The sequence below is a fragment of the Polypterus senegalus genome, chromosome 17 (assembly GCF_016835505.1).
Source record: "Polypterus senegalus isolate Bchr_013 chromosome 17, ASM1683550v1, whole genome shotgun sequence".
Taxonomy (NCBI): domain Eukaryota; kingdom Metazoa; phylum Chordata; class Cladistia; order Polypteriformes; family Polypteridae; genus Polypterus; species Polypterus senegalus.
Genome location: NC_053170.1, coordinates 1,433,341 through 1,577,519, shown reverse-complemented (window position 1 = coordinate 1,577,519; position 144,179 = coordinate 1,433,341). Strand labels below are relative to the sequence as shown.

The following is a 144,179-nucleotide window of genomic DNA, read 5'->3' as shown; positions in this document are numbered from 1 at the left end:
TGCTGCAGTCCTTGGGATCCCGGACCCCTCAGATCACACAAACGAATGAGGGACCTCTTGGATTGGGGCTAAGGTGGTCTGCAGATGAGTGAAGCAGAAGGGCAGGCATCAGGGGCGGATTACGGGAATGGAGAAAAAAAGGGAAAAGGAGTAAAAGGAGACAGAGATACGAGAATAGACGAGAACAGCCGTGGAAAACATGGAAGAGGGGATAGGAGGAGAGCGGGATATGCAGTGAGGGTGAACTGCAGGGGGTCTGGGCTCGGCCTTGGAGTTGGGGGGACAAATGCGGCCATTCAGGTGGCATCTGATTAGGGAGATGTGGTGGGCGCGTCCAGCCGGGAGGAGCCTTTAGGATAAGCTGAAGAAACCCCTCGGCTGGCCTGGGAGCTGAAGGAGGTTTAAAGGAGGGGTAAAGGGACATCCGGACCACTTTACCTGGACTGCTGCCCCCAATACCTGGAGCGGATAAGCAGTAGGAAAGGAAAGATGGATAGATGGATGGATGGTGGAGAAGAGAGATGAAAAATATGGGAAAAAGGGAAAAGGACAGCAGGATATGGGAATAAAAAAATATGGAAATAGAGTAAAAGGAGAGCGAGGAAAGGGAACAGAAGAGAACAGCAAAGACAAATAGGAAAGAAAAAGAAAGTGGGATACGGGAACAGAGGAGTGGCAGAAAGGAGCAGGAGGAGAGAGGGATACGGGAATAAAGAGAAACCAGAATACAAAAAATCAAACGATCGGAGGACACGGGAGGGCAACGGCGGAGAGGAGTTTGGGAAAAGGGTGGGAGGCAATCAGGGTACGGAAATCGGGGGGGTGAAGAACTGAGGGGGCTTCGGCTCGGGGGTCCTGCCTTTAATTATTTCGTAGTCCGCGCCGCCCGCCTGTGGGCGTGGTCGGATGATGCAGTGACGGTAGGCTCCACCCCCAGGCCTGACCACCGGGACTTCTGCACTTCGCTTTTCGAAGTTTTCCTTTGGTTTTCTCCGTTGGCTCCATTTTGGATTTTGATTTCATTTTTCTGTGCTGGCAGTGAGGCCTGCTTGTGTAGTTTGTGCCCAGGCCCGATGATACCAGAGCTGAGCGGCCCACTGTCCACAGCTGGCCACCGTCCACTTCGGCCATGGACCCCCTTATTTCAGTCACGGCCCCGTGAGCACACCGGTTATCTGGCGGTCACCTCCACCCCAAGGCTCGCACAGGTCCAAGAGATGACCACATGTCCAGACTCAGGACGCTGTGACAGTCCAATCGGGTCAAGATGACGAGGACATCCACAAACAGGGACGACCCCCTGCAGTCCCAGACTAGAGCGCTGTCCATGAGACCACCTCTGATGGACTTGACTTGAAGCCAAAATGCCAACGTGGAGGTGAGGTTGGGAGTGGCATGCCAAGTGGGCATCTCCAACAAAGCAGGCATTCAAATCTCCGAGTGACCTCTAAGCCAGTCCTGGACTGCTGGACAAAAGGCTCACAAAGGAGGAGCGGTCAAGGAGAACTCATGGTGGGGTCTTGGAGACCTTCGACATCCTGTGTATGCCACAGCAGCAAGGCGGGCAGACACCCCATAATATCACATCTCGGCCATCTCTGAAGAGACTTACAGGCACCTAAACGGGTACAGACCCACCAGGTGACTGACTAGCCGATGACCTGTGTTGAGGACGTGATCACCAGGTTTTGGACAAAGCCCACCACTGAGGCCAGCGTCCTCCAGGCGGCCATCTTCTCTTGCTGTCCCATTGAGTGACTCCTCCATACAGGGGGCTTCACGTTTTCCCCCTTCTTGACCCCCTCATTGCCTCTCACTTACATCTGATAACATTCAGACACTTTAACTTGGGGTCCGCCATGACAGCCCCGTCCACGTCTCAGGTGGGGTTTCCTTTCGCTGGTCAGGTCCACTGAGAGTCCACACCCAGGAGGTGACCATTGACCGCTGCCCAGGTGATGCCCTGGCCCTGTGGACCAAGTCACCATCAAGTGATGGTCAGTTGGCATTTCTGTATCGGACTGGCCACAACATATGGCCTCAGGTCAGATGACCAAAGACACAGATGGCTGCAGACCCCTGGTGCTCTGGTCCACACGTCAGTTTATTGAGGACCACCCGCCCAGAGCTCTGCTCCCAGCCCACCACTCACTTTCAGATCAGATTGGCTCTCCTGCCCAATGCCCACATTGATGTCCCTCGGTGAGTCACCAAGGTCACCATCTTCAAAAAGGCTGGCCACTCGGTGTGGACATTAGACACACAAACGCCCAGCCGTCAACCCCGCTGAGGTGACCTTCTCATCCACGCTGACAGACTCCACACGTCACACTTGAGAGCTGCTGCTCTGTTCGGTGGTCCCTGCCGGTCACTTTTTTTTGGTGGTCATTTTTTTTTGCCCCGCTGCACTCTTTATATTTTAAACTGTTGCCATGGTTACCTGCAACACTGCAAACGACGGCCCCAGCTGGTAAACGTTCTGGTTTTGGACTTTTGGCTGCAGGGTGGCGCAGTGGTTAGTGCTTCTGACTCTGGGATTGAGTGACACGGGTTCAAATCTGGGTGTGTGAGGACAACTACTGAATGGACGTTGGCCCATCAAGGACATCTTCCTACCTGGTGCCCAGTGTGGCCAGGGTTGGCTCTGACACCCCACACTAAGAGGGTCCAGCCGTTTTGTGATTTATTGTGTATTTCATGTTGTATTGTGACACTCATAGGCCCGTGTGGGACAATGAAAAAGGCGCTATATAGAATAAAGAACACCGGGCAGTAAGGACCTGACTAGTCAGCTACAGAGGTGTAAATGAAGGGGCAGCACTGGCATCTCATAACTGCACAGTCCTGGGCTCAAATGCCAGCCCAGTCACCATCTGCTCTCCCTGTGACCCTGTGTGTTTTTCAGGTCAGAGTGACTGATGGCCGCTCTGTGCCCATTCAGGCCTGTCCAGGGGCCGCCAGTGTCTTCCTATGTTGTGCCCACTGTGGCAGGATAGGCCCTGGCACCCCAAACTGAGAGCATCCTGCGGACGCCCATATTTAACTGCTCACTTTGTGGTTTGCTGTTGTTTTATGTTGACAGGCCAGTGGTGTGAAGGGCGCTGTATAAAATATAAAATATAAAATATAAACAGAGCGTCAGAGCCCCAGACAGTGAAGTTCAGAGCCATAAATGAAGAGGTGGCACATTGGCACCATGGTCCCAAGTTCAAACCCTAGTCCAGCCCATCTGTGTTCTACCCTCATCCACCGGGGTCTCTGGCTTTCCTCCCACATCCCACCTCAGGATGACTGTTGACCATGCTGGCCACATGTGGGTGTGTGCCAGTGGGCACTGCCACCTACTACTGTCCCACCCAAGATGGGTTCTCCCAGACCTTTGGTGGTTTTTCTCTGGCTCACGTGACAAAGATGTGCTGCTTGAACCCGGACACAGACGGACTGGCATCTTAACCAGTGCCCAGTGCCCCTCAACTGGACGACATGAGGATGAATGATGTGAGGGTCCACTGCAGAATATGAGCCCAAAGTGGTGTAAGTGGTGTTGTGTGTGAGATTCGAGGAGATGCAGGAGACCACCCACACCCCCACACTCACCCATCCATCCCCCCGGTTTGTGCCCAGGTCAGTATAACCCTTAACAGACCTGTAAAATCTTGGGCCTTGTGAAGATGAAGAGCGGGCAGCATGGTGCACACTGGCCAAGAGACCTGGACCACCGAGTCCATCTTGATTTTTCCTTTCTAGCACACGGCTGTGCTCCAGTGCACTAATCCTGCCCCCTGACCTCTGACCCAGCGGTGCCCGGAGTAGCCGCTCCTCTCTGATGTCGACGACTGTGGGTAGGAAGCGGTTAACCTTTCATCCCCTTGCCCGGGCCGCGTGACTGCCGACGGATGAGAATGGCAGTAATCTCGTTCAGCTGGCAGCGTCGGCGGCCCTCGCCCAGCCTCCCAGCAGAGCCGCCCGCTGGCCCAGATTAAAGTGTCATGGGAACGGGACGGGAATCCGGCAGGAGCGGCACCTTCCAGGGCTTAGGCGCCCACTCAAGCTGAAAGTATGCGGCCCCTCGGTGGAGGAAAGCAGCTCAGTGAGTCAGAAAACGGATGGGCCGCGGGGTCAGCTGATCGCTCCTGCCCCGTGTGTGCCAATCACACATCTCGGGTGACCGTCTGTCCACCTGGTGAAGGGCGTAACAAGAAGGAAATGTTTCATGGGAGATGCCATCTGTTCGAAAGGCGCTACATTAGTCAGAAGTCCTCGATTAGCAGTGCACCAGATCTGCAATGGTGGGCTCGTGCAAGGAGCTACATAAGTTGGAAGTGAGGGTTGGAATCCAAACTGGACAGCCTTGTCAGACCATACAGGTGCCCTTTTGTTTAAATTCCCCAGTGCCAGGAAACAGAGGCTTAGTGGTGCCAGGGACTGCCCGCCGTACCACCTTACCAACAGAATGAGCTGGCAGCAACAAGAAGAGGCTGGCATCAGGGAGGAGGGCAAGGGGCCTTTCTTTGTGACATTCAGAATGGGAGGCCAGCCCACCAGAGGACCCCAGACCTGCCATCGCTTGTATAAAAATGAAGAGAGATGACCCCAAAAGCCCCCCATCTGCTCACCACACAGTGCCGGCCCCACTGGCCAGAATAAGCCAATCAGAACAAAGCCATACAAATGCAGCAAGTTTATTGGTTTAGAACTGAAAAGGAGGCGAAGAAGCGCTATATACAAGGCAGTGTCGTCGACAATTAAATAACAACATAAATAGGGGCTGCCATCCGTCGGCCAAGTGGCGCAGGTGAGGTAGAAAAAGACAAATCGGATTGGACGCGGTGGTCTCGGGTTCTCCCCTCACTCAAATGCAAATCACATGGTGGACATAACGGTCATCAGAGCTGATTGCCCCAAACAGACGTGAATTAAACAGTCAGGGCACACTGAGATGGCAATGAGCCCTTAAAGACCCCAAATGACCCTTACAAGACCCCAAATGACCCTTACAAATGACCTTCCATAGCCTCAAAGAGCCTCAATGACCTTTAAATATCTGAAATGACTTTCCAAAACCCTAAGGACCCTACAAGAGCCCAAGTGGCCTTCTATAAACTCAGTGCCCCAATGATCCTTAAAGACCCCAATGACCATCAAGACCCTGGATGACCTTCCATGACCCCAATGCCCCCCATAGACTCCCAGTGGCCCATTTCTGACGGTCCCCAAGGCTGAACACCTGATGTGCCACATTGTACTGGACAGTAGAGACCACTGGGCTCAAGTGGGTAGAGGGTCACCCTAGCTGTGCCCAGTGGCTGTGATGTCCACTCTTCTCACTCATTCACTGGTCATTTGCAACTCCCATATTGGTCACCAACTCATTTCCACTCTTTATCGTCACTTGTAATGGCTCTGTGGTGGGCTGCTGTTCCTTCCAGAGTGGGCTTTGACCAACACGGTCATGTTAGGCTCCATCCACTCGACACCGTGGATGGATTTTTTTTCCCTTCTTTTTCCTTTTTTGTCTTTTCTTCTTTTTCGTCATTTTTTAGTCTTTTTATTTTATTTTGTGTTTTGTTCTTTCCTTTAATTTTAACATTTTACCCCTTGAGTGCCACTTGTGCCCTCCCACTTTCTTTCCTCCCAGTTTCCACGTCTCTCCTGTCCCTGTCACTCTTCTTTCCTGATGTCCACTTCTGTCCACTCCTCAGGTCACCCTCCAGTCCTGCCTATTCCCGTCTACTCTCTAGCGCCCCCAGTGGTCGGGCCTACCTGTCTTTCCTGCTTCATTTCACTTTTCCCTCTCGCTGGTGCTGTACCCACTTTTAGTGCCATCCACTCTGGTCATGTGCCCCCTGGTTTAAGTGCTTGTTTATTGAGTCTAAAAGTGCTCTACCAACCATGCCAGTCCACATGGTGCCCCATGACGTGTGCCCACCCTGACATGCACAGTGGGGACGGGACACACGTCTCAACTGATCTGTTTAGGTTCCTGCCCTCCAATGCAATGGGGTGAGAGGCTTGATGCCAACATCCTCATACCCACCAGGAGTCCTGGCACTGCAGGGACCAGTTTGGGAATGCAGAAGATCAAGTGAGATGAAGAAAGCGAAGACCCCAAATGAGGACTCCAGTCCACCTTGAATTGTTTCATTTTTTGTTCTAATTTTATATTTCATCCCCTGTTTGGTGTTTTTTCTTGTGCTGCTTTTAGATGGACAGGCAAACAGCCAATCGCTGTCTTAGGTGCCACCCCATTTTTTGAAGCTGCCATCAATACACCCACCTTCTCTGTCTTTGCCCCGCCCCTCACATGTGTGCAGTCCAGGGCTCTGAACCCTGAGCTAAGGTCAGGCGGGGTCCTGGGGTTGGGTCACTCGTTTCAGTGGTCTCTATGTGGACCACTTTACAACCCAAGATGGGGGGGTGACAGGCTGGTCAATCACTATGTGTCCCTGCAGGGGGTGCTGTCAGAATATCTAGAAGGGCCACGCAACACCTTACTGTGGACATATGGAGGTGGACAGCTGACCTTCTCTCTGGACATGGGCACCCCAGAATAAACCTCCCAAAAACAATCACGACTGGACCAAAGAGCAATAGCAGTAAATAGAATGAGCGGGTGAGGAGCAGAGGGGCGTAGGGGCATCCAATCCAGTGTGCCCACCTGTACAAGTAGGGGACGGATGGACTGTGTGCACGTCCTGGTCGTGTGCTTGGACACAATCGGCTGCCAGTCATTTCCGCTTAAGCAGTCAGATAAAATGGGGGGTCTGCAAGTGCGTCCAGCAAAGCCCAAAGTTTGGAAAGCAGGGTCTGTCCTGCTCATTTTCCACGACGGCCAGCGTGCCACACTCTCCCCTGTCCTGCACTGCCTGGCGGACGAGGTCCGGCGCTCTGGACGGGGTGGTGAGTTTCCACAGATGGGAAAACAAAACGTTATCAGCCTGAGAAAGCGATAGGAGCCGCGGTGGGTGGGTGTGTGTGTGCGCGTCTGGCCAGCTCCCTCGTGGCGTCACACCCTCCATTTCCGGCCAGCTGGGCTCCTGGCGCTGATCCCCACGTCTCCTGGCTCACGTTCCGCACCCGCCTTGGCGCTCAGTGCTTGCAGGTGTACACTTCTTCTTCCTGGATGCAGGTCTGGCACTCCACATGGCAGCACCACTGCACCTGGCAGTGGCATGAGAAGGCGGTGGTCCGGAGTGCCGTGTTGTACCCCCGCCCGCAGCACAGGCTGTCACAAGTGGTCTCCTTTGCACACACCCGCCCACCTGTGCCGGGGGAATACCGAGATGGTCGGCAGAAACTGGGAGAGTCCTCCAGGTAGACAAGGTCTGTGGGACGGGGCAGCTGGCCGGAGCGCCGTGGCCCCACAAGCTCCGCCTCCCCGGTGGCCGAGTTGGTGACGCTGACAACCTTCACCGCCGACTCGTACTTGAATTTGAGCATCCTGCCCGTCTCATGAAATGGAGATAGTTGCTTCCAACAGGTTCGGACTGTGCAGGACCCCGACACTCCATGGCACTTGCAGGTGGTCTTCAGGCCACTCTTGACAGCCTGCAGAAACACAAAAGTAAGTGACAGTGACAATGGGCTCCACAACCTGAGGCAAAGTTGACAAGAAACACAACCCGGCTAATATGGCCACATTCTGGGGGCCTGTTGGAGAAGCACCTCCTTCTCAGGCTGCAGTGGGTGAAGCCATCTAGGGATGTGAAAGGGTCCTGGATCGAGGGGGTGTGTCTTTAGAGTAAAGGATTAGAGGGCGGGGCCTGTTCCACATATAATGGCCATTTATGACAGGCAGGGTGTGCTAGTGGTCCTTAGAGCTCTGCCCTGGGGTCACTAGGGTGGGTGACCTCAAACTGTTGGGGTACACCTTGGAGTCATGCACGGGGCAGTGCTTGCTGTCCAACAACAGGAGTTCCTGCAGTCTGGTCAGATATACAAGCCCACAATGTGCAAGACAACCATGACCTTTGGATGTGAAGTGTCACGTCAGTGATGGTGGTAGCCATGATCAAGCAGGGGGGCTCAATAAGACATTCCAGATACTGTTGGAAGTGACCACTGTACTCAGCTTAAGCTTTGTGGTCTTAATAGGTGGTGGTCCCCCACCAACTGGACCTGAAGATTTTCAAACTCTCCACCTGGAGTTTGCCCCTTTTGAACTGGGGGGTCACTTGAATGTTACTTTGGGTTTAGCTGTTGTGTGTTTGGTGAGTCAAATGTCATTCCAAGTGTTTGGACAACGGCCCACCAGCTGACTAGGGCATGTCTGGTTAGGTGGGATTGAGAATAAAGGCTGGTCTGATCTGAATCAAACTACTGGACTGGCAGTTGAGTCACAGATTGTCCATAATGATGGCCTGTCCAAACACCTGGTCACTCAAGAATGTACCACAACACCTCAGGTCAAAGGTCATCTGACATGAGGCCACACGTACAGAGAGATCATCTGTCCACCACCTGATGGTGACTTGGGCCAAACGTACAGGGCACTCTTTGACCCAGACATGGGAATGTGTCAAGTGGGCACTTTGGTTTGGGTGAACTCTGTGTGAGACCTAAGTGGACTTGACCATTGGAAGGAGCCACAGCTGAGAGGGTGGCAGCCGTGGGGGTGGACAAAATTGAAGACCGTCGATGGCGACCTTTGGGGGTGGGGGGGGGGTTCAGATGAATTATTCAACATCCCACCATCAGTCAGGCCCTTCTTAGAATGGGTGGACTGATGTTAACCTGACTTGTGGATGTTGCTGAGAGGCAGAAGGAGCTTCAGAAACACCTAAACCAGGCGAACGCGTCCTCAGAGGTGGTGTGGGTCATCTAAATCAACGACATGTTTGTTGTTATGCAGTGTGGCGTGTCTGTCATCTTCATAGTCAGGATATCAATCCCCTTTTTGGTCTTATTTGACAGTTAAGAAGACAATGAGCATCTCCAAACTGGAGGCAGTGGTCCTCTACTGGAAAGAGTGGTGTGCTGGTGATTTCAGAGAGGAGAAGTTTGAATCCATCAGGGTGAGGATAGAGAGGAGTGCGCGACTGACCATCAGACTGGTGCAGCAGTGGAGGTGCTGTGGACAACCAAATGGACTGTGGTGGCCTTCTATATGCTTGTCATTCTGGTACCCTATGGTCACATGATGTGACACCACAGGCTCACACCTCAGGTCAGTCCAGATGAAGACCTTTGCTCCAGTTCAGCATAAGCCAAGAGGGTGGACAGAATGCCATCTTGGTATCTTGAATGGGTGGTGCACCAATCACAGCCCTGCACACCCACCTTAGGATGGGCTGCTGAGGATCAAAAAGTTGCCTTTTATGAGGAGGCAGAAAGGGAGCCACAGGCCACTTGCATTGCCAGAGTATTGTGAGCGGCCATTTTTATTGTGTCTTTCAATATGAGCTCAGGCACAAGGCACTTACTGCTGCCGTAGTCCGATGAGCAGTCATGAACGGAAGGTAACGCGCTGAGTCTCACCAGCGCCTCCATAACGAAGTGATGGTCAAACTTTCACTTGGAGTCGTCGCTCCCGGTGACAGACACCGCGACAAAGCAGAATTGTCACCACTCATGCACCCGCCGCTTTTGGAAATGCTTTTAAATGTCAGAAGAACGACGCGAACGATCACTTTAAAGATCAAGCATCGTGCTAGCGGACATCGCAGCGCATTTATACGCGACGCCGCAGTTTGACAAGCCTAGGGAAGGCGGCGCCACGCCCAATATTTATTTTGACCAATTGCCATTTACATTGCATCGCGTGGCAAATTCCTCCTCCAATAGAATCTGGCTACTGTCAGGCGGGAACGCCACTACGGCGATGGAAGTGACGTCACGTAGTTTAAACAGTCAGGCCACATCCACGCTTGGCGGAGCTCGAAGTCTACGAAGGGGACGGGACTGAACTTTGATTCCTCACCGTTCAAAGAGGTAACCTTTAGAAAAATATGGTGTTTTAAATAGAAGGCAGCAAACCAACTCATTTTGTTAACGAACCTTTGATTCTAAGTTAATGTTGTAACATTAAAATACGTAATACTTCGTTAACGGAGAAGCGCGGGATTTTCCAGTTTGTGTAACGAGGTCATTCTGTTTTCTGAAGTCTGTTTATCGGTGTTTATTACTCGTTTATATCCGTCACTGTTTGTAAAAAAAAAAGGCAAAAGAGAGGAAGTGCAGTGTTAAAATATTTAATGTTTTAGTGTATTTAATGGAGAAGCGCGGGGTGTTACTGTGTGTGTGTTTAGGCGGTGTCACCTAATCGTGAGGTTTGTTTAACTTTTTTTAGAGGAAATGACAGATATATACGACTGCAAATACCGTCGAAGAGTGGAAACGTTTACATTTCTGCTTGTCGTTTGATAATCGCGTTTGTTGCCATTACTTATGCGCAGTGTATTAATTCTAGCGCAGATTAGCCATTTGCTGTAGGGATTCCAATCCGTGCTTCATGTGTGCTGCCAGACACGCCGTGTTAGTTTTTCTGCCACTTACAATAAAACTTCTCATTCCGTACTATTTCTAGATGTCCTACTAACAATTATACACTTGTAAACTACGCAGACGTTACTGATGCGCGACTCACGAACGATTCCTTCATTTTGAACGACTCCGTTAAAGCGCGCCGCGGGAGTGCTTTGGCGCATGCGTGATGCCGTGAGCCGCGTTCCTTCAGATTTTTAACGCGTCTGATTCGTGACTCTCGTTCACTTCACTTTACTTCGGATGGACTGTAAAAATTGGTTCAATGATTTCATGTGATTTATATATATCATTGGAAACTGGGTTCAAAAATGAACATGTAACATTTTCTCACTAAACTGTTTTTTTTGCTCTCAATTATAGTTTTAATGAAACATCAATATTGTGTTTTAATAACATTTGTTTTAAGGTAATATTTTTAATGTTAAGTTGTGTTAAGTTGGGGTGACCGTGCGGTGGCAGGTGAAGAATTGCTGGACGACAAGGAATGGGAAAAAAAAACGAAGTGCCAGAAACGCAAGACGGTCGAAGATTGTTTTGTTTTTCAAAGATCTTTAAAAAGATTTGACTAAAATATTAACTTGATTTAGAACAGAGTGAATAAACTGTAGAGCGGCACGGTGGCGCAGTGGGTAGCGCTGCTGCCTCGCAGTAAGGAGACTCAGGTTCACTTCCCGGGTCCTCCCTGTGTGGAGTTTGCATGTTCTCCCCGTGTCTGCGTGGGTTTCCTCCCAAAGACATGCAGGTCAGGTGCACAGGCGATCCTCAAATGTCCCTGGTGTGTGTGTGTGCCCTGTGGTGGGCTGGCGCCCCTGCCTTGCACCCTGTGCTGGCTGATTGGCGATCCCCGTGACCCTGTGTTAAGATATAGCAGGTTGGAAAATCACTGACTGAATAAACTGTAATCTGTTCAATTTGAATTAAATTTCTTTTCAGTTTTGTACTTAAATGACATGATGAAAAAAATCAAATTATATTTTTATTGTGTTTGTAATAGAATTGATGTTGTTTAAATAACGTACTTTTTTGCAGACCTGAGAACTCATCATGCAAGTACAATATGGGTAACGTGACAACACCTGGCATGCTGGCGTGTCCTCATTGTGTGTTTTGTGCAATGCGTTTAGTAGAATTGTTTTAAACTGAACCTACTTAACATAATTTAAAAATAACTCCCTTTGAACATTCAACACATTAGTCACACAAAACTGAATCTTATTCCAACAATTATTAGCTCTCAACTTTAGTGCAGCGCACACTTTTAATGGCTCGTTAAATTCGCCAGCGGGTATCATTCACTATTTCTTGAGAATGGAGTCATTACCCAAGAACGAGTCTCAAGTCGTCTTCATGTAGGATTCTCATTCATTCTGCATTACTTCCTCATCTTCACTGTAGTAACATGTTTTGTGCGTTTTAAAAGTTTAATATTATACTCTATGAACAGCCAGCATCTTTAGTCCTCTTATATCATACGCTAGCGTGGCTGTCCGTTTGTCTGTCCAGGATGTGAAATCGCCAGTCGCTCACAAACCGTTTGACCTGAAATTTGGTCCACATATGCTACGTGACGTCTACTGTCCGCTTTCAGGGAGATGATTGACCTCCCAGGTTATTCCTTTTTTTATTTTATTTTATTGTAGAGGGCAGCCGTGTGGCACATGCATACAGATGCCATTCTCATCCCTACCACCTTCGCCGTCACTTGCCCTACCTCTTCAGATCTTAAATCATTCTTGAGGCAGATTGAAGACACTTAAGTGCCAGCTTAAGTAATAAATTAGGGAAAATGTACCAAGCAATTGCAACACAAACACCATCAGTTTTAATGCGAAAAGATGGCGACAAAAGCAGAGAAGACGCGGGCCGCTAGGGTGGAGGAAAGAAGAGCTGCTCCGGACGCAGCAGGCACATCGACCTCCGAGCAAACGAATGATAAACGTACAGAGAAAGAAAGAGGAGGAAAGCTACAAGTCAAGTGGACTCGCTGCACGTTCTCGTTCTAGGAGTCCGCCGTTACTGCTATGATATAATATAATAATGTAATAAAGATAAGTAACATGTTGCGATTCGTTCAAGGGTGGCCAACCCTGGAAGGTTTTGCTTTTATTACGGATGAATCGACTCATTAAATTATTTTCATTTTTGAATTCAGCACCTGAAAACACACAAACAAAATCACTTGTAGTAACTGAATCAGTTTCATTGGGCAGCTTGAAAGATTTGATTCAGTCAAGTGACTCGAGATGCCCATCACCATACGCAGTCCCCTTGGTGGCGACTGATGTCACATGACGGTGGCTTCCACAACTTGGCTCTCTCGGAAGTTGCTTCATCCGCTATGGCGTCATTTGATGGGTTCAATGCCAACGACCGTGACATCCCAAGGTGGCTGCACAGGTTTTATGGGACTCTACAGCACGCCGCTGGCAGACGGGAGCCACTCTACTGTAACTTTTTTCTCCGTGTCATGGGGTCCTTAAGTGACGTTTTTTTTCATTGTGACTGGACCTAACTTTTTTTGAAGCTTCGACTCTCCTTTGCCACATGGGCACAAGTGGGCTCCACGGGCACAGCTGACGCTCTTATAAGCTCATTTAGGAGGACGCTTAGCTCCGCTGCTGCATTATGGGAAGACGCTGCCCAGAGGGCAAAAACTCTTTGACCTCTGCAAATTTATGTAGACAGGGGGAATGTTATAATAGCTAAGAAATCTGTCTATTCATCTATCTGTATAAAATAAAAATAAACAGCAGGTTAGAAAAACATTGCCCACAGCTCTGAGGCAGCCCTTTAATTTCCTCCGCATTATGCAGCAAGCTTTGTCTTGTCTGCACACACCTGGCGCGGCACTCGGGAGAATCCCGTTGACATTTCCGGGAGAAGTTGTGCGCGGCGCGCCGTTCTCAGCTGCGGGGCTTAGGAGAGACCAGGGACGGGAATGTCGGGCATCGCCTTGTGCAACCCTGCCACTCAAGTGGTCTAGATGGGCACAAATGTCACCTGAAGTGGGCTGGGAGCTTCCTTGGGTGTCGAGGGTCTTTTCCATTATCATCGGGTTTGCACGGTCTGGTTCGGGATTTCAGGGGGCATCGAGTCCTAAGCAGGAAGCAACCCTGGGACACCTTCACAGTCGCACACACACTCTCGGATTCGGAGCCAGCTGTACTTCTTCATCTTTTTTTCCCCGTTTCTTTGTGGGGTCCGCGTGTTTGACAGCACGCGCCTCCTCTCCCTCAGACCCTTTTCCTTCAAGTCTTCCTTTGCTCTGTTCATTCACCTCTGACTTCTTCCTTTCCCACCCCTCTTTTGCCCACCTATTCCTTGTCTGTCCTCAGCCCACGTCCCCTGAACTCTCTCAGCGGTGTCTGCCACATTTGCTGTACCCCCGATTGTCTCATTTCTCCTGGTCTTTTTTCGGTGACCCACATCTCCCTCTCAACATCCTCATCTCTGCCTCATCCACCGCCTTCTCATGCACTCGTATTACAACCTGAGTCTCGACTCCATGCACCATTCCGGGTCTGAAAGTCCTCATCTTTAACTCCCCCTTGATACTTCAGTGCCCTCTCCCAGTTGATCCATCTGTGGTTTATCTCTGCCAGCAGTTCTCCATCTTGAGCTACCGCGGACCCTCGGTATTTAGACTTGTGCACGCGTTCAGCGGCTCCGCTGCTCCTCGCACTTTACATCGTCTTCTTCCTATTTGTCTTCGGTCCTCTTATCTGCCAAAGCCACTCGCCATCCTTCTGACTTCCTCTCTGTGTCCTCCTTTCTGGTGTCACACAACACAATGTCATCCGTACAAAGCCTGCACGTGGTGGTGGTGTGTGGGGGACTAACAAGATCTCCATCACCAGAGGGCTAAAGAAGACCCTCCTGCTACACGGGGGTCCTCCCTCACACAGGTCCTAGACCATCCACTACCACAACAAACGTAACTCTTAGGTCAGCGGGGAGAACTGAAAGAGGACAACGTCTGATGGCCCCCCAGTCTCGACGCCCGTCCCCAACGTCTGCCTGTAATGATAGCTGCGAGTCCGCAATTCGGGTGCCGCCATGGCGATTCTCAAAATTAGTGCCTAAAATGTGCAAAGAGGGCCGCTCAGGAATCGCTATGGTAACCAAAATAGCGAACTGCCCGAGTAACTTGAACCCCAAGCGGCTGCCGTTTCTTCATTTCAGGTTTTCCCCACCCACGGGGTCCGCATGGCTTTTTTTTTTTATTTTTTAAGTGTGACTCGTTGTAAAAGGCGCTATAAAGAAGAACAGACTGTGTCGTCAGTAGACTGATAAGAAGTGACGGTGCCCTACAGTGGACTGGTACTCCACCCAGGCTTGGTTCCTGCCATGCCCCCAGTGCTGCCAGGATGGGCATTGACCCCAGACGGTGGGTTTCACATTGTACGTTCATTTATTGCGGTAGATGTCAGGACATGCAGTGGTGGCTGTTTGCCCATAAAGGAGCTACTCCTCCCACAGCATGCCACCTGTCACCATGCTGTCCCCTTCAACGTGGCCATCGCTCAGCACTGCCCCTTGTGGTAGTTTGTCAGTGAGTCAGTCTGCTTATGGTGTGCTGCAGGCCAAGTGAGGGTGTTTTGCCTGGTGGGAACGGGCACTTTAAATCTCTGGTGTAATTCTTAGGGACACCACCAGCAGGTGCTGTTTCACATGAGTTTCAGAGGGATGGCTGACTTGAAGAAGACGGAGGAGAAATCAAGACCCCTCTAAATGGGCAGTAAGGGGGCCACTTTACCATGGGGTGGGTAGTACAATGCTGGAAGCTGCAACTCAAACTGAACTGGCTGAGGTCTCCATATTAATTTCATTGCTAAACCCATCAGTAACTCCCAGTGAGTGGGCACAGCAGATCAGCAAATGTGGAGCTGTCTGAGCTTGGCCTTCTACAAATCGAGACAATGGAGGTCGCGCTGAACTGTTATGGCTACCCAGGGGCACAGAGAGCAGGTGTCCGCTTGGGTGGAGGAAGTCCTTGAGTGACCGGCCTCTTCTCCGCCCACACAATGATTACCCCATTTAGCCCCGCCCCTAAGTGAAGCCAGTTGGAAGCGGCTCGGCCAAGTGCTCAAGGACAGGAGTGGGCCTCGCTCATCCAGCTGCTTCTAGTGCCCCCCTCCTGTCTCATCCAGCAGAGAAATTTAGCTTTGCGGGCCCATCTAACCCATCTCCCCTGCCCCTCGTAGCCCTTGGGGCTCACTTACCCGGATGCCCGCCTCAGTGTTGTGCATGTCTGCTCGTGCCCGCAGGTCTTTGCTGATCTTCCTCTGGCCCAGGAAGTTCTTAAGGAACTTGGTGCTGTACTTGAGGTTGTCCCCGCAGACGCCCCACTGCCAGGCCTCCCGGTGCTCCAGGTCTGACGAGTCGTCACACGTGCACCTCTCCATGCGCCCAGAGCTGCAGGCCTTGGCCAGCGAGTGGGTGAGAGCAGCCGAGGACATCGCAAACAGGAAGGCCGTCTCCTTGAACCCTGAAAAAAAAAGCCATCCGAGTCAGTGATGTGCCCCCAATTCTCATCTCTATCAGTTCCAGGGCAGCACTGTGGCACAGCTCAGCTCAGTTTTAAAAACTAGTGACCACGCCAGGGCCGCCCAACAAGGTTTAGGATGTCACAACCTGCTGATGCACTTCAAAGAGCCTGTAGTTGAGGCTGTGCACGGTTTGGGATTGTGAGTGAGAGATGCCCCTCTGCTTGTGTTTGTGCCCACCATGTGCAGGTTAGTGTGGGCCACACCTCAACGCCCTGTAATGTTAAGTATGTACGAGGAAAGGCGCTATAAAAAAATGCAGGCTGAGTGCAGGTCATAGGTGTCTGAAGCTGCTTTTTATTGAGCAGGACCGGTCCTGGACTGACCAATGAGGTGCCCCTTTTTGGGAGCAGAACCCGGGGATGCCTCGCTGCCCAATTTCGAAACTGAAGTGACGAGCCTTGGACGAGTGCAGTGCATCCATGACACAAGCTGCCTCCCGCTCTGTGAACAGCAGGGGGCGCCCGAAGGTGCAGTGGACAAGGCGAAGGGACGGCGGTGACGTCACGCGCCGACTTCAATTCGAGGTCGCCTTGAGGCGCATCCTCGCCCCCCGCCGCCGAAGAGAATTAAATTCACAGGGGAAAGAAGCGCGTGGAAATCCGCAGCCCCGCACTTATCTCCGCGGCTTCGTGAGCGCCGGCCGCTCCAGCTGGGAGCTTTTGGATGACATTAATTGCTATTTTGACTAGCGAGCATCGCGCCCAGATAAGCAGCGGCCGCTGCAACGCCCTTTTCCTCTGGGAACGGGACGGCTTTCCCAGCTAAAAATACCCGCCGGAGGGCGCTGGCCGGCTAGCCCACCAGAGCCGGGGGGGCTGACTATGCGAGTCATGGGGGCGCGAATTGACAATCCTCACTAACGAATACAAAAATAAATTAACTATAAGGCTTATATGGCGTCATGCAAGGCGACGTTTAGCAGTAAAGAACCCCAAACCGATTATAAGGGCTCTGCGTATTCTTCAGCGCTCCGACACATTACCACCTGGTGGGGGGGTCAAGGCCCTATATTCATTAACGTGTACACGATGTAGCCCCTTTTCTTTCATTTTATAGCGCTAAATTCTCACTTGAGACAAACCAGTTACTATCCCTTATATATAGTGCCTTTATATCTATAATCTGAAATAGCGTGTCTAACGTACTGCCCTTTCTACCTGTTATATTGTTCCTTTCACATCTGCCTGTTAGGTAGCATCTATCTATCTATCTATCTAGTTATACATTTTTCCATCTAGCTAGCATATAGTGCCTTTCACGTTCTATCTGTATATTATATAGCGCCTTTCCAATCTGCCTATGCCTTTCATGTCTGTTATATCCCACCCTTTTATCTCTTTCTGTCTATAATTTTGTGCCTTTCACTTTCTATCTTGATATCGTGCCCTTTTCTGTCCATCCAGGATATAGTGTCTTTCACTTTCTAGCAATGTATCTATCATATAGATAGACAGACAGATACTTTATTCACAAGTAGTAAAAAAAGTAAGAAAAAGTGTCCAGGGAACAAATCCACATAAAAGAAAGTGATAGGAGTGATCATTAAAATAGAGAAAAAGGTAGAAAAACAAAGTCGTACACGGAGCTGCTGGAAAAGCTGCCACTCGTGGCGGTGCCCGAGTCATTTAGTGCCTTTCACGGTCTGTCATTGGGCCTTTTTCTGTTTAGCAGTACGTTTCACATTCTGTCTGCCTGTCTGATATTTATCGTTTCTTATATGATGCCTGTCATGTCTGACTGTGAATTTTGTTATGCCTTTTTTATCAATATAAAACACAGTGCCTTTCACTTTTCTATGTATTTTACATTATAGCATTTCTTTTTTCTGTCCACATATAATATAGTGCCTTTCATGTCGGTCAGTGTATTATATCCTGCCTTTTTCTATCGCTCCAAGACAGTAGACTGGTGTCTCTCCTAATGCCTTTCATTTTTCTATCTATCTGTCTGTCATTATTCCAGGCCTTTTTTGTCTGGCTATAATATAGTGCCTTTCACATTCTATATTATATCATCTCTTTCTAATCTACCTGTGTGATGTTTATGGTGTCTTTCGTGTCTGTCCATGGTGCCATTATCTAATATATAGTGCCTTTCACCTCCTATCTATCTAAACCTCACAAATGATTTTCCACTGAGGCTCTTAAACTGAAGTTATCCGTCCATTTCCTTTAAAACATCTCCACATACACAAAATAAAAACTTCACAGACGGACCTCCTGAGTGAAGACCCCGGTGACGTGTAAGCCCAGCGGCACTCCAGCGGGTGCAGGGCCCGAACATACCAGACAGAGGGCACACACGCTCTCTCTCTCACAGACCCCCAGGTCGGCTCGACATGCCGAGGACGCCCCAGCCTGTCCCCCCAGACACGGTGCTCACCTCTCTTGAGGAGGCTGCGGCGGCCGTCCAGACTGCAGTTCCAGCGCTCGCTCCTGAGCTGGTAGTGACACTCCAGCAGGCTGAGGCGCACCGAGTCCCGCAGCGTTTCGGCCAGGCCCGGTTCCCTCCGGCACAGCCGCTTCTGTTTGCGCGTGAGCTTCAGCTGCTCGCACTGCTTGAGGTGGACCCGCCCGGGCGGAGTGTCCCCGGGCTGGGGAAGCGTAGCGGGCAGCAGCGCCACGGGCTCCTTGCCGGTCAACCTGCGGAGAGGAAAAAGTTATTGAGCTGCGTAGGCAGGTGCCAAGATGAACCGGGGCCATTACGTGTGGGTGGCTGATGCTGTCCCGATCAAAGTGTGGAAGGCATGAAGTGACACACGGAAGTGCAGGATCAGGCAGCCCTGACCCCCTGATGCTGTGAAATCGAGATCATTGAACCCCAGCTAGAACGGGGCCATAGAGGATGTCTGGGGTCCTTGTAGATGTTGCGGATGGTCAATCAATGGAGGGACAAGGAAAAGTTTTTTTTTTTTATTATTTGGGTTTAGAGTGACATTAATGTGGATTACTTCAAACCAATCCGGTTATCAAACTAATATACGAGCATTATATAACTTGTGTTGCGCTTATTTTTTTATTGCTTTTTAAAGTAATCTGGGAGTTTATTTCTTGTTTTGTTCACAAAGTCTTGTGTCTTTATCTAAAGATGAAGCCTCGGAATGCGGCGATAAATGAACTGAACATTCTGCGCGCGCTTATGACGTTGAAGAAGAACCACAAGGTTGGCGGCCATAGTCTGTCTTGTTATAAACGACTGTGGACCCCAGAGGTTCGTTTTCTCCAAGAATGCCGTTAACCCGACTTTTAGTTTTCTTCTGGTCAGACCCCAATTCGAATGCTTGTTATCCGACATTTTTTCTCATCAAGCATAAATTCCAGCCGTGTATTCGGTTGTCGTGTTTGTAAATGACGCTGACTTCTAGTTGTGCGTTACCGCAGGATCGCTAACAGCTTCGTGCCTCGAGCCCGTGCCAGTGAAGAGCGCTATACAGCAACACATTGAAATGACTCGGACGACCCCTCAGCGCGGAGCCCACCCTTCCCCTCGAGACTGTCGTCGGGCCTGCTGTGGCAGGTCAGGTCACCTTGAGACATGCCGGTCAAAAGTCCACCGCCCACCACGCCACCCAGTGGACCTCCACTTACGGCCTTCAGTGGATTCGGCCCCCGAATATCAAATCATCAGGTGGTGGGGGGACAACAACAGAAAATGAAAGATCAAGACGACGATGGCCTCAGCAGCTCCATGAAATCGAGGACAAGGACATTGAAGGAAAGGACGACAGAAAGCAACGGAGATGGCGTATGCCAGTTAGGCCTTACCCACCTGGCACGGCAAGTTCACATACACGGGGACCATCTGGACCACCCAATTAGGAAGAAAATAATGCGAGATACAGACTGAGCAATCCACTGGGCACGAGGTGCCAGCCATCCCTGGACGGAGTGCGCCAGTCCACCGTAGGGCACACATTTACACGCATCTTGGCCATGTGGCATCATCATCATATCCTAGATATATGTGGTATGAATAAACGGCTTTATTTAAAGAACAGGGGGCGCCGCGATTTTCGGATTAAGAGACTGGAGGCCGAAAAAGAGGGAACGGGGTAAAGAAAAAGAGAATTTAATTAGAAAACTAAATAAGTGGGTTTGTAAACGGAGAAAGAAGGAGAGATGGAAGTAAACATAAAATGAAATAAAATTAACATCTACAGATGAAGCAAGACGAGTGGAGACCGCAGGGCCGGGAAAATCAACGCGCAGACTTGGAAGACGCGGCTGTCTGGGACTTAATAATAATAATAAAGTTAAAGTTGAGTTGATCAATTATTATTATTATTAACAATAGCAGCTGTTAGTACTTGGATTGTTGTAATTATTTATGTTCTTGCTATGACAACGGTAATTACAAGTTATATTAATAATAGTAATACATACAATACAAATCTGAAAGTAACAAGCGCATCTACGCTTCGAGCGGAAGTTTTTGCCCCCCGTATGCCTTTCTTGTTTCTTTCTTGCCCTTTTAAGTCATTTTATGTCTTATGTGACTTTCCACTTTAGGAACATATATAGGAACTCTATATCAATTGTCTGTTTAATTATTTATATTAATATTTATGTTTTTACATGTTTTTATTGACAGCCGTTCAGAGGGTCGCCTCGCAGGCCCACATCTAATCGTTGGCGCCTTCTCTGCGGTCTTCTTCCCCGACATCAATGGCTGTCATTTCAAATTTTGGGATTGTGCAAAAAAACAAAAAAAAAAAAAAACGCACACAAATTCGCCGGTCGGATTCCACTAGAAAGTCGCCGCAGGGACCCTTTTTGTCACTTCGAGTTTCGTTTCTCACTGGCCCGCGCGGTCCCCCAGTCGGTGTGCTGTCGCTCTTTTTGGGGTCTGCGGTCTCCCCTTTAGGTTCTCTTTTCTCCGCCGCTGTGTTTTTTTCTTGCCTTGCCGTTCATCTTTTCCCAGGTCTACGTGTGCTCGGTGGGCTCTACGAGGTTGTCCTCCGTTGCTTTGGAAAGCGGGACTTGACTAACAAAGTCCAATATGGAGGCGACTTGAAATTAATTAAAGTTTAAACTCGAAGTTGAAACACCGTGTTAAATGAGGTGTTGTGCTGTTAAAAAGTGTAAATGTGGAAAGAGCGGTAGAAACGCTTCAGGTGGGCTTACTGAAGACCCGCAACGAAACGAACGAACTGTAAATGGAATAAAGTTATGAAATCTTCAAAGGCGCTTAATATGATCGAGAGCCGGGCGTGTAAACCGAGCCAATAAAACAGCGCTTTATTAATGGGTGTATTTTTGTTTATTTATTTATTTACGCTAATAACGCCTGTTTAATGTTTATTGTATTTGTTTGCCTTTCTCTTGTGCTCCTTCTGATTTTATTTCTTATTTAGTTTTGCCGCTCGTTAATCCGACATTGATGGCCGCGCCGCAGTCACGGATTAGCAAAGCTTTTCACTAAACCGACAGTCCCGCAGCTCATCTGAGGTAATCGTGAGATTTGAGTTTATTTCAATTGCTTTTCTTTCACGTAAATCGCGATTCGGTCCGCCTTGTTTGCCTCGACGGCTCGGAAGTGAGTGACATTTGTGACGAAGCCCCTGAATATTGTGAAAAACGCGAGGTACTTTAATTTATTAAAATCATTTAAGGGCACATCAATGGCGGCAGGCTTAGCGTGTGGAGGAGCTGCTAAGTTTGTTTCGGCATCGCTTTAATGCAAGGACTACACTACAGTATGTCACAATTGGCGCTCACAAATGAAAATTCTCTTTAAAAACAACAACAACAGCAGCATAACATTAAAAAAAAAAAAACAATAGGATTTCATTGTCATCTGGAACGAGGATTAGATACTTGGACGGACATAAAAGGCACTATATAAATAGACAGATAAACAAGGTACTATGAAAAATAGACATAAAAGGCACTATATAATAGATAAGGTGCTGTATACAATTAATACACAAATAGATGTAAAAGGCAGTATATAATAGATAAGGTACTATACAAAACAGATAAGCATAAAAGGCGCTATAAAATAGATATAAAATGTGCAGTATAGATCAGCACTACAGATATAAAAGGCAGTATATAATAGATCTACAGATTAATATAAGATGCACTATATAACAGATAGATATAAGGTACTATAAAAACAGAAGGATTAAAGGCACTACATAAAGCTAAATGCATACATGGATGCGAACGGCGCTATAAAACAAACAGATAAATATGAATGACACTAGATAATAGATAAATATTAAAGGAACTATAAGCACTATATAAAATAGAAAGACAGTGAAAGGCACTATATAATAGATAGAGTGATCGATTGATTGGTGCTTCATTTCGTGTCTTTCTCGCGATTTTCCTCTGGTCTTCATTTTTTTTTCCCTGTATACCGGAGTCGCGAGATACCCCTCAAGACAAGTACCGATCTCGATGGCAGACCCCCGTCCCGTCAGCCCCAGGTAATATGAGGAGCTGCAGCGGTCCGGCTTCGAGTGAACGCGTACGGCATGGAGGGTTGCGCGCGGCCCGCGTGGACTGGCATTTTCGGAGGGCACTGATGAGGACGAGGCACGCGGTGTCCGCTGGTGACACACGCTGAGCGCAGCCACAATAACTGGTTCCGCTGTTAAACCGGGCGGAGAACACAACGTGAGGAGCCCCTCGGAAAGGGCCGACCACCTCCAGAAGGCCACCTGAAACTTAATCAGCGCGACTTCTCTTCATGTTAATGAATGATAAGAAGCGCATAGAAATAGAAATTCTAAATGCTACAAATGACCGCTGACATCGAGCACTTCTGGCGATTCCTTTCCTTTTTTCTTTCGAGCCGAAACGCACCAATGACACACGAGTCACCACCGGCAGAATTGAGACGGTCAGCCCAATCCAGAGGACGAGCACGGCAATAAACCGGAGAGTTGGGACTCGATCACCTTAAACAAACCTCTGTGAGATATTAAAATGGAGTGCTGCGCCGGTCCGCTAGTAACCCATATGAAAGGCGCTATATAGTTCTTACCGTCTGTAAACGACTTCGCCAACACCATTAAATCCTTGGGGTGAAAGGCGCTATACACACGTCCTTTCCTTGTTCTGCGTGACGACCAGGCGAGCTCAGGGTCGTGGAGGTGACGACTGTCAGCCAGCAGCAGGCGACACGAAGACCCTGAAGATAATAAAATATTAAAACGTTTAAACGGCATTTCGGGACGATTTGCGCTTTAGCAAATGTGATATTAATAAATCGATTACTTTATTTATTATTTATTCCCAACAGTAGACGAGGAGTGTCCCATTAATATATATTTTAAACGCCAGTCAGTTTTGGCAGAAATGAAGCGGTCGTGGTCGGGGCCATCGATGACCATTTCTTTAGTGCCCACCACCCCGGCAGGACATCACCCTGCCAGTTTTCATCCCGGCTGCCGTTCTTGCCAGTCTGTAAGCCGCTATATAACAGACTGTACCCTACGGTGTTACCTCAAGCCCTCCACAGGTGATTTCACTTCATCGTTTTGAAATCCGAACTTCTTTTTTTTTTTCTACAAAGCGAGGCCGGTCGAGTGGTCATGAAGAGCCTCCCTCAGATTCTAACAGAACCTAAGAAACTGGACAAAGCAGAGGAGACCACTCCGTCTTCTTGTCGCTCGTCTGCTGCTCAGCTAATAGCTGAAGTGACCCCTACATCTGAACCACGCAAAAGACCCTGCCCTACCCGGGGGGCTCTCCTTTCATTCGAGACAGCTGAAGCACCAGAAAGGCACAGATAGACAGACAGAAAATCTGCAGTGAGGCTGACCCGAAGAACGCGGAGGCGTGCAGCACCAGTCCGAGGAGGGCAGCGCAGCGCAGCAGGCAGGCGGTCCTGGGGAGCCCGGGGCGCATGGTGGCGGCGGAGATCCGCACCTCATCTCGCTGTCACAGGATATCCCCGCGGTCCGCAGTGGCGCGCTCTTAAAGGGGTCGACTCCGAGTTCGCGCTCTGATTGGCGGGCGTGTCTAAGCCCCGCCCCCGGGAGGCGGGCGGTCAGGCGACAGGTAAATGTACCTGCACGGGGACGGAGAGAAAGCACCCGTTGGCCTCTTCCAATCACGAGCGGCGATCTCCACGGTTTCCCCAAGTGTTTGGCGACAGAAGCTGCGCCGGCGTCGGTGGCACAAAGGCTCTTGTTGTGTTTATTTATTTTTTTCGTGGGGGGGGGTTTGGCGTTTGCGTGTTTCTTGGAAAGACACGACAGGTGCGCTTCATGGACTGGAAGGGACGGCCGACAGGTGGGAGTTTGTTCCAGCTCGGACCTTGAGAGGTCGCTGTGTCTGACAAGTAAAACCAGGAAGAGTTCATGGCGCTTTATAACAGCACCTGTCGCCTGGAAGTTTAGAATAAGAACACTCGAGTACAACTAAGGCGGCAAATGAAGCGACTCGCTCATCTCACGCAGCGCGATGTAGCAAAAAAACGAGGGTCTCTGCCCGTCAGCTGCGTTCGAGTCTGTTTAGTCGATTCGCTTAACTTCTGTCAGCTTTTATTTTATGTACTGCGCAGCCCACATTGCACTCGAAGTCCTGCAGAGATTCGCTTATACCTCAGGTCTAGGACTGAGACCACCGACCAGTTCTTTCCACACGCGCGAACTAATATCCAGCTTTAGACAGAATGACGAGAAATGCAACGGGAAAACGGAGCACGACGGGTGGAACTCGTTCTCACGATCGGCTCTCCTTAGGAGTGTAAGCTGCAGCCCCTGACCGTGCAAAAAAAAAAAAAAATAAATACACAATAATAAATAATGATAAAAAAAAACATTAAAGTACACCGCCCGCAAGTGGAGGTCATCGATACATTGTGGGCAATGGAAGCGGGCAGCCGGGGCCATCCCGAGCAGAATCAGAGCGAATTGAAAAGCGCTACATCATACATGTTTTACATTTTTTAAATAATCTTTATTCCATCAAGTAACATGACAAATATACAACTTACTATAAAGTAAACTGTTAGTCAGTCATTATCCAACCCGCTATATCCTAACACAGGGTTACAGGGGTCTGCTGGAGCCAATCCCAGCTAACACAGGAACAAACCCCGGGCAGGGCGCCAGCCCACCGCAGGGCACACACACACACACACACACCAAGCACACACTAGGGACAATTTAGAATCACCAATGTCTTTGGGAGGAAACCCACGCAGGAAGAACCCAGGAAGCGAACCCAGGTCTCCTTACTGTGAGGCACCACCGTGCCACCCCTAAAGTAAACTGTATTGTTAAAAATATAAAATCCAAATGTATCTGTACCTACACAGGAACACAAGCCTCTCGTCTTATCCCGACATTGCAAATGATCACCACTGCTACCCGAGTACCCGCCTCCTGCTCATGCGCACAAATTCAGACCATGTGAAAGGCGCTATATAATTGCTTCAGTATTATCAGTGAATGAGCTTTTCTGTTGGCACACTGGATCGTAATGGCCGTAAAACTAGCAGGAAATTAAATCCACCAGAAAAATGATAAACTTGGTCACATTGAGTGCCATTTCAAAAATTAACGCTTGTTTATTTATTTCATGCATAGACAGATATATACATGTGAAAGGCACTATATAACAGATTTATACATTAAATAATACATAGAGAAAGACATGTGAAAGGCGGATATAATCATTAACTGAAAGGAAAGGCGCTATAAAACTGATAGATAAAATGTCACTATATGATACACAGAAACATGAAAGGCGCATATGATTATACTGTATATAGATGGATAAGTGAAAAGCACCATATAATACATATAGATAACACCTTATTTGTCCCCTTTAGAAATGTAGCTTTTTACAGTACCTCAGACATACACACAGTGTGTGTGTGTGTATATATATATATATATATATATATATATATATATATATATAATCTCCTTTCTGGGAAGGCGCTATACAGAATAACCCCAATGGTTATAATTAAGAGTGCAGCTCCATGGTGGTAACACTAATTCACATCTCGGGCCCTCCCTGTGTTGACTCTGCATGTTCTCCACATGGCTTTCCTCTGCGGGTTTGGTGGTGTGGCGTTCCTAACTGGCGCTGGTGGTCTCTGTGTTCTCCTGGTGATTCAGGGATTGTTCCTGCATTGTGCCCATGCCTGCTCAGATAGGCTCCAGCTATCACACAACCCAACTCAGGGTATACCAGATTTGGGAAAGGGATGGATGGAATGAATTCATAGAGTAAGTCAAGCACTCGGAAAGCACTTGGCGCATGGGAAAGGCGCTATATAAATGTGCTGTAGCTAGGATAAGCTCTGAATTAAGTGGGCTTTGAAAATGGTATGGTGGTATTATTATTAAGAATGAATCAGATATACGAGAACACCTAGTGGTGACTAAAGAAAGTGCGTTAGGACTGAAGCCAGGAAGCTCTTCTTTACTCAAACTACCGAGACTCGCAGGTGAAGCAGAAACCTTGAAGAGGATGTGGAGGAGATTTGGGGGCAGCTTAGCTAAACAAATGAGTGACAAGTGGCTGAGTGGTCTCCTCTCGTTTGTCACATTTCTTCTGTTCTAGTCACCCCACTAGTGCTTAGTGTTTGCATGTTCTCCCTGTGTTCTCATTCTGCTTTCGACCGCTATGGGTGTGAATGTGCCTCACTGGGGCCGCTGATCTGAATTGTAAAAGGGGGTGCCCCACAGTCACCTGTCACAACTGAACTGCAGAAGCCCCAGATCTCCCCTGGTGGACAATTCATGTCCTGAAGCAGGGTGGCCTTCTCGGCTCAGTTGAGTGTGGTGGAAATGGCATTGGTCTGTAAGGGGTCCACGCTCTTAATGTCACCCCTGCAGTTCAGGGCCTTCAATGGCGCTTTACGGGGTTGTGTGCCCCTCGTAGCTCCGTTGCATGACAAAGGGCCGTTTCAGTCTGGATGTTCGCATGTGAAGTCTCGCCGCTTGGCTTTGAAAAAGTCGCTACTTTGTGGACCGAAACGGACATCTTTAATGTGAAGCGGGTGAAGAGCCCGGAATCCTGAGCTTAGTCTGCGGTGCAGCCAATTAAAGTGAGGAACCCATTGTGATTTCACAAGAGATCTAATGAAAGGCTCAGACAGGGACAGAAGGTGACGATATGGCTGTGCGATGAGCAGTTTGACCGCAGATGGCACGGGAGCCGAAAGCCTTGGTATTCGTGCGTTTGAACCGCGCGAGTGCGTCCGCTTCTGGGCCGGCAGACGGTGTGTCGCATGGATCTTCCTCGGATCTCTACGGGTCTTCGCCAGTTCGATTCGCCACCTTCCCTTGTAGAGCGCATGCGTGCGTGTGTGTGTGTGCACGCGCTCTGCACTCCGGACCGGCGTCCCGTCCAGAGTTGGCCCAGGCGGCGCGCACGACAGATTGCGGCTCCCCACTGCCCTGTGGTGGACTCACGGAGTCAGAAATGAAATGGACACCACGAAGGGACAGGAGGACTCGCACTTTTCTCCGCTGATCGCCTCATCGGGCTCGAGAATCACATTGACGGACAGGGGGAGGCTCTGCGGCAACACGGAGATTAAGGGGGCGTCCATTAAAAGCAAGCCGAAGAGTGAGAATGGCAGCTGTGTGTACCTGCGGGGTTTGACTTTATCACTTCTCACACACACACACACGCGGTAAGAATGTCTGTAATGAATGCCGTGGCTGCTCCTTTCATTTTGCTAAAGAGTTGCCTGCAGGAGTAAATTCTCCATATTGACAAAACAAACACGTGTTATCGCGATGGGCAACGCAAAGGGGGTCTGACACAGCATTTCATTTATCAGCCCCATGTTGAACTTGTGCGCACCCTGCCCACAATGGAGACCTACAAAGCGGCAAAGTCTGCAAGGCAGCGGAGCTCAAGGTGTCATGGAGTGTTCTGTGAAAGGCGCTATACACAAGAAAGAAGAAGAAGAAAAAACAAAACTATCCTGTTGAAAGCTTCAGGGTTAGGCCTCTTGGGAGGGAAAGTGAGACGCCATGTCAGGTCCGTTATGGGAGGTCCAGCCAGGGTGGGCTGCTGCTTGATGTCCAGGTCTTCAGGGTTGGTTCCACCTCCCCGTGAGTGAAAGAACAAGCTTTACAAAATGGATGGGACTTGAGCTCAGAGCAGGGTGTTATGAATGCCTCTTGATCTAAGCAGCTCCTTAAAGAGATGCCACTGACTGCATTTTGCCATTCCGCATGCCCCCCTCACCCTGCCAGACCCCCACGCTGGTGGCTACACTGTTACTTCATGGATTTTGAAGGTTTTATCAACCCCCTCAACACACATAGAACTTGAGATTTCACCCACTAAACCATTCTGGTCTGCCACTGGTTGGGCTGGGAGGTTCACATCAGACAAGCACACCTCCTGCACGGCGCTGCTTTGGTTCTTTGGACCGTGGCTGGCATTTCCAAGCGTTGGTGTTTTCTTATTTCTTTGCATGAATAATTTCTTATGAAGTATCTCTTTGCACCTTTTTATCTTTGCTAAATCAGATCCCACTTTAAACCCATAGTGACTTTTACATTCAGTGTCTTTACAAGTCAATGTGAAGCGCTAACTACGCGGTTCAGTAAATATATATTTATAATATAATGTAATTGATAGTGTAACCCACCTTAATGAAAGGGTGTGTCTGTGTGTCCGTTCAGTCGTTCTGTCTTTGCTATCCAACATCATAAACATTTTTAGTAATAAAATGCATTGTATTTTTCATTCCAACAGATGGCGCATTCCATACACTTGTAATACAATAATGCATTATTATATTGTGCATGCTATCTGTTGGAATGACAGTCCCAGGAACCACACAGACACGTGTCCTTTTACTAGGTGTGCTACCCGTCTAGCACAGACCAAAACGTTAACATTTGAGGGGCACCATCGATTGGAAAGTACTTTGTATTGCATGTAGTAATAAAATGCATTACATTTATCATTCCAACAGATGGTGAATCACACATCTGTGCAGCAATAGAATGCATTATTACAAAAGTTTGTGATGTGCCATCTATTGGAATGACAGTTGCAATGCCCTTTATTGCCACAAATGTTTGTGATGTGCCATCTGTTGGAATGACAAATGTTATGCATTTTATTTCCCCTTTAGATGAAAAAACAATGCAGACATAACCATTCCGGTCTTTTATTGAACAGACATGTTATTCCTAAAGCGAGTCAGTGCCACCCGTCCAAGTAAAGCAGGTGTACTAATAGGCCCAGGAAGTGAACTCCGATTAACGGTGCAGTTGGAACTGACGCAGCCTCCAGGGGCAGCAGCGCTCGGTTCAATTTCTTTTTCTTTCTTTAATGGCGCTTTACTGGGTTGCGTGGTCATTTGACAAAGAGCCATTTCATTGTGCGGATAAAACAGAAATCTTTCATGTCGAGTAGGCGACCTGGCAGGTTAGGAACACCTGAACCGAGTCCTTTGAGAATCAGGAGCCCACCGGGATCTCACAGATCTGTTATCGTCCACATACGGACCCTGATACGATCTCAATCAGCTTCTTCCTGGCGCTTTCATGGCCTCGTGTAGAAGAGCGGCACCTTTGAGCCGTTGGCAGCGCCCCGCCGATTTTCAGTGTTGACTTCCCCTTCTTGGGGGCTTATCGGTCCGTGCGTGTGTTCCGAGTGTTTGTCCTCCGATAATCGACGGGCTGTGGTTGCGGCGCCTCGTTTCATCTCGCCGCTATGCCGCCCGGTATCTGAGATCCGTTCCCAACGGCGGGGTGGCTTAGGGCAGCGGAGAAGTGCCAAGCGGTAAGATGCGAGATAAGGATTGAGACTGAAATGAGTATCAAAACACTGCCGACCGTCCACAAACGTCATAATGGAGGACCCTCTGGAAAACAGAGAGGTTACGTGGAAGCCCCCCTAAGCTTAAACTTTAGGCTGAAGGACATACCAGGTTATTCTCAGTGGGCCCCACCATGGCGTTTAGTCCTGTGCAGACGCGGTAAGCCCCTCTGCTGGGGCCTGGAGGGTTAAACCGTTTTCGTTATTCTATATAGCGCCTTCACCCACACCAGAACAACGCTGCCCAGGACGTTTGAATGCAGCAGCCTACAATGAAGTTTCATTCTCTCCAAGTGCAGCCCACTCTTGAAATAAAGGCGCCACTTCAGAGACACGCCATAGCCATGCCTGTTTTTGGTCCCTTAAAGAGCCACTCGCATGGAGGGTCCAGAAAGAACGTCCATTATTTATTTAGACCCGTGACAGGCTCCACAGACCACCATGATCAGTGATAACGCTTTAATACGTCACGTCCCCTAACGCGCAGTAAAGAATCTTCATAGTAAGAGCCAAGTTGAGATGGAAAGAAGCCTTCTCCGAATAAATGGGGGTCGACCCGTCCATGAAAGGGTCCGCTTACAACGAGACACAGGCGTGCGGGGCTGAGCCTGGCTGCTGCGCGTGTCCCTTTGGGCTTCTGTCACCTTGAACGTCTTGCAAAGGGCAGGTGCTCCATACAAATCAACCGAGTGAGAATATAGCGCCTTTCTGAAATGCTTCGAATATTCCGATACGAAAAAACACGTTTAGTAACCCGTGCACGTTGTCATTTAATATATTCTGTCATTTCAGTGAAGTTTCTTTGCAAAATTTGGTTTTAATACGAAATCCGTTTAACAAAGTAACCAATCAATACATTTTTAAGGGGCTACGCAGCAGTCCCCGATTTAAGAATTAAATCGGTTAAAGGCGCTATACAAACATCACCACTTCGCTATGACACTCGGTCTACAATGGCCACTTAACAGATGTTCAGGCTCAACTTCAGTGATTATTTTCCAGAATGTCCTGGGACGGGACTGCCGCTACGTAAAAGCGCGACATCTAAACATGCAACTCTACCAAACTGGGCTTTGAAAGCAGCGGTTCGAAAATGAAAATCTCGGCGTCTCGCTAGACAAGCGTCACCAATGACCGATCGGGTGGACAATCTGTCCGCACCGGTCATCTTCAGGACAGTTTGGGCGACGCCGTTTCTCCCCGAGGTTGTCTTTTTAAGGGTCTTCTTTCACTTACCGCTCCACCTCGGCAGAGCCCAAGCAGGACGGTAGGCTGCTGATTTGGGCAGCAGTTCAAGGCTACAAGGGTGATAGGCGCGTATCTGGACGGTGGGAGGAAATGATACAAAAATAATAAAATAAGCCAAACATCTGAACGCGGCTCTACCAAGTAAATATTGTGTAGACGGCTCAGTTACTGTTCAATTATCTCTGAATTATGTCAACACGGCCCACAGAGCGCGCCAGATGTGCGCCAAGTCATTCTGCATGCCAAGCAAACAGTGCCACCTAGCGGAGAGCACCGCACATGCAGTTACTGCCACGAGAAACGCATGGCACCGTTGTGCGCGTGTCCGCGCGCTCTTACGTGGGTTGAATGCTAGCAACTGGAGAAAGCGAAGACCACCGGACACATTTTGGGGGTTTCAAGCCCGTTGCCCATCACATACTGAGACCACACCAGGTCAGCCTGTAAGGTGGACACAGAAGCTCACTCACCTGAAGTGACACACTGCTATGGGATTGGGATTTATGACACATTCCGGGAGTTTGTCCAAAAACGCACGAGAATTGTGAAAAGGACAATTACCAAAAAGTCTCAACAAAGGCAGGCAAGCCCAATCCGCAGTACCATAATAGAGATCTCTTTATTATAGTGCATTTTTCAGACAAGTTACAACATGGTAAAAAAAAAAAAAAAGTCTCCGCACTCGCATGGAAGATTCTCGAGTCGCGCAATGGACTTTGATCTTTATTTAAAGCTTCACATCTCAGAACTGACCGACTAGAAGATGGGAGGCGGCATAGGACTTCCTTTATACACGTAGTGGAGGCCTAAAGCACATTTAACTGGGGTGGCGCACCATTTGAGGCTCACTTTCCCTCCGCGTGCTGGCCATTTGTATAAAGCTGCTCAAGTGTCTCCATACCATCATGCAGTTTCAGGAGCCTTACACAAATGCCACTCTTCAGTCATGGGTGTGTGATATGCCAGGTGCCAATGATCAATACAGAGACAATGACACTGCTCATGCTGCATGTGCATTAACAACAAAGGCCCACACGGACCTCCGTGCCACCTGGGCTCCACACCAACCTGCCAGCAAAACAAGTGACTTGTGAATCAAACATCCACAGGCAAGGAAATTTAGTCATCTTGGGAGTGCACCATCATCATAATATGCTGAATTAATGGCTCTGGAAAGACAGAAACAAAGCCTACAATGGTGTCGATGCTGTCTGATTTCAGTCAGTTTCAGCTATCAGGTTCATAAAGGCCTGCACCAGGAATTCTGCCAGTAGGGGACACTAAACACCATCTTAAAGCTGGGACCACCCTCCCTCCCCCCAGTAAAATCAAAAAGCCCAGCACACATCTATCTAGATGCCTGACTCGCACCAATTTGCAGGCACAGATCTAACCCCACATGGAAAAGCCAGAGGATCGTAGTCGGAGGCAGGTAGTGTTGTTTAAAAAATACAATACTGTTTCCATAAGAGGTGTAAGGCACAATGCTAAGAGGCCGCTCCCACTCCACACTTACACACAGTCTCTCACTCACTCACACACACACACACACACACAAACACGCACACTCCAAGGGCTGCGCCAACAGACCCCCAGATTGCAAGGAAGTAAAGGGGTTTGGGGAGAAGGGGAAGAGCCAGTATTGCCTTCTTGCACAGCCAAAGGAATGCATTACTTCTGGTTCCTGAGCTGATTTGACAGCCAATCAAGTCCCTCATAAAGGCCATCCCCGCTGGTGGCACAGGTAGCCTGAATGTACCAGTTCCGGTGTCGCAGAGAGTGCAAACCCAGTTTATCCGTGATCTCAGCAGCATTCATGGCATTCGGCAAATCCTACAAGACAAAGAGGAAGTCAATCACTGAGCAGGCAACTTTAATTATAAATGGGCAGAGCCAGTCAGGCAACAATAAACTGACAGCAAACGTTATCAACAGGAAGATAAGCAAGGAGAAGGCAATCCACCCCAGGACTAAATGTACATGTGACTAATTATTTCCAGACATTTATATTTGGTTAACTGGCAATTTCAAAATGGCTGAGAGAGAGCGCTAGTGTGTGCCGTGAGGAGTCTGTCCATGTCTGTGTGGACGGCCTTCAGCCTGAATTAAGAAAGCTTAAGAATTTTACACAAGTATTGTCATCCAGAAGACTCCCTCGGCACCCCATAACTCATTAAGCCACCATAATTTAATAACATTTACACAATGTGGACTAAAAGCAGGCTGTAGATAAATGTGGAGCTCCTTCAGCAGTCAGAGGCAGCACAGCCCTACATTGAAGAGCTTCAGCCTCTAAAAGGAACTCACTTAGGCAACATTCCCAGTTTAACCATCCCAAGAATACACTAGGATTTGCTACTTCACAGATTAATGCCCCATCCATTTATGGAGTAAGAAACTGGCCCCCTAAAACGCCCCTTCTGTCCGAGGTGTCCATTTAATGAGCACTGGGTCTAAAAGACCAGCAGTGAACAACAATGGAGGAGTATGGTGCGTCCTTTATTTATTAATGTGAACAGAAAGGCAGCGTCAAATACAAAACAGGAAAGACGCAAAGACACCCACTGACAACGTACCTTGACAAGCCCACTTAATCGAGCATCGGGGCACAAAGCCAATCCCCAGCAGCACCGAGCAACCATCACAGGGCTCACCTGTACACACAGTGTCATCTCCAGGCAGAGGAGTAGCTTCAGTGACAGACTTTTGTCACCGTCCTGCTCCACTGACAGACTGAGGAGATCGTTCCTCCCCCACACTATGCGACTCTTCAATTCCACCCGGGGGAGTAAATGCTAACATTAATTTTATTTTAATATTTTTCATTTTTATTACCATTTAATTTAATATTGTTTCTTTGTATCAGTATACTGCTGCTGGATTATGTGAATTTCCCCTTGGGATTAATAAAGTATCTATCTATCTATCTATCACCCAAAAGGGGCCACTTTAATGATACCAAGTAACTGAGCCTGCACCTTTAGACATGTTGGCAATGTGGAAACTCCATACGGACAATGCCAGGGTACAAGGGTTTAAAGGCAGGGTGTGCTGGACTTGTGAGGTGGAAGCACCAACCACTTTAAAAAAGTCACACAAAGCTCAGCTTCCACCTCACAAGTCCCAGACACTTTTGTTTTAGTGAAACTTTATTTCAACTGAGAGGATTACTTGCTTTATGCATAGTTACAGTATATACTCGTGGGTAAGTCGGGGATTGATTTTATTGTATCATTTCTGGGGTTTTATAATGTCGGTTGTAGAAGTTGAATGTGCTGTTGGTCCAAGAGATTACGATATGCTAACGCCTGCCCACCTGAGAGAGTAACTATGGAGCACGCTGCGTGTTTTTTTTTTTCCTATGTGGGTGCAGCAAAGCGCGGTTATCAGCAGGTGCTCCTCACCCCTCTCTATTGTGTCTATGTGACCACACGGTAATACCGAAACTATTCCAAAGCAACATTTTTCACGGATTTGTGTATGTCACACTCTCAAACTTTTATCGTAAGAGCATCCCTTATCTACAATGAAGCAGTCGATCAGAAGAAAATATGAAGCTGGTTTTAAATTAAATGTCGTTTAAGTAGCATAAGAAACTGGTAACTGTGATGCTGCAACAAAATTCAATGCATCTGAGAAACTGGTGTGAGGCTGGAGGAGGCAAGATGATGTAAAAAAAATAAATTTAAGTGTCGCATTTTTGAATGGCCGTATAAGTCGGGGTCTGATTTTATGATTGAGTTTTCAGGTTTCAAGACCTGACTTATACGTAAGTGTCTGTAAAGACGACAATGTGCAGCTCTGACTGATATGAAGCTGAAGTTCAACAGGTCAATGTTTTTCTTGAACGGAGTCACTCTGATGTTAGAATCTGACGGACTTGAGGGAAACCTTTAACCAGAATGATCAAAACTGTCCCGGACAAGCCCAGCAGATGTTATGGTTGGTTCACAGTCATCGACACCAGCATCTCTTACTTGATCCTGTCACTGCATTTACAATTTCCTGTCAAATTCATGGAGTGGTGCAAACCCCACCCTGTGCATGATTTAGAAATACAGAGACAGCAATATGATGCAAGTGTGCATTTTAAGTCATTTTGGTTGACATATCCGCTAAATAAGCATAAATGTTTCTTCCCGAGTTTGTTCTGAAAGGTGTACTCGTCAAACACAAACAGCTTCAAGACCAGTTGTGTGGGGCACAGTTGGCTACTCTCTGCTTTGGGAGGTACGTTATGACTGCACATCTCATTCAATTGATGATAAAAATGGACTTTCAGGCAGTAAGCTCTCACAACGTGCTGCTTGGTAAACAGGAAACAAGATCGTTAAGGATATTCCAAGTTATTGGGAGGGAAAGTTTAGAGTGCAGACAGGCAACTTCCTTAAAATTTGGATTCTGGGCAAACGCAAACCCTCACGTTTTGTTTCGTTACTGCATTTTGAATTTGCTGCTCTCTTGCCAGCATGGGGACCTCTACAGGGGTCAGCATGCGATAATGGCTACTGTTACTAGAAGATGAAGCGTTTTAATTTGATTCTACAGCATATATCACAATTGAGGAGATCTTTTTAAATTCTGAACATAGTCAACATGGGAGGTAAAAGTTAACCTGTAACACAAAAACCAGACCTCTTGTGAAAATTCATCTCATGCAAAATTTCTTTTTAAGTGGAAATGGATTTCAAGTATTTCATCAGCCTCCATAGTGGCTTGGGGGTACATAACACACATGTCAATACCTTGTGTAAATTTACATCTGAATTATGCCCTGTGTGATGTGAAACTATGTTAAGTAGGGCTGTCAACAAATATTAGAAAGTTTCCTCTTTAAAAATGTATTTTATTAAAAAAGTTCAATGTGGATTTGAATTTCTTACAGCTACACACTTGTACATTACATTAGGATTTACTGCTAGCACAGAAACAGTTTAGTAAACTTGCACACATGATGCTAAAGAAACATACTTGGCAGCATCTTTAAAAAAAAAAAAAAATAAATAAAAATATTTACTTATTTATTACTTTTTACTCGTGAAGCTTCACTGCAGCTCAGAAGACATTCATACTTCACACACTGGCAAACTTTGGCCTGTCAGTAACGACTGAACAATGTGTGTGAATAATGGAGCTGACTGTAGGGGTTAGGGGTGATCTAACCTGCCGTTTCTATTAAACACAAATCCCAGCAACTGACCATGTGAACCGATAAGGAAACAAATCAATAGACACAGTAGTACAGTATGGAACCAAAGCAGAAAGAACGGGATTTGCGCATTCTAATTGTATTCTCCCCTGTTCAGAGCTGACACTGGCACAAGGGGAGGCACTGCAGGGCCGGCACACGTACCCCTCACTCAATCATATTCCCGTTAACATGACAACAGGGGTTCAATCACTGGGTTAGGGGACAGAGGAGGAAGACGAGGGGGCAAAAAGAAGAAGCAGAATTTTTAAAACACACACCTGTAATGCTAACAGTTTCACAGCAGAAACAGCATTTCTGGTAAATCTTACCTGTTTATTTGCAAAAACAAGCAAAACAGCATCACGCAGTTCATCTTCTGCCAACATCCTCGTCAGCTCTTCTCTTGCTTCATTTACTCTTTCTCTGTCATTGCTATCGACAACAAAGATGAGGCCTACAAAAAGAACAAAAACACTGATGTGAAGGAAAGCAAAACATCTTTAAGCGTTTGTGCAGGAATTCAAAAGGAATGTAGCTTTGAGCCTGCCCTAAATTGGCCACAAGGCACATTAAAAACAAACTTAAAATCAAGTGCTGACAAAATGCATTGTGGAAGTAATGAAGCAGAATCTGAAGGCCTAATGTCCATCATACGCTAAACACCATTAGTCACTATTTACTGCAGGAAGCGCACCAGGGATCCTTATTCTATCCCCAAGGCACTGTGATGTAGGTGGCGAGAACAAAACCAAGACGGAGGCCGAGCACAACTTGGATAAGTGGAGGCAGATGATGAGAGAGATGATTCTTGTGCCCAAGGGCGATCAAGTAAAGCAGGTTGTGCAATACCTGAAAATTGACAACGAGCCTTTCAGAAATATTTTGACATGAAGATAGCTTTTAATTTTATAATTAAAACTGAAGATGAGCCTGCATGACTAAATGCACGACTCTACATCGGTAACAACGTTTATTCCTGAAGTCTACAAAAATGTTCAATTTAAATATGGCCTATCAAACTATGTAATGGAATTGATTAGCAGCAATGCACTACCGTGAAGTTTATTAAATAATTTAGCTGAATTATAGGGGCAGAGACCAGCGGGTCAAACGGCTTGTATGGATTAGGGTCTCGTCCTTTTTGAGATCCCAACTTCCTCTCCTCATCTCAAAGCTACATGAGGGTCCAAACATTTTGGTAGTCAATGTTAAGAAATATTTTTCACATATTTTACAGCAGCCACATTTGTCCTCCTCTTTAAAAGATCACTTCTATATTAACTGTTCTTCTATTTCCACTCTTATTTTATGTTTATGTAATAAGAATTTTACTTTTCAAATACAATGTAAACAAGCCAATCTTTTTTGGCAGCCGGTCTTTTAGTACTAAACATGACATGTAGACAGATATGAAAATTGTCAGCAAGTAGTTGTCTGAATCACAAACAGGGTGAAACCTGTATAACCAATATTTAATAATCTGAAAACCTCAAAACCAAGACAATGAGGAGAAGGAAGGGAATTTAGAGTGGCAGGCAATCAACCGGGCTAATTACAGATAATGGCTGCTGTGCTAGGTGTTTCTTGCAGTGTTACAGTGCTGAAGAATGGCATGAAAGGCAGCACAATGGTCCCTTTCACATGCGCAGGCTACCTCAGGAATTTACGGGTAAATTGCCAGGTCAAGTGCATGTGTGAACAAACCCGAGGTTGAGCAATCCAGCCATTTCCTGTGCTCTAGGTGTGAAGAAGTCTAATAAAAAAAAAGGTCAGCGCCACAAGGGACGTGGAGCATCATGACAAACTCACTAGTGAGGAAGGACGCTGAACAGTTGAGATGCCGTCACCATTCAGAGGTATTCTTGTAAACGGCTAACTGCCCCAACTCCTCCTCTGCCAATCAATCCACAGTCTCTAAGAGCAATTGTGCCAACCCATCAACCACAACAAGGACGCCTAAGACCACCTACTGAAAACTGTACAAAAAGTGTATTTTTGGAAAGACTTCCAATATGTAGCTACGTTTGGTTCTATGCCAAAATTCAAAAGTTAAAATGTAACTATTGCAAGGCCATTAAAAAGAGAGTGGGCTTTGGTTGCTTTAAAACAAAAAAAAAAGAAACTCTAAGAGGCAAGATAATACAGTTTACATAGCGATGAGCTGCCAAACGTAAAATAGAGGCACAGGACAGGGATAGGGCCCAGTAAGAGGGGGGGGAAGCAAGGAAGGACAAGGACAATGAAACAGACATCAGGGCAGTGAAAGACACCCAAAGAGTGCCCTACAAATGAGGACCCAAAACATCAAGCCAGTGGTGGGCATATGAACAGGCAGAACCCACAGTTAAAATGGGCCGACACAGTTGACATCTAACACAGTATTTATATCACAGGCTACAAATAGACTATCATGAGCAAAGTAAGAGTGTCAATCTGTTTTCTATCATTAACACTTCACAGAGGTGTATATGGAATCCATCGATGCTTCTTTAAGAGATTAATAACTTTTCTTCCCCCCCCCCCAAAAGTTACTATTTAATTGCAGTGCTCACAAAATTTTGGCTTTTGCATTGAGACTCTCCCCTTCTTTGAACCAACTGTCCTCAGTCAGGTACGCAGCAGCTTTAGTGTTCACCTCAAATCTCAGCATCAGCACATTTGAAAACTTCAACGGGCAGTTAGCTGTATATGCAGGAATTGCATTGTTTGTTCCCCCGAGGGAAGGGGTGACTTTGAGAATAGGCAGCAGCCAATAATAATAACTGAGTGTTTGGGAGACTTTTTTAATTTGTGAATTGCTGCATAAGGTAAGATGTACCTTCTTACTGACGATTAGGATGCTTTTCCATCTCCAAGAACCATTTTTTTTTTTAAAACTTCTTCCACTTCTCTAACTTGTCACATTATTGATTTCTGTATCTTATAACATTCATTTTTTAAATTTCCTCAATAACTCCAGTATACACTGAAAAAAATTCTTTAGTTTGACAAGTATTGGCTTATGAGACCAGTATCTTCTACTCAATGCAATAAGATTTTCTGATTTACTTAAGATGTACAGTGATCCTCTGCTATATCGTGGATTTTTCTGTGGAACAAATCTAATTTTATACGTACATTGTACACTACGGTAGACAAAGTTTCGCGTTACGATACCCAGATGATTTCTTACAAGGCCCATTATTGGCTGAAAGAGGAGACTCAACCAATCAGAGCAGGATTTTCATTCTCTTGGGCTCCGATTGGCTGTTGCTAATGTGGTGTAACCTCGCAAGAACAGCGAGCGTTGCTCCCCGATGCATCTCAGTTTTCTGCGTATTGCGTACCTTGCTTGTGGTCCAATTGTTGTGAGCAAACTTTTTGTTTTAAGCCCTATGATGGCTCCCAAGCATCCTGCATCTTCTAAGTCTTCTGGTAGTAGTGAGCCTAAGCACCAGAGGAAGACCTTGACCATTCAGGAGAAGGTAAAACTGTTGGATATGCTTCGGGAAGTAAAGTGTTACGTAGACATCACTCACCATTACGGCTTGAATGAATCGACGGTACGCTACATTATTATTATGTTACTCATATCCTTAGCCCGACATCCACATATCATATGCGTTTACAAAGTGTGTTTTAATAAGTTTACATGTGTTTAAAGCGTGTCGGAGGGGTATTTTAAGGCTTAAACTATTAAAAAATGTTAAATATTTATATGGTCTTTCTATATCAGATTTTCACATATCGTTGATGGGTCTGGAACGTAACTACAGTCATAGGCGGCGGATCACTGTAATAGTATATTCCACACACCATATGGATTAAAACACAGATCTTAGAGGAATAACATCAAGAATAAATTTTAAATAATGTCAATGGTCAGTTAATCCAACAAACTTTAAAGTTGTGATGTATGGGAAATCACATGACATGACTTCTCCACACAGTCACGCCAAGGCATTTTCACTACTTCGGCAGATAAAGGTTTTTGTCTTAAATGACCGTCTTTATGTAAGTATAGAGGAACTGCATGATGTGTGATCTTCAGGTTACAGTTAAACACAAAGCTGCCTTCAATATATTGAAACAAATTCCCCAACCCTGTTTTCAAAAAACAGCTTTGGTCCTGTGTCAAGACATTAATGCCATATTTGACTTGGGGAAAATGCAAACCCCAGTCCCAAAAAGACTACAATAAATGAACTACATATAAATGCCCTTTCTGTGGAGTGGCAGAACAATGACTTACCCTGTGTGTTCTGGAAGTAGTGCCTCCACAGTGGACGAATTTTATCTTGACCACCTACGTCCCACACTGTGAAACTGATGTTTTTATATTCTACGGTTTCCACATTGAAACCTGTCCAAAACAAAAAAACAAGTTACATTTTTAAGATAACAAGAATGATCTGTGGCCTATCAATATTTTGTTGTAGTAGAAATGTTGGAGACAAAGGACAGATAAAAATACACCCATTGTACAGACACAGCTCTTGAGTCAATCATCATTACTCATTTGGTCCACTTGTTAATGAAAAAATAAAAAAAAATAAAATTGAGATTTTTCCAAGGTAAAATTGTTACATTCTTTAATTGTGGCACCACCGGGTGGCGATGTGTTGATGTTGATTAGCACTGCAAGTAAGAATTCCACTGTGCACATGACAAAAACGAATCCCTATAAACCAGTTTAACCGCCATGTTCCACAATTAGCCGGTTGCCCCCAAATCTTTTTTTCTTCCATCATTTGACACCACTTCACACCATATTTTATATGGCCTCATCCCCTCCACCTTCTCCTTGGTACATCGTTTCTAAATACAGTACATTAAGCAAGTCATGAATAAGGGAGACGAGCTCTAACTAAGGTTTGAGCCTCTGCCTCGTTGAGGTCTGCCAGGTGGTCAGAATTACTGACGAGGCATTTGGGCTCGTGCTTCGCTCCTACAGCGATCTTCCTTTTGGAATGAATTAAAATTTTTCCAAAAAACATCAACATGATCAAACAAGTTTTCTCCACATCAACTACTTCTTAAGAAGACATAAAATAAATTGGTATCCTTGTAGAAGTATTAATGGATCAATCAGTGGCAGGTGTGGTTGACTAAATACACAAATGCAAACCTCATTTGAATCTTCAAGACCCATGTTTTGCTTTACCTCACTAGGATTATGAGTATCATGCATTAATATTGACAGATCCCACACAGTCCAAGTTAATACAGAAAAACATTTCATCTGATTCTTTCAAAAAAGAAAAAAAAAAGTTAATAAAAGCTAATTTTGCTAATTTTATCAATGTGCAAATTGTCATGAACAACTTATACCACAGTAGTGGGATGTGAGAATTAGGGATACACTTTTCAATTATTTTTGTTTTTTTATTCTTGTATCCAAACTTGGCAGATTGGGAAAAAAATCCTTTCACAGGGAGTTTATTTTTGAAGAGGAAGGGTGTGGTTGTTGCCTTTGATATCAGGGAAATATTTTATACATGTGATGAGGATGGATAAGATTAGAAATGAGGACATCAGAGGGTCAGCTCAAGTTGGATGGTTGGGAGACAAAGTCAGAGAGGTGAGATGGTGTTGGTTTGGACATGTGCAGAGGAGAGATGCTGGGGATATTGGGAGGAGGACGAGAAGGGTAGAGCTGCCAAGTAAGAGGAAAAGAGGAAGGACTAAGAGAAGGTTTATGGATGTGCCGAGAGAGGACATGCAGGTGATGGGTGTGACAGAACAAGATGACGAGGACAGGCAGAGATGGAGAAAGGTGATCCGCTGTGGTAACCCCTAACGGGCGCAGCTGAAAGAAGAAGATATATACAGTGTGTGTGTGCGTATATATATATCAGTTACAGGAACATCAATATAAGACAGCTGGATTAAAAAGTACTCGGGAAAATCCAGCTATTCTTATCTAAGAAGACAGCATCATGGATGCACACTGCTTCTCTCCATGTCAAACTATACAACTGGATTCTGTCTCTCAGTCTGAAGCAGTTTAGTTTGGGCAGAAGTGATGAGCTGGTAACATAAGACAAGACTGCACTGTCACAATTACTGCTACAGAAAATCGTTCCATAAAAAATGAAGAATGGATTCTAAAAGTCCTGTAATGTAAAAAACACAAAGAACTACTATTATACCTCAAATGATTATACTGCAGGTTCATGAATGTAAACTGAATGTTCATGTATTAATTTCCAATATAAAATTTAAAACACATCTATCACTGAAATTGTATTAAAAATGAGCATCATTTAACTAGACAAGTTAATCAAAAGAAAATCACTTAATAGCAAACTGGCTACTCATAATTACACAAACTCTGTAAAGAAATCCCCCAAAGGAGCATTTAAACCAATTTAAACTCGAGTACCTACCAATGGTGGGGATGGTAGTGACAATCTCGCCAAGCTTCAGTTTATAAAGAATTGTTGTCTTTCCAGCAGCATCAAGTCCCACCATTAAAATTCTCATCTCTTTCTTGCCAAAGAGTTTCTTAAACAGGTCCCCAAACATGTTACCCATGGTGCCAGGCTGTTAAGGGGGAGACTGAAAGAGGAGGAAAAAAAAAAGAGCAATAAGGAGAGGACAGTGGGAACCTGGGCTTCTTCTCAGTCTGGATTTCAGTTGTGGACTGGTTGTTGTTCAGAATTCAAACCTTGACCCCAATCAACGAGGGCAGATTCTCTTTGGCTGCCAATGCTCCTCTTTAGACAGGTGTTCCTTATTTTCACTCCAATAAATGTTTCAGATACTGGCAGCGCAATAAAACTTGTCAAAAGTAAAGGACTGTTGCAGCTCTGTCATAGGAAAATGTGCAAGTCCCCAGAAGAAGAAGAAAAAAAAATCAAATCGGGAGTGCTCTGCCCTCGACTTTCTCGTATACTCAGATATGGGGACGGATATTTGAGGAGTAAACTGCAAGACAACGATTATATTTTTATATCATGTACATTAAAGAACCATCAACAACAAATCAAATTAATAATATATTGAACAATTATTATGAAAGTTGAATAATCAGACTCTGCAGCTGCATAAATAAAAGGTAAACTGCCACTTCTGGCTTGTCAGAAATGACCCAAGAGTTGATTGAAATCTACGTTTTGTGCCCAATACCTGTAGGCAAAATTTGGTTGACCAAAGTGAAAGCAGACTCAAGTTATTAGGTTTACACACACAATTCTAAAAATGGTATTTTCAGACTCTGGGAGGTCTAATATGTCGAGAGTCATCAAAATCTCAAGATGGAACTTTTGGAGGATTCCAATACTTTCCCTGTACTTCATATATGAGAAAGTCAGAGAGGTCTAATATGTTGTGATTCATCAAAATCTTGGATGACTACAATACTTTCCTTTCCTTATACATCGTATACGAGTAAAGTAAAAAGAAATGATTCGGTTGATAAGATAGCTCAGGCTGTCATTATATAAAGGTCCAGCCAGCATCAGATGACAGCCACCATGATGGGGTAATTTGAGTCACAAATGCAGGTATAAAGCGGCATAAACAAAATTACCCACCTGGATTTGCAGTGTGGCTGAGTTGGCATTATGAAAGTGTGCCCAACTGCAGTCCAAACAGCATTTATAGATAAAGAATCAAACTTTCTAATCAAGCTCCTTAAGGACGCCAAATGTTTTCATAAATGATAATTCAATTCTAATAAGGCCGGGCCGCACTTGTCACATTATTCAGGTTTGACAGATGTCCTGATATCATGACGGCTGAATAAAAAAGTAATCTGGGTCAACTCCATGCATCCCTTGGGAGAGTGCAGCACTGACTGTGGTGACAAATCATATTAAACGAGATGCAGTTATACAAGCTAAAACTGTACACTACATTAGCCACAGACACTACCACCAAACCACAGTTAGTTATGTATACAAACACAAATAAAAAGAAAAAACTCAACCCAAGTGGTGGCCTCAGTGCCTTTAACATGGATGTACTTTCACAGTGTGGGCCACTTCAGACGTCACATCCACACGGGTGTCTACTGGCTGTGAACTAGAGGAGGAATGTATTCTACACGTTAGGTGGATTTCTACTTAAACCAGCAAGCTCTCTGGAAGGTTGCTGAACAAACAAATACGACTGGAGTGAGTAACTATGGGTCCAAGTTAACGCAACACAGAAACGTTGAACTGTAACAAAGTTCAGTGAATAGTAAAAATATCAAAGCTGAAAAGTTAGCATCCTCCTAAATAGTGGTTAAGACAGAAAGAAAAAATGCAATTCAGCACAGCAGCAATTTGCTGCATCCTTTGAGTGAGGAAAAGCACTCAAACTGACACAAAGGTAATGATCTACTAATTCTCTTACAAAATTGCATCTGGAAGCAGCTAATCCGCACAATTCTGATTTTTGGGATTTGAGGAAAGTCCATTGAGTTTTAGGTGCACACATGCACACAACACTCACCTGAGCTCAACTCACATGGCCTGTTGTTTCAGTGTTAGACAGGAGCATCTACTGTACGGAAATTTACTTTACACAACAATTGAGTACAACTTCCAACTCTTTTACTTGCTTTCCAAAACTACTACTTTCGGAAAATTCTATGCATAAAGCTCCAGCTGACCAGACTGGTGAACACTTTCGTCTCAATACATCCTACTGTACAACACTCTGGAACAGCTCAATAATTGGCTTATATTCCTGAAGCTTGTTTACTTTCTCAAGGGAAGTAAATATTTGAGAATGTTCTCTTGTCTGAAGAAAAAAAAAAAAAAGTATTTTAAGGGAAGACACTCTGACCAAAATGAATGTTTAAATATAAATACATTGCCAGTCTGTTAATTCTCCAATAGTATAAAGTCAGTAATGTGAATGGGCCTGTTTAGATCCAAACGTTAAAGCACAACAAAGTTCGTTTTCTTGGCTGATAATGTGCAACACTTTTAAAATTTGATAGACTCGTTTGAAAATTCCTTTACTGGATACTTTTATCCAAAGCAATAAACAACAATCAGTAAGTACCAATGGACGCACTAACTGATCCAACATCTGGCTGATCTGGGACAGATAACTGTTAAAAGCTTTTTTTTTTTTTTTGCCCCCCTCTTTTGTGTTTTTAACTTGTTTGTTGACCTCTCATAAGCAAAAACAAGTCAAATTTGACCCAAACTGCCACTTTCTCGAAGTTTTAAATACAAAATTGCCCGTCACCAACAGTCACTGTGAAAGATTCAAATGAAGTGGAAATGTCACAAATGTCACCAAAGGCAGGCCTAAGCTGTACACAGATGTCCCGCTGCTCAACGCTGGCTCAGTACACTCCTAGGCAACGCTTGCAACTGGGCAGCACAAAGGAATGAGTAGCAGTATTCAGAAATTTCCCTTGCTGAAAATAACTTGGTAATAAAATTGTCCAGTCCAACAAAGCGGCTGCATATCTTAGTACCTGGCACCCCCTGACACAATGTTCATTCTAAGCACATGACTGGCGCTGTTATGCTATGGCAATGTAAGAGCAGACCAAAGATGAGCCTAACTATAGAGAACTCTGATAATCAATGTCAGAAGATTTGGGGGGTAGGAGATCGCCTGCAATAGCATCTGCTCAGCAGTTTGCCAAATACACTTCAGCAGTTCTAGACATTCAACACAACTCAAGAGGAGCAGAGGGAGCCCAGTGCACACGTGCCAGCTGACAGCATCACTATAAAGGGCCACAGTGAGCTGCACGTTTTCACTGCGACTGATTTCAGAAATTGAACACAAATCCTCCTTTAAAGCTGCCTATAATGCCCACATGTCTCTTATAAATAAATTCAAAATAATGGAAATTGAAAATTGAACTGAAATTTTAAAATGCCTTCAATAAGAACCGTAATACTCCAGGTGTTCAACTTATGTCATATTCAATTAACACTTCCAGAAGGGCTTACTTAAATTTTTTCCTTATTGTCATCAATGAAAGAACACCTTTAGTTGCAACGAGAAAGTGCCACTGCCTTTATCTTTTTAAATGGGAGCTGCCCAGCACAGTGTAAATTAATGTGCAAATTATTTTGAAAAAATAGTAGAATAAGTTAATTGAGAAGAGAAAATTTTAAAGTAACGCACCTGAAGCTTCGTAACATAGCTACTACTGACAGCAGATAAGGTCCTCATATCTGTAAACACAAAAGCAATGGGACAGATGGCCAAAGAAATGCCACAATGCTTTGTGTATCGCTAGCTAGGCTTTCATGACGTGTTGTGCTTGCTGAATGGACACACACACACACACACATATCCACCACACAGCAGGGCTCAAACTGCTATTATTGGGCCGGTTTTCAAAGTCGCCATTTCAGATGTGACACTTCTTCATTGGATTCTGTTTGTGTTCATTTCCAGGTGGAGGTTTAAGGAGTAACACGAGATTGCAGTTGATGTGTTGTTTGACTTGTACAAAAAGCAAAGGAAACACGTAAGAAGCCTACTGATCCACTTTAAGAAAAACCAACAATTGGATAATGCGATTTCTGGTTAAGATCACTATTTGTTTTGTTATTTTATATTGAAAAATAAGGGCACAAAGCAGTATTATGTCGCAGCTCTATAAATTCATGTAAAGCCAATGTCACATAATTTCTAGATATGGGTTACCTGCTGACTTCAGTTGCAGATCTTGTTGCTAGACCATGTCAATTTGTTTGTTTGCCTGCCTATGGTAAAGTCATCCCTGATGGAGGATCACAGGAATCATGGGAAAGAGGGGTCCTTTCATCGGAGCAACGTTTCAGCCGTGGCACGGCCAAATGGGGAGGCAGCTAGATGGATGAGGTCTCCAGGACTCTAAAAAATATCCAAACCTAATTATGTCTTATCATCTACTGTTAAACTGTACTTCTAAATTTTTTATTATTATGCTGTCTTAAGGAATTGTTCTGTTCTGTATATTGTATTGTATTGACCCCCTACTTTTGACACCCACTGCACGCCCAACCTACCTGGAAAGGGGTCTCTCTTTGAACTGCCTTTCCCGAGGTTTCTTCCATTTTTCCCTACAAGGTTTTTATTGGGAGTTTTTCCTTATCTTCTCAGAGAGTCAAGGCTGGGGGGCTGTCAAAAGGCAGGGCCTGTTAAAGCCCATTGCGGCACTTCCTGTGTGATTTTGGGCTATACAAAAATAAACTGTATTGTATTGTAATTTAAAATAACCTAAAATCGCTGGGCATGTCATGTATTGTGATCATGTGCTGACCTTCCACCATAGCTGCCCCTTTTTGTGATGGACAGTAAAGTGCTGCCCGACAGAGCCAGCGCTGAAGAAAGGGTTAACGTGTATGGAGAGTTCAGTCACAATTTTGGCCCTTTACATTAACACGATGGCATGAGAAAAGAAACATCATACAGTCGGACTTCTCCGGTCTGTGCCCTCTAAATCACCCACGTCCCCGATTTCTTGTTGCTGCATGCTATGCATTGTGCTTGTCACTCACCTCTCGTGCACACGGGTAACTTAACACAGAAATCAAACCTGCTTGGTTTAATCAAAGTGAGTCACAGAGTAGTTGGAGTGCGTGGCTGGGTATGTCACACTAGGTGACTGTCCACCACAGCAAAGTGCCAACTGCTTCTGACTCACCAAGATTACATAAATGAAGGCTAGGACTTCAATTAACGTGAAACAGTCTTAACAGTCACCTCCTTTGATAGGGTTTTCATATTCAAAATTATGCAGTGTAAAAATCACATCTGCAACTGCACATGAACTAAGCAAATCTTCCTTGATGAATGGGGGAGGAGGGATGGTCCCTTGTAGCAATTTCGGAATAATGGTACTCTGATGTATTCTACAGCATCATAAAGGTATATTAATTAAAGGACTCTTTTCATTTACTCTAATTTGTTTCCCAGTGTACCATGCGACAATAGACAAAACTATTCAATGCAAGAACAAAGTTGTGACAGAAAGGGACCTGCAAATTCAACAAGTGGGCAGTGACAAAAGAAATATTTTAAAACAAGTCTGGCAAGTCAAACTGGTTCAGCACAAAAGGTAGAAGAGACCTCAAGCAAGATGCATCTGCCATCTCCAACTGTTAGATAAGAGGGGAGGCTTTAAGACCGAACCCTGCACAATCAAAATACTAGATTCTATGTCATTTATCATTCTGGGAATGTTACAAGAAATCAAGCCTCACAGTGGCATGATGGGCATTTCAGGGTGGCATGGGGGTGCAGTGGTAGTGCTGCTGCCTTGCAGTCAGGACACCAAGGTTCACATTATGGGTCCTTCCCATGTGGCTTTTCTCCATTAGTGTAATGTAAAGGTCATGCAGGTTAGGCGAATTAGCAATGTTAAAATGGCTCTATGGAGCATGTATGGCGTGTTGAGTGTGTTCACCCTGCGATGGACAGATGCCCTGTCCCAGGACTGTTCCTGCCTTGCCCCCTATGCTTGCTGGGATAGGCTTCAGCACCCCATGAGCCTACTCAAGATTAAGCGGGCTTTAAACATGGAACAGTGTTTTAGACTGTCATAAGGTACACTTCAAGTGCACACTGGGCCAATTTATAGGCGCTATCTGTGGAATATGAAGAAGAAAAAAAAATTAGGCCAGAACCCACATGAACACCTGAGGTCTTCTTTATCATTCTTATTGATCTCATAGACAAAATTGTCACTTTCAGAAAAAAAATATGCAAAAACAACGGTTTAACAGTAGACTGAGAGCAGAAGCAAGTACAATAATTAAACTAGTAGTTAAAACAATGACAACGAGAACGACAAGTCTGGAAAAGGCAAAAAAGTACATAAACTTAAGAACAAGAAATTTGACAAACGACAGGAGTCCATTCAGTCCATCAAGGCCGTTTGTGTAGCTAATAGCTAAGATGTCCCAGTATCTCATCCAGATTCTTCTTGAAGGTTTTCAAGGTTTCTACTTCAACTACGTGTCAATCAGAGTGGCGTTAGTCGCATTTAAAGTCGAATGAGGTAATCATTTGACATTTTCTTTTCATTCACTCGAGACAATCATCGGAAGTTACGCGACTTGAGTTGTAATTGCAAACGAGTAAGATAAAAACCAAACTGATCTCACCGCGCATTTTCAAATGAAACGACACTCCTGTTTGGCGCATTACACGCTTCGAAACTCTCCCTCGCCCGCTTTTGGAGACAAACCCCCCGGGAGGCCGCGGTCCCAGCATCTCGCCTTCATTAGCGCGCCCGTAGCCCTGGCGAGAAAACGGCGTCACACGTTTGATTTTCAAACGGGTCATACTAAAATGGCGAAAAACTACTTTGACGTGGGGGAACATTTTCGCAGGGACTTGCTACAAATCACCGCGCTCTGCGGCATCGGCAATTCCGCATTCGTTATTAAGCCGAGGCCAAGCGCCCTGGCAACGCGTAGCCATGTGTCTCAACCAACAGCAGCCGTCGGCGCTTTCAACCCGAGGAGGACTTCGCTGGTTGTTCAGTGAAGAGATGTGACTCGACACTATACACTTTCAATCAAGCAGTCGCCCCGCTGTTTATCTTTCCGGCACTTAAACACTTTACCTCGGAGCCGCAACTTCTCGATTCTTCTAAAGATCTGCCTTCCGACCGCTAACCCCAAAATGGCGTCTTCCAGTCCAGTGTGCTGGCTCATCAGCATACACACCTTCCGGGAGTGCGAGCCAATCACAAACGTTAAAGTTTACACTTAGAGTCCCGCCTTCTCAAAGCTCTGCTCCAATCGCGCTAGTAGGAATAGATTTTATGCAAATATCCCACAAGAGACGTTTACTGGGGGGCGTGGATCTAAAGCTCACCCAATTTCTACATCAAGGCATTTTCAAGTATAAGGCCGCGTGTTATGTACTCCAATGAACGAAAAGCACAAATTGAATGACGTGAAAATAAACCAGTCTATATTAATAATCGAAAAAAATGAGGCGGACTATTTAGAATTATTTTTCCGATCCCGCCCTTTTCCTGGTTGGGCGGGCTTAATGTGATGCAACCCTATAAAGGAACTGGTGCTAAAGTTAGAAAGAAGGGTATGACTAAGCGAAGGCAGGAGAAGGTGACAGGGAGTGAGTTGGATGAATGAACGAGTTCGTTAACAGTAATAATAATAAGAATGAGAACAATATTCATGTTAGTTAAGAATTATAAAGAAATAATCTGTCCGGCGAAATTTATCATTAGACGAACTGTGAGCCCCGTACTTTTCAAGCTTCGACGGCCATCCACTGTTGAAGGCTTTTGAAGCAAATGCTGTCTTAATTCATTGTAAATTTCACTTCTAAACACACAACGCAACCATATCGGAAATATAAAAAAAATAATATATAAACTTAAATAAAATGTCACCAGTTTGTAGTTAATCCGATTTGTCTATACTGTACCGTATACTGTATCTGAAAACGTTTCAATACTTTTGTAGGTTATTTTAACTAAAGTTGCAAACGTCATAAAATGGGAAGTGTGCTTTGTAAATAAATAAATGCGAGTTTTTGGCTGGGACATTTGTAACTTTCGTTTTAAAAATGTCTCGTATTGATGCTGTAAGAGCCAAACCTTAAGTTAACGTTAATGGTAAATTTAGAATTTTTAATTAGAATATAATTTAAGTTCCACATAGGTAATGGAAGATTCTTTTTTTTACCCCCTGTAAGCTAACTTGTTAATGGAATATGTTTAATACTTCATGTCTGTATTTACACAATAGAATGGTCTCAGATTGTAGGTTCATAGAAGTACAACTGGTTTTTTTTAGAAAGGTATGAAAGCATTGAGTTTCCTATTGTTATGTATGTACGTATATATGTCAGATCTTGGTACGGTGGCCTTGAGGGGAAAATGTAAAAACAAATGTTAACTTAAAACAAATTAACCAAAACACAATAGAACAAATGATCAAAAAACAGTATATTTTTGTCAGTTTTTTGTTAAGTTGTAGTTTTTGTTTTTTTACACATTTGTGTATGTGTTTTATAGTGAAACGTCAACCGAAATGACCCCTTTTATTGGCTAACTAAAATGATTGAATATGCAAGCTTTCAAGGCAACTCGGTCCCCTTCTTCAGGCGAGATGTAATCAATCATTACATAAACTTCATGTCTTTGTTAATCAAAGCCTTTGAAACTTCTGAACTGCATGTCATTCTACTTCAGCACACCAAAGATACATCTGACACAAAGATCTAAAGAGACTGAAGCAGCAAACTTTGTGAAAACCAACACTTGGGTCCTTCTCAGAACTTTTAGACTGTACTTCAAGACGAGTATTCATTGGCTGTCAGCGTTCATTCACACAGAACCTGCCTGCTCCTTTGACTGAAGACTCCATTTTGTCCGAGCAGGTCATGGACTCATTGGAGTGAGTCACTGGGCATGTCAGATTAAGTGACCGCCACCGACTCGCTAAGTAAGGTTAGTTAAATGAAAGCTACGACTGAACATTGCTGGAAAAATCATGTAACGTGACATGGCCGTTAGGGTTCATTTTGTGTTACCAAAATGGGAAAATGTGGATTTGCGAACTAAATTATTGTATGCCACTTTATGCACAACAACAACATTTATTTATAGAGCACACTTTCATATAAATGGTGCAGCTCAAGGTGCTTTTGTATTGCTCTGTTTTTAGACTAAACTAATCCATCTTCTTTAATTAGGCTACAACACATTTGAATGTGAGTGAATGTGCCTTCTACACCGTAAAACTGTAGAAAAATCAGCTCCAGGTTTGTTTGGTTTCCTAGGGTTGCGTTTATTTCAGTCCCTTCTAAACTGATCACGTTGAGCAGAGTGACGCAGTGCTTAGTGCTGCTGCCTTACACTTTCAATTCCAGTCTCGTCACTGACTTTATGGATGTTTCACCCTCTCCCCATGTACTTGTAGATATTTCTCCAGGCCTTGCCTGCTAAATCAACTGGTGACTGCTTCAACCCCGAATGAGTGACGGTACCCGGTGATAGATTTGTCTAATTTCAGCTTCATCCTGGTGGTGGGACTGGAGCAGGGCCCCAACAACCCTAAAATGGCACTGAATATCTGAACCCTCCATTCTACTGTGGCCACTCTGACATGACAAACACATTCCTAACATTACATAGACACAGCTTGGAATGACATCTAGAAAGTAATAAATCGTCCTATAGACTGTCGAAAGTCTCGAGGAAATGAAAGTTCAAGTGCACAAATTATCACGTGATTCAACCTTGCCATCTTTTAGGTGAGGCTAAAATAAATCCTTTTTTATGTAATAGTTATATAGATATACTAGGGGGCTCTGCCCCCTGCTCACTTCGCTCACCAACCCCCGGGCGGGCACTACACGCTAGCCACTTCATGGCTCTGCCGCTCGCGTGTGGGGACGTGGATGTAAAATTTAAACAGATTGCTATTTTCATGGGAATTGTTACATACGCATAAAAGAACAGTTTTACATTACAGCGAGTAATTAACCTGAGTAAACATTAATAAAATGTAATAAATTGAAAGAAAATGATATTTCATGTTGCGTTTGAGGTATTTGTTGTGTTAGACAATTTCGTTCTGTTTGGCTTTGAAATGAACACACAAATACTTTTTAAACTTACACTTTTACTGTAAAACCAGTAAAAACACTACTTGGAGTTAACTTTTCATCAATATCGCATTGAATTTTGATTTCGTGTTTGGACTTACATTGTGATAATGCAACGTATAACTGCGGTGAGTGAATTTTGTTTCTTCCTCTCTAATAAATAAAAGAATTTTTTTCCAATGTTTGTCCCTGTGATTTGTTAATTGTCTTTGCCAAAGCGATTCTAACGGGAAACTGTGAACGTTTTAATACGAATGGCATATCGAGATCTCCTTTGGTGTCTCATGTTAAGATGGACTACATTACCTTTCTTGTCGCCTGTTAAAATTTTGTTGTTCGACTTTTTTTCAAGACAACTAATCTTGTCCCATTGCATAGCCCATCACTCAGACATAAATGACGCAATTACGTTACAATACGTCCTTCTTTCTACAGTAATCGGCTGGAGGAGGACCGCGCGGTGTTAACGGTTGTAGATATTCTACGCTGATATTGTAAGTTGATGTTTTCATCTTCCACACCAACTTTTCCATCAGAGTCTTTTGATACGCATTTAATCAATTTGCCGTGTAACCAGTCGACAATTTTCACGTTAATTCGTTTGACTTCATTGTTTCTCAGTGCCAGGATTGCCAGTGTACTCATTTCTTCTGTTGGTAACCCTTCGGGATGAAAATCTTCATTAAGATTTGGACATAATACGTCTTCTTTTATGGGGAACTTAAAGTGAGGAAAACGTAGAAAATTGATAAGAGCTGAGAGCGTAGGAAGTGTGTCAGACAAAAGCATTCACACAAATGAGAGGTGAGAGGACTGCGGGAGGGCGTGGGCCGTGAACCAGAAAATGTGGAGAGGAGGGCTTGAAAAAATCTCTTGGAAACAGTCTCGTCTCAAGATTTTCTTTTATAATAGATATATATATATTGTGGTAAGCAACCCGGACACAGACAGGTAGACATCGTTGGTTCAAACCCATACACATTTATTTACAATTCCTATATACAAAGAGCAGCACACGACCCCAAAACTCCCTCAAAGTCCAGGCCTCACACAATGCCTTTCTCTCTTCAGGTCGCCTCCCTTCCTCTCCTTCCGAGCTCCGTCCTTCTCCACTCCCGACTCAAGCCCCTGAACGGAGGGAGGTGGCCCCTTTTATCCCTACCCAGACGTGCTCCAGGTGCCTCCCGATAATCTTTTGCCGGCACTCCCCATTGTGGCGGAAGTACTGGCTGCATACCCGGTAACCAATCCGGGTGTCCCTGGTCTTCTTCCCCCCAGCACTTCTGGGTGTGGCATTGGGGTGCCCCCGGCAGTGACCATGGGCCCCTATAGGGTTGAGCTTCCAAGCTCCGTTCCCGTGATCCCCAAAGCCACCAGGGCGGTTGCCCCCTCATGGTCTGGAGGAGGCGCAAGCCCTCTTCTGGTCCTCCTGGGTACCACCCCCAGCCACTAGATATAAACTGCTCAAAAAAATGAAAGGAACACTTTGAAAACACATCAGATCTCAATCCTCCTGGATATCTATACTGATATAGACTGGGTAATGTGTTAGGAACGAAAGGATGCCACATCGTTTGATGGAAATGAAAATGATCAACCTACAGAGCCCTGAATTCAAAGACGCCCCAAAAATCAGAGTGAAAAAATGATGTGGCAGGCTAGTCCATTTTGCCAAAATTTAATTGCAGCAACTCCAAATTGTACGCAGCACTTTGTATGGCCCCTGTGTTCTTGTATACATGCCTGACAACATCGGTGCATGCTTCTAATGAGATGACAGATGGTGTTGTGGGGGATCTCCTCCCAGATCTGGACCAGGGCATCACTGAGCTCCTGGACAGTCTGAGGTGCAACCTGGTGGCATTGGATGGACCAAAACATAATGTCCCAGAGGTGTTCTATTGGATTTAGGTCAGGAAAGTGTGGTGGCCAGTCAATGGTATCAATTCCTTCATCCTCCAGGAACTGCCTGCATACTCTCACCACATGAGGCCAGGAATTGTCGTGCACCAGGAGCCACTGTACCAGCATAGGGTCTGACAATGGGTCCAAGGATTTCATCCTGATACCTAATGGCAGCCAAGGTGCCTTTGTCAAGCCTGTAGCGGTCTGTGTGACCCTCCATGGATATGCCTCCCCAGACAATCATTAACCCACCACCAAACTGCTCATGCTGAATGATGTTACAGGCAGCATAATGTTCTCCATGGCTTCTCCAGACCCTTTCACTTCTGTCACGTGCTCAGGGTGAACCTGCTCTCATCTGTAAAACGCACAGGGCACCAGTGGTGCATCTGCCAATTCTGGTATTCTATGGCGAATGCCAATCGAGCTGCATGCTGCTGGGCAGTGAGCTCAGGGCCCATTAGAGGACATGGGGCCCTTGGGTCACCCTCATGAAGTCTTTCTGGTTGTTTGGTCAGAGACATTCACACCAGTGGCCTGCTGGAGGTCATTTTGTAGGGCTCTGGCAGTGCTCATCCTGTTCCTCCTTGCCCAAAGGAGCAGATACTGGTCCTGCTGATGGGTTATGGACCTTCTATGGCCCTCTCCAGCTCTCCTAGAGTAACTGCTTGTCTCCTAGAATCTCCTCCATGCCCTTGAGACTGTGCAGGGAGACACAGCAAACCTTCTGGCAATGACACGTATTGATGTGCCATCCTGGAGAAGTTGGACTACCTGTGCAACCTCTGTAGGGTCCAGGTATCGCCTCATGCTACCAGTAGTGACACTGACTGTAGCCAAATGCAAAACTAGTGAAGAAACAGTCAGAAAAGATGAGGAGGGAAAAATGTCAGTGGCCTCCACCTGTTAAACCATTCCTGTTTTGGGGGTCATCTCATTGTTGCCCCTCTAGTGCATCTGTTGTTAATTTCATTAACACCACAGCAGCTGAAACTGATTAACAACCCCTCTGCTACTTAACTGACCAGATTAATATCCCATAAGTTTCATTGACTTTATGCTATACTCTGATTAAAAGTGTTCCTTTAATTCTTTTGAGCAGTATATATATATATATATATATATATATATATATATATATATATATATATATATATATATATATATATAGAGAGAGAAAGAGAGATGTAGATATACATATGTATATATATATTTGTATATATATGTATACATCGTGAATGTATGTAAAGCTATTAAAATAATTTTCCTCCCAGTAGTCACTGAGTTGGGATCTTCGGCCCTCAATTTGATGATATTTTCTGGAGTGTAGGTTTACAGAGGTTGATTAGCCGTGTTTGACTGAAGAGTCTGTTCTCATCCAAACCATTCCTGGGTTTATTATTCAATGCCTATTTGTTCAGTTAGCGTACTGGCAAGTTAGGAAACTAGCTCAAGGATAGAATGTGGAGAGGACTGAAGCACTTGTCATGTGTTTTATAGTCCGTCCAGCACATCTTCTAAAGTACATTTTAAGGTGCTATTACTTGTTTATACAAAGTATTTGATCATCATAAAATACAACTCGGTGAAGCTATGGCTGCATACAGCGTAGCGGACCACTGCGTTTTAGACTGACGACTTTTGTTTCTTTGTTTGTCCTGATTTGTGTTTACCCTTGAAGGCTTGCATATTATAATCTTTCTAGTTAGCCAGTAAAAGATGTCATTTTGCTTGACTTCTCACTACATGAGATGGTGAATTAACAGATAATTTGGAATCCGTTATATCATCACAGAAGGACTAGGACAGCAGACAGGCTTGGGCAGGTTTGTGGCAGATGAAATTTAATGTCAGTGAATGTAAAGAATGACACATAAGAAGTAAAAATGTGAGGTTTGAATACACAATGGGTGGTTAGAAAATCGAGAGTCTACCTTATGAGAAGGACTTAGGAGTTGTAGTGGACGTGACGCGATCAACTTCCAGACAGCGTGCAGACGCCATTAAAAAGGCTAACACAATGTCAGGTTATATAGCGCCTTGATGTGTGGACTACAAGTCACAGGAGGTTCTGCTCAAACTTTATAACTCACAGTGTTAGTGTGTGCAGTTTTGGTCTCCAGGCTACAAAAAGGACATAACAGCACAAGAGAAGGTCCAGAGAAGAGCGACTGGGCTGACTCAGGGACTACAGGGGATGAGTGATGAGGAAAGATTAAAAGAGCTGAGCCTTTAAAGAGATGAAGAGGAGACCTGACTGACTGAAGTGTTTAAAATGATGAAGGGCATCAGTCCAGTGGATCGAGACGGTGACTTTAAAATGAGTTCATCAAGAACACGGGGACACAGATGGAAACTTGTGAAGGGGAAATTTCACACAAACATTAGGAAGTTTGTCTTTACACAAAGAACGGTAGACATTTGGAATAAGCGACCAAGTAGTGTGGTGGACTGGAGGACTGTAGGGACTTTCAAAACTCGACTTGATGTTATTTTTGGAAGAAATAAGTGGAGAGGACTGGCGAGCTTTGGTGGGCTGAATGGCCTGTGCTCGTCTCGATTGTTCAAATTCAGAACGGCTAACACAGTACAACACCCTAGTACTACTTTGGATTTTTGTAATACTGAAACTTCTTCTTTTCTTCCCAGACAGGAGGTGACTAGTATGAAACTCATCATGGAGGCAGATGTCGAGCGTGACTGCTGTTCAAGCTTTGTACTCCTGGGTGGAATGGAGAAGCCACAGGGTCGGAAGTGAAGAAAGCAAAATGAATACAATGATGACAATGTGGAACATATAAAAAGTCTTTATTAGGTAAGTAAACTCGGTTTCAATCTAACAGTCAGCTGAGAGGGGGGCTATTTCAAAAATAAGACTAGTTTTCTGTTATGTACAAACTTGCCCCTGTTGCTTTATGGTAGGCCCTGAAGTCTGACATCATGTACAGCGCGGGCTGATAAGCAGGGTAACTGTGAGAGAAGAGGTGCCGCCATTCTGTGCCAGAGTTCATTCCCTTGGCTCTGTCCGGTCTCTGCAGGTGCCTGCATGTCCGCCCGTCCTTCCTTCCTGTGGCTACCCCAAGGAGACGCCGCAAGTTAACCGTCACCAGGAGGTACATCCCTTGTATTTTTTGCAGAGTGAAGGGTTTGTACATGTCAGCCATGTCGGGTATCCTACTTTAAAACCTTCAGAAGCCCCATCTTTGGTTTGTGACCCAGCACTCCTCATGCTTTGGGGGGAACAAATCTGCTCGAAATGCGCCAGTCCACGTTGGTCTTCTCCATTAGCCTGCACTGAGCGTGCACTAAGAGCGATGCGGACATCTCCGGTGGTCCTGGCTGGTGTTGGTGCAGCAGTGGATGAGGGGGTGGGGTGGGGGGCTATAAGGAGATGTCTGACGAGACTTGTAGCTGCTGTCCGTTGGTTCGCTTCTTTGCACTGCGACGGGTGATGTCAGCCCGTCTATATGGCTGATTACGCAGATCTGTAAAAGGGAAGAGGCAGAAAGTGAACGTGTCTTCATGTCGGGTAGAGGAATGGCAAAGAGAACTCTTTACAAGCAACCTTTTAAAAAAGACATGTGCCAGGTTCGAATTTTATATAGCAAGAATGGCACAAGTCTTGAAATGTAACAAGAAAAGGTTCACCTGCACAGCAAGAGATAAAGAGTTAGATTGAGAGAGAGAAGTGGGCACTACGAGGGGCTGTCGTCGCTGCAGGATTCACACAAGAGCCTTGAGGAGCGCTTCCCAGTGCGAGCTGTGAACGGCACCATCTTCAGGGCTGTGGGGAGGTGGGTGTGTGTGATGGAGGTGGGAGGTTTACATGAATGGGGTACAGAATGAGCCGGGACAGGAAGAGAGCGAGAGAGATTCACTGGTCAGAAGGTATGGTCAACAGGCCATCAGAGAGCGAGAAAGACAAACCTGACTTACCTGTGATGATGTCTTCGATGGCTCCGTCTTTGCCCTCCCTCATGAGCGGCTCCTTTACCTGTCGCTTCTTCAATTCAGCAATCAGGTCCATCTGCTGCAGCTTGACTTTGGGGGACTGCGGAGAGACAGCGGAGTCGCCCAGAGTGGTCAGTTAGCAAAAGGAGCTTTGGGATGGCATTTATTATCAAAGGCACTAATAAAATATAACGAGCCCAACCACTGGGTCAGCATTTTCAAGTGCACAGCCTCCTTTTTCTTCTGTTATGACTTCCTCAAGTCCAGCTTCTCCATTTTACAACATCGCCATTTTGCCAGCCAGTGTTACGAACACCAGATAAGGAAGGCCGTTCACAATTGAATCTGGTCATTTTACTGGCCAGTTTGGGTGGCTGGAAAATGGAGGTAGCAAAAGAAGCTGGCAAATCCATAGTGTTATAAATGGACAGGGTTCAGGAAATGGGGGGGAACAATCAAACCAACACGTAATATCTAACCTCTAAACACAAAGCCAAAGTCAAATAAACAAGCAAAACGTCCTCAAACAAACTTGATTTCCTTTCCTCTAACTAACACTAAACATTTGTATAGTTTTATTTTTCTTAATAGTAACATACACATGCTCTTGTCCTGCATAGAGCGATGCAATGGTGTGGCTAATGGGGCTGCCGACAGACGCCAGCACCAGAACTGCGGTAAACGCTGTAAAAACCCAGCATTACCTCTCTATTATAATAAAACAAATCCTAGGACAAGATGAGACTTTTTCAGAGAGACACTTTCACGTCCCGCGAGACCTTGTGCCAAGAGATTTAACCAGGCCCAGGGCTGGAAATAAAAGACAAAGAGTAGATGACAAAGTAGAATGTCGTAAAGAATTCAAAAACGTTGGCATAACGTGAGATAACGGAAGTACAAAAATTTTAAAGTCTCAAAAAACTGATAGTATAGAGCGCATTAGCACCTGGAAATTATTACTCGGTGAAATAACAGAACAGTGAAAAGAGATCGAATATATTGTTTGGATTTAAACTTTAAGTCTTGTAGATCGTCTAATTTGTGTTGTCATCAGGGAAAAGTATTGTTTCTAAACCATGAAGAGGCGTATCCGCGAGAATGAAAAGAGTTGTATTTGGTGAAAGTGAAATCCACACGCGAGCAGCAGAGACGTGAAGTGGCTGGCATGCAGCACAGGTCGGGGTCGGCGTTGGCGAGCAAAGCAAGCAGGGGGAGAAGCCCCCTAGTAACCACTAAAGAAACAAATGGCAGAAAATGCTTCACATGTTACAAAACAGAAGTAAACGGCTCCATGTATTGCTAAAGAGATTAAAGATGCACAGCAGAATTCACCTTTTTCAGACATCCCATAGTCAATGTCAATTTATTTATAGAGCACATTTGAAACAACATAGGGATGCTGTGACCACAGTGCTTTACAATAACAGAATAAAAGGAACAAACAAATAACATCCATCCATTTTCCAACCCGCTGAATCCGAACACAGGGTCACGGGGGTCTGCTGGAGCCAATCCCAGCCAACACAGGGCACAAACCAATCCCGGGCAGGGTGCCAACCCACCGCAGGACACACACAAACACACCCACACACTAGGGCCAATTTAGAATCGCCAATCCACCTAACCTGCATGTCTTTGGATTGTGGGAGGAAACCCACGCAGACACGGGGAGAACATGCAAACTCCACACAGGGAGGGCCGGGAAGCGAACCCGGGGCTCCTAACTGCGAGGCAGCAGCGCTACCACTGCGCCACTGTGCCACCCACAAATAACATAAATAGAAATAAAATATAAGAACATAAATAAAATACATAATAAATAGAAGTGATGTTATATAATCACAATGAGGAAGCCATCAGTATTACTGAAGGTCACGGATTGCAAGTGACTAGAAATGCGTCTTTAATCTCGTTTTGAATTGTAGACGACTCCTTTATGTCCCACAGATGAGGTGCCACAGTCCTGTCTGCCCCCCTTAGTGTGACACTCAGTACGAGGGACAACAGGAGACAACTGACCAGAAGATCTAAGCACTCTGGACGGCTGGTGTAAAGCACACAATTCAGATAAATAGGCAGGAGCAAACCCATGTAAAGAATTATTAAACAAGCAACAAGATTTGAAAATCAATTCGAAAACTAACAGAGAAAGAGCCGAGAAGTCTGAGACCAATTTGGCTTTAGCTGGTGGACCCACGATAAGCACCTCCATTTTATGTTGATTCAGATCAAGAAAATTATTAGCCATCCAGGATCTTAGTTCAGAAAGACAGTCGTGGAGTTGATTCATTGCAGAGTTGCAGACGGGAATATAAACCTGAGTGTCATCAGCATAGCAGTGGAAAGAAATGTTCAAACTTCCTAAAAAGAGCTCCACTAGGGTGAAGGTATGTAGAGAATAAAACAGGACCCAAAATGGATCCCTGAGGACCACCACATTTAAGAGGAGCAGTAGACGAAAAAGAGGAATTTAAAGTCACTGAAAAGTGTCTACCAGTTAGATAGTCTGTCACTAATCACTCCTGACACTCTTCTCCATCCTGCCTGCACTCTCTTCTTCACTTCTCTTCCACAATCCTCATTACTCTGTACTGTTGATCCCAAGTATTTAAACTCATCTCCCTTCACCAACTCTACTCCCCTCATCCTCACCATTCCGCTGACCTCCCTCTCATTCACACACATGTATTCTGTCTTGGTGGTCCTACTGACCTTCACTCCTCTCCTCTCATATCTCCACTTCTCCAGGGTCTCCTCAACCTGCTCCTTACTATCACTACAGATCACAATGTCAACTCAGCAGACATCGCAGTCCATGGGGACTCCTGTCTCATCTCGTCTGTCAGCCTGTCCATCACCATTGGAGATAAGAAAGGGCTCAGAGCCGATCCCTGATGTAATCCCACCTCCGTCACTCCCATTGCAGACCTCACCACGGTCACACTTCCCTTCTACATATCCTGTACCACTCTTACATACTTCTCTGCCATCCCAACTTCCTCATACAATACCACAGCTCCTGTTCACTCCCTTAGATCCACCAGTTCTTCCAAGCTAACCTGTGCTCTATGGGTGACTGAGCCCTCAGAGTTATAGCTCTCAGACTTTGGAATAACCTCCCTAAATTAAAGAGACCTTCCGACTCAATTCATTCAGAATCAGAATCACTTTATTGCTAGCACATGAAACATACCAGAATTGACTTTGGTTAGGTGCAAACACATGGAGTACAAGACAATACCAACTCAAGACAACATAATTTCAACCCACCATTAACCTGACACTGTGCAGACAGGTATCCAGAAACATTTACAGACTTCAATAGTACTGTCAAATAAATAGAAAAACTATACAAAGTAATTGTTGTTGGTGAGGAAGGCAGGCAGGCTCTATTGTAGGCACGGAGCTGGACAGTCTGACATCCGTGGCAGAGCGACGGGCACTGAGCAGACTCCTGTCAATCATGGAGAATCCACTGAACAGGATCATCACCAGACTGAGGAGCAGCTTCAGCGACAGACTGCTGTCACCATCCTGCTCACTGACAGACTGAGGAGACCCCACACTATGTGACTCGGGGGGTAAACGTTAACATTACACAAAGTTATTGTCTATCTATCTATCTATTATATAGTGCCTTTCACTCTATCTATCTATCTATCTATCTATCTATCTATCTATCTATCTATCTATCTATCTATCTATTGTCAGGGATACCTGGGGTAACGACCCGGCTGGGACGCCTTGAGGGACCGGAAGAGGGTCTATGCCCGCCCTGGATCACATGGGGGCCGCCATCCTGGTTGCTTTGGAGGGCTTGGAAGCCCAACCCTGTAGGGACCCGTGGTCACCGCCAGGGGGCACCCCAATGTCTTGGAGACCCTGGACCTCAGCTCTTCCGCCACACCAGGAAGTGCTGGGGGGAAGAGGAGCAGGGACACCCGGAGAGCTTCCGGGAGAACAGCCGGCACTTCTGCCACACTGGGGCGTGTCCAGGGAGGAGTGCCGGGAAACACCTGGAGCCCATCCGGGATGCAATAAAAGGGGCCGTCTCCCTTCATTCGAGGCTGGAGTTGGGTGGAAGCAGGACAAAGCAAGAGAGGAGAGTGGAGGCGGCCCAAAGAGAAGGCATTGTGTGGCCAGGACTGTGTGGGAGTTTGTGTGTGTGCACTGACTTTATTGTGTAAATAGTTGTAAAATAAACGTGTGGTGGTGATTTACAACATGTCTGCCTGTCTGTGTCCGGGCCACGTCCACACTATCTATCTATCTATCTATCTATCTATCTATCTATCTATCTATCTATCTATCTATCAATATCAAATGGTACAAGTTGAACTAGTATGAAGTAATTACAAATAGACAAACAGCACAGTTACCGGTTGGTTATATGCTGTGAAAACTGTCCGGAGGAACCCTATTTAAGTTTATTTAGGATTTGAGTATTTTGAGGTAAGATGCTGCAGAGATGGTGTGCAGTTTGGGTCACGGTAGACCTGCGCCTCCTCTGTGATGACAATTTAATGTACAGATGTCTGCTGGGGTGGCTGGAGTCAGCTGCAATCTTTCCTGTTCTCTTTTTACTTTGCTCATATACAAAGAATTGGCAAAGTATTGTAATCATCCAAAAATTCGACCTCAAGATTTTGATGAATCTCGATGTTTTAGACCTCCCTGAATTCGATTTACTTTCAAAAGGTGTCATTTTGTTTGACTTCTCATTACATTCACGATGGCTAACACGGTACAACAACCTAGTACTACTTTCTTGTAGGGAAAGAATTGTAATCGTCCAAAAATTTGATTTCAAGATTTAATGAATCTCGATGTTTTCGACCTTCCTGAGTCTGATTTACTTTCTTGTAGGGAAAATATTGTAATCGTCTAAAAATTTGATTTCGAGATTTTGACGAATGTTTTAGACCTCCCAAAAATACCATTTTTGGAATTCTACCTGCCTGTGTGTATATATGTAAACATGATAACTTGAGTACACTTTCACATAGGCCAACCAGATTTTGCATACAAGTATCAACTTTTGACCCCTCCTTGAACCGTCACCTTATCGTGGTGGAGGGGTTTGCGTGTCCCATTGATCCTAGGATCTCTGTTGTCTGGGGCTTTATGCCCCTGGTAGGGTCACCCAAGGCAAACTGGTCCTAGGTGAGGGATGAGACAAAGATCGGTTCAATAGACCTCCAATGATGAGCGAAAACTTTGGACGACGTTTTCCCTTGCCCAGACGCGGGTCACCGGGGCCCCCCTCTGGAGCCAGGCCTGGAGGTGGGGCTTGATGGCGAGCACCTAGTGGCCGGGCCGGGCACAGCCCGAAGAGGTAACGTGGGTCCTCCTCCCCATGGGCTCACCACCTATGGGAGGGGTCAAGGAGGTCGGGTGCAGTGTGAGTTGGGTGGTGGCCGAAGGCGGGGAGCTTGGTGGTCTGATCCTCGGCTACAGAAACTGGCTCTTGGGACGTGGAATGTCACCTCTCTGAAGGGGAAGGAGCCTGAGCTAGTGCGCGAGGTCGAGAGGTTCCGGCTAGATATAGTCGGACTCACCTCGACGCACAGCTTGGACTCTGGAACCAATCTCCTTGAGAGGGGCTGGACTCTCTACCACTCTGGAGTTGCCCCCAGTGAGAGGCTCCGAGCAGGTGTGGGCATACTTATTGCCCCCTGACTTGGAGCCTGTTCATTGGGGTTTACCCTGGTGGATGAGAGGGTTACCTCCCTCCGCCTTCGGGTGTATCGGGAAGGGTCCTGACTGTTGTTTATGGAGTATCCACCCTTTTTTGGAGTCCCTGCAGGAGGTGCTAGAGGGTGTACCTTCTGGGGATTCCCTCGTTTTGCTAGGAGACTTCAATGCTCACGTGGGCAATGATAGTGAGACCTGGAAGGGCGTGATTGGGAGGAATGGACCCTCGATCTGAACCCGAGCGGTGTTTTGTTATTGGACTTCTGTGCTCGTCACGGATTGTCCATAACGAACACCATGTTCAAGCATAGGTGTGTTCATATGTGCACTTGGCACCAGGACACCCTAGGCCTCAGGTCGATGATCGACTTTGTGGTCGTGTCGTCGGACTTGCGGCCATATGTCTTGAACACTTGGGTGAAGAGAGGGGCGGAGCTGTCAACTGATCACCACCTGGTGGTGAGTTGGCTTCGATGGTGGGGGAAGATGCCGGTCAGACCAGGTAGGCCCAAACATGTTGTGAGGGTCTGCTGGGAACGGCTGGCAGAGGCCCCTGTCAGAAGTAGCTTCAACTCCCACCTTCGGCAGAACTTCAACCACGTCCCGAGGGAGGTGGTAAATGGCCTGTATTTGATATAGCGCCTACTAGAGTTCAAGAACCCCCCTAGGCGCTTTACAACACAACAGTCATTCACCCATTCACACACACATTCATTCAGGTGGGGGACATTGAGTCCGAATGGGCCATGTTCCGTGCCTCTATTGTTGAGGCGGCTGACCGGAGCTGTGGCCGTAAGGTGGTCGGTGCCTGTTGTGGCACCAATCCCTGAACCCGTTGGTGGACACCGGCGGTGAGGGATGCCGTCAAGCTGAAGAAGTAGTCCTATAGGACCTTTTTGTTCTGTTGGTCTCTGGAGGCAGCTGATAGGTACCAGCAGGCCAAGCGGAATGCGGCTTCGGTGGTTGCTGAGGCAAAAACTCGGGCATGGGAGGAGTTTGGAGAGGCCATGGAGAACGACTTTCGGACGGCTTCGAGGAGATTCTGGTCCACCGTCCGGCGTCTCAGGAGGGGGAAGCAGTGCAGTGTCAACACCGTATATGGTGGGGATGGTGCGCTGCTGACCTTGACTCGGGACGTTGTGGGTTGGTGGGAAGAGTACTTCGAAGACCTCCTCAATCCCACTAACATGCCTTCCAATGAGGAAGCAGAGCCTGGGGACTCTGAGGTGGGCTCTCCCATCTCTGGGACTGAGGTCACCGAGGTGGTCAAAAAGATACGCCCGGAGTTCCTCAAGGCTCTGGATGTTGTAGGACTGTCTTCGTTGACACATCTCTGCAACATCACATGGACATCGGGAACAGTGCCTATGGATTGGCAGACCGGGGTGGTGGTCCCCCTCTTTAAAAAGGGGGGCCGGAGGATGTCTTACAACTATAGAGGGATCACACTTCTCAGCCTCCCTGGAAAAGTCTATTCGGGGGTTCTGGAGAGGAGGGTCCGTCGGATAGTCGAACCTCAGACTCAGGAGGAATAGTGTGGTTTTCGTCCTGGCGCGGAACAGTGGACCAGCTCTACACCCTTAGCAGAGTTCTGGAGGGTGCATGGGAGTTTGCCCGACCAGTCTACATGTGTTTTGTGGACTTGGAAAAGATGGGGAATCCTGTGGGGGGTGCTCCGGGAGTATAGGGTACCGGACCCCCTGATAAGAGCTGTTCGGTCCCTGTACAACCGGTGTCAGAGCTTGGTCCGCATTGCCGCAGTAAGTCGAGCCCGTTTCCAGTGAGAGTTGGACTCCGCCAGGGCTGCCCTTTGTCACCGATTCTGTTCATAACTTTTATGGACAGAATTTCTAGGCACAGCCAGGGTGTTGAGGGGGTCCGGTTTGGTGGACTCAGGATTGGGTCACTGCTTTTTGCAGATGATGTTGTCCTGTTTGCTTCATCAGGCCGTGATCTTCAGCTCTCTCTGGAGTGGTTTGCAGCTGAGTGTGAAGCGGCTGGGATGAGAATCAGCACCTCCAAATCCTAGACCATGGTCCTCAGCCGGAAAAGGGTGGAGTGCCCTCTCGAGATCCTGCCCCAAGTGGAGGAGTTCAAGTATCTCGGGGTCTTGTTCACGAGCGAGGGAAGAATGGAGCGTGAGATCGGCAGGCGGATCGGTGCGGCATCCGCAGTGATGAGGGCTCTGCATCGGTCTGTCGTGGTAAAAAAGGAGCTGAGCCGTAAGGCAAAGTTCTCAATTTACCAGTCGATCTACGCTCCTACCCTCACCTATGGTCATGAGCTATGGGTAGTGACCGAAAGAACGAGATCGCGAATACAAGCGGCTGAAATGAGTTTCCCCCGCAGGGTGTCTGGGCTTTCCCTTAAAGATCGGGTGAGAAGCTCAGAGTAGAGCCGCTGCTCCTACGCATTGAGACGAGTCAGATGAGGTGGCTCGGGCATCTGATCAGGGTGCCTCCCGGATGCCTCCCTGGTGAGGTGTTCTGGGCACATCCAACTGGGAGGAGGCCCCGGCTGGCCTGGGAACGCCTTGGGATTCTCCCGGAAGAAGTGGCCGGGGAGAGGGAAGTCTGGGCCTCTCTGCTCAAGCTGCTGCCCCCGCGACCCGACATCGGATAAGCGGAAGAGGATGGATGGATGGTATCAACTTTTGAACTATTTCCGCTAACCAGAAGTGGTACTTTTTTATTTATGCATCTGCAGAGTCTGATTTATTCTACTTTACTTTTATAATAATTGTTCAATATATTAGTCATTTGTTTTGATTTGTTATTGATGGTTCTTTAGTATACATGATATAAAAATATAACCATTCTCTTGCGGTTTACTCCTCAAATATCCATCCCCATATTTGAGTATACAAGAAAGTCGAGGGGAGAGCACTCCTGATGTTTTGCTCTGGCGATGAACAGATCTTTTAATGGTGGGAGACAACAGCCAATGATTTACTCTGCTGTACACATCACCCGCTGCAACCAAACGGCGATGGAGGAGGTCACAATACTCTCAATGATGGCCAAGTAAAAAATGGACCAATTTACGCCATGAATAAGCCAAGCTTCCTAAGCTGGCAAAGGAAGAATATTCTATGCCTGTCTTTCTGGATGATGGAGGTGATGTGCTTGTCTCATTTTAATGTGCTAGTGAAAGTAGTCCCCAGGAATTGAAACGACTGAACACACAGACACAGTCAGGCCGTTCATTTGCAGAGGTGGACAGTTAGTGACCTGTCGGCAGAAGTCAATCCTCATTTCCGGTATCTGAAGAGCATCGCGTTGTTCTAAGTAAACCATTCTACAAGGCGGCCCACTTGTCTTTGATTGGAAGACACATCATTATTAGTAACGAGGCCCACTACGCTTGTGTCCTCTGCAGAGTTTTCTTTGTTCAGGAAGGCAGTTAAGTGACCCTGACATTGTGACCCCTATTTCAGTTTCAAGATGGTTTGTGTTTATATCACAAACTGATTTAAGAAGTCACGTCTAGTATTCTTTATCACAGCCCTGTTCACCAAGATACAAATCTGCTCTTCTCTTTTCTTGCAGGGTCTTTCATAGTAAAGATGGTCTCAGAATGATTGTAAAACTACAGAGAAGTAGTGGAGTGGATAGTAAGGAAGCAGAGCTACAGATCGCCCCTTCCAAAGACCTTTGGAGAAGGTAAGGAAGACAGGTTGGTGGGGTGGTTTGCCACTCTGCATCACCACCCTATTAGACCTGCAGGGCTGGGATGGATGATCGAGACATTAGCACCACAGCAGATCCTTACCTTCTGTCCCAGCGGCTCCTTCTTTGCTGGAGTGCTGGGGGCTTCGACTACTTCATTGACCATGGCCTCCTGCCTCTTCCGCTGCTCGTTTTCCTGCTCAGCTTGCTGGGGGCACAAGCAGATGGGTCATTTTTACCTTTTGGGAGCCACATTGCTATTTCACTTTTGCAACAATGTTAGTTACTTATAAGTGACAAGTGACAGCCACGTGTGGCTCGCCTGTCTGTTATATTCTACCGCCATCTTCCCACTTTTGGCTTTTTGCTTCTTAGTCTTGTTTAAGTCCTTACCTTAAATGCTTTGTTGAAACGCACAAATATTGGGAAGAAAGTGGATGGAGGAGTTGTCTTTGAGTTCTCTCCAAAGTATTCAATGACTGAATCATAAGCCTCCTAGGGAAGTGAAAAGTCCATATTAGTAAGGGCCTGTCTTTATATAATTCCTTTCAGCATGCGACCAAAAAGCAAATGTTTCCTTGACACAAAGTACCCTCCTTCCACCACCCAAGAAGGGTGAAGGGGACCGGAGGTCTACAGGTGTCAAATCTGTCATCCCCCCACATTGAATAAAAAGAGATTGTCTGACCTGTGCTGTTTTGCCGTCAGCCTGCAGAGCATCCAGAATCTCATTATTTGTCTTCAGAAAGTCCTTGAGCACCACGCTGTCATCCTGCACCATGAACTCCTTTCGAGTCATCTCCATGCCTCGCTGAAGAGTGCGAATGTCTTGAAGGACGCTGTCCAGGGAGACTGCAGGGGTGAGAAGGTCAGCCAGAGTTTGCTCGTCAAGGGTATTCAGGGAAAAGACGCAGAAAATATGGCCTTCGGGTCAGGCTAAGTAATAAGATCTCTGGTTGTACTCCTGGGTGCTAGAAGTGGAGGTGCAAGTAGGTTGATGAGCCCTTCACCTATAAGAGCATCACCAAACACCGAGGAGGCCTGGTGGTCCGCCTGTGGTCTTGGGGCAGGTGTACACTTGGTGGTTTTCTCACATCTTTTGATTGGGAATTTATTTGCGCGCTCACATTTTAGCTAATTGGAAGGACTCGTATGCAATATGATTTTACGCGCTAAAGGCCTTTTGAACAACCTGACACAGTTGCGCCTCCCACGCAGTTTGACACTAAGATTGAATTGACATTCTTCTGTATTTCTGTTATTACAGCTACAGCATGTAACTCGCTTATTCTCACTGTTCTCTGGATTAGGCCGTATTTTATAATTAGTGGTAAAAGTACAAACACTGACCTCCCTCTCATTCACACACTTGTATTCTGTTGTGGTGGTCCTACTGACCTTCATTCCTCTTCACCCCTCCAGGGTCTCCTCCACCTGCAGATCACAATGTCAACTCAGCAGACATCACAGTCCATGGGGACTCCTGTCTCATCTCGTCTGTCAGCCTCTCCATCACCATTGGAGATAAGAAGGGGGCTCAGAGCCGATCCCTGATGTAATCCCATCTCCGTCACTCCTACCGCAGACCTCACCACGGTCACACTCCCGTCATACATATCCTGTACTACTCTTATGAACTTCTCTGCCACTCCCGACTTCCTCATACAATACCACAGCTCCTCTCAAGGCCCCCCTGTCATCTGCTTTCTCCAGGTCCACAAAGACAACCTGACACAGCTGTGAAGTGAGACTTTATGGCTCCCATGCAATTTGACTCTGTGAAGGTTGAATTGACTTTCTTCTGTATTTCCATTTTTACAGTTCTGTAACTCGCTCATTCTCTGTGTTCTCTGGATTAGGCTGTATTTTATAATTAGTGGCCCATGTTATGCCGATCTGTTAAAAGTACAAACATGCAGAGCTACCAATCGTTTCTAGCTGCTGGGTTTGTCTTCTGTGAAGACCTAATCATCCAATTTCACCAAGAAATGCCATACAGTGGATGGTCATCTTTCCATAACTCAAATAATATGTCCACCTCACACATCCACAGACATTTATAATGATTAGATTTTCTTCTTCATTGGTCAGTGAGAACTGAAACACAGAATTGGCTTCCATGACTTCTCACGTCTGACAAACTCCAGCTGACGTTGCCTGAGGTTTTGTGATCCGTCAGAAAACCATTTGGAGCACACAAGTCTCTCTGATCAGGCCAGCACCTTGTGACGAGTGACTTTATCATATTTGATGATTTTTTGTGCTAATTTGAAAAGCCCCTCAAGTGCTCACAAGTTGGGCTAAAATCTCCTGATGTATGTCCACCCTTGGCCTGCCTGGTTCAGGGGATACCCAGCAGATATACTGACATCTTTGCTCAGTATGGCAGACTGAAAAGCGTTTATTTCCATTTCCCGTTTTTATGCACAAGTGAAGCTCAAAGTGCTTTACGGATAGTAAAAGAAAAGACAGAAGACTACAAAACAAAAAGTGCCTAGAAATGAAAGAATTGAAGGCAGAGAGTGAGCATTAGGATGAAGGGCACACCTGACGCTGCCTTGTCCAGGAAGTGCAGCTCCGACTGGTACGCCGTCAGCTCTGGGTACTTCTCCTGAATGATGCCAACGATGTAATGCATGAGCGTCTGTTTGCGGTCTGTCGATTTTGTCTCCATCAGCTGTGTGGAGAAAAGAAACAACAGTCAAGTCAACGCCAAAACAGAAAGGCAGGGGCATCGAGCACAAGGGAGGGAGAAAGGGAGGTAGGTGGTCAGTTGTTAGCTGCCATCGTCGCACATTTGAGTGAGCGAGCTGAAGTGATGGCGAAATGACCTGCCGTTTGATGGAGCACCATAGCATTCACACAAATGAGAAGTGATTGAGCCGTGTGTGGGCGTGGTTGTAAATGTTTTAGATGTTTTTTCCAAAGTCTTGTCCCGCTGGATTTCATTTTCACCAAACAACAAATCTTTTATGTTCTCGCGGATACGCCTCTTCATTGGGAAGAAACACTACTTATCCCTGATGGCAACACGAATTAGACGATCTACAAGTCTCTGACTTAAAGGTTAAATCTGAACAATGTATTCAATCTCTTTTCACCATCTCTATCATTTCACCAAGTAGTAATAATTTCCGTTTGTTTGTGCTAATGCGCTCTATATTATCAATTTTTTGAGACTTTCAAATTTCCGTACTTCCATTATCCCTAACCTGCTCTGCATGTGTATCACGCAAACGTTTTTGAAATCTTTACGACGTTCTACTTTGTCATCTGCTCTTTGTCTTTTATTTCCGGCCCTGGGCCTGATTAATTCTCTTGGCACAAAGTCTCCTCTCGCGGGATGTAAAAATGTCTCTCTGAGAAAGTCTCGTCTCATCTCTCTTCCCAAGATTTTTTTTTTATATTAGAGAGATTTGATCAGTTTCAGGGCTCCTGTACAACTCGGGTTGGCCTGTCCATAAAGCTCTTGGTTGAGGGAGCTTCCTGATTTGTGGCTGCCATTCTGCCTCAGGGCCTGAACAAGTTGCCATCACAAAGGAAACGACGTTGTTTTAGGAGATTTGATAGGACGATGTTGGGGTAGTGGGCCATCAGCTGATTACAGGGCTACAGGGGATGAGGTAAGAAGAAAGATTAAAAGAGCTGAGCCTTCACAGTGATGAAGAGCAGACTTGAGTGAAGTGCTTAACATTATGAAAGGAATTAGTGCAGTGGATCGAGACGGTGACTCTAAAATGAGTTCATCAAGGACACGGGGGGGACACTGCTGGAATCTTGTGAAGAGTAAATTTCGCACTAACATTGCAAAGTTTTTCTTTACACAGAGAAGCAGAGACACTTGGAATATGCGGCCGAGTAGCGTGGTGGACAGTAAGACCTCCAGGCAGTGTTCAGAAGCCATTACAAAGCATAACAGAATGTCAGGTTATATAGCGCCTTAACGTGTGGAGTACAAGTCACAGGAGGTGACACTCAAGCTTTACAACACACTGGTGAGGCCTCATCTGGAGTTCTGTGTGCATTTTTAGTCTCCAGGCTACAAAAAAAGACATAGCAGCACTTGAAAAAGTCCCGAGAAGAGTGACTAGGCCTCATCAAGGACAGCAGGGCATGAGTTATGAGGACAGATTGAAGGAGTTGAACGTTTTCACTTTCAACAAGCCGAGGTTAAGAAGTGACATGAGTCAAGTCAAGTCAAGTTAGGGAGCATGCACTGCACAACGAAACAACTCGGGATCCTGGTTGGCAACCCCCCAGGCAGACACGCAGTCCAGTCCTACCCTCTGGAAATGACCCTCCATCTGCCGCAGCCAGGTGTTATGTGGGCGACCCCTTGGCCTGGTCCAGCCAACAATGAGGATCCTATGAGCCGGATCACTCTCGGGGAAACGTGCCACATGGCCGTAGTGCCGTAACTGACGCTCCCTCACAATGCAGGTAACGTGCCTCATTCGGGACTCCATGAGCAACACAAAGTCAAACCAAGGGGACACAAGGATTTTCCGGAGAGACACAGTACCAAAGGAGTCCAGAGTCCAGTGTTCATCTCAGGTCACTGGGTAGCATCCATGTCTCGCAACTATATAGCAAGACAGGAAGCACCAGGACTCTAAAGACTTGGACCTGAGATATCAGGAGTGCCACACACCCCTTTCCAGTGACCTCATGACCCATCATGCCCTAAACTTACATTTTTTGAGGTGTTTACAAGTGAGCAAGTGGACAACATCCCAGAGGTAAACACAACTACTAAGGAGGTACTGAGGGATTTGGAAATTGTAGAGGGAGAAGTGCTGCTGAGATTAAATAAGATGAAATCAAACAAATCACCAGGACCAGATAATATTTAACCTCGTGTTCTTAAGGAGGCCAGTGAGTTCAGATATAAACCCTTGACACGTATTTTTAGTAAGTCACTGTGCACTGGAGAGATTCCAAAGGACTGGAAAATGGCAAATATCATCCCATTATATAAAAAGGGTGACAGGGCAGATCAGAGCAACTACAGACCAGTAAGCTTAACAAGCATCACAGGAAAATTAATGGAAGGAATTATTAAGGATAAGATTGAGCAACACATGACAAGGACAGGACAGTCAGCATGGGGTCAGAAGAGGGAGGTCGTGTTTTACTAACATGTTGGAAATCTATGAGGAGGCAACAAAAGGATACGATCAAAGTGGAGCTTATGATATTATTGATCTGGACTTTCAGAAAGCATTTGAGAAGGTGCCACATGAGAGGTTGGGCATCAAGTTAAAAGAAGTGGGAATTCAGGGTGATGTGTTTAGATGGGTGCAGAATTGGCTCAAACACAGGAAGCAGAGGGTGATGGTGTGAGGAACCTCATCAGAACTGGCCGATGTTAAGAGTGGTGTTCCACAGGGGTCAGTGAGGGGCCGCTGCTATTTTTAATAAATATAAATGATTTAGATAGGAATATAAGTAACAAGCTGGTGAAGTTTGCAGATGATACCAAGATAGGTGGATTAGCAGATAATTTGGAATCCGTTATATCATTACAGAAGGACTTGGATAGCAGACAGACTTGGGCAGATTTGTGGACGATGAAATTTAATGTCAGTAAATGTAAAGAATTACACATAGAAAGTAAAAATATTAGGTTTGAATACACAATGGGCGGTCGGAAAATCGAGAGTCCACCTTATGAGAAGGATTTAGGACAGTGTTCAGTGTTCAGAAGGCATTAAGAAGGCTAACAGAGTGTCAGGTTATATAGCGCCTTGATGTGTGGAGTACAAGTCACAGGAGGTGACACTCAGTCTTTATAACACACTGGTGAGGCCTCATCTGGAGTCCTGTGTGCAGTTTTGGGTCTCCAGGCTACAAAAAGGACATAGCAGCACAAGAGAAGGTCCAGAGAAGAGCGACTAGGCTGATTCAGGGCTACAGGGGTTGAGTGATGAGGAAAGATTAAAAGAGCTGAGCCTTTACAGTTTAAGCAAAAGAAGATTAAGAGGTGACATGATTGAAGTGTTTAAAATTATGAAGGGAATTAGTACAGTGGACCAAGACTGGTATTTTAAAATGAGCTCATCAAGAACACGGGGACACAGTTGGAAACTTGTTAAAAGTAAATTTCGCACAAACATTAGGAAGTTTTTCTTTACACAAAGAACGACAGACACTTGGAATAAGTGACCATGTAGTGTGGTGGACAGTAAGACGTTAGGGACTTTCAAAACTCGACTTGATGTTTTCTTGGAGGACAAGAACAACTGACTTCATAGGAAGAGTCACCAGAGACATGAATGTCACTGCCGAGGTCAGTAAACCTCTCAACAAGGTCAACACTCTCTCTGCAGACAGACACGCTGCTGATGGCCATACCCAAGCAGGCCCGCACCTAGGAGGGGGGACAACCATGACACTTGTCAGGGGCCCAAGCTAGATAGGGGCCCGCCCTTTTTTTCGAGTTTTTTTTTTATACGCACATATTTGAAACACGAAGGGGCCGAACTCTGTCAGCTGCCTGGGGCCCAGAATGTCCTAGGTGCGGGCCTGGCCCAAGAGATCATTAAAGGCCTGGCTGTTGGTTTTTATCAGGACCCTCACAAGCCCAGACGCTCAGACTCCTCACTCAGTCTCTTGAGACCCCCAATCAGAGCCTCCATTGACTCCGCAAAGATTACAGCATTGTCAGCAAAGTGAAGATCCGTGAATCTTTCTTCACCAACAGATGCCCCCCACAGCCACTAGACCCCCCGACCTTGCTCAACACCCAGTCCATACAAGCATTGAACAGAGTAGGAGCAGAACACACCACCCTGATGAATCCCACAATCAACTGGGAAAACCCAGAGGTCCTGCCTCCACTCTGCACAGCACTCACAGTACCAGTTTACAGGCCGGCCATGATATCCAGCAACCTCGAGGGGATCCCGTGAACCCTCAGGATGTCCCACATGACATGAGTGAAGTGTTTAAAATGGTGAAAGCAGTTAGTCCAGCAGATCGAGGCTGTGAATTTAAAATGAGTTCAACAAGAACACGGGACAGAGTTGCAGACTTGTTACAGGTACATTTTGCACAAACGTTCGGAAGTTTTTCTTCACACAGAGAACTATAGGCACATGGAACAAGTTACCAAGTAGTGTGGTGAGCAGCAGGACTTCAGAGACATTCAAACGTCGATCTGATGCTGTTTTGGAAGAATCCATTGGATAGGATTGGCAAGCTTTGTTGAGATGAATGGCTCGCTCTCATCAAATGTTTTTCTTATGTTCTAAATTTCTACAGAGGTTGGACTGCATGGCCACGAGACCTTCAGACCTCCACCGGAGAGCTGCGTTCAGACCCAGCTAAGGCGACCCCCAAACTCACCATGTCGAGACTTTGCAGTCGGAAGCCATAGGCTGCCCCTCGCTTACTGCTGTTCATGTAGTTTCCAAAAGCCAGAATGATCTGAAACACAAAGACAATCGCAACAAGGTAAGGACGGGTTCCTGGTTCATACTTGACTCTGAGTTGGCCTTCAGGCATATTTGTTACAATAATCATAATAATAATAATAGTTCTGTACATTTATATTGCACTTTTCGCATCACTCAAAAGTGCTTTAGTGAGTGTGGGGCCAATTCAACCACCACTAATGTGCAGCATTCCCCTGGAAGATGTGATGGCAGCCATTTTGTGCCAGTATGTCACCACACGTGAGCTGTTAGGTGGTGAAGGGGTGAGGGAGAGAGAGAGCCAGATAGAGACAGGGGATGACTAGGGGGCTAGAATGACCAGGCTGTGGTGGGCAATTTAGCCAGGACATCGGGATACACCCTACTCTTTACAAAGGATACCCAGGGATCTTTAATGACCACAGAGAGTCCGGACCTTGATTTTAAGTCACATCCAAAGGACGACGCCATTTTAACAGCACAGTGTCCCCATCACTGCACTGGGGCATTGGGATCAGACCTCGTGGTAAGGGCCCCCTGAAGGCCTCGCCAACAGCTCCTCCAGCAGCAACCCAAACATCTCCTGGTTGGTCTCCATTCCAAGTACTGGTCAGGCCCAAACATGCTTAGCTTCAGGAGGATGACCTGTTCTGAAGTGCAGGTGACATGGCTACCACACATCATTTGACAGTAAAGTGTATTTGCACTCTGGCCCTCTGATCTCCACTGGGCATTTTTATTGCTGCCAGCTCCAAACCAATCCTTAGAAAGCCCTTAGGTCAAGGTGGCATGTGTGTGTGTCGTCATTACCTCCAGTATCTTTTTCAGTTTCTCTGATGACTTGATGGACATCGAGGCCGCGATGACAGCATTGAGTTGCTGCAATGAGAGAGAGCACAATTAACTGCTGACCCCAGTGTGGCAGGAAAGGCGGTGACTCCAGGTGGGTGCGCACACTGTGAACATCTTACTGGCTTCAATAGGTTGGCCGTGTCCCCAAAGTTGCCCATGAACGTCAGGGTGTTGATGCGATCCGAGAGCCGGCTGATCTTGCTGAAGCGCATCATGAAGCGGTCCTCTTCTGACAGTTCTTCCAGTGGCTTGCCATCCCGCTCGTAGTTCTTAATCATCTTGAGCTCATACTCGGTAGGGACGAAGCGCGAGAGCAGCTCCAGGAAATCCAGGCTGAGCACCTGAAGGTTGTACCTGGCAGAAAGACAGATAATACTGATCAGTCCAGATGCCCTGGAAGAAACGAGCCAAGCACGCCAGGTGGGCTCTGCCTAGCTGGTGGAATAGCCACTTTTGGGCATTGTGCCACCGCAGCCTACATTTCCTTTTTTTTTTTGGGTTTGCCCACAGGTAGAAGGCAGGGTTGATTTCTTACGTCTCAATGGCGGTGCAGATGTCAGGGGTGCTGAGACCCCCCTTACGCAGTGTGATGGCCAGATTCTTGGCTCTGTTTGACTCTATGAGGGACACTTTGCTAGGAGCCTTTTGGACGGCCTTCACCTTGATGGTGCTGAGGTCAACAGCAGGTCCCTGAGCCTTTGTCTTGAACTGCTCCTCAAAGTCTTCCATATTGAGTTGCTGTGAAGAGAGAAAAACGTTTTTGGTTCACTGGTGGATTTGGATCAAGACTGAGACCCACCTTCCTGATTGACAGAGCGGCACTGGGCATTCTGACAGTCGTTGGCGAGGTGCCTGGCTTACCCCTAAGATCTGCTCGTCGTCCAGTTCGGTGAAGACTGTGCCTGACACTTGGTTGGGCTTCAGTGCCACCCAGTTCAACAATGGCATGCGGAATTTGGTTTTGATGGGCTTCTTGGACTTCACATCTAATAAGAGAGCAACAAGGCAGAGCAAAGACCATGACTCCAGGTTTAGACTCGCAGGGGCAAAGTGAGAAGATAATGAGAAACAAAGAAGGCTTACTGGACTCTGGGGTATTAGCGCTGGCAGACAAACCGCCTGGGGGTGGGGGTGGCGGAGGAGGGCCGCCACCTGCTGTTGGTAGAGGTGGAGGTGGTGGTGCCACACCGGCAGCCCCAGGGAGAGGAGGAGGAGGAGGAGGAGGAGGAGGGGGGGGGGCTCCAGAAGGACCTGAGGAAGGAAGTGGTGGAGGCGGAGGAATGAAGACGGGCTGAGATGGCTGATCAGAAGGAGCCAATGAAGCAAGAGCCTCAGGGAGGGGTGGGGCAGGGGGTGGAGTTGCTGAAAAGTTGGCGGTAGGGGGTGTGGTCTCCAGTGGAGGAAGAGGAGGTGCAGGTGGCAGAACTGCAGGGCTGGGACCTGCATAAGATGAGTCTCCTTGTCCAAGTGGAGTCTGGCATGGCACTGGCACAACTCTCTCTTCTCCTGCCGAAACTGTAGATGAAGAAAAAGACCAGACCAGTGTGAGCGAGGTGGTGACTGAGAGCAAGCAGCACTCAAGGAAAGCGATTACTCATCTGCCTGACACGTACGTGAAAGAAGCTTACACCCTTCGCTAACAGTAGCTGCCACTGGGCAGGACCACCTATTAGACAAATGGTGACCTCTCACACCTCTGTGCTCTCAGTTGTGCCCATCTGCTTTTACCTGCTGTCACCGTCTGATACACCACCACAGGGATGACCTCGATGCTCAGCTCGCCATCTGCCGTTCGGGTGACCTTGACACGTCCCTCGTCCTGCAGTTCGTTCAGCTTTTTCTCCAACCTGGAGCTCTCCTGCATGGCCTGGTCCTTCTCAATCACCTTCTGCTTTAGTGAGCTCACCTGTGTTGCACTGTCCCGCAGGCTCTCCTAGGGGAGTGAGAGCAAGATGTGAATGAAACAGCAAAGGAGTCACCTCACGAGTCCTGAGTAAAAAGACGTAACAGGCAGAAGGATTCCAAATCATAAACCTGGAGCTGCAACTGGGATTGGTCTCCAGGGACCAAGATGGGCCTATCAAGACCCTAAATACAAGGAGACATAATGTTACCCGAGGTGGATCCACATTGAAACTACAAAGAGTCTCATTTTGTCATCAACACATCATGAGGAGACCCCATCATTGCCGTTGCTATCATCAGACAGGCATATTGGATGCTTCCAAAGTTGTAACGGCCCTGGCCAGCATTGCCACAGTGGCACCCAGATATCAAAACAGCAGGTTGCTCATCTTGTGTCTTTACCTTCATCATCTCCATGTCTTTCTTGCTGTGGATCAGCTGCTTCTCAAGCTCGGCGATCTTCTCCATGGACTCGTTTTCCACTTCCTGCAGTCTGGTGGACAGCTGAGAGCAAAAAGGAGACAGCAGCAGTTTGGGCAGGCAGTCAGTGAGTGGTCTGAGTGTCCACAACACCCCCTGAGATCCCCCCTCACCTAAGCCCATGTAGGATGGCCTGCAGTGGTCATGCCTGCAGGTGACATACCTGCACATTGGACTCCTCCATCTCCTCCAGGTGCTCCAGAAGCTCATTCTTGCTCTCTGCATCCTCCAGTAGCGCCCCCACGTCAAAGATGTTGTCCAGGTATGCTTGGATCTGCACCAGAAGCTTGTCGCTTTCGGTGCACTTTAATTTCTACAAGAAGAGGAGGCAGTGTCTATAATGACCCTCCGTCTGGTCAAGGACCCCAAGCCCCTCCAATCCAGATGACCCTCTCTACCTCTAGATAGGCGTCCAGCCCCAAGTGTGTGAATTCATACTGCAGATGCACTCGGAAATTCATGTTCTCCACGGAGTGGACCACGATGTTGATGAACTGCATGCAGGCCACCTGAAGGGAGAGAAGTACAAGGTTGGCACACAGTGGCCATTAGAACTTTACAGAACCTTTGATGAGAACAGGACATTCATCCCAAGGAGGTCTGCCAGTCCTGTCCTCTTCATTTCCTCAAAATGACACTTCGTAAGGCCCCTAAAGTTCCACTGTTTTCCACTGTACTTATTCCAAGAGTCTGTGGTCCTCTGCATGAAGAAAAACTTCCCGATGTTTGTGTGAAATTTCCCCTTCACAAGTTTCCAGCGGTGTGCCTCCCCGTGTTCTTGATGAACTTATTCTAAAGTCTCCGTCTCGCTCCACTGCTCTAATTCCCTTCATTGTTTTAAACACTTCACTCAGGTCTCCTCTTACTGTCCCTTTTGCTTAAACTGAAAACATTCAACTTCTTCAGCCCTTCCTCATAACTCATCCTCTGTAGTCCTGGAATCAGCTCAAGGTGCTCTGTGGAGCTTTTCTTGTGCTCTTATGTCCTTTTTGTAGCCCGGAAACTAAAACTGCACCCAGGACTCCAGATGAGGCCTCACCAGTGAGTTATAAAGTTTGAGCAGAACCTCCTGTGACTTGTACTCCACACGTCAAGGCGCTATATAACCTGACATTCTGTTAGCCTTCTTAATGGCTTCTCTGTAGCAGTCGATAGCTTAGAGCCCACTACAACTCCTAAATCCTTCTCATAAGGTGGACCTCCCATTGTGTATTTCACCTGACGTGTAGTGCTTTACATTTACTGACAGTGCTGGTGTCTGTGGAGGAGCCCATCATCTCCCTCAAGACTAAAATCCACCTCTTCCGATCACCAATCCTGCCGATCCTCCTCTATGGATCCGAAACGCGGACACTGCTCAAACAAGACCTGAACAAGCTTGAGGCCTTCTGAACGTGATGCCTGTGGCACATCCTGGGTGTCTCCCTCCGTGGCCATCTTTCAAGTGGAATCATACGGACAGGCTGCGACCAACAAGCAAGAGTTGAAGAGGCAAGACAACTGAAAAGGCTGAGATGGCTCGGTCACGTCTGCAGAATGAACACCTGCCGGATACCACACAGAAACGCCCTGAGAATTGGAAGGTTCAAAGAACGGCGCCTAAAAAGACGTGGCCCAGACAAATGGAGGAGGATCTGAGGAAGCAGCGACTCGGCCTTAAATGATGCCAAAGCTATAGCCATGGACCTATGAGCATGGGAAGGGGTTATACGTACAATTTGTTAAATGGTGCGACTCAAACCACCTACACCTGAACACCAGCAAAACCAAGGAGCTGGTGGTGGATTTTAGGAGGCCCAGGCCCCTCATGGACCTCGTGATCATCAGAGGTGACAGTGCAGAGGGTGCAGACCTATAAATACCTGGGAGTGCAACTGGATGACAAACTGGACTGGACTGGACTGCCAATACTGATGATCTGTATAAGAGAGGACAGAGCCGACTATACTGACTTAGAAGACTGGCATCCTTCAACATCTGCAATCAGACGGTTGTGGCGAGCGTCCTCTTTATGCTGGTGTGCAGCATAAAGAAGAGGGACAAACTGGTGAGGAAGGCAGGCCCTATTGTAAGCACGGAGCTGGACAGTTTGACATCCGTGGCAGAGCGACGGGCACTGAGCAGACAGACTCCTGTCAATCATGGAGACAGACAATCATGGTTCCTGTCAATCATCTCCAGACAGAGGAGCAGCTTCAGTGACAGACACACTATGCGACTCTTCAATTATACATTATACAAAGTTATTGTCTGTTATATCTGCATTGTTATCACTCTTTAATGCCTTTCACCCTATCCATCTATCTATTCACCCATTTTCCAACCCGCTGAATCCAAACACAGGGTCACGGGGCAGGAACTAATTCTCGGGCAGGGTGCCAACCCACCGCAGGACACACACCCACACACCAAGCACACACTAGGGCCAATCCACCTAACCTGCATGTCTTTGGACTGTGGGAGGAAACCGGAGCGCCCGTAGGAAACCCACGGGGAGAACATGCAAACTCCACGCAGGGAGGACCCAGGACGTGAACCCAGGTCTCCTAACTGCGAGGCAGCAGCGCAACCACTGCGCCACTGTGCCGCCCATCTATCTATCTATCTATCTATCTATCTATCTATCTATCTATCTATCTATCTATCTATCTATCTATTATATAGTGCCTTTCACTCTATCTATCTATCTATCTATCTATCTATCTATCTATCTATCTATCTATTATATAGTGCCTTTCATATCTATCTATCTATCTATCTATCTATCTATCTATCTATCTATCTATCTATCTATCATATAGTGTCTTTCACTCTATCTATCTATCTATCTATCTATCTATCTATCTATCTATCTATCTATCTATCTATCTATCTATTATATAGTGCCTTTCATATCTATCTATCTATCTATCTATCTATCTATCTATCTATCTATCTATCTATCTATCTATCTATCTTTCCTATCTATCTCTATCTATCTATCATCTATCTATCTATCATATATGCCTTTCATCTCTATCTATCTATCTATCTATTATATAGTGTCTTTCACTCTATCTATCTATCTATCTATCTATTATATAGTGCCTTTCATATCTATCTATCTATCTATCTATCTATCTATCTATCTATCTATCTATCTATCTATCTATCTTTCTATTATATATCTATCTATCTATCTATCTATCTATCTATATCTATCTATCTATCTATCTATCTATCTATTATATAGTGTCTTTCACTCTATCTATCTATCTATCTATCTATCTATCTATCTATCTATCTATCTATCTATCTAATTTGAAATCCAGCAGCACCTACAGCAGTTTGTGGGCTCAGAGGAGACCCTGTCCTATCACCAGCTACAGATCAGAGTGAGAGTTCATCTGCCCAAGCCTGTCTGCTGTCCAAGTCCCTCGTATTCTCGATGATCTGCCAGTCCACCGAGTTTGGTGTCATCTTCAAACTTAACCAGCTTGCTGTTTTAATTCTTATCAGATTATTTCTGTATCAGCACTGCCCCCTGCTGGGCATCACTCTAAAAACTGGCCATTTCAGGTAAGGTTCCCGGCCCCATCATCCTCTGCTTCTCGTATTTTAGCCAATTCTGCACCCATGTACAAACAACACCCTGAACTGCCACTTCTTTTCCTTGGATGCCCACCCTCTCATGTGGCGCCTAATCAAATGCTTTCTGAAAACCAAGATATATCTATACTAATAAAAGGCAAAGCCCTCACTCACTCACTCACTCACTCACTCACTCACTGACTCATCACTAATTCTCCAACTTCCCGTGTGAGTGGAAGGCTGAAATTTGGCAGGTTGATTCCTTACAGCTTCCTTACAAAAGTTGGACAGGTTTTATATCGAAATTCTACGCGTAATGGTCATAACTGGAAGCAGTTTTTCTCCATTTACTGTAATGGAGATGAGCTTCAACGCCGTGGGGCGGAGTTTCGTGTGACATCATCACGCCTCCCACGTTATCACGCAGTACATAGAAAACCAGGAAGACCTCAAAAAAGCGCTCAAGAAAACATGCATTATATAATTGAGAAGGCAGCGAAACAATAAGAAGCGAGTTCTGCTACTTCGGAAACAAAGCACGATGTAAACCTACACTTTAAATTAAGTTCATAGACAGGCTGCCACTGGCGTTTGTAATTTAGTGCCTGCCCATATAAGGCCATCCGTCAGCGGCAATCCAATAGCAAACTGCCACGGGTAAATATTCACGGGTGAAGGACTGTGCTTATGGAGAGGAAGATGAGATGGTCAGGGTGGTGTTTGACACAAACTCAGCGAAACTGCCAGAGAAAGTTTTAAGTGCCAGGACTAAGGTAACATTAAATAAAGCTATGGACATAGCACGAGATGGCACCAGCACAGCTGGGAACCTTCGATGCAAGTACACCGAGTGGCTCACGTGAACTGATGCAGTGCACAGATAAAAGCAACAGTTCCAAAGAGCTGAACAAAACCGAATTACACAATTGAAAAGGCAGCAAAAATATGAAGCGTCTGATAAGCATATTCATAAATGCAGCTACTGTGGAAACAAAGCACACGGTGGAAAAAGTCAATGTCCCGCTAAAGGAAGACAGCGTAAAAAAAACCCGTGCATGCAGTTTGTCACATCACAGATAAAAAGGAAGACGAGCTGTTTATTGATGCAGTAAGGAACTAATCGATGAATGAAACCTCTTATCTTTACAACGATTGACAAACACGGAATGTAACTTGAACACATCCTACAAATACGAGCCTGATTGAAAGAAATAATGATAATCAAATCCTTGATGACAGCAACATTCAATAACACTCACAAAACAATTACTGTATATTGACAATCATGTTACGTTATTTTTAAAATGTTCCCTTTTCTTTTCATAACTTCTACTTCTCCACTGCGATACACGGGTATATATATAAATGTATATCTATAGCCCGATCTACAATACATACTTTAGCATAGACAAGCGGTGGCGCAATTGTAGAGTCTTCGCCTCTAACGCCGACATTCGAGGTTCGATTCCCGAGAGGGATGTACTGACTATGTACGCGCTACCGATTCATTTTACCTTCCCATCTCCTTGGTTTGGGACGTATGAAAAATATTAGGTTAACGCAGAATCATGTTACGTTATTTTTAAAATTTTCCCTTTCTTAGCACAAGCACAGTTGAGAAGCTTCGATGCATGTACTCCATAACGCGTTAAAAAATAACGCATTTAATCACACTTTCAATTCCAAGCAAACGGGAACTTTTGTCAATGCATGATTTCCTGGTACATCCATTACACTGATGCACACATCACAGCTACAAAAATGTTAGAGTCGGAATAAAGCGCGTTCCTACGACTGATCATTTCGACTACCCGAGCGAAGCCTTGATAAAAGCATGGTTTTGTGCACACTGAAAAGCAAGCAAAATTAGATGCATTACAGAAAGCGGACTTTGTGGCTCTTACTGGGGATCATTGGACTTCCGTGACCGTTAGTAATTCTAAATACATCTAATTACAAAATGTTCAATGATCACACTGTTTTAGCCTAATGTACAAAATAATTTTGGCTAATGTTACTCAGAGTTTAAAGAGTAAGCTGGTCAAATTACCTTTTATGTTTCTGACTTATTTTTTTAAGAAGAAAACTGCACTTTATGGTGAAATTTTGGTTATTATTATTTAAAGACAATACTATTCTGAAAATGTACTTAAAGTACTTAAACTACCACTTTATTTTTAAGTCTGCCCAATTTTAACCAGGGATGATATTTTTGTTTCTGTTTTGAATTCAAATGCAGTTTAAAAGCTTTTTTCAGAAATTAAAACAGCTTCAGTTTACAATATTCATGTCCATGTCTATTATTTGATTCTGTCGCCCACTAAAACCGTTTTAAATAAAAAAAAAAACATTTGCGATTTGGGGCAAATTTACGTGCGATTACATACGATTAATCAAGATTAATTCTTACACAGCCTCTAATTAATTGGATTAATTTTTTAATCGAGTCCCACCTAATATATATATATGTAGATATATATATGTAGATTTGTATATATATGTGTATATACAGTATATATGTAGATATGTATATGTTGTATATACAGTATGTATATATGTGTGTGTGTATATATACAGTATATATATATATTTATATGTATATATATGTTTATATATGTGTCTGTGTGTGTGTATATATATATATATTTATATATATATATATATATATGCCAGCAACCCTCATGACAATTACAAAACAATTACATTGTCAATCATGTTACGTTATTATTAAAATGTTTCCTTTTCTTTTTACTTCTCTGCCAATGCAGCTATTTTGCTATATTATATATATATATATATATATATATACTGTGTATATATATATATATATATAAATAGATAGATATGACAACAACACTCATATCAATGACAAAACAATTACATTAACAATCATCTTACGTTATTTTTAAAATGTTTGCTTTTCTTTTTCATAACTTCTTTAACACACTACTTCTCCGCTGCGAAGCGCGGGTATTCTGCTAGTATATAATACAGTCAATCATATCCTTTTGTTGATTCCTCATAGAATTCCAGCATGTTAGTAAAACGCTTCCCCTTCATTGGAATCCCTGCTGACAGTTCAGTAAAACTCCTTTACTTGCCCCGTGTTGCTCAATCTTTTTCCTTAATAAAAGGACAGGGAAGCCTGGACAGACAGAGCAGTGCGGTGTTCATAAGTCACACCCAGAGGTGGCCAGCAGTAACCTCAGACTTCTTGGGACTATTAGATGTTAAAAGCCAGATGAGGTAAAGAATTCCACGTTCATGTTCAACCACTGGCCGTTTTACCCAGAGATGTATAAAGTGCAGTTTTCAGAAGGATGAGGAGATTAAATGATAAATTAAAGAGACGCCAAGTCAGAACCAGAAACCAAAACGACTGAACCCAAATCACAGAACCCAAATCCAAGCCAGAGAGAGAGTGAAGGTTCGAGTCCTGCTCCAGAATTGAGGTTTAGTGTGGACATGGTGGACGTCTAGGCTGCTGTAGGCCTACTTGTAAACCATCACAGCATTTCCTGGAGAATACAGTTGTCATATTGTGAAGTTGCAGACTGGCTATATTAAGTTTTTTTAGCTTTGATCAAACCGTGATAAACTAGAAAACTAATTTACAAAGGCATTGACAGGACACTTACGTCCATTGAAAGCGTCCGCTCCAGCAGACTAATGATTCCTGACCCAATCCCTTCTGTAAGTGTGTTTTACTAGCAGTTCTTGACCCTTAAACTGCCACATGCTTAGGGGTTAATGCATCCCTGGACGCCAAATACTTTTTTGCTGCACTTTTTCAGTAAACGTCACAATTCACAAAGAAAATGTGAAATTTTAACAGAACACGTATTTTTTAATGCAAAGATCATCACAATCACTACAACGCTGATCATTTTACACACTGCCAACGAACTGTAGAAACTATTAAAAAACGACTGCAGCAATCTATTATTATATGTACAAGGTGATGAAATTCAGTAAATCACAGCGCCAACTGCTCTTGAACTGGCCGCACGCGAGCACACAGAGGCCGGCGCTGATGCCAGTGAGGCTGCAGGGGGCGCTAGTGGTCATGAGCTGGCTGCTCAATGAATTTACGGCACGGACTGATCAGAAGTGACTATAGCCAGTTGCGGCGTTCAAAGAATTTACGTCGCCGGTTGTACGTCGTTAAATATATTCCAAATTGCACGGGAGAAACAACTTTAGCCGGTTGCAGCATTCAATGAATGTACTTTGCAGGATATACTCGGCTCCGGCGTGCTGCCAAATTGCATTGGGAACCGACTATAGCCGGTTCTGGCGGCTTAAGGGTTAGCTTTAACGCGTCTGCTTTGTTATGTAAAGAATTGACGGCGATTTTAGTCTAAAATGGTCAGACAAGTTTTATAACTTAATGCTAAAAAGAACGGAGGGAGTCAGAGATTGTACAGATGGGTACAGGATCAACGCTTTTGGGCAGAGACATCTGTCACCAGGACAGCTGGCTAGTGTCACATGTCCTGGATCCATTAATGAGGGACCGCAAACAGTGACCCAGGAAGTGACATCAACGACTGAGACGTGTCAGAAAGAGAGACGGAGAGAGAGACCATTTTACGTTGATGACAGAGAACGCATCACGCCAACTGCTGATCACAAATCATGGGTAGTCTCCCCTCGACTTTCTCGTAGGCTCAGATAATGGGGATGGATGTTTGAGGAGTAAACCGCAAGACAAGGTTTATAATTTTATATTATGGACATTAAAGAGCCATCAGCAACAAATCAACTTAAGTTAATGATATATTGAACAATTATTATAAAAGTAAAGTTGAATAAATCGGACTCTGCTGCTGCCTGAATAAAAGGTAAAGTGCCACTTACGGTTAACGGACAAATCCCAAAAGTTGATCGAAATCTACGTTTTGTACCCAATACTTGTATGAAAAATTTGGTTGACCGAAGTGAAAGCGCACTCAGGTTATCGTGTTTACACACACAGGCCGACTAACACACAGACAGAATTCCAAAAATGGTCATTTCAGACTCAGGGAGGTCTAAAACATCGAGATTCATCAAAATCTCAAAATCGATTTTTTTTGGATGATTACAATACTTTCCCTATACTTCATACACGAGAAAGTCAAAAGACTCCCAGGACAACATTCCCCTTGGATACTGCTGATTTTTAGTAAGCTTTCTAAGATTCAGGGCTGTCTTAACGCACGGGCATGCTGGGCAGATGCCCAGGGGGCATAGGAGCCCACGTTTTTTCTGATGCCTGTGTATGTTTCTGTTTGCTATCAAAATGGGGGCCCCAGTGCTCTACTTGCTACACCTGTGAATGATGCTGTTAGGGCGGCCCTCCTAAGACTATATATATATATATTGTGACCACCAGGGGGCGCACAGCTCCCCAAACACCTGAGACAACAGAACAGAACAGACACTGGCACAAGTGTGGCACAAAACAAGAGGGAAATACTTCCAAATAGTCGTTTCCCACCTGCCCAGGTTCAGTCCCTTAGTAAAGCACATGGTACTCTCTCACTCTCTCTCTCACTCTCTCACTCTCTCTCATTCACTCTCTCTCACTCTCTCTCTCTCCACTTTCTCTCTCTCCTCTCTCACTCTCACTCTCTCTCTTTCTTCCACTTCCACTCCTCCCTCAAACGTCATCTGCTTCCTCTCGACCCCTGGCTCCTGGAGTAGTGGTAGCTGGCACCTTTTATTGGGCACCCAGAAGTGGTGTTCATCTTCCAGCAGCACTTCTGAGTGTGGCGGCAGCCCTGCTAAGGAGGTCTCAGCTGTTCCCATTGGCACCCTCTGGTGGTGGCCACGGGCCCTGGCAGTGTGGAGTTTCCATGCTCCAACTCCATGGCACCATAGCAAGCCAGGGGAGCCACCCATCACAATATTCATATTCAGACTTTGCTGTCTATTTTTACTTCCTGTTATGTCTTCTTCTGTTGGTATTATCATGCCATCACATTTTCTTACGCGCTTAATGCAGGCCAGTGTCACCTTTTTTGAGGGGGTGGGGGTGCTGGAGCCTATCCCAGCTAGCATAGGGCGCAGGGCAGGAACAAACCCCGGACACACTAAACACACACCAGGGCCAATTTAGCATCGCCAGTTCACTTAACCTGCAGGTCTTTGGACGGTGGGCTGGAACTGGAGCACCCAGAAGAGACCCCCACAGACACATACAAACTCCATGCAGGGAAGTCCTATGTCATGAAACCTCTTCTCCTTACCACCGTGCCACCCTGGTATTATACTTTAATAAATGCCACATTGCTTTTACGTGTGTGCTTCGGCTTTATATCTGGAGTGACTGAAGTAGTCAAGTAAATGTCAGGGCAGTTGATGCCAGGGGGAGATCACCAGGGACCTGCAGGGTCACCAAGGCTGAGAGGCTGCACTCCAGAATAACAGACAAGTGCGGTAGACGTAACACGTGTAGGTGGGTCTCGTTGTTAATGAGTCCCAGTGGGCATTACTGAGGAGTGGCGGGCATTGTAGGCGTCACTCGTGTGTGTGTGTGTTACAGTAATGTTAAAGAGCGAGAGTAGACCAGTCTGGGCGTGTCACTCAGCATACCATGTGACGTCAGGGACACGCCTCCTAGCAATGGCTGGGCACGTTGTAGCAGCAAAGCTACAGGATGGCGATGGCCACAAACAAAACAAAAAATGGCACCCTAGGTATTTTAAAAACATAACAGGAAGAAAAATGAATAACCTTTAACAAAAAACAGTGAGGGCGGCACGGTGGCGCAGTGGGTAGCGCTGCTGCCTGGCAGTTAGGAGACCCGTCAGGGTTCGCTTCCCGGGTCCTCCCAGTGTGGAGTTTGCATGTTCTCCCCGTGTCTGCATGGGTTTCCTCCCACAGTCCAAAGACATGCAAGTTTGGTGCACTGCCGATCCGAAATTGTCCTTGGTGTGTGTGTCCCGCGGTGGGCTGCCTGGGGTTTGTTCCTGCCTTGTGCCCTGTTTTGGTTGGGATTGGCTCCAGCAGACCCCCGTGACCCTGTGTTAGGATATGGCGGCTTGGATAATGGATGGATGGAAAATACAGTGATACCATAAGATTCCCAGAAATGAAAATGAGGGAGCGACTGATTGTGGATTCAGAAAGTCTCTGTGCGCACTTCACTGCGTTGTGGTCTTCATTTTAAAGGGGCTGACGGTTCAAAGCCCAGACACTTAAACCACATGGAGAGACCTGAAGATGGCATTTCTCATCCAGTCTAAGGCAGCTGGAGAGGACCCGCCAGGAGGAATGGCAGCAACTGCCCATGTGCCGCACTGCCAAGCTTGTAGAGACTTACCCAACAACAACTGAAGCTGAAATTGTTGCCAGTGGGCACTGAATGAAGGGTCTAAGTACTTCTAGATTTTTGATATTTTGCTACATTTGCAAACCTTTCTGAAAACACGTTTTCACTCTGTCATTATAGACAGATTGGTGGGCAAAAATTGGGTATAGTTTATTCATTTAAAATGAAATCGATAACACAGTGACGTGTGCAGCAAGTGAACGGGGTTTGCAGACTTTCTGAATCCACTGTAAAAGATTCGACTGGCATTCTGGTAACTAACTTGGGCTGACTTGAAATTCGATTCTCATCTTCTCGTTCCTTCCTCTATGGCGTAACACCATTCAAACTGTCAGCTTTGGGACATTCTTAACGTCTGATCTCATGTGACTGTCATAAACGGGACTTGAGGAAATGCAGCGCTCACCATGAAGTCGATGTTGCTGTCTTCGTTTTCAAAGTACTCCATGAGCTTCTCAAAGCGATTCTTCTCTCCACACACCTGCAATGAGAGACACGAGTGCGAGGTCATTAGAGGGGGGGGTAGAGGGGGGCATGTGCCCTCTGTCACCAGTCATTACTGGGACATCAGCTCAGTCCGTTTCATTTGTCACCCTGGTTTTTTCAGTGACCAAATACAGGGAACACTAGACGGGCGCAGAGGTGCCAACACTCCTACAGTGCCAGTCTGCACACCCAGAGTACCAGGAGATGAGTTCACACAGCCAGTGAGCTGGGCTGGGAGTTGTCAATCAGTGATCAATAGTTCAAACGTGAATACGTCTCAGATGAACCCACTGCGCTATGAGGTGGATGAGTGCTGGCATAAGTAAGTCAGTAATACAACCAAGAAGAAAAACAAATAAAACAATACATCATTAAATGTGTACATTAATAAGCGACAATAAACGACCCACACATCGACTAATTCACAGATATTTAAATGAATCTGTTACAGGCTGGTGGAGGTCAATGTAGCAGAAGGAGCGATGCCAGTCTCAGCCTGCAGGGCCCGCCAGTGTGTCACAGGTAAGTGAAAGATTTTTTATTTTCTTTTTTCCATAAATTACGAATGTAACGAGAAGTCAAGCAAAACGACCCCCTGTAAAGATTACATTACGCCAGCTTAGAGGCAAGAAGACCCCAAGTTGTCTCGAAAGCTGGCAGACTGTAATCTTTTCAGGGTGTCATTTTGCTTGATTTCTCATGACATCCGTAACGGCCCACCACGGGTCAGCCCCCCAGTACTACGTAAAGTATGAATAAATCTGCTGTCACTTGTAGAGATCAGGGGTGCAGCAGAGCCCACCTGAGTGGTCCACTGGGTGTGAAGTCCTCGTCACCCAAGCCCCTGCTCTTTTCTGTGTCCTTGTCATCGCTGCTGGCGTTATCCCTCTGACGTCTGCATGTTCTCCACGTGTGTGCGTGTGTGTGTTGATTGGCTAAATGGTGAGTGCCAGTATGGGTTTGGGTAAAGTGATGCCAAGTCCGGTGCCAGTTCCTGCCTTGCACCTGGGGCTACTGGGAAAGCGTTGATAGCTTCCATTTCTCTAACGCTGCATGTTGTCTCCATTCACTGTGTACGATAAGCAGAAGTGGGATATTAGGAAGGGCGCCGATGCTCTGAGATATTTGTAGTGACCTTCTGTTTGGCTACTGTGTTTGCTATGGACAGTCCACCACCCCAGTAACAGCTTGCCACTTGGATTTCGACCATCTTGGCCTCTCCACATTCCCCGTACGAGATTTGACGTCTCCCAGTCCAACTACCAGCTCACTGGGCTGCGCCCATTAGATCACTGAACCCAGCCGGACGCTCAACTTGGTGGTCAGGCGCATACAGACACTCTCTGTCCAGGTCATCGTCACACTGCGGCAAACCTCTCTGTCACTGAAACAGACTCCTGCTGTGTGGCACCCTGCAAAGCTGTGCATGTGTGGCACACCAGCTGGGAGCGCCCAACATCGGGACAGCCCGGCGTAGCTGAGTGACCACTGCCGTGTGTTGAAGTGGGCACGACTGTGTCTCGTTGGCGTGTTTAAACTCCCACAGGAACTTTCCTTCGTTATCCGCCGAGCCAGTCACACACGTCTGTCACCTGACCCCCAATGCCCTTCACCTTGTTATGCCCACAAATGGCTCCATGTGGCATATGCAGGCTGTGCCTGACTGGCGTGCATTTCTCAACACCCACGTGCCCCAGTTGTCATTTTGGGACTGGTCCCAATGCCACTCAGCTCTTAATGCCAGAGCTCTGAGGGTATCTGACAGGCCTCACCAAAGTAGACCATTGGATGACAGACAGCGGGTGAGTGAAATGGCCAGTCAAGCGCTGGGCACTGCCGTCCAGTCCAGAACACTTTGACGGAGACCTGTCAATGACTGACCTCTTTGAAGTTGTCGAACGCCGACAGGATGATGTCGTGTCCTCCGCGTACCAGGCACACCGCTGCCAAGAGCTCCAGCACCAGGGCTTTAGTCCTGCAGAGAAAAGGCAAAGTGAAGATGAAGGCGCCTGAGGCTGACCGCCTGTGCAGCTGGACACGGGCACTTTCTCTCACCTGGCATTTTTGTTGTTGAGGCTCAGCGCAATCTCATTCACGCAGCGAGGATGGGTCATCACCAGGGTGAAGCCAGACTGGGGAAAGAAGGACATTAGGAGCTTAGCTGAGCTGGTGAACACTTGTGGAGGCAGTGCCCTGGCACCCCTGCCGCTGGTGTACCTGGTAGTTCATGATTGCTCGCAGGCACATGATGCACACGTGGACGTCGTCCTTTTGGCTGACGATGCGGGAGTTTCGCAGTGCCCTTCTGCTGTGCAGGGTGTTGATCCTGCAGTGGACATCAGGGGGAGACAAACTTTGTTAAGGTGACTGAGCGGGCACCATGACTACACCTAACATACGCCCCTTACGCTTTATAGCCCCTGAGTATTCTGGGGGTCAGTGTCAACAACAAACATCCCACCCAGTCCAGTGGAGGAGCTGGAGCAATCAGGGCCCACACCCTCACCCCTAAGTGGCATGGCTTTGGGATGTTTTTGGACTGGTGCCCTGTCCTTGTGAACTGGATTTAAGTGGGTCTGCAAATGTTACATTGTGACTGACCCAGTGCCATGCTGTGACCACTGGGGCACATCCTATAACAGTCAGCCACACACAAACTGTGGGGGTCCTGCAATTTCAGCCACACTCTTTTTTTTCTGAACACGCTCTGTTTTCGTCTTGCAGTAAAAGCAAATTGGCAACCCCATGGCTGGTAACGCGTGCCCAGCTCGGTTCTTTGGTGTTACGCTTACCGTTGGTAAAGCACATCCCGGTGAAGCAGAAAAAAAGGAGAAATGAAAGTCACTGAAGGAACTTTAGTTTAACTGTAATACCACAAGCCAGAGATAGATGGCGTCACCGTACAGCTAAAGAGCCTGGCTTCAGTGCCACCACAGACCCACAGGTGACACCCTTGAGCCCAGTGTTTGGCCACATAACTGTAAAACCCATCAGGGTTACCCGATGTCTTCAGGTGGCATTTTCTGACTGGCAGTGCCACCCATCCAGAAGCTGCATGGCTTCAACAACGAGTCCACGTTACAGAGGGCACCTAGCAGACAGGCACATTGTGAAACTCCCCAACTCACCTGACTGTGAGCGACCGGGCAGATTTAGGTGTGCCATGGGTGGGCGAGTTGCTGGTGCTCTTGGCCAAGTCTTCCACAGATCTGTCCATTGACTTCCCTTTCTCTGTCATTGTCCCTCCATTGTCCATGTTCTCGATGTCATACCTGCACTCGTGAGCAAACACACAGAAATGAGACAGTGGGGCACCCGTGTGAATTCGCCACACCTCCATGGCTAGCGTCTGAGCCTGAGGTTCTGAGGAGTTCAGTCCGGTGCACACGGGGGGTACACCGGGTCAAGAGGAGCAAAACAGGAAAGGAACACAGGAACAAAAATGTGGACTACGGCAGCAATGGCGCCAATCATTGTGACAGAGCCAGGGGGCGCTAGTCCACATGTTAGTCATATGGGCCTCAGGAGAGCGGGTACAGCTGCAGAATGGCAGTGGGGAGTTGATCTCAATTTATATAAAATCCAACGTCTGTCTGTCTGTATGTCTGTCTGCTTTTCACGAGAGAACTACTTAACGGATTTAGATCGGGTTGCTTTCTAGAATTTTCTTGAACATTCCGGTTGATTCCGCCACTTCTCTCAAGCACTATAGTTCGGTTGTGGCACCGATTTATTCGTGCGAATCCGAGAGAGAGGCTGTGGGCGGGGCCACAGGAGTGGAGAGGCGGGGTCTCAAGAGGGGGGAGCCGGGCAGGGCCTTCCTCACTCATACGCCAGCCTCCAATTCGAGTCGCTCTACCTGTCGCCACGCCATGTGTTGGAGCGCACCTCGCCTCCACTTAGCTAGCCATACCTGTTTGTTCAGCAGACGTTATCATCTAGAGATTGTTAAAGAGTAACGAGTGACGTTTTTGAGAGAGAGTGAGAGATCAGAGCTACGTGTGTTTTAGAGGGCAGCTGCTGATTGCCAGAGATATGATGGCCACGCGGGGGACCCTCGCCCATCAGAGCTGAACACGATCACATACAGTGCCAACATCTGGCATCAGAACGTATCTACCTTCTGCTTGGCCAGAGATACCTTGCCAACTTTTTACATTCTTGGCAAAGAGATCACAGCGACATTCGCACCCCGATAGCAAAACCACAAATGTTGGATATCAAGAGGCCCTCGGATACAAAAGCTGTCAATAGAAGTTCTTCTCAATGCAAATGATTACATTTTTTGTTTTTAATTGATTTTTAAAGTTTGTCCTGTGTCACCACTACATGAGCGGAGCTGCGGGGGGGGCGACAGCTAGTAAAAAATAAATGATTAAATACAAGTCTCCCTGCCTACTGGAAGAAGCGGGGACCCTCGACAGTAAATGTGGACCCCTGCTAGTTACTGGGGTGGGCACACTTGAAAGCCACTTTCATTGAGGCCACTAGGAGAAGCTCTGGCAGGACAGTCCAGGCTGTCCAGGTCACAATCCGGAGCCTGGACGTGACCCCGAGATGGGCCTTAAAGTGACCTCGCCCTAGCCAGTGGCCAGATGGACGGTAAGAAAAGAGTGTGGGCAAACAGAGCAGCCGCTCCTCTACTTAGACTGGGCGCTGGGCCCAGACTCATTATTGGACTTGAGGTCCTAAAATACCGGAGACTTCAATGTAACGTAGAGAGGAGAGCTTCAGAGATTATTGTGCTGAGCTAGAAAGGCGGCTACGTGAGGGGCAGGTGTGGATCCTGTAACTGTTGTACCTGAGCTCATGTTCACCTTTAGCACCTGGCACACTGTGAGCTGCTGGGGCTCAAGTCTGTGTATTATTAATTACTAGAGCTACTGGAGGATGGCAGGAGACTCAGATAATAATAAACAGAAGCCCTCGTGTCTGCCAGATCAAGGGGTCCACTACATTACATCAGAGCCCCTGCTATAATATGGAGAGGACAGGTCTGTCTGGCACTTTAATAAACCCTGGGGCCGGTAGGAGACCTTTAGGAGGACAACCTTAGCCTCCACGTTCTCCTCGCTAACCCTTAGTGCCACCTGCCCAATGTCCGAGGCGCTTTGATGGTGCAGTTTGCCAATCATTCTGAACGTTCTGCATTTCTACAAGTTGATTGACGGCTGATGTTTTTACAGGGTCACTAGTTGGGGTGCAGACAGTTAACAATGAGTGGGGTGCACAGTCACATGAAGCCAACCAAAGTGGTCACCATGGCACTTGATGCCAAGTCAGTGTACACTGGTGATGCCCAAAGTGTGAGGCGTTACCCTGGCGTTTCTAATGGCTTACTTTTCACGCACATATAAGACACAGAGTCGGTATGCAATACATTTGTCCAGCAGAGGGCAGTGGAACCTGACCAGCCATTTAACTTCCTCTCCGCAGTCACATGTCAACTTGTCCCATCTTCAGTGTCCCTGACTTCTCGATTTGAACGCTGCATTGAGGTCAGTCAGTCCTGACCGGCCAGTGTCTGCAGTTTTGATTTGGACTGGTCAGCCATGCCAATCTGATTCATAGACTTCAATTATGACGTGTCAAAGTATAAAGCCTGTGATGTGAATGCCATGCTCAGGTTTGCACAGTGTGTGGCACCACAGCACCATGAACAGAGATGTTGAGGACTGGACTGTGGTCAGTCCCGGGTGTAATGATTCTGTGACATTCAGTGCCCCCTGGCGAATCCTCCGGTGTGAATCGTATTGGGGGGCTTTGAAGAGAATGGGGTGCCAGGCTTAACAAGATCATAACCTGAGTCAGCATACTGAATGTGATGACAGAGAGATGGGACGGGACCTTCTCATCATCATCACCACACTTGTAGTGCCTTATTAGTGCCAGCCTGTCTGTCACGTCTGCCTCCTCTCATACCCTGATCCCCAGCTGCCCACCATGCATCTCCCAGTCGTAAAGTTGTCCACTTCTGAACTGTGAACAGCAGTCTCAATCATCAGGTGGGCAGTGTGGTCAAGCGCCAAAGGCTGCCCGCTGTGCGACCCTGAGCGAGTCACCTGACCTGCCTGTCCTCCTGCTGTTTCACTGTAATTTGGCGCCACAATACGTGAGCACAAAGTAAAATTAAACTCGTTTGTTCATCAGACCTGAGAGTCGAGCAAAGAGCGACTTCATAAAGCGCACTGCCACCTTCAGGAACCTGTTGAGTCCTGCGTGAAAGGTCTGTAATTTGGCCCGATTATGAACTGATCTCGGCCACACTGCACGTTTGAGACAGCGAACGAGATACTCACGTCACAGCACACTGGGCGAAGGCCAGGTAGTCCACCAACACGTCCAGACCTTTGTTCTCCTTGTTGAGGAATTCTTGTGCCCACCTGAAAAGGGAAGACAGACTTCATAAGAACTCAGGTAAGGTGGCAGTGCCAGGGGTGCTAGAATCTGTGGCTAGTAGGCAGAGAGCCACGCCAGCACTGTTGAAGTGGTCACCGCCATGGCTGCTGGAAACCCCCCTTCGTATTGAGCAGCCAGTGAGTGGCAACTTGTGCCACCTGTGCCTGGTGGTGTTTTGCACATGTTGGCTGGTTAGAGACTGGCAAGCTGGTATGAGCTCAATGGCCTCTTCTCATCCACACTTTGTTTGTGTACTTATGATGTAGCACCGGCACCATCACAGAACCCTTTGGGGGGCAAACATCCATTTTCTTAGCGTGGCCCTTATATGGCTGGTCATTACGAGCCACCACTGGACAGGCTGCCAGTCCTCCGTAGGCCACATGCGTAACACACTAATTAACCTGGTGTGTGCGTGACTTTGAGATGGTGGGGGGCGATATGAGTACCCAGTGAGTACTCATGGGTAGTGACTTGACCCTAGGTGGCAACAGAACTGACCACCATGGAGCCACCATCTTTGGCAGCTAAACTTTATATTGCTCTTCTTTAGTAGTGGACATACGGATATAAAATAAGCATTGAACGCGTCAACGTATTCCTCAGTAAATTTATTACTAATGGGGCCATCGACGTGAAATTGACACCAGACGTTGGTAACAACCCAAGTAATCCACACTTACAAAGAAATCCAAACCAGTAAGTCCATCAATGACGTGATGTGTAATAAAGTGGAAGGACACGGGGGGTGAGAACTGAACACATGAAGAACAGGAGGTGCATGAAGGCCTGGAAAGCCAAGAAAGCAGCTGACGTCTGTCACTCCTGATAGCCCCCCTGTCAGTGCCAATGAATATCCACTGGTCATTACCAGGGTGTCACACAAGAAGCATCTCGTGATGGGTGAAAGTATAGAGCTCTCTCAAGACCTTCACGACCTTACCGATGGCGTTGGTGACAGACGTCCGTCTAAACTTCTGAATGTCCCAGTGAGCACCATTGGCGCCGTAATCCACAAGTGGAAAGAACATCATAAAGCGGCCACCACTAGGCACTCAGAGTCAAAAGAAGAATCGGAAGAGCCAAGGACCACCAGCCGTTTAGCAGGTCCAGTAAGCGATGCACTCCACCGCCATGGCCTCACCACTGCTGAAGAACAAGCATGTCAAAGGTCGTTGAAAGTGCGCTGCACAACATTTGGACAAGAAAATGAAATAACTGGGAGAGTAGAGTCGGGTCAGAGGAGAGCAACGTGGAACTCTTTGGATGTCATTGGAGGAGAAATGGGTCTGCACATCATCAGCCCAGAAACACCACACCAACAGTGAAGTTTGGAGGTGAGAACATCACGGTGTGGGGCTGGCAGACTTCATATAACTGAAGGAAGGATGAATGGAGAAATGGAGCGGGACATTCTTGAGAAGAATCTGCTGCCTTCTACCAGGATTCTGGATATTTCAGTAAAGCACAAGGACCTCAAACACACAGCCAAGGAAACCCTCAGTTGGTGTCAGAGAATAAAGAAAACGAAGAAGCTGCTGGAAGGGCCCAGTCAGTCACCTGAACTGAAGATCTATGGAGAGAACTGAAGATCAGAGTTCAGAGAAGAGACCCCCGTGGACCCTTTGAGATCTGAAGACAGTTTGGGCCCAAATCCGACCTGAGCAATGCATGCGACTCATTTCTCCATCCAGGAGGCGTCTTGAAGCCGTCATCACCCACAAAGGCTTTTCTACTACGTATTAGATGTTTATTCTTATTCCCCGTGTCATTCCACTTTATTACACATCACGTCATTTATGGACTTTTTGGTTTGGATTTCTTTGTATGTGTGGATTTCTTGGGTTGTTACCGACGTGTGCCGTCAGTTTCTTGACAATGGCCCCGTTAACAATACATTTACTGAGAACATCATGTACTACATTGTTTGTAGCGCCTTTTATTGTATTAGTCTTTACGCTCAATCACAGCTGCTTGCTTAGGGGGTCAACTACTGAGTGTGAATGAGACAAGGTGAAATTATAGTGGGCACCACGGGTCACGTTTGTGTATTTCTGTGCAGTACTTGAGCAGCGAGCACAAAACAGTTTGTGTGGTCCGTTAAGGGGGGCTCATTTATACCAACATGAGAACAGTCACTGGTGGCCACTGGGACGTGTGTGAGGACAGGAGGTGCGGAGACTGAGCATCCTGCCCCAGAATCATCCGTCCCACTGCTGCCTCAGCACGTGACACTCAAGTGCCTGGACGCGGGCCCACCACTAAAGACTGGATAAGATGATGATCGGTTCTTAAATGACTCGGGTATGAGGGGCTTCAGGTCGTTTGGCCATGAAGGCAGCCCAGTGGTGCAGCGCGCAGTGCTACTGCTTCCCACTGACATGCAGTTTAGGTTAATTGGTGTGTGGTGTGGTGTGGTGAGTGGCCCCTATGATGGACTCACACCATGTCCAGGGCTGATTCCTGCCTTGTGCCAGTGCTGCCAGTATGGGCATGAGATTCCCACAGCCCTGAATTGAATGTCATATTTTTAAAAACTCTGTGAGTTGTGAAATGTGCTGCATGATGGAATATGGGGCACTTGGGGGCCACGTTTCTGATCATACTGGCATCATCTAGAGATTAAAAGGGGGCTAATAGGGTGGGTGACCCTGAGGTGAAGTGTGTAAATAAACTGCTCAAAAAAATGAAAGGAACACTCAGACAACACATGAGATCTCCTGCTGGCACCTCTACTGCTATGGACTGACATGGCGATGTGTGAGGAACAGAAGGATGGCAGCACATCACCTGATGGAACTGAAATGATCAACCGACAGAGGGAGGGCTGACTTCAAAGGCATCCCAAAAATCGAAGGGAAAAAATGATGTGGCAGGCAGGCGAGTCCATTTGGCCAAAACTCCAAATTGTCCTCAGTAGTTTGTATGCCAATGTCCTAATGAGATGACTGATGGTGTTCTGGGGGATCTCTTCCCAGATCTGGACCAGGGCATCACTGAGCTCCTGGACAGGCGTTGGATGGACCCAAACATAATGTTCCACCCTGAGGTGTCAGGCGAGTGAGCGTGGTGGTGGGTAGTCAATGGTATCAAGTCCTTCACCCTCTTGCCACATGAGGCCGGGTAATGTCGTGCACCAGGAGGAACCAGCATAGGGTCTACCAGTGGCTCCAAGGAGTTAATCCTGATGCCTAATGGCAGTCCTGCGGTGCCCACCGTTGTCTCGCCTGTAGAGGTCTGTGTGTCCCTCCATGGATGTGCCTCCCCAGACTGACCATCACTGACCCCCATCAGACCGGTCATGCTGAACGATGTCACAGGCACCCCCATAATGTTCTCCACGGCTTCTCCAGACCCTTTCACATCTGTCACATGTGCTCAGGGTGAACCTGCTCTCATCTGTGAAAACTACAGGGCGCCAATGTTGGTACTCTATGGAAAATGCCAGTCGAGCTCCACGGTGCCCACTAGAGGACATCGGGCCCTCGGGCCCCCCTCATGAAGTCTGTTTCTGATTGTTTGAGATGTCAAAGACTTTCACACCATTGGCCTGCCTGCCTGCCTGCTGGAGGTCATTTTGTAGGCTCTGCCAGTGCTCATCCTGGTCCTCGTTGCCCAAAGGAGCAGATACCTGTGGGTCCTGCTGATGGGTTAAGGACCTTCTATGAGGGGCCCTGTCCAGCTCTCCTAGAGGAACTGCCTGCCTGTCTCCTGGAATCTCCTCCATGCCCTTGAGAGACACACAGCAAACCTTCTGGCAATGCCACGTGGTATTGATGGAGAAGTTGGACTACCTGTGCCAGCTCTGTAGGGTCCAGGTATCGCCCACCTCATGCTACCAGTAGTGACACTAACCGTAGACAAATTCAAAACGAGTGACAAAACAGATGAGGAGGGAAAAATGTCAGTGCCCTCCGCCACCTGTTAAAGCATTCATTCCTGTTTTGGGGGTCGTCTCTCTCAGTGTTGCCCCTCTAGTGCCCCAAAGCGGCTGAAACTGATGAACGAGCCCCTCTGCTACTTCACTGAGCAGGTCAACAGCCCCCAAGTGTCACTGACCTGATGCTGTACTCTCATTCACAAGGGTGTTCCTTTTATTTTTTTTTGAGCAGTGTGTATCTACATGGGTATGGAGCACCCATCTGATACCAGTCAGTGTGAAATATGGGTGACACGTTTAATTGAGGGCTTCACTTCACTTCACTTCTCTTTGCTTTTCGTTACTCTGCTTTGCTTCACTTCACTTTCAATTTGCACTTGTAGATGAGAGTTGCGATGCCAACCTGCTGAGCTGAGGAGACTTGACCACCCTCTCCTCAAGACTGTTTTCCTGGTCCTTTTTAGAACTCCAGACAATCCCAGGCCCATCAAAATACCATACAATGTGCCCAGCTTGTACCAAGTGTCCTTCAAATGGGCCACACCTGGCACCCACCCCATGGGCTGGACCTACCGGGTACCCAAACCCATTTAACTTGCTCAGTTAGGTTTAAATGGATTGACGCCCTGTCCAAGGATTGTTCCTGCCTTGTGCCCCATGCCTGCCGAGAGTGGCTCCAGCTTTCCCATGAGTCTGCTCAGGATAAGCTCATTTAGAAGATGGATGGATGGATTTTAATAAGTCCTGTATTAAAGACACAGTATAAAAACACAATCCTTCACCTGACTTTGCTGCAGGCGTGATGTGCGATGGCTGACCCTACGCTTTGGCCCCCAAAGGTCATGCGAAAAGACAGTTTCCCCTCAGGGATTAACAGGATGTCCGTCTCAGCCACGCCAGTACTCACCCGATGTGGTTTGTCCGAAGTGAGATTTCCAGCTCCCTGAGGACCTGTGTGGATTCCTGCACTCGTCTCTTAAACTGGAATACAGAGTGGGGGGGTTTGTCAGTTGAGATGGGCTGTGACAGTGGCAGGTGTGCCCCAGGTGCCCCGGCCTGGCGGTTTCTTAACTCACCTTGCGCCCCAGTCCTCCCTGGTCCAGGTAGCTTTTGAGTTTCGTGATGTAGGCTGAGGGTGGGTTCTTCACCTGGAATCGCTCCTGAAGAGTTCAACAAAGAAGGAAAGTTAAGTTGAGGGTTTGGCCCAAGGGATGCCACTGCCCACTGATCTCACAAAACCCCCAATGTCAGGCCTACAGGAATGCTGGTGCGGTGGGAACAAAGGGGCTTCAGCAGATTTGGGTGGATTAGCAGTGTGGCTCCCATAGAGGCTCTGCGGATCAATCTGAAGCAGATCGGTGCCTGGCATCATCATCATCATCATCATTGTTTGTAGGGAGAGACTCTATGGAGAACTCTTTTTGACATGCCAGGAGTGAAAGGTGTCATGAGCCAAGTAATAGATGGTGATGAACAGCAGGGGGCGATACTGGCAGAGTCTTGATGTACGTTTTACTGTATGCCCACTTGAGAAATGCGCACACGTCGAATTAAATCTGCTTGTGTGTGGTCAAAGCCTAGCGCCGCGGTCCTGTTGCCATTTTACTGTATGTTGCCAGGCCTTTAATGACCTCTTGGGCATGGCCATCAGCAGCGTGTCTGTCTGCAGAGAGAGTGTCGACCTCGTGAAGAGGTTTACTTACCTCTGCAGTGACATTCACGCCTCTGGTGACTCTTCCTATGAAGTCAGTAGACGGACTGGGAGAGCCTGGGGGGTCATGAGGTCGCTGGAAAGGGGTGTGTGGCGCCCCCAATATCTCAGGTCCAAGTCTTTAGAGTCCTGGGGCGTCCTGTCTTGCTATATGGTTGTGAGACATGGACGCTGTCCAGTGACCCGAGATGAACACTGGACTCCTTCACGTGTGTCTCTCCGGAAAATCCTGGGGTCCTGCTGGTTTGACTTTGTGTTGCTCATGGAGTCCCAAATGAGGCGCGTTACCTGCATTGTGAGGGAACGTCAGTTATGGCACTACGACCATGTGGCGCGTTACCCCCGAGGGTGATCCTGCTTTTAAGATCCTCATTGTTGGGGACCTGAGTGGCTGGACCAGGCCAAGGGGTCACCCACATAATACCTGGCCGCGGCAAATAGAGGGTCATTTCCGGAAGGTGGGTCTGGACCATGTGTCTGCCTGGGGGTTTGCCAACCAGGATCCCGAGCTGTTTCGACGTGTGGTGGGTGCGGCAACGCGCTGTACCAGTGCATGCTTGCCAACTTGACTTGACTTGAGGCCTTTAATGACGGCCATCAGCAGAGTGTCGACCGCGTCAAGAGGTTTACTTACCTCAGTAGTGACACTCATGTCTCTGGTGACCCTAACTGTGAAGTCAGCAGACAGATTGGGAGAGCATGGGGGTTGTGGCGCCCTCAATATCTCTACAAAAAGACGAAGGTCCAAGTCTTTGGAGTCCTGATGCTTCCTATTTGTGAGACATGGACACCATCCAGTGACCTGAGATGAGGACTGGACTCCTTCATGTGTGTCTCTTTGTGTTGCCAATGGAGTCCCAAATGAGGCACATGACCTGCAGGGTGAGGGAGCATCAGATACGGCACTACGGCCATGTGGCACCATTACCCGAGGGTGATCCTCATTGTCGAGGACCCGAGTGGCAGGACCAGGCCAAGGTGATGCCCAGCTAACAGATAGAGGGTGAGACTGGGCCGCATGTCTGCCTAGGGGGTTGCCAAGCAGGACCGCGAGCTGTTACATCGTGTGGTTGGTGGCGTAGCTCGAGTTGGTGCCCTCCAACATATGTGAATACGGTGATCCCCCGCCGATCTCGGTAATTACGTTCCAGACCCATCAGCGATAGGTGAAAATCGGCAATGTAGAAAGACCTTATAAATAAATAAACATTTTTTTTATAGTTTAAGCCTTAAAATGCCCCTCCCACACACTTTAAACACACGTAAACTTATTAAAACACACTTTGTAAACACTTGTGATATGTGGATGTCGGGCTAAGGATATGAGGAACATCTCATCCAGGGAGACGAGATGTGATCTTCTCGGAAGACAATCTGACGTCCCGTGAGAGACATTTCAACGTCCCGCGAGACAAGGCAGTGAGACGGAAGGGCAGCTGCTGCACTGGCTTTTAAATGCCAAGCAGAACACGCAGCTCGGCAGAAGCAGCACAAAGCCGGTAGCCGATCCGTCCGCTTCTCCTTACCGTGCGTTCAGCTGCCCCCCTTCACAACGCCAGTGGGGGAAACGCAAAGTGGCAGGAGCGTAGCGCACCTCCGTTTGAGCGAAGCGATGGAGACCTGATCATCTCGGAGAGACACTTTGACGACACGCCAGACTAGACATTACAACCTTAGGAAGCAAAACCCGAGAGACGGTGACTTTTGTGCGTCACGCCCAACTTACCAACAAGTTCACGGGCATCTCACCTCACAGTTGCTGGAATGCTTTTGGCAGACGCACTTCAGGTGCTCCCGGCTCTTAAAACAACGACAAGCAGGACACTGCAGCTGCGGCAAGCCAGCAGATGATCTGAGCGCATCTCCTTAGCGTGCGTTCAGCCCTCACCAAAATTCAGAACGCTAGCGGCAGAGACGCAAACTGACAAAAGGACAGCGGCTGTACAGGCTCTTAAGTGATTGACACAAAGCGCGACAAGCCGAGCACACAGCTGGCCAGCGGCTGAACCGATCGCATCTCCTTAGCGTGCGTTCAGAACCCCCCTTCGCAACACGCGAGCCCCAGGACAGGAAAGAAAGGACAAATACTGCTTGTACAAAAGTAAAAATGAAAATCATGCATATGTAACAATTCCCATGAAAATAACATTCTCTTTAAATTTAAACCAAACCTGGGGGTGGGCAAGCTTTTTATTATTATTTATTTATTTTTCATTTTTTTTAAATGGTAGAACACAACAGGTCCTCCTCAGATGTTCTCGTATCTGTAGGATGCGTTTTGTACTCGTGTACATTGCGCTGTTTTACGAGTCCACGCATTTCACCTGCTCAATGCAGATGCCTTTTAGAGGGAAACGGGAATGCAGTTGGGAGCGGAATGGAGCTTTGGTGGGAACGGGCGAAAGCGGGTGAACATGGGATGGCACTTTGTCTTTACTCGGTCCCCGTGCACTGAACGTGACTCTGGGATGAAGAGCCGATGCTGGGCAGAGGAGCCACCCAGACAGACAGACAGACAGACCGCACACCACTGTGGCTGGACTGCAGTGGTGTCAGCGGCCAGCAGAGGGCACTGGGCAGCCATCACTTCACACCACCCGGGTGGGCCACAGCACTGCTGCTTCTTCTTCTTTTTCATTTTTCAGATTTCTGACTTGACATTTGCTGTAAATCAAATCAGAATGAAAGTCTAAAGTAGCTGAGCCAAAAAGGAACTAAAGAAAAGAAAAAGAAGAACTCTGCCAGTGCCTCACTTAGGTTATTGTGCACCAACTGACCGTTTGGCGGCTGACCTGTGCCACTGCCCCCTAACCTGATGATAAGCGAATGTCTAACTCGCCTTAGTGGTGGCACTGGCCCTGCACCAGTCAGCATGTCAGGACGTCACCGGAGCTCACGTGTCCCCTTTATTTGTATTTGTTACATGTAGCACACCAGGGGCGAGTGGACTCTTTGTGTTTACTTCCATCAGTTGGTGGTCTGGTCAGCCCTTGGGTCATCTTGTAAGTGCACTTCAAAAATAATGGCAGGTATGTTCATGTATGCATATAGTGCCTTTCACAGTACTCGTATTGTCAAAGCTGCTTGAGTTGTGACGTGGATCTCTTTGTGTTTTTGGCACAGCGCTCAAAGTGAAAGGCACTATATTCGGTTAGCAGAGCGACTCTTTTTAAATGCATCCTTTATTATTTTGTCAACCATGAAAGGTGCTGTGTCATGTGATGGCTTACCTGTCACTCCTACGAGCTCCGAGACTGTGTGTCACATGATTAGGGTGTGTGTGTGTGTGTGTGTGACTAACACGAGCGTGGAGCGGGTCATTGGGAACGTTTCTCTCTGAAGACTTAGTACTGTCGTCTTTTATATACTGTAGTCTCCCATGAAAGACGCTATATATATATATATATATATATATATATATATGGAAGGCATACTGATTATTCTGCGGTGGGATGGCACCCTTCCTTGTGCCCTGTGTTGGCTGGGATTGGCTCCAGCAGACCCCGCTGACCCTGGTCTTGTGCAGAGCCCCCCCGAGGGTGTGTGTCATGCAGGGTGCTGTACTGTTTGGGGACGACGTTCTGATTATTTTCATAGTTTTTTGAAAGGCTGCGCCATAAAAGGTGTTAAAACCTAAAGTCTCCACTAGAGGGCGCGTCATTAAAGACCTGTATATGAGGGAGGTGTCCTGATTCTCTGAAACCGTAAATTATGAAGATTTAGTCGTCAAGTACCCTGGGGGGTGTGGGGGTCACGAAAGGCACTATATATCCTGTTTGTATCAGTTTTTGAACCTCCGCACCCTGAAGCCTTGAAATGATCATTGATCGAGTCCCCTGATGGTGAGTGTCACGTAAGACTCTGCATGTACAGGATGAACGGACTTCTTTAAAACTCTGTGCTAAATAACATGAAGGTTTAGTCGACAACGCTAATCATGTCGTGAAGTACGCTGTCTCTCGTTATTTTTAATCTTTTTACCATGAAAGGCGCTATATAACAGGAAGGTCACGCTGTTTATCTCCAAAGCTCCCAATTGAGGCTACGCTGGACTATTTGTGACGTTTCTGTGCCCCATGAAAGGCGCTATATTACATGAACCCTTGGAGCTTGCAGAACAGCATGTGCCTTCAGGGTTCCTTACCTGGTCACAGACGAGCTCCCACTTCTTCTCGTTGTCGTAGAGGCTCAGGAGTTTGGCCTTGTCCGGCGGCAGGTTCATCGAGTTCTGTGAAGACAAAACACAGACAGACGGGTCAGCTCAGCGGCCCACAGCTCCTCTTTGTCACACTTTGTCACTCTTTGTCCTCCGTCTGAGACAGCGGCACCTTCTGTGCACAGGGGGCAGCATGAGGGCAGAGGAGCCGGAGTGGACAGGACACCACCAAGTCAGTCTGTGTGCCCCCCTTAATAACCAGGAGAACTGGACCAAACACTTGGACACGGGGTTCACAATGCAGGGCGCTATAAAGAATGAACCATCTGATTGGCTGTACACTTCACCCTCTCAGTTTACACAGCACCCTTAGGTGGTACATAAAGAGGACTCACTGGTGGGCAGGGCTGGACATGGTGCTATAGGAGCCACCCGCGGCAGGGAGGTGGCCTGGCATTGGGGCACATCTGGAGCATAGAAGTCACCTGGCCCAGATGGGTTCAGGAAGGAAAGAAGGACTGAGTTTAATGAAGAGTGCTTCTGGTGCCCACCTTAACACACTAAATGACACCATCAGGGTCAGCAGTGATTAGTTTGGCCAGTCAGTGCCCCTTGGTGACATCAGCCTTTAAATTTCACATCTCTCACGGTAGGAGTGGCACGGTGGCAAAGGGCAGGGCAGGGCAGTGTTCAGGATTCAAATCCCGGCCCCGAAGACAAGACAGCTGGTTTGAATTCTTAGTGACTGAAGGAGTGGGTGGCACAGTGGGCATCACTGCTGCCTGACAGGCCCAGCACCATATGTGGTCACTGTGTGTGTGTGTGTGTGTGTGTGAGTGTCTCTCAGTGTCCACAGTTGGTTTCTTCCCAAAGCTCTGCATCTCTTCTTGGTGTATGGTTGCCATCTCCGGTGGGCCGGGATTGACTTCTACTCGGTGCCCTGTCCTGCCAGGAGAAGCGCTGGCTCCCTATAACCCTCAAGTGGACATGCAGGCAAGGAAATGGGCAGATAGAGGGGCTTCGTGTATGAACTGCAGTGACAGGACAGACCACCTGACAGAGCGGTAAACTCGCTGTCATCCATCCACCCCGCCTTTCACCCTGAGCCCCTCCACCGAGCTGTGCCCAATCAGACCCCCACATTTACTTCTACAGCGTCTTTCAGGCACCTTTCTAAGGCTGTCATGACCCAATGTGGTGCCAGCGCCGGCTCAGGCTTTACGTTTTTTTGTTTTATAGCTCCTTTCCCAGCACTCCCCATTGTTTCCTGTCCCACCTTCTATTGTGTTACAGCACTTTACAGAGATATGAGGGGAAGACCACCACGGCCAATAGGAGCGGAGCAGGACACCCACCTGACCAGGGGCCTCATGTATAACGCCGTGCGTAGAACTCGCACTATAACATGGCGTAAGCACAAAAGTCGAAATGCTCTTACGCACAGAAAAATCCAGAAGCAGGAATCTGTGCGTACTCCAACTTCCACGTTCTTCTACTCCATAAATCCCGGTCAGCGTGAAAACTGAGGCTCGTGCACGCGCATTATGTTACGCCCCAACTCCTCCCAGAATTACGCCTATTTGAATATGCAAATCAATATAAATCGCCCTTAAGCGCAGCCTTCTGTGAAAAGACAATGGGAAAAGCACGGGGGAAATATAAGAATTTCAGCGAATACCAAGTGGAGGCAAAGGAAAAACATACAATTTGTTCAAATAAACCGTGGAATAATCAACAAAAGGAAGTTGATCGAGTGACATAGCGTGTTGGAGAAACTTGAAAGCTCACGTTCACAAAATCGCACAGTGCCGGAAATAAAAAAGAAGTCACATATCAAAGTCGCCGTGAAAAGAAGAGTTGTAGCCCACCGTCTGAGTGTCATATGAAAGCTTATTAGGGTACAGAGAAAAAAGGCACACGTGGGGAAAAAGCACGAAATGTCAACTTCAATCTCGACATTTCCACTTTAATCACGTAGTTTATTTTGTCATTAAAGTAGAACATCATAAACTTCATCTTAAAATCGTTTAATTAACCAGTTTCTCAAATCACATCGTAATTAAAGTAGCACGTTAAATGCTTTGTTTTGTATTTGATCTTCTACTCGTATGTGCTCTGTGTGTGTGAATCACTACTTGCTTCTTAAACCGGCTCTCTTCCTCCAACTGGACACAGAGTCCATGACATTCGTGATATTACAGCTCTCTGAATAACTAAAATACTGAGATGTATACGTGATGTCATTTTCATGATGATAGGAGTTAAAGCACGTTATTAAACATGAGTTTCACTTCGATGAAATAATTTATTGCAGCAGTACTCAGGGGCGGCTCTAGGCTTGTGGTGGCACTGGGCAGAGGAAGAATCGGTGGCTCCTTCGCCCGCCAATGTCATGCCCGGTGGATGGCCTCGTCCGTTGTGGACACTGCACAGCCGCCTCGTGCTCATGACACAAGCATTTAACTTTTGCCGAAATTTGTCGCTGCGTTTTTAGCTGTGTTGTTATTTTCTCTTTCTGTTTTATATTCAATATATATTGGCGTAGCCGTCACTGCAGTCCTTGCTTTTCTTTACCAAGTAACCGATCGCCACACAATCAGCTCTGTAATAGACGTTAAGCCATCTGTAAGCTTAGCGCCGATTCTTCAAAACGTTTAAAGAACATTGAAATATCTTCGTAGTACATGTTTAATTATTCTATCCTTAAAGACACTCCCAGTGAAGAATATAGATTATTTAAATGAAGTTAAAGTTTTATGTGTATAATTTAACAAACATATTTTGCTGCATTTCACCTTAAAAATGATATCGTCATCATATGTAAATACGCGCTTTATAAAGTGGCTCAGGTTGTGAGATATTATAACTGTAGTGCAAGTTTACAGTGAGGTGATTGTACTTATAAGTCCTAACAGTTCTACAAGGAGCAATTGATTGAGTGCATTTAAAGTTCTTGGGATGAAACTGTTTCTGAACCGCGAGGTCCGTACAGGAAAGGCTTTAAAACGTTTTGCAGTGGCTGAGACAGCGTGTCCTTAATGCCGTATATCGATAATTCTCTTTCCGATCAGCTGCTGCTGTGATTCACACTCAGATACAGTGATATAAATACTCCGAGTGGTGCAGTGAGAGTAATATGGAAAAAGATGATCCGCTGTGGCAACTCGTAACGGGAGGAGCTGGAAGAAGAAGAAGAAGAAGAAGAAGAAGAAGAAGAAGGTGCAGTGAGAGTAACAACGCTAAAGCAGTTCTGGTATTTGGAATACTATGGCTGTTCCCTGCCATTCTATTGTTACTGTTAATTACAATCAGATGCGTTACTCTAATAAACAATATGCGGTTAGTTTCTGTGTATTTATAAAATAAAGAGTAATCACACAGGAACAGTAGCACTGCTTTGACGCTGGGTGCCGCCAGTTTGTAAAACCGAGCGGAGAACTTGCGTACGACAAGGCATGAGGTATCGTGTAAAAGTGCGTGGCTTTACGCCAAGTGTAGGTTTTATACGTCGCGATTTGAACGTGGAAAAGTTTTTACGCAGCATTTCTGTGCGTACGCACCGTTTACACATGAGGCCCCAGGTGACTGTGGGGACCTTGGTGTGTGTTTGTGAAGGATGTGTCAGTGTTGGCACATGAGCTGGGTGACATTCATGCTGACAATGGCTGGGTGTGGTGGTGAAGAGCCAGTCACCGTTGGCACTTTGTGTTGGGTGTGGTGCTGAGAAATGTCACAGTTGGCACTTTCTTCCTCTTTGTCCCAGTGGCTTGCTTTTCACTTTCTGTCCTAATTTATGAACAGACCTGCAGCTTTCATGTAGTAAGGGGTACAGGGCACCTGATAATCTTCACAGTGTGTCCCCCTTAACTGGCAAAATAATAATAATAATTCTTTGCATTTATATGGCACTTTTCTCACTACACAAAGCGCTCAGCAATGGCAGGTTAAGGGCCCAACAGAGTCCCCTTTTTTGGCATTTACGGGATTCGACCCGTCAGCCTCCTGATTGCCAGTGCAGATCCCTAGCCTCAGAGCCACCTTGCCTCTGCCAGTTTGACAGTGCCACTTGCACCCTTTCTGGGATTGGTTCCAGCCTCACCCACATTAAATGGGTTGGAGTTGTCATGTTTATCACTGGGGGGCACTCTTGGCACCTGACCTTTATTTATTCCTTGCCTTTTCAGTAGTTGGCACATGCCTCTTGGGTGCCTTTTCTGATGCCTCTCACTATGGTTTGGTGTGCTCCACTGGCACTGCCATCCCATGTAGTTTCCTGCCCCATTGGACTGTAGAACCCCACAAACCCACCCAAACCAAGTAGCTGGTGAAGTATTTCAAGCCCTTCAATGTATCCTGGTCACACTGGCACCTCATTTCACAGTCCTGTGCCTGTCACTTAGTCACTCTTCAAGTCAAACAGCTTGTGTACAACCATCTTAGCTCCCCCACATCCACCTCTAAATGCCACTCTCCCTCAGAGGTACCCCCCACCATGGTGCCGGCCCTCTGTCAATGACACCAGTTCCCCCATCAGCTCTCTGTCAAGCTGTCCTTTTGTCTCTGCACAATACAGACGCACCGTGGACCGCAGAGGACTGACTTCTCTGGTGCCCTCAAGGTGGGGTGCAGACGAGGCCATCGCAGAGCCTTTCAGTCCCGACTTTCACAGCAATAATTTGAAGCGCTAAGTCCTTTGTGTGGCACTCGTCACAGTGTGCTGGGGCAGGGACCCTCCTTCACGTAGCGCCACACACACTACAGTACACTGTAATGGGGTCCTCTAAACTGTGACTGTCACACTACAGAGTAATGGGTTTCATGGAGACTGCACTGTAAAGGGGGCCTTCTCCCTATAGCGCCTTTCACACTGCATTGTAAGGGGGTCCTACATATAGCGCCTTTCACACTGCATTGTAAGGGGGTCCTTCATATAGCGCCTTTCACACTGCATTGTAAGGGGGTCCTACATATAGCGCCTTTCACACTGCATTGTAACGGGTCCTACATATAGCGCCTTTCACACTGCATTGTAACAGGTCCTTCATATAGCGCCTTTCACACTGCATTGTAACGGGGGTCCTTCATATAGCGCCTTTCACACTGCATTGTAACAGGGTCCTACATATAGTGCCTTTCACACTGCATTGTAACGGGGTCCTACATATAGTGCCTTTCACACTGCATTGTAACGGGTCCTTCATATAGCGCCTTTCACACTGCATTGTAAGGGGGTGCACCGTTCACACTGCAGTCTCACAGCTTGTTGTCCTAAGCACATCCTCGCTCACTGGTGTTAGACTGCCAGCCCAGATGTTGAACCTCAGCTCTTTTTCTACTAACCCCCACCCCCCCCAGGACCATCTTAACGCATGGGCACACTGGGCAGTTGCCCGGGGGCTCCATGCTAATCTATGCATGTTGTGACTTGCTGAGTGGTTGTGTAGTTAGGGGGGCACAGTGCACTGCTTTGCCCGGGGGCCTATAATGAATGCTGTTAAGACGGCCCTGCCAACCCCATTATTTTCCCATGGCCCCAGTGTTAGACTGCCAGCCAGTGCCACTGTCCACTCGGTACCTTGCGGTGAAAGCGGCTCACTGGCTGTCGGAGTCGAGCGGCCGTCCCTTATCTTCAAGACGCTTTACTGTGCACTCATTTGTGCTCTGAACAGGAAGCGGAGTGGTGACGTCAGCGGCGCTTTGCATCTGCCAGAGGAAGTGTGATGTGTCTGCACAGGCTGCAGGCACCCACTTGGCATGGGTGACTTGAGATAGCACTGGCAGAAGGCTCATTGGTGATCGATATCTCCAGGTGTCCGCCTTCAGTGCCTGCTGGCTTGGTCTCGGCTGCCCTGCCATTAAGCTCCATTCATGCTAGGTGGCATCTCCACTACTTGAATGCATTTGTCTGAACTAACACAGGATGCACACACTCACACCGGGCTCACGTCAAGCCTTTGATATCAAAAAGGGTGGCATGCTGGCACAATGGCAAGTGCCGCTACCTTACAACTCCACACATCTGGCACTAAAGCCCAGGCTGGTCTGTGACTGTGTGGAGTTGGCACAGTCTCTCGGCCCCTGGGTGGTTCTCATTCAGCACTCTGGTGAACCCCGACATCCCTAAGACAGGTCAGCAGGTGATTCTCAACTGGCCAGATAGGGGGGAGTCCTGCAGTGGACTGGTGTCCCATCTTACATCAGAAGCTTCTAGAACAGCAATAAGCCCCCCATGACCCTGAAGGGGATTAAAAGGGAGGCTGTGACAGCTCAGTCTTTGTGTTATACCTGCCCATATCTTATATAGTGCCTTTCATATCTGTCCATTTCTCATTTAGCGCCTTTCATATCTTTTTTATCTCTTATATAGCGCCTTTTATATCTAAGTGTCTGTTATATAGTGCCTTTCATGTCTGTCTTTTTGTGTAATGTACAGTAGCTCTACCCACTAATGGTGGCCCCTGAGAGCAGCACATACAAGGAAGACATTCACTGTACTCTGTGCCTGTCACAATAAGGACCTGATATGCCAACAGTATTCATATATAGTGCCTTTCATGGTGAGTGGTATCTCCAAACATTTATTACAGCAGTTTAATACGGAGCCCTGCCAGTGGGTCTCAATGGAGGTGGCATCTGCAACACCAGTTCCCTGATGGCAGAGCCAGTCCCATAATAAAATATAAAACATGTTGTACCAGACAAGAATGGAGTCTTGTTTGTTATTGCAAGGCACTATATTGGGATTACCAGGCCTCTGCTTTTTCAATCTGCTGTCTGGGTCATGGTGTCTGTGCCCGGCTGTATTTTTTTCTCATGTGACAAGTGACAACACAGCAGTCAAAGTGACGTCCTGTGGCTGTCAGGCAGCCCGCCTGGGGTGTTGTAAAGCAGGCTCTAGTGCCCCCTTCATGCCAATGCCAGTAGTGCCCTTATTGTAGGCGGGTGGCTGGCGTGAGAGGATTCGACCAGACAGGGCCGAGTGTCACATGGGCAGGACAGCTAGGGACGAGGAGGACGCACAGGTAGGATGGTAAGGTGATTTATGTGTGGCCACGTCTCGGAGTCTTTGAGATAAAACAGTTATTATTATCATCATCATCATCATCATCACCATGATTTCATTCCAGTGCACCCTCCCCAATCCAGTCCTGTCTCACTTGTGCCAGTGCTTTGAAAATGTTTAGTTAGCGCCAATCAGCCAGTCTATTATATAGCGCCTTTTTAGAGTTGAGTGAGCCTTCGTGTTATATAGCGCCTTGCACCATAACTGTGTCTCTGTTCGGGCAGGTGGGACATGAGGCGCTCGTCACTGGTGGGTAGAAGTCCCGGTGGCATTTCTTGGGGTCCTACTGACCGAAGCCAGGCAGTGTTATGTAGTGCCTTTTGTGATGAGGTATGACACCAAGGTGTATGCCCACGTTGCCCACTGTGTCACAAGGCTTGACGTGCATCATACCGAGACGTCTTTACCTTTATAGCGCCTTTCACCATAAACAGTCTTGTATTAGGGGTGTCTCTTTTACGTAGCACTTTTAATCAGGCACCGAATAGGGGGACACATCAGCTTTGGGGTGGCTCTGGGGTCAAAGCCCCCCTGGACTGACCTTGTCCTAGTCCATGCCTGGCCGCTCGTCTCTCCTTTCTTTTCATCTCATTTGGGATCAGATGTCCTACTTCCTTTTGCATGATAGCGACGTGAAGGACGTTACTGCTTCCAAAATCCAAATTTAATTCCCAGAGCTTGGGGACGACCTAAATTTAGCTTCACTCAGCATCTTGCTGCCTGTCTAAAGTGGGCTACGGAACAAGAGACATGCAGTGGGCCTCCCATGGCATGAGTGCCAGGTGTTACTGCAGAGGACAGGCAAACAAAGCGAGCCTGGCAGAGGCCATCGAGATGCTCAGAGGTGGCGAATGGAGCACATGAAGGAGAAGGTGAAGGTGCCAAATGGAGCCGGGCACAGATGTCCGTCCGCTCGTGGCCAGTCCTGCTGGCGTCAGTTAGTCATTCTGATACCGGACCTTTCACTTGGCCCACACTCCTTTGTCACTCGCACGCTCACATTAGTCGTTAGTCACTTTCGTATTGGTCATTCACGCCCCTGTTTGTCACTCGCTCATTCGTTCACCACATGCTCAGTGCCCCCTTCAGGCCGTCACCTGCTGTGGTCACACGCCAGTCGCTAGTTAGTCTGTCACTCTTACTCACGTACTCCTTCATTATTCATCCATTCACACACAATGCTGAATCCTTGTCACTCACTCGTTAGTCACTCTCTGTCTCACTCTGACACCCACTCACTAAACCGTTAGTCACTAGACTGACAGGCAGCCCACCAGTCTCCAGTGTCCCCTTCAGTAAGTCCCCTCATGTAATGTGCACTTATTAAGTAATTAATTGATCACTCTTTTACTCCTGTTGGTCACAGACCAGTCACTCATCATCATCATCATCATCATCATTACATGTTTAATAATAATGCGACTTCGTTACATGTAGCTTGTGCTTTTCTCACTACTCGAGGCGATTTACTCACAGTAGTGACTGACCAGTACTGTGCCGTGAGTGCCCACCTGTGTGAGGCGACAGCAGCCATTTTTACGCCAGTACACTCTGCGCACCTTTCCTCTTATTGTTAAGTGGTGAAGGGGTGAGAGAGAGAGAGTGAGACAGTTAGAAACGGGGGATGATTAGGGGGCCAGAATGACCAGGAGATGGAGGTCTTTTTGAACCTTTATGACCACAGAGAGTCAGGACCTCGGCTTTAAGCCTCACCTGCTAAACCTGTCACTCGGTGAGAGAGTGAGCGAGTAGGTAGCTGTTCACTCTCTCTCACTCCGTTTGCTCACCTCTGAGTCACTCACTTGTTTACTATTCCTTCACTCTTTATTCCCTCTTTCTCCCTCTAGTCACTCTCCATGTGAGCACTCCGAGAGGGGCTGTCTGGCAGTGTGAGTGGTCTCTGATTTCCCAAAATGTTCAGGGTGCAGCGTCCTCGCTGGTACACACGCATTGTGTCACGTCAGTCGGAGTGAGTGAGCTCGTGTACGACGGGCACCTTCGCCATGCAGCAATGAGTGCCGACTTGACCGCCACGCGGTGTCCCTCCATACGGCCAAGCAGCACCACAAACGCTGAGTGTCATGATGAGTGGGAGCCAATCAGAGAAGAGCTGCATGATAAGTGCCACCCAGCCGGCGCGCGGTGGTCTCTGCGTTTTCAGAAGTGTTTGTTTTTGCTGCTGAGAGTGTTTGGAGTGTGGACAGGCCGGCAGTGTGTCACCGCCCAGTCTAGCCGCTCACCCCAGTTATTACGGTCACTCCTTCAGTAGTCACTGCACACTCACTACTTCATTTACAGACTCATCAGTCACACGCCCGCTGTCTCTCTCACTTCACTTACTAACTGCTAGTCACTCCGCACTCACTCTCTGTTGTAGACTGGTCACACCCTACTTACTCACTAGTCACTACTCCCTCGCCCTCATTTGCTCACTGATATTACATGATGATGATGATGATGATGATGACTCAATCCCCGATTACTCGAGACGTATCCGCCTGCAGAGCCACAGCTCCACACGTCACCGCAGATCTATGCCAGCGGTTTCAGGCCGGAAGTGACATCACTGCGTGGCTAGACTGGCAGTTTGGGAGTAAACGTTTGTAGTTGATTGACACGCTAAGCACACCAGACCTTCACCTCAACAAAAGTGACCCCTAACCTCACCCATGTGTCTTGCACACCCTGACCTTTACTGCTGGCGTAGACCCGCGCTGGCGTGTGGCACCCTGGCTCTGCAGTTGGGTGTTATTGACCCCCCCTCACTGGTGACTCACTCTTTCACCCTCCATCCACTCGTCACTCCCCACGCACTCCTTACTCACGACTCACTAGTCCACTATCGACTTAATGATCGCTCACTCCCTGATTACTCCCTCTGTCACCCACTCGGTAGCCCCAGTTGTCCCCTCACTCACTCATCAGTCGTCTCCTTCACTCCTTTTACTTTATTTTCACCCTCCCGACTCGTAGTGATGCTGCCATTCCGGTGCCCGTCGCCCTTGTGCTCATCTAACTAACGAGGTCACTGGCCAAAGGCAGACCCCATCAGCTGGCTGCTCTTCTGAGTCCACAGTCGCCGCCGCTTAACAAGCAGCCTCCCGCCGGCCATCGCAAGCGATCAATAATCACGTGCTGTCCCACCCGCCTGCCTGCCCGCCTGCCCGCCCATCCTTCACACAGCTCTCTTTTCGAAGCCCCCTGCCCCCCCCATTTTACTTTCATTAGTGAAACTAATAAACCTTTCACACTGAATGGTGCCAAGGAATCCTGGGTAAATTCTTGAGGAGCGCCATTTGTTGTCCAGCAGGGGGCAGCATAGCTTTGCAAGGTAGGCAGTGAGGTAGAGGTGGTCCAGGAGAGATTGAAGTGGACCCCAATGCAGGGTTGTAACTTGCCTTGTGGTTGATGTCACTGGCCCACTGCTGTCATTCACTGGATTGAGTGGGCTTATTGTGTGTGTGTGTGTATACATATGGGGGGTGAGGACCACCATCAACAGGGGACAGAGCCCGTCTGGGACAGGAGGCCAATTGTAGCCACCATGGAGATATGGGAAGAAGCCAAGGGGGTGTCAAAATAGTCAAAGGACAGTGGGGGGCCGCAGACCTCGGCCCTGAGCCCACTGGCAGCAGGAGATGCTATTGAGACCCCTGCAGGGATACCTGAGACCACCTGACAGAGCTCTGGGTAGACCACCCCAGGGGTTTTGTAGAGCTATGCCTTACCTGGAGGTCCTTCTAAAGGGACAGGAAGGTAGAAGGTGGACATGGGGGCGACGTGACAGTCTCTTTATATCGATGTGTTTTTACCTCCAAAGTCCTGGAACCTTTTTATTGTCTTTTAAAAACCAAAAAGCCTTTCTGTGCCTCATATTTTTAGTTTCTTTGGGGACTGGAAGAGCGCCTCCCTCAGGCCACAGCTTCTCTCTATCTCTGTCTATATATCTGTGCTAGATGTCTGCCACGGCTCTGCCCGTGTAGTCGTGACACGGGACAAACTTGAAAAATAAATTAAAAAAATTTAAAAAATGTAATAATTTGTATTGACAAGAATTTATATTGAGTGCCTCTTCATATACAACATGGTTTTGCTGTCAGGGGCGAGAATGTAGCTGTGATCTCTGCGCCAAAAATGTAAACGTTGGCAAGGGTACCGATGGCCAAGTGGAAGGTGGGTACACCCCAATGTCAAATGTTGCCACTGTCTCTGATTGTGTTCAGCACTGATGGGCGAGCGTCCCCCGAGTGAGGAGAAAAGCACGTGGCCATGATATCTTTAAAACACACGGAGCTCTGATCACTCTCTCTCTCTCTCTGAAGAAAACAAACGTTACTCTTTGAAAGTCGCTAGATGATAATGTCTGCTGAACACACAGGTATGGCTAGCTAAGTGGAGGCCAGGTGCACTCCAACACATGGCGTGGCGACAGGCAGAGCAATTCAAACTGAGGCTGGTGTGTGAGTCAGGAGGGCCTCGCCCGGCTCCCCACTGCTGTGGACCCACCTCCTCACTCATGAAGCCACGCCTCCTAACTCCTGAGGCCCCGCACGGCTCCCCACTGCTGAGGTCCCACCTCCCCACTCCTGAGGCCATGCCTCCTCACTCCTGAGGCCCCGCCTGGCTCCCCACTTCTTAAGGGCTGCGCCCACCTCCTCACTCCTGAGGCCACGCCTCCTCACTCCCGAGGCCCCGCCCGGCTCCCCCACTGCTGAAGTCCCACCTCCCCACTCCTGAGGCCACACCTCCTCACTCCTGAGGCCCCGCCCGGCTCCCCACTGCTGAGGTTCCTCCTACTCAGTCCTGAGGCCACGCCTCCTCCCTCCTCCGGCCCTGCCCGGCTCCCCACTGCTGAGGTCCCACCTCCTCAGTCCTGAGGCCACGCCTCCTCACTCCTGAGGCCCTGCCCGGCTCCCCACTGCTGAGGTCCCACCTCCCTACTCCTGAGGCCACGCCTCCTCACTCCCGAGGCCTCGCCCAGCTCCCTACTCCTGAGGTCCCACCTCCCCCTCCACTTGGCACGCAGCCTCTGTCTTGGATTATGGCAAATATATCTGTACTGCAACCGAACAACGATACTGAGCGCGATGACCGAAGTCGCAAAATCAATCAGAATGTTCAAGCAAATTATAGAAAATGGACATAAAGACAGGCAGACAGACATTGGATTTTATATACTGTATACAGAGAGATATCTATATATACATTTCTATGTGTATGTGTGTATATATATATATTCAATATACTTTGGCGGACGGCCGGGATGCCCCTGTGATGGAGGGACCCGGAGGAAGAGAACATATCAACAACAATACCTCCCCTGAAACATGAGAGAGCAACCCCGACCCCAAACCCGGGTTGCATCAGGGCCGTGGGCTGGGAGCTTGGAAGCCCAACCCTGCTGGGGCTCATGGCCACCTCCAGGGGGCGCCTGGAATGCAGCACTTCTGCCACACCCGCGAGTTCTGCCAAAAGAGGATCAGAGTGCACTTCTTAGCTGCACTGTAAAGGAGGCCGCTTCACTCCGTTCAAATAGCCAGAGTCAGGTGGAAAGTGGGTAGAAAGAAAGAAAGAACAAAGGAAAGAAAGAAAGAAAGAACGAAGGAAAGAGAAAGAAAGAATGAACACTTATTTCTTTAGCACATTTTCATACAAATAATGGAGCTCAAAGTGCTTTACATGATGAAGAAAAGAGAAATAAAAGACAAAGTAAGAATTAGAATAAGAGAACACTAATTAACATAAAATAAGAGTAAAGTCCGATGGGCAGGGAGGACAGAAAAAAAAAAAAAAAACCTCCAGATTGCTGGAGAGAAAAAATAAAATCTGCAGGGGTTCAGAGGTCATGAGACCACCCGCCCAGCCCCCTCTACCTAACATCAATGAAACAATCCTCTTTGTATTTAGAAAGAAGAAAAGAAAGAGAAAAAGAAAGAAAGAGAGGGAGGGAGGGAGCGAGATGGTTTGGTGATTTGTGTTCTGTGTGATTTAAAGGGAGAAAGTAAGAGCGTGTGCTTGGACTTGTGTCCCTGTGCCTGTGTGTGTCGGCTTTGATGAGCGCTACGGCCCCCTTATTCCACAATACACACACACACACACTTGTGTGCTCTTTTAATGTTGTTCTAATGTCATTTTTTGGTATAAAACACACTCGGTGGCATTTAATGTAGTGTCACTGCTGCCCATCATTTACAAAGATAGAAAGCCCAAGTGACATGCCGCCGGCTGGCTGAGAGGGTCCCACTGCGCCGGGTGTCCTCGTATTTTTAAATGTACTTGTGGTTTCGCTGGAGGGGCTCACATGCAGCGAGTGTCAGACCTTCTACTCTCCTAAATGTAGTGCTGTAGAGATCTGAAGAGGAGTGTCTCGGAGGTGCCAGCGGGCATCGTAACGCTGGTGCTGTTATTGGTTTGAACGTGTACTCGGCACACTTCACGATTCATCAGTCCACCCTTCCATTTGCTAAAGTTGCTTGTTCTGAATTTAGTGTTCACCTCCATGTCTTTGATATGAGGGGCAAAATCTGAAATAATGAAGAAGACCCTCACAATTAAACTTGGAGAACACGCACTCAGTGACCAGGTGCTGGATTCAAACCCCACATTCCTGTGGCTGTGAAGCAGTAGTGCCAATCTCTGCACCAACATACCAGCCCCTCACGTTTCACCCCTCTGTAAACCAAAGAGCCAGAGGTGCCAATCACTGGCACTGCCACTAGGCTGATCAGAATGACATGGAAACAGAACTGCAGAGTCAGTTAAGTCGGTCGTAGGTTCAAAGTAAGGCCCGGTCAGTTTTAACGTCATGCAGGACTCTACGCTGCCCCCTGTAGTTTCAGCCCCTCCGTTCACTCCTGCGTTTACTCTAAGGCAAGAACTAACCCCGGGTGGGATGCCAGTGGACTGTGACGTGCCCGTCTCCTATCTGATCGGTTTATTTCTCGTAATCGTTATTGACATTCATATTTCAGTTCATCGATCCTCCAGATTTTATCATCTCTCTCTAGTGATTTGTCCTTTTTTAGTTTTGTGCAGGACGTTTGTTAATGAGGACAACCAAAACCCTACACACACACACACACCGTTCATATGAAATAGCCCTTATATTGCAGTGGTTCTCAACCTGTGGGGCGGGCCCCCCTAGGGGGGCACGAAGTAACAAAAAGGGGGGCGCGAAGATGTGAACAAAAGAAAACAAGAATCAAAAATATGAAACCAACATCTGTAGAAACCAAAACCAATGAACGTAAACTACATTCTGATACTGGAACAATAAATACAGAGTTAGATAAATGTCGATAAAAGTTAAGTAGGTATAATAAAATACGCATCTACATTTCAAAAAAATGTTAGGGGGGGGGGGCGATTAAAACTGTTATGAGAACCCGGGTCGCAGATACTTAAAGGTTGAGTAACGCTGCTCTATTGGATTTCCTTCCTTCCGTCCATCCACTTTGTGTCACTTGTCCCGGTCCGAGTTTTGGGGGCAGCGCTCTAATTAAAGACGCCCAGATATCCATTTTCCCCTTTGATTCCTCCAGGGGGGATACAGAGGTGTTCACCAGGTCAGCCAAGAGGTCTGCTGTCTCCAGTGTGTCCTGTGGACCACCCGGAGGTCTGTTCCTGGTTCTAATCGCATGCCTGAAGCCCTCTTTCGATGTTGGGGAGCAGCGCCTCTCCTTTGAGCTCCTCACCCGGTCTCTGAGGCTGAGCCCAAACACTCGTTTCTGCTGCTCGTACCCGTCACTGAGGTCTTTCAGTCGGGCCAGAAGCACAAATTGACCCCAAATTAAGAGCTACTGACCTTTACAACACCCCCCTGACTGTGGACGCTGCTCTGATCCATATGTCGATCCCCCCCACTCCCTTGTTCCCTTACTTTTGAATAAGACCCTGAGATTCTTAAACCCCTCGGCTTGCGGCAGCACCTCATCCCCCAACTCAGAGGGGGCACACCGGCTGAAAACTGTGACCTCGGACTTCAGCCCGGTGCTTGTCTAAGGTCAGAGCCTGATGAAGCCAGCAGGACCACCTCCTCCGCACAAAAGGGGTCCTGAGGTCACTGAAGTGGACCCCCTCCACCTCTGGGCTGAGCTTAGAAATGACACACGAAATCGGCGACAAAGGGCAGCCCTGCTGGAGTCGCACACCCACCGGGATCGAGTCTGACATACTGCTGGCAATTATTGGACAGCAGGTCTGGTACCCCACAGTCCCGAAGCAGCAACCCCCCAGGGGTGGTACCCCACACTCCTAAAACAAACCTAACCAACCCCAGGGGTGGTACCCTATACTCCCAAACCAGCTAAAACCGGTGTGGTACCCCATACTTAAGAAGCAGCACATAACCGGGTGTGGTACCCTATATTTCCGAAGCAGCAACACCCCCCCCATGTGTGGTACCCTATACTACTGAAGCCCCCAAACCCCACAAGAGACATGGGGGGGTACACGGTTGGTTGTATGCCTTTTCCAAATCCATGAAACACGCGTAGACTGGGTGGGCACACTCTGAAGACACCCCGAGAATCCTAATGGCAGTAAAGAGGTGGTCCCGTGTCCCATGACCTGAACACTCGACCACCAGCCGGATACTCCACTTCAGAACTCTGCCATCGGCCTTCCAGTGAGGCTGAGGAGTGTGTAACAATAATTTGAACACACAATTTGTTGCCCTTTCTTAAAGATGGCACTCTAGTTTGCCAGTCCAGAGGCGCTGTCCCCAACCTCCATGCGTGTTTGGAAGAGGCCTGTCAGCCACCAAGACAGCCCAACAACATGCAGTGGCATTAAGAACTCGTTGGCACGACTGTAATCCCTGAACCTGGTGGTGGGCGTCACACTGAAGTAGGATTCCTCTCAGGCTTGGTTAGCTTGTGGGACCCCAGGGGTGACAGAAACCGACTGGCCAAGCGGAGCACGGCGATGGCAGATGTGTAAGGAGTTCAGTGAGATGATGGAAACTGGCATTCATTCGGCGAGGCAGGGGGGAGATGCAGTGCTTAGCTGGGACGGAGTGGCGCTGACATCACCTGGGGTTACTGAAGGAGTACTTTGAGGACCTCCTGAATCCCACCTTCCTTTAAGGAAGCAGAGTTGGGGGACTCGCCCATCACCGGAGCTGAAGTCACTGAGGTAGTTAAAAAAACTCGGTGGCAAAGGCTTCAGGGGGGCTGGCGAGGCTTTGGATTTCTTAAGCGATATTATGATGACCTCCCCCTTCATTGTGATTTTATATTAAGTGACAATAAAACAGTTCAGATTTAGTGCCTTGCGTTCTGAGTGAACGATCAGAAGTGAGATCCATGTAAGCCCCAGGGAGTGTGCCAGTCTGTCAAGGAGGGCACTCATGCTTGGAGGGAGAGACGTCAGTTAACATCTCCTACACATCTTTGGGGTGTGGGAGGAAAAACTACAAGAACACGGGGAGAACATGCAAACACCGCACAGATATTGACTGGGAGCGGGATTTGAAACGCAGGGCGCTTGGTAAGTGAAGTGGCAGCATTACCCGCTGTGCCAACCAGTAAAACAAAATCCTAATTTCATGGAATGCGCTGTGATTATTTACAAGACCCAAAGGACACATGAGAGCCAAAAAGGACAAGACATTAAAGCTGTGATGAGGCATCGGGGGGCAAATCACAAATGGAGGCAGGATGGGCTGTGGCGGCCCGTGATGCTGGACCGGGTAAGCTGCCTTTCATGCCATGCTCCCATTCTATTCGCAATGCTCTTTTTGTGTTATACTTTGAGACGCACTGTGAGTTCGCCCTCACGAAGAAAGGCGCTAGATGATTGAATGTTAAAGACTGGCTTCTCAAATTCACAGCGCCATGGTGCCCACCTTGTTTCAGACACTCTAGACGAAATGTGATCCGGGTACCGTAGGCGTCATCTGCTACAGGGACATCACGTGTGGTGTCAGTGGGCACAGGTTCAAGCCCCCCTATGACTGACCCGTCTTCTGTATGAAGTTGAAGACTCTGAAGGACTGGTTGGTGCCCATGACCTCTTACAGTGACTGGCACCCTCATTGTCTGCTTCTTCTTTACCCACCAAGACGGGTAGTTGATAAAATAGGGTGAAATTACGATTAGGTCTGCTTACTCATATTCTCTTCACTTTATTTTTTATTAAACATAAGTGTTGAGGCTTATCCACAAACTTAGAAGAGACAGAGAGAGAGACCCACCACATGACAAACCCCCTCGACATCCCAGATTAGGACCCGAGGGCAGCCATGTGACGGGTGACACCGCAGTACCATGCTTCTTCAGATGGAACAGAACAGTGGGAGGTTATTATGGTGGCTGGAGTGCCAGTCCTGCCACCAACCCCCAGGTTTTTCCCCTTCAGGTTGGAGAGTCTACTTGCAGGGTGGGATGCACGTCAGGCCCAGGATGGAGCAATCGCAGGTTAAGGGTCTGCCTTGCTCAAATGTCCAACGGAGTGGAGTCACTTGAGGCGTTTACGGGATCTGAACGGGCAACACTCTGCCCGCAAACCAGGATGACCAGAAAATAAACAAGGCTGACCATTCATGGTGTACGCGTGGTGATGCCGGTCATGACTGTGGTAGGTTGCTGTTAAATACAATGGCGTGAGCCGAGTGATCAGCCGTTATTATACCGGCGTCACCTTTAGGGACACAATACTTGAAGCTGCCCGAGAGTCAGAAGATGCTTTACTTCATATAGCACCTTTTGCAATTATCACAGATTGAAATCCGATTGGAGTATCCATCTGTTCTAGCAGTGCTGCACCAACATGTTGGCACCTTGGCACTGTCCTGGCAAGATCTCCAGATATTTCTGTGTCCATTCCTGCAGTCAGTTGAACTTAAATGTGTTCAGTGTGAAGGGTCTTATATAAGAACACACTTGTGACGTGAATTGTTTGGTGCCATATGGCTTTAGGCACCATGGAGAAAATGTATAGCGCCTTTCATGATGGTCTCTGCCAGCACTTCTCAGCTTCTCTGCCAGATCTGAATGTGCTCAGTTGAAGTGACTCATTTTGTGGGTCACGTATGGAGGCAGTGGTGGGATTCGTGGCCTCCATTCTAGCTTTGCCGCAAGGCCCCAGTGCCCGCTGGCGGTTGACTGCGAAGCTTCTGCTAGGGTGTGGCTGGACGGGTGAGTGTGGGTGTGCCTCTAGTTGGGGCGCTGAGCTTCTGCCACCTTCCCGTTGCTGCCAGCACTTTGAGACAAACGGGTGCTGAAAATGGCTGCCTGGTTGGAGTGGAAGCTCTCTTTGTTTTTTGTTCTTTCAAGCGCTTAAAGTTTACCTTCAAGGACTTCCTCCCTCGGCTGTGGTTTTGATTTCCGCTGTGATGACTTAAGGTGACGAGGAATTTAAATTTCTTTTACTTTCAGACGAGTCTCGAGATGAGCCCACCCGTATCTATAGTGATTATTCTGGGCACAAACATAAACAGAGGCCAGCGGCTCGGTCGGGGGAGTCTCGCGCCAACTGTCATCACACCCCCGAGGCTATGGTTGGCACTGGGAGGAAGGAAGATGGGGCAAGTTTGGCGCCGCCCAGTTAGTCGAGGCCTAGCAGGTGACGGTGGCTGTCAGTCGGTTTCCTGTCAACAAGCGAGATGCACATTGAGACGGTGTTGGCGCCACTCACGATTGGTGTGACCCACGGTGTGATGTGGGTGACACTGAGTATGTGTGGTGGGAGGACGAGGGGGGTGCCAACGACTAAACTGGACTGTGTGGTTACTCAAATGGTGGTGCGGGACTTGGGGGACTAGTGTCATTCCAACTACTGGAGACTAACAATGAAACTCATTAAACAGAAATTAAGAATAAAGGCAGGCGTGTAATAATGACGTGTGTTGGTGACCTTAGGCACTGCCAGGCCCCACTCGAACTCTCCTCTTATTCTTCACCCAAGTATTCCATTCAAGTTAATCTGCTTCCAGCGGGCACCCTGATCACTGACATCCCATCACACTTGAGCCGGTCAGACCCTGTGGCACTGCCAGACCACACCTGGTGTCTCCTGTTCTTCACCCTGGCACTTTGTTCACCCTCTTTTAGGCTGATTATCACTGACATCCCACTCTTAACACCATTGTAGTGCCAGCATAAGTCACGGGTAACCTTGGGTGGTGACTGTTGGTATTCTTGACCCTGGTGCTTTAGCCATCTTCTCTTAGTCTAATCAGCCTGCACTGCCCATCATTGTTCCTGCCATCCCACTGCTGACACCATGGCAGTACACACTTGAGCCAGTCAGACCCTGCGGCACTGCCAGACCACACCTGGTGTCTGTTGTTTTTCTTCACCCTGGCAGTTTGTTCACCTTCTTTTAGGCTAATCAGCCTCACAAGGCCATGGGCATCACTGACGTCCCATTGTAGCGCCAGCGTAAGCAAGTCACAGGTAACCTTGGGTGCTGACTGTTGGTATTCTTGACCCTGGTGCTTTAGCCATCTTCTCTTAGTCTAATCAGCCTGCACTGCCCATCGGTGTTCCTGCCATCCCACCGCTGACACCACTACAGTGCAGACGTTCATAAGCCACTAGGACCCTTGAGTCCTGCTAAGCCCACCTGACGTCTCCTGTTTGTCTTCACCCTGGCATCTCTTAGCCTAATCAGCCTCCACAGACCACATGTGATGACTCAACCAAACCGTCAAAATTGGAGGGAGGAAGAGGAGCAGGAGAAAGAATGCCGTTGAAAAGCCACAGCGAAGGTCATAACCAGGAGTCAAAACGGAGGTCACAAGCCGAAAGTCCAAGTCAAGGAACGACATAACTGCAAGATCCGCAGATCAGAAGTGAACAGAATAGAAAATCGTTGTATGTTATCCAAACCTCAGCCATCGAGACATCATTTTAACACTTCGCCAATGATGTCACAACCTTGGAGGTTACGCCACCCTAGTAGACACAACCCACGTCATGGCGGCTGAAAAGACTTTCAAATGAGGGCTCCCAAAAGAAAAAAAAAACTACAGAATCCCGGAAAAAAAACGCCAAGACGACTTTCAACCACCGGATAATCACAGAAAACAATGAAGTGACCCCTGACATCCCACCGCTGACACCATCACAGTAAAGACCTGTGAGCTGCTTGGCCACACCTGACGTCTCCTGAAGTTGTTAGTGACGCCATAGCAGCACCAACTTAAGTGGGTGACAGGGCCGGGGGGCACAGTGTTTTGTTTACAGCCAGGCTCTACTGAAGGGGCGCACGCTGTGCTGTGTGGGCATCGCAAAGCAGATAAAATGTATTTAGACGCTCGTGTTGTGGAGGTCTTGGTGTGGCAGTTTTGATTGCAGACCCTATAGTTGTGGATGGTGGCTTGTTGAATACGGACGTCATGAAGTGACTGGTAAATCCTGACTGGTCTGGGGAGCTACAGTGGGTCCAGCTCTTTGTACAGCCACGGTCTGGGTGGACTTTGCAGGATCTCCCTGTGCCATTGTGGGTTTTTACACCAGCTTTACCCACCAAGGCCATGCATGCATGTTTGGTTTTACTGTGCGTTTCTAACGTGTCTGCTTTAAATAATGAATGTGAGCCTGCGCTCAGTGAAGGGCGCTATACAAAGAGAAACAGAACGGATTTGTCAGCCATTGTGAATCGGTCCTGCTTGACCTATTGAGGGTGGTGCTGTCGACTTGTGTCCCACCCTGGACTCGTTTCTGCCTTTTTTACATAAAACTATCAGAACTTGCAATTGAAAAGGGAGCCCAAAAGATAAACAGGTAGACGGATGAATGGCACTGTGGTCCTGTTCTGCTGGTCAGGAGTGGTCAGCTTGAACAAATTCAAGTGTTTGTGTGAAGGTGAGTGACCCTGCATGGCCATACTGGGGGGAACAATTTGTTTTAAAGATGAAAGGACTCCTCCTTTCCCTCTCTGTGACTCCACCCCTGAGTTTGTGACCCCGCCCCACTTTAATCCCATTCGCTTGTATTTTAATGTTTTAAATCAGCTGGGTGTGGTGAAGGAGCTGCAGCTAGACTGAGACGGATCGTCACCAACCGGACTGACTGACCGATGTGACATGCAGCCACACGGATTACCGATGACAATGTGTCTGTCCTTAAGCGTCACGTTATTCAGGTTTGTGTGCAGCTAGAGCGCCACCTGCAGGGCTAAGGGCCTACAAAATAAGGGAGCCTGCCTTCACCGTGCAGTCAGCTGGTGTTTAGACAGCTTTCACCTTCTACTGGCCTTTTGTCCCCTCCTGAGATGTTGTCCCCTTTTGTGCCTGATCACACATTAAAAGGGATGAACAAAGGCCTAGTGGCGAGTGTCTTGCAGAGTCTCCAATAAGGAGGTGTCCCCCGTCCACAGCATGGAGGTCCCGCTCGTAAGCATTTTGGACCCCTGGTTGCCGTGGCGCTGTGTGACTCGACCCCAGTGACGCGCCGACGCAGTGGACAGCAGCGCTGAGTTTTAATTATGTGCCTATTGATCCGAGCCCCGCCGCGTTCCCCTGTGGCTGCAGGCTGCTGAGATCTGTACTGCTGTCCCCGCAGGGCACCTGCTGTGTCAGATCCCTCTGAAAACTGGGACAATGACACAATGTCGAAACACTCCTTCCACAGCTTGGGTTCACTGGTGCCCGCACTGCCAGACGTGGAGACTGAACACAAGTCCTGGACTTGTCCCCTCGCTGTGACTGGCACAACACAAACCTGTCAGTTAGGGTGACACTGGTGAGAAGGTGACAGGATGAGCAGCCCGCGCTTCCTGTTGAAGGTCCACACCCTTTACCGCAAGTGACAGCTGACAGGAGGCTCGGAGGTGAAGACGGGGGGAATGGGTGGGGCAGAGAGATGAGCCTCTGTGCTGTGTCGTTGTTTGTGGGGGGATCTTGGACCCGGGGGGTAGACCAGCAAGTCACAGCGCACATCTGCACTACACTCGGGTGAAGTGAGGAGACCGCCATGTGGCACCTTCTGCCCTGCTGTACGGCTCCACTTCCTTCACTCCTCTTCCTTTGTTCTCGTTTCACGCTGGTGAAATTCGATTACTTCATGAACAGAAATTAGCGATGGCGCAAACGTAGCTGTTGCTCCAGAAGACGCTCACAGTTTCCTGCTGGATATTTCCCAGCATTGGGGGGCAATGAGGAAGTAAAAGAAAGCCTCTCACGAGTGACACAATGTGTTGACAATTAGCTAATCACACTACGGGTGGTCTGTGGAAACAACCAATCGCCATTGAACTCATATCTCACCCATCTGCTGGCTGTCGGGCACCGTACCCGTACAAAAATAAAAAGAATTGAAACCTTGGGCCCAAACGGTCTCAGGAATGCCAGTGTGTCACATTGGCACAGTCATCAGGTGAATTTCCAGATGAGCGCCGCTCGGAACTTTCAGTGCTAAAGGTTGGCTCCGCCTCCACCATTTGTGATTCCGGCATGTGACTCCGCCCACACTGTGAAGGACAAACTCCTCCTTGAAATGGACCAGTGACCGAAGGGGGGGTTTGGGGGTGTTTATTATGGGTTGTCCTCAAGTGTCAGGTTATTACATTAAAATGGGGTTTAGGTTTAGGTTTTTAAATGAATTTGTCTTTCTGCTTCCCGTGCTGATGTCAAATCTCTGACACCCCATCGTTATTCAGGACCTCAGTGACTGAAGTGACATTTGCACCCTTGTCCATCTAGCATATCACCAGCATGCACCCATCCTCATATGGCACTTTGAACTGAAGTGGCTCAGACCCTGTCACTGGTGCCACCACCGGACTGCGGCTTCCTCCACACAGCCTCTGTGGCTTTGTCAGCGTTTAAAAGGAAAGCAGCTGCAGTGTGCCTCAGGGTGACCTCTTGAGGGGACAGAGAGAGGGCACAAAATGTGTATGCCGGAGGAACGAGTTCTGCCCACATAGTGTGGCGCTCTTAGGTGAAAACCGACTGGCATCTCCTTCGATTTTCCTTTGTATTTTATTAAGGGCTTGGGGTTTTGTAGGCTCTTCTTTACAAGGGACATGGCGCTTGCCACCTGCTGTCAGCCATGCATAAAGAAGAAGTGAAACTGGGGCCGGGCACCGGAGGGAGGCAGGCAGGATCTGAGCACTGGGAGCCGCGTGTCGTTTTATCGTTAGGGATTTGGTTTACCGTAGTGGCCTGTTTTCAGTTTCACAATGCAGGGCCGCTCGGCGTGCAGGTGCTGCTGTCATTAAATATTCCAGTTTGCTTGCCATTCCTCTGCATATTACTTTACTGTTTTCATGCGGTGTCAGAGATGTGACAAGTCCGCCGGTGTCACAGTGACAGGCTGTGTGACGCCATGAATAACACTATTAGATTACAGCTTCGATCGCCAACAAAAAAGGGCCGACAGCGTTTGGGTGGTGGAGGGTGCCTGTTGAGTGCCACTTGGGAATGGCATCCCAATGACTCTGGACCAACCTGTAGGAAATGTGGAGCCGAAGCCCCCAAAAGGCAATGATGGTAAACCAGAGGTCATGGCGGCCGTTTTAACGAAAAGGCTGCCCATGTTATTCAGTGGTAACTGCAAGGAGAACCAGACATACAGACAGAGAGACGGGCAGCTCGCATTACAGTGGTGGGGTAGCAGACAGACGGACAGACTGGCAGCTCAGGTGATGAAGACATACAGACGGACAGACTGGCAGCTCAGGTGGTGAAGACAGACAGACGGACAGACTGGCAGCTCAGGTGATGAAGACATACAGACGGACAGACTGGCAGCTCAGGTGATGAAGACATACAGACGGACAGACTGGCAGCTCAGGTGATGAAGACATACAGACGGACAGACTGGCAGCTCAGGTGATGAAGACATACAGACGGACAGACTGGCAGCTCAGGTGATGAAGACATACAGACAGAGGGACTGGCAGCTCGCATTACAGTGGTGGGCGAGCAGACAGACTTCACTGCTCTGTTTCTGTTGTTTCTGTTATGTATGGGCAGACAGACTGGCCACACTCAATACAATGAAGTGCAAAATGGCAGACAGATTGCATGGTAGAGACAGACAGACTGGCACCTCTGTAACACGATGCATGGACAGACCTGGCGGGTCTAATTCCAGTTAAGTGCATAGAGATGAGCGAGCAGCTTCAACTGCACTGATGTGAAGACAGACAGACAGACAGACAGACAGACAAACCTTGTGATGCTCATGTGCAGGTAGACTGGCCGTCCTCACTACAGGGATATGGAGACAGAACAACAGACAGACCTTCTACTACATGGATATGCAGATGGAGAGACAGAATGAGAGCTCTGATGAGGTAGACGGACAGACAGACAGACTGAGCAGCTTCATTACTGTGATGAGTGGACAGATAGACAGACTGACTGTGTAGATCCACTACCAGGATGTACAGAGGGACAGACTGGTGACACTCAATGCCATGATGTGCAGAGATACAGGTGGGGTGTCATCCATCACAGAGCACACCTGATAGGGAGGTACAGACTGGGCATCGCCTTACAGTGATAAATGGACAGACAGACAAACTGGGCAGTTCCATTGCTGATAGGCCAGCTGTTTACAGAGATGTATGGACAGACACAGAGACAGGTAAGCGCCATTACAGTAATTAGTGGACAGACAACCTGGGCATCTCCTTACAGTGTTGAATGGACAGGGCAGCTCCACTACCATGATGTTCAGACGGATGGACGGTCAGACAGACAGACCGGTGGCACTCAGTGCCGTGATGTGGAGGTCATCTGTTACAGGGCCCACCTGATGGGGCGGTGCAGACAGACAGACCGGACAGCTCGTTTATAGTGATGAAAGGACAGACACTTTACGGGGAGGTGCAGACAGACCAACTAAAGGCCACCTCGTTATTCAGGGCTGTGCAGACAGATGACAGATTGGCAGCCTTCATTTATGTGTTTGTGCAGACAGACGTTATGTGGTGCGCACGTAGCCGCGGTCAGGGTGGGCCTTTTCTTAGTAAATGTGATCAAAAGCACCTGCAGCCGTTGTTTCTTTTTTTAGTGAATCTATTTGAGATGCTGTGTGGTTATTCATATTTCTTATGATGGTACTTCCTGTGAAAGTCGCTATATAAAACAGTGACTTGTATTTTCCAGGGCCCTGGCAGCTATGCCTTTATTTCACCTAACAATCCCGTTTCCTCCTCCTTGTCCGCATGCTATCCCCGTGGGGTCCTGACAGGCGGGCTCCTCTCCCCCGCTGGATGTGATAATGGCCAGTGGGTCTCTTTTCTCTTCGGAGCAGCTCGTTAGGCTCAGAATTAAACCTGAGCTTCTCATTATCGAGTCGGAGGTGAGTCACGACTGGTGTGGACGCCGGGCACGAGATTGCGTTTCCAAAGGAGCTCAGGCAGCGATGGGCGCTTTGAAGAGGCGCTCATTAGATCTGCTGAAGGCGGCGCCAGTGCTGCACGTCACTTTCATGCCCTGCTTACTCAGAACAACCAATAAAGATTCAGCTTAGAGCGTGTATGCAAATATGTCACCAGTGGGATCCTGGGTAGAGGTCGTACTTGGCGCACTCTGGGGTCCGTGCTGGTCTTTAGGGGCCAGTGTATTTTGGGGTGACTGTTACGTAACAGTGGGATTCTGTGTGCAGGGGTACACGCTGCGGGATGGAGGTGTAGATATTGGAGTAGCCGCCAGACGCACACCTGCCTGATTTGCTTATTTAGGGAGGCGCTGGAAATTTAAAAAGCGGGAAGTGGGGGTCTGCGTCGCGGTTGCTTTTGGGGTTTAGAAGGAAAACTGAGAGCGACAGGTAATCTGGGCTTTGGCGGTCCGCTGTGAAGTACGCCGTCGGGGTCCGTCTGTGTAGTTTCGAGGGGCGCACTTATGAAACGCCCAGCAGGCACGGACCTGAGAAGTACAGACCCTCCCTGTCCCACCCGTCCTATTATCCTGCCGAAGCCCCCCTCCTCTTCGGCTCCTGCACTGACTGACATGCACGCGTGGACTCTTGTGGTCTTTACCCCTCCACCGGCACACCTGTTCGCTTCTTGGGCATTTGCGCGAGTGAAGAAGAATCTCCTCGTCTGCTGTTCTTAGGGAACAGCAAAACAGTTGTTCTGCCAGTGGGCGCCGCACGGATAAACAGCCGTGAAGTCCCTGGCACGAAGCTTGGCAGAGATGGGCATCGCGGCCCAACTCCGCAGCGTCCTCCGTGCGACATGGCAGAGGTGGCCGGCGACTCCACGCAGTGCTCTGATAAGCCCGTAAATAAGCCGCTAGCAGCTCTTTGCCACCAGCCTTCGGTGTGACGAAACAATCTGAAAGGCGCTATATCAATTAAAGATCCGTACTTCGCCATATTTTTTTTTTTACTTGTGTTACACTGCGCTTGAAGTGGGGATAAACAAATACCTGTTTTTGTCGACTTCATGGACCGCCTTGCCAGTCGGTGCAAATTCTGCTCAATTTCATAATCAAGCGGGTTGTTTTTGATCTCGAAGGGCGGGGGTCCTCCTTGGAGTTTCGAGCGCGCGGTCTAACGTATATTTTAGTGAAGAGCGGGTTAGGACGGTCGGTGACACCCATTCGTTTTTCCAATTTTTTTCTTAACCCGGTTAACCAGGGCAGATCCGAGGATGCATAGGGCGCAAGGCAGGAACAATCCTTGGACAGGCTGCCAGCCCATAATATTTTCAAACCTGCTTCATCTACTGTACATCAGGGTCAAGAGGCATGTGGAGCTTATCCCAGCATGCATAGGGCGCAAGGCAGGAACAACACCTGGACAGAGCGCCAGCCCATAATAGTCTCAAACCCGCTTCATCTCGTTGAGGGTCGCGGAGCGCTGGGGCCTAACCCTGCAACATCGGGACACTTGCCTCAGCGGCACCCGTCTGTCCCCTTTGCTTCCTCGTCGTCGGCAGGGCGGCGGCTTTGCTGTGGGCACTTTGTGCAGCTTCAGTTGTTTTTTTAGGCGCGCACACTTAACACTTTGAAGACGGCACCGCGCTTGGCGCTTTTGGAGGGTCCGTCGCAGTAAATTACCGGGACTGGGAGAAGGCGGTGCCCGAGCGGTACTTTTAGCACTGAAGTTTTCGCGCGGCTTCCGTTACACCCTAGAAAAGAGCGAAGGGAGCCGACGACAGTCGTTCTCGGGACGCGTCCCTCGGCAGGGTCCCTCGGCCACAGGGCGTTTCTCCACACCTGCTGCGCTGTCAAAAGGGACGACAGCTGCTGTCAAGGGCGTGAAATCGGCAAGCAAGGCGCTTGATGGAGTAAATGTGGTGTAAGGTCCCTTTAAGGACTGAGCCGGCTGGCGCTGGTATGAAGGGCGCTATAAATGACTCTTGAAAAGCCGCACGTGCGCAATAAGACCACCGACGTGTTCTTTATATGGCGCCTTTCTCGAGGAGCTCCACCCCTGTATATGTGCGGTTATTCGATTCAGTTCGTTAGTTTTTCATATAGCGCCTTTCACTGAATGCAGGCTGAGTTCGCAGGCGCTTATTCAGCCGAGCTTTATTTTATATAGCGCCTTTCTAAAGGAGTCCCACCTCTCTGAGCTTTACATGTGCAGTTAGTCGGTTGTTGTATTGCGCCATTCAGTAAATGCAGACGCCGAGCGCTGTGACAGTCGGGTTTTTATTTCGGGTCGCAAAGTCGTTATTTGTAGAATGTCCTTCTTTGGCACCTTCCGCGTGAGTGCCACCTTAGATGAGTCGGTCGAGCGGACTTTCCTTAAGACCTCCAAAGGCTTTATGTGGACCAATCAGTGAGTAGTACACGCCGGGATTCAAGCCTCGTTTTATATAGCGCCTTTCTCTAGAACAACGCAATTAGTCACTCAAGGTCACTTGTCCCTTGTTACTGGAGCCCTAAACAACTTAACCCCTTCACTGCCAGAGCTGCCTCCACATGAACCTAAAAAGCTCTCCGTCTCTGTGAGTTCAACGCCAGCTCACCATGTGCTGCCAACCAAGTCCTGAGGTGGGCCCAGTGAGTGTGTTTCTTGTTGTAGGGCGGGCATGCCAGTGGCACACTTGCTCTCAATGCACTTTTCCCCATTCAGTTCTCCTAGCCCCCCCCTCCCCTCCTAACTTCCTTCCCCATGATGGCCCTCATCGAATGTAAACTTACCAGCACCGTGTTAAAGCGCTCCTCCAGCTCGCCCTCAGCAGGCATGGGCAGCTTTGGCGTGGCCTGCTGCTTCTGTACGGGTGACGCCGAGGCTGCCGAAGGTGTGCCTTTTGCCTCCCTGCCATGGGGGGGGACCTCCATGCTCCCTGCCGCGTTACCCATTGCCGGTCTTTTTAAGATACTGAAATCCAGATTTTACGGTCTCGTGGCCAACAAACAAAAAAGAGGAGAAGAAGTCCAAGGCAGCCCCAGTCTCTCAAAACGTTCAAAAGTAAAGCGAAGCGAGGCTTAAGAAAACGTCAAAAGTTCCATCCGAGTGCGAAACTTGTGCCAGGCGTTTAACGGCAAGCTTCTCTGCAGCCGCTGCTGTGCCCACCGAGAGTTAGAGTCCACTCTTGTGTCCCCTTCTGTCCGTCCATCTTGACGGGCCGGGTCGTCTCAGACTCTTTTGCTTGGCGTGACTGTGTGCCCAGGGCAGAGCTTTACATTTGAAGACCCAGTGCCTACTTGTGGCAGCAAATTCAGATGTTGCAAGCCTAGAGGAGGAAGTGATCTCTTCACGACTGCACTCACTGAAAAGTCAAAATGATAAAAAAAAGGTCCCTAAATATTCAACAAAAACCACAAGAAGCATCACTTCCTCTACGCAAGAGGCTCGCACACTTGATGCAGGCTGCAGAAGTCCGCCGCTGCCCCTGCTCTGCCCTTCCACGCTGCTAGAGAGCCAATGCTGGCATCCAGTCGCCAGGATGAAGCGGCTTCCCAGATGGCAGGCTGACCCGCTGAGCCGGCATCCATGCTCTGGAAGGAGAAGGGGAGGCGGCGGTGGGCCCCACGGACACGGAGAAAGAGGCAGTGATGTGCAGGCACGGCCACCTTCTGGAAATGGGAACTTCTCTGCAGCACAGGGAGCCCGGGCTGACACTGGAGCTAGGTGAGCGAGTGAGGCCTGCTGGGTCCTAGTGCCACGCGGATGAGTGCCAGGGCCCTGGGTGGAATGCAGCATTTGTCTGCTTGGGGTCTTCCACTCGCTCGCTCTGGCTGAAATACCAATGAAAGCCAAGACCGTCCTGCTCAGTCTGGGGGTATGGCAGCCGTACCCCATCGGATCAACACCAGGAGAGACCCTGCCATCCTGCCACTTCACAGTTAGCGGACTGGCCTTGGGTCCTCTCACCGTCTCACAATCCTGTCAGACATCACCTCCATGTGCCTTCACATCTCACTGACCTGCTGGTTTACCACTAAGGGACTGACCCTGAATCGTCTCGCTGTCCTGCCGTGGCCAGAAATGGGATGAGCCACCTTCTGCTTATGGGGGGACTGATCCCGAGTCATCTCGCTGGCCTGCTGGTTTACCACAAGATGGCTGATCTCATTTCATCTGATTGACCTGCTGTGCCATACAATGATGTGACCGATCCTGTCTGACCTCAGTGTCCCGGATCAGGCTGGTGTCCTGACCTGCTGGTTTATTGTGAGGACTTAGTCCTACGTCATCTCAGCTTTGTCACCGATTTTGTGTCCTCTCGTCTCACAGACTTTGACTTCACTGCTACGTCTCATTTCATGTCACTGTCCTGTTGTGGCCTGCGATGGGATCGTCCACCTTTGACTGTTTGCCATCTACTGCTGGTCCGACTTCATCTCATCTTCCTCCTCTTTTATCATCCTGTGTCGTCTCATTCCGCTGCCGTCTCTTTATCATCAGGGCACTGCCACCGTTACGACTGATCTTGTCTGACTTCACTCTGTTCACTGTGGCAGTCTGCTGCCCTGCCAGTTTACTGCCCGAGTCGTCGGCAGGAACACACGGCTCTGTCACTTGACAGTGGAACGCCCCCTGGAAGACCCCCTTGTCCAGTATCTTCTCGCCTCGCCTAGCCCTAACCGTTCATTGTGTTTACTCCCATGTCCTTCTGGTGGTGGAGGGTCTGATTTTTTAATCAACGCACCGCCCTGCTGCTTTGCCTCTGAGGGTCTGATGCTGTTTGATCTCATTGTCCTGTCACTTTGTCACCGAGCTCCATTTTGTGAGTTAGCGAAATGTCCCGCTACTTACAAGGAGGACTGATCCTGTCAGACGTCACCGTGCTGCATTCTGAGTGACCCGCTGGTCCTCCATCATCTCCCCATCCGTGCGATTTGCCTCGGACGTACTGTAATTGTTCCATAAATTTATAATTAAACTTCTGATGTGGGCAGCACTGACCACCTCATCTCAGTGCTTCACGGGACGTTACACTCGCCGCCCCGTTTCAGCTCACCGTCCTGCAGGTTTATCTTAGGGTGTCTGGTCCTGTCACCTGACCTACTAATTCTAATGAAGGTCAATGTCCGACCGCTTACAGGAGGACCCCGGTGTCCCTCACGTGCACTGCTAGACGGCTAATCTTTTGTCATCGCGCCTTCTTCTGCTTTGTGACACAAGGACCACACCTTTGTCCCCTAACTGTCCTGCTGCTTTGCAGAAGTGGACTGATTGTATCTACGGCAGCGTTATCAGCCAGACGCGGACTCTGAGGGAGCAATCAGCTCGGTCGCTTTACCGGGGAACGACTTGTGCCGGACTTCCCTGTTTTTGCTCTTCTCGTTTTCTTCCCCGTCCTGCCGCCTAACCCCAGGGTGGTAGCGTGCCTTGGCTAATTCCATGTCGGTCACAAGGGGTCTGATCTCCTAGACCCGTAACTTTATCACTGCGATCCTGATTTTGGGTGGAATTGATGCCCTGCCGCTTGTTGGGCTGATCCTGTCGGATTTGTTGTCCGTTTCTACTGCTGCCTGGCGTCCTAAGCGGCCTAAGCACCCTGTCACATCTCTGCTTCTTTACAGCATCGCACCCCGCCAGCTCTTTGTGTCCCATGGCTTTGTTTCCAGGACTGAAGCTTGATACTGTAATGATACTGTAGTGTCATCGACTTATCGTTTCGGTTTCTTTTCCCTTTGAATTGGGACGCCGGCAGGCCTTTTCGCAGGAGGCTGATCCTGCCAGATCTCAGGGCCCGATCGTTTTACCCGCTCAGCTCTCCGTGTCATTCCCAGCAGGCTAATCCCTGCAGGTTTACGGTATCCACGAGCTTTCCTTCCTGAATTTGACCTTCTCGGATGTCAGTATTGTGCAGTTGTGTCCTCTGGTGTCTGATCCTCTCAGATGTTGGTACTTTGAAACTTTCTTTTTATTATAACGCTGGCTTATTTCCCCACACTGCAGAGCTGCTGACCTGGAGCCCATCCCGGAATCCTCTGGAATTCCAGCCCCGCTCCCACCATTCCCCTGTCTGGCCCACTTGGACTCGGATGCTGTGCTGTCCCTTTGTCCTGCGGGACTTCTTCTTTGAGGTATGATGGCTTTATTGCTCTTCGATCTTCTTGGACTGTAAAGCTCTCCTGAATGTTCCTTCTGTTGAATCCTGATCATGTCAGATGGTCCTGTATTTTGTGTTTGATGTTCCATTTCCAGTTGTCCTTCTTAAGACCAATCAGCCTGACGTTTCTAAGTTACGTTTCCTTAAAGGCTCGTCCTGCCGGATTTCAATACCCCAAGTCAGCCCCTCTCAGCTGTTCCTCTTTTGTCGGACCCTCCTGGTTGTCCTCATAGTTTGTTCCACCTTGAGGTGTCTTTGATACCCTGCTGTTTTTTTTTTGTCATGTGCCCCCCATCTCCCTGCACAGTCCTGATCCGGTTCTCCCTTACGTCTAATCCTGTCAGACCTCGTGGCACCCTGGCACCATGTTGAGGTCTCTTTGGCATCTTCATTTTCTATTTCTTTTTGCCCAAAGGTTCTCATCTGATGGTGAAGGCTGATCCTGTCAGACCTCAGTACCCGCCTGCCTGGTGCCTGGTCCACCTCGGCTCTTCACCTCACTTACTTCAGTCTCCCGATGTGCTGCCCACTGAAGTCGGGCCCACTCTTGTGACTTTACCCACTTGGTGCCTGACCCTGCGTTATCCTGGAATCCTGGAGAGTTGCCCCCATAAGCTGTATTTCGTGTCACGCTGTCACATGTCTTTTTGTCCTTCTGACTCAACTCTCCTTACATTCAGGCCCTGTCACATCCCAGTACCGCAGCCTTGTGTTTCGTCCACTCGGACCCACCTGAGATGGGCACCTGGCCTCATGTCCTGTCCTCTGATCTCGGGCTCGCTCCTCAATCCTGACCTGCTTGTGGCCTGATCCCGTGGCATCCCTGTACCCCTTTGAGGGGTGTCTGATGTGGCGCTGTTCTGTTTCTTCTTGCTGACTGCCCCTGCCATTCGCCCCCCCCCCTCAATTCCACCATTTTGACCTTCACCTTGCATGTCACCTCCCACCCTCCCAGTGGCCCATTCATCCCGTGGGTGGGTGATCTCCAAGAGCCCTACTCTTATTACACTGGACAGGCAGCTGACTGGATCTGGGGGGGTCTTCACCAGTGTCCCCCATCTCAGGGCACCATGTGAGTGCTGGTCTGGAGCACATGGACCACCCTTGATGGGTGATGACTTTAACAGGCACTTTGTCACATCAAGAAACTCCACTTCTGTGAATGTCTCACATTTAAAAGCCTGGCAGAGCAGCCACTGATGCCACCTTAGAGGCATGGAAAGAACTGGCACCTCAGGTGGTCCGGGTAAGGCCCCCATCATTTACACACATGCACTCTTGGGTCTGCTCTGCTGGCTCTTGCTGGCTTTGTCCCCAAGGTGGCACTGAACTGATAACCACAATGTCAGAGGGTTCAGATTGTGACAAAATGTTCAGAATTAAGACGCTGACAGTGAAAGGCGCTATATGAAGTCACGTCTGAACGGCCGTCTCTTTAATCAAATACAAGAACAGAAACTAAGCGGGCACGTGGGGCTTCTGGGCTCTCATGATGACCACTGCCCCCTGCTGGCAGAGGGTGTCCGGGCTGGAAGGGGAGGGGCAGGAGGCGGAGCTGACGTGTATCCGGGTCCAGGTTCCTGCCTGCTCGTCGACTGTGTGGACTTTCCGGAAGGTTCTTTGTGACCGGGCAAGTCCTGCCACATCTCTGTACCCCCAACCTGATGTTGTACATTTAAGAGATGTCCTGACATTCTGCCCCGTGACTCCCACTACAGTGGTATCCTCATATTTTGCCCCCCCTTGAGGTGTTTGACATCCTGCTGTTCCTTCTTTTTTATCTTGCTGAGACCCCCGCCTGATCTGACCCAATTCTCTATGAAGGCTGATCCTGTCAGACCACCTAAGATCTGCCCCTCTCCTCTGATCAGTGATCTTCTCTGTCTTTACCTGCCTGGTCCTGTGCTATCTTGTAGAGATTCCTGCTTGAGGTGTCTTGGATATTCTGCTGAGACCCCCACATGTGTGGTCTGACCCAATTCTCTTTAATGGCTGATCCTCTCAGGTCTTGTGTCTGATCCTGCCAGCCCACCTAAGATCTGCACCTCGCGGTGCCTTTGATATTCTGATGTCCCATTTCTTTTTATCAGCTGGTGTGCCTGGTCCGGTCAGCCCACCTCAGACCTGCCCCTCTCTCATTTCAGTATCCTGATATCCCGTCCTCTGTTCTCAGACCCCCCCCTGTCCAGTCTGCTTGTGGCCTGGTCCTGTGGTATCCTGTAGAGTTTCCCCCTTGTGACCCCTCATCTCTGACCTTAACCAGTTCTCTTTAATGGCTGATCCAGTCAGCCCACCTAACATCTGCCCCTCTCTTAGGTCCTATCCTGATGTCCTGCCCCCCTGTGTCCTTCTCTGCTTGATCCTGTGTGTCTGGCAGGGTTACCCCTTGAGGTGTGTCTGGCAGCCTGTTGTTTTATTTCTTTTTATCTTGCTGAGACCCCCACACCCCCTCTGACCTGACCCAATTCTCTTTAATGGCTGATCCAGTCAGCCCACCTAAGATCTGCCCCTCATGTAGTTCCAGTGTCCTGATGCCATGTGCCATTACCTGCTTGTGACCTGGTCCTGTGGTATCCTGTAGAGTTTTGTGTTGGATGTCCTGCTGTGCCCTCCATGCCCATTCTGACCCGTCACTTCTTCAGGGCAGATCATGTCCGATCTCAGTAGCCCCTCCTGATTTCTGGTCCAATCAGAAGTCTGTACGTCTCTCATTTTAGTACCCTGACATCCTGCCCTCCGGCCCCCCCACTTGGCGGCTGATCCCACCATATCCCAGGGTCTTGCCCCCCCTTGAGGTGAGTGGAGTGCGACGCGCTTTGATTTCTCCTCACTCTAAGCCATCATCTGGTCTGGTCTCAGTGGCACCTACGGGCGCCCGGTCCTGTCTGCCTTCAGGGTCCTGATTCTCTCCTCATTTTGGGGACGTTTCCTACTTGTTGGTCACTTTGCTCCCTGCTGTGTGTTAATGTCCCCACCCGTGCTCCCTCTGCCGACACTCATTTGAAGATGGCCGCCCGTTCTCCTCTCCCTCGATATGAGCTGTAAAAGCGCGCAGCACTTCCTCCCTGGTTTGTGACACTTCCCTATTATTTGTGACTTGTACCTGCCTCGCCCACGTGACACGAGTGTGGCCACTTAGCAAGTGCAGCGGCGCTGGTGATGACGAGAGGAAACAGTGAATCGAGGTCAGAAGCCAAGCCAGTCCTGTCGCAATGCAGGCACATGAGGGGGGCAGCAATGTGGTTTAGCAATTGGGGGCTTGACTGGGAACCGCTGGGGTACCCACGGTCCATCCCACTACTTTACCCGCTTCAGATCCCTTTGAGTGAATGTGTTCCTGCAAACTTGATTTGAAAGGCGCTATATAGGATGGAGGCTTTTGTGGCTGACCTTTGACGTTTTAAAGCCCCCTTAGGTTTGGCTCATATAGCGTCTTTCATTCCTGCACCCGAAGATCTTCCAGTCAGGCCTGCTGCCCTGGGTCTGATCTGCATATCACGTTCTGAGGGTGCATGCGGTGAAAGGCGCTATATGACATGTATCTGCCTCTTGGGGGTCTCCTCTCATTGTATCCCTACGTGAATCTGAGCCCCTCTTGCTTCTAGTCAGGAATTCGCCAGGCGTGGTGTGGCGCGGCAGGAACGGACAGAATGGCGCTTGACAGCTGCAGCCTTTGCACTATTTTAGACGCGGGCAGACGGGTGGGCAGCTTTGGGGTGGAGAGCCTGGTGGAGGCCTGGACGCCGACAGCTGAGCGGCCCTCTCAGTTATGTGGAGCACACGCCTTAGCAGAGGAAGTGCTGCTGGGTAAAAATAGCCTGCAGTCACCGCACGGGGGGCTCAGTCCGGCGCCTCTGCTGATAGTGTCACAGCTGAGAAGCCCCCGTTAGCGTTCATCTTGTTAGCTTGGGGTATTTAGCCACACTTTTAGGCCACGACTTCCTCATTCACTTTAAAATGGCTGGATGGAATGGCCAACTTTCAGTTGCTGTTGCCCCTCACCGCCACTAGGGGGTGAGACCATCAATTTCAGAACATCCAGGGGTCTGCTGCAGCCTGCTGCCCCCTGGCACTCAGGCCAGTCAGCTCCATCTCTCCTCAGTCGTCCACCTCTTAGCTAACCTGTGTGAGAATTGGCATCTAAGGCGCTATATAGGGTGCTGGGTGGTGGAGGGAGGACAGCAAGAAGCCCACCCAGCCAAGTGAAGGTTAGTAACGGCGGCACGTTTCAGAAGAATTGAAGTGGAAACGGAAAGTGAAAGTCACCTTGCATTGTCACCTCCCGTCCTCCCAGCGGCCCCTTCATCCTGTGACGTCTACGCAGCACCCGTGGGTGGGTGGGTGACCTCCAAGAGCCCTTCTCTTATTACACTGGACAGGCAGCTGACTGGAAAGTGGGCCACATCCGAGGGGTGGAGGGGGATCTTCACCAGTGTCCCCCATCTCAGGGCACCAGGCGAGTGCAGGTTGGAGCACAGGGACCACCCTTGAGGGGCGATGACCATAGCAGGCACTTTGTCACATCAGGAAACTCCTTGGGCAGCATGTCTCACATTTAAAACCCTGGCAGGGCAGCCACTGATGCCAACTTAGAAGCAAGGAAAGAACTGGCACTTCGGGTGGTCCGGGTAAGGCCACCATCATTTACAAACATGCACTCTAGGATCCAGTCTACTGCCTCCTGCTGGGCTTGGGCACAAGGTGGTGCTAAACTGATAACCACAAAGTCAGAGGGTTCAGACTGTGACAAAATGTTCAGAATTAAGACGTTGACAGTGAAAGGCGCTATATGAAGCCACGTCTGACTGGTCGTCTATTTAATCAAACGCAAGAACAGAAACTAAGGTGGGCCGTTGGGCTTCTGGGCTCTCATGATGACCACCGGCCCCCTGCTGGCAGAAGGTGTCCAGGCTGGAAGGGGAGGGGCAGGAGGCGGAGCTGACGTGTATCCGGGTCCAGGCCCCTGCCTGCTCGTCGACTTTCCGGAAGGTTCTCTGTGTTTTCATATTCTGTGGACGTTTGTGGGCTCTAATTTAGTGTAAGTGGCCCAGTAGAAGTGAATGTGGACTTGTGCCCTGTGGTGGTAGACTGGCACGGCATCCATTGTTGGCCTCTCAGTTGTACCTGGTACTGCGGTGGAGTGTGCTGGCTGTCTGCTGACCTCCATACAGTGGGCACAGCCAGGCCACAACAGACAGTGATTGTTTACATGAATGACCCTGGGAGAGAAACGCACGGATAATAATAAAGCGATTGGGGAAAGGCGCTATATGAAGCCAAGATGGTAGTCAGTGTGACAGGAGCCGCATAAAACTGGGATAGATTCAATGTGAAAGGCGCTATATGTAGTTAAGATGGTAGTCAATGTGAAGGTCCGACATGAAATTGAGGTAACGTTCAAATTAAAAGGCACTATATAAAATACAAGTTATATTATGAAATCGGGGTGACGTTTAATGTGAAAGGAACTGTATGGAATTGGCATGAAGGCACCATATGAAAGGCGCTATATGAAACTGGTAGGATGTTTAATGTGAAGGCCACTTTATGAAATGAAGGTGTCGTTTAATGTGAAACTGGAATGAAAAGGCACTATATAAAATTGTCCCGATGTTTACTGTAAAATAACTGGTCTGATGTTCAGTGTGAAAGGCGCTATACAAGGCGAGTCCTGAGTGATTCACCATTTCTGACATAACACATTTGTGACGATGGCCATCATCTTAGGCTCTTAAAGAGACAGAGCCATCAAGTCCAAGCAGGGCGTACACGGGGTGACTGTAAAGGCGCTATATGAAGGCTGGGCAGACTGAGACTGCATAGTGCTGTGTTTAAGGAGGGCAGCCTTTTATTGTTGTGCCACTCAGACCGAGGGGTGTGCACGCGTAGATGTTGGGGTGCTCAGTGTATATGATGGCATGGGCTCCCGACTTGTGACATACCGTGACACCAGCGTGCCACTCAGTCCCATTGTAGAAGAGTGGAGTCATTCAGCTGACTTGAGCTATGCCAGATAAGGTCAGGCTGCTGCCCATCATGGGGGTGCATTCGTCTGTTTTTTGTCTTCTTGACTCCTCTTTTGCCACTCATGAATGCCCATCTGTGTCAAATCGAGGGCAGACTCTAAGTGACCTCTCCGGCAGGACTGGCTGAGGGCTGTGTGGGGTGTTTAGGACCCTGGGTGGCACACCTTGCTCTATCCCAGTGGTTTTCTGAAACGTGACTTCAATAATTCATGGCACAGCCGGCCGCTCCTCTGCTCAGGTTGGTTCTCGGGTTACTCGTGAAAGCATTCTGTGGGCTTGGGCACACACTTATCCAGGGAGGACCCTGCCACTTCATAGCTGGTGTGCTGGCCGCACCCTAGAGTCTCGTGGTGCCCAGCGGGCTCAGGGACAGGTCTATGTTGTGGGTGTTGGCTGCAGTGGACCTCACTGTGGTATTTCAGAAACAAAGGGCATGACATAGGCCCAATGGGCTGGCATGTCTAAAATGTAAGCCATGTGGGTGACAGGGATCACACTTTTGTGGGATAATAATGCA

The 144,179-nt window shown here is 47.8% G+C and overlaps 3 protein-coding genes across 4 annotated transcripts; all 3 read right to left on the bottom strand.

Annotated features, from left to right (window-relative positions):
• Positions 1-4,666: 4,666 nt before the first annotated feature.
• On the bottom strand, positions 4,667-23,920 carry wnt9b (wingless-type MMTV integration site family, member 9B). Its single transcript, XM_039739859.1, has 4 exons — positions 23,808-23,920; positions 18,417-18,676; positions 15,708-15,973; positions 4,667-7,548 (listed from the first exon to the last, which is right to left on the bottom strand). Exons 1-4 carry the CDS (start codon positions 23,891-23,893, stop codon positions 7,090-7,092), a joined length of 1,071 nt encoding a protein of 356 aa, XP_039595793.1. The 5' UTR covers positions 23,894-23,920; the 3' UTR covers positions 4,667-7,089.
• A 7,723-nt stretch (positions 23,921-31,643) lies between these two features.
• On the bottom strand, positions 31,644-49,855 carry LOC120517088 (ADP-ribosylation factor 1-like). Its single transcript, XM_039739187.1, has 5 exons — positions 49,744-49,855; positions 42,608-42,779; positions 40,471-40,581; positions 36,569-36,693; positions 31,644-32,881 (listed from the first exon to the last, which is right to left on the bottom strand). Exons 2-5 carry the CDS (start codon positions 42,753-42,755, stop codon positions 32,720-32,722), a joined length of 546 nt encoding a protein of 181 aa, XP_039595121.1. The 5' UTR covers positions 42,756-42,779; positions 49,744-49,855; the 3' UTR covers positions 31,644-32,719.
• Positions 49,856-57,459: 7,604 nt separating this feature from the next.
• fmnl1a (formin-like 1a) lies at positions 57,460-135,146 on the bottom strand. Of its 2 annotated transcripts, XM_039739446.1 has the most exons (27): positions 134,272-135,146; positions 106,142-106,225; positions 101,363-101,446; positions 101,194-101,267; positions 96,307-96,390; positions 93,136-93,279; positions 92,225-92,333; positions 92,063-92,139; positions 91,889-91,982; positions 89,928-90,002; positions 79,032-79,142; positions 78,797-78,946; positions 78,556-78,657; positions 77,977-78,181; positions 77,332-77,763; positions 77,110-77,234; positions 76,784-76,986; positions 76,368-76,602; positions 76,207-76,275; positions 75,329-75,409; positions 70,529-70,658; positions 68,670-68,833; positions 68,375-68,476; positions 68,085-68,189; positions 58,605-58,719; positions 58,317-58,452; positions 58,063-58,153 (listed from the first exon to the last, which is right to left on the bottom strand). In XM_039739446.1, the coding sequence occupies exons 1-26, from the start codon at positions 134,431-134,433 to the stop codon at positions 58,364-58,366; spliced, it is 3,405 nt and encodes a 1,134-aa protein (XP_039595380.1). In that variant the 5' UTR covers positions 134,434-135,146; the 3' UTR covers positions 58,063-58,153; positions 58,317-58,363. The 2 variants fall into 2 exon arrangements, with proteins under 2 accessions (XP_039595379.1, XP_039595380.1); XM_039739445.1 differs by lacking the exon at positions 58,317-58,452 and having other exon boundaries at positions 57,460-58,153; positions 134,272-135,140.
• Positions 135,147-144,179: the final 9,033 nt, after the last annotated feature.

Excerpts from the sequence above, each read along its gene's own strand:
- LOC120517088 (XM_039739187.1), bottom strand. The coding sequence starts at position 42,755 with ATGGGTAACATGTTTGGGGACCTGTTTAAGAAACTCTTTGGCAAGAAA. Across the intron at positions 36,694-40,470 it reads CTACTTCCAGAACACACAGG|GCCTCATCTTTGTTGTCGAT; the intron begins GTAAGTCATTGT and ends TTCTTTTTGTAG. Across the intron at positions 32,882-36,568 it reads TTGTTTTTGCAAATAAACAG|GATTTGCCGAATGCCATGAA; the intron begins GTAAGATTTACC and ends TTTGTCTTGTAG.
- fmnl1a (XM_039739445.1), bottom strand. The coding sequence starts at position 134,433 with ATGGGTAACGCGGCAGGGAGCATGGAGGTCCCCCCCCATGGCAGGGAG. Across the intron at positions 92,334-93,135 it reads GCCCGGTCGCTCACAGTCAG|GATCAACACCCTGCACAGCA; the intron begins GTGAGTTGGGGA and ends TGTCCACTGCAG. Across the intron at positions 78,658-78,796 it reads TGGAGGAGTCCAATGTGCAG|CTGTCCACCAGACTGCAGGA; the intron begins GTATGTCACCTG and ends TTTTGCTCTCAG.
- wnt9b (XM_039739859.1), bottom strand. The coding sequence starts at position 23,893 with ATGCGCCCCGGGCTCCCCAGGACCGCCTGCCTGCTGCGCTGCGCTGCC. Across the intron at positions 18,677-23,807 it reads CACGCCTCCGCGTTCTTCGG|GTTGACCGGCAAGGAGCCCG; the intron begins GTCAGCCTCACT and ends TCCTCTCCGCAG. Across the intron at positions 7,549-15,707 it reads ACACTGAGGCGGGCATCCGG|GCTGTCAAGAGTGGCCTGAA; the intron begins GTAAGTGAGCCC and ends GTGTTTCTGCAG.